General features: G+C 45.7%; 1 protein-coding gene across 1 annotated transcript; it reads left to right on the forward strand.

Moving 5' to 3' along the window:
* The first annotated feature begins 21,999 nt into the window (after positions 1-21,999).
* LOC143774948 (uncharacterized) lies at positions 22,000-104,711 on the forward strand. The gene is made up of 7 exons (XM_077262760.1): positions 22,000-22,150; positions 22,667-22,776; positions 22,875-23,021; positions 23,940-24,215; positions 97,957-98,120; positions 103,063-103,173; positions 104,560-104,711. Exons 1-7 carry the CDS (start codon positions 22,007-22,009, stop codon positions 104,709-104,711), a joined length of 1,104 nt encoding a protein of 367 aa, XP_077118875.1. The 5' UTR covers positions 22,000-22,006.
* Positions 104,712-144,179: the final 39,468 nt, after the last annotated feature.

Here is a 144,179-nt window from a genome sequence, read left to right on the forward strand (position 1 = left end):
CTGGCGTGTACAGGCGAACGTCAGATATGTGAGCAAAGTGCACGCACTTTGAGGAGCAGGTCGGAGAACCCAGGATAAGTTTTCAATAAGCACTGCACCACCAGGTTTAAGGTGTGAGCCAGGCAAGGAATGTGTTTCAGTTGGGAAAGGGAGATGGCAGCCATGAAATTCCTTCCATTATCACTCACTACCTTGCCTGCCTCAAGATCTACTGTGCCCAGCCACGACTGCGTTTCTTGTTGCAAGAACTCGGACAGAACTTCCGCGGTGTGTCTGTTGTCGCCCAAGCACTTCATAGCCAATACAGCCTGCTGACGCTTGGCAGTAGCTGGCCCATAATGGGACAACTGGTGTGCAACAGTGTCATCTGCCGATGGAGTGGTTGGCAGACTGCGTTCTGTGGAAGAGCTGTAGCTTCTGCAGGAGGACGAGGAGGAGGAGGAGGAGGGGGTGCGAACGCCTACAGCCAACTGTTTCCTAGACCGTGGGCTAGGCACAACTGTCCCTAAATTGATGTCGCCTGTGGACCCTGCATCCACCACATTCACCCAGTGTGCCGTGATGGACACATAACGTCCCTGGCCATGCCTACTGGTCCATGCATCTGTAGTCAGGTGCACCTTTGTACTCACAGATTGCCTGAGTGCATGGACGATGCGCTGTTTAACATGCTGGTGCAGGGCTGGGATGGCTTTTCTGGAAAAAAAGTGTCGACTGGGTAGCTCGTATCGTGGTTCAGCGTACTCCATCAGGGCTTTGAAAGCTTCGCTTTCAACTAACCGGTAGGGCATCATCTCTAACGAGATTAGTCTAGCTATGTGGGCGTTAAAACACTGTGTACGCGGATGCGAGGATAAGTACTTCCTTTTTCTAACCAGAGTCTCATGTAGGGTGAGCTGGACTGGAGAGCTGGAGATCGTGGAACTTTCGGGTGTGCCGGTGTACATGGCAGACTGAGAGACGGTTGGAGACGGTATTGTTTCCGCCGGTGCCCTAGATGCAATATTTCCTCCTACAAAACTGGTGATTCCCTGACCCTGACTGCTTTTGGCTGGCAAAGAAACCTGCACAGATACTGCCGGTGGTGCGGAAAATGGTGGCCTTACAGTGACGGAAGGGATGTTGCGTTGCTGACTAGCTTCATTGGCCGAGGGTGCTACAACCTTGAGGGACGTTTGGTAGTTAGTCCAGGCTTGAAAATGCATGGTGGTTAAGTGTCTATGCATGCAACTAGTATTTAGACTTTTCAGATTCTGACCTCTGCTTAAGCTAGTTGAACATTTTTGACAGATGACTTTGCGCTGATCAGTTGGATGTTGTTTAAAAAAATGCCAGACTGCACTCTTCCTAGACTCGGATCCCTTTTCAGGGATTGCAGACTGAGCTTTAACCGGATGGCAACGCTGTGCTCCAACAGGTTTTGGCTTTGACACGCGTTTTGGGCCAGATACGGGCCCGGCAGATGGAACCTGTTGCGATGTTGATGCCTGCTGCGGCCCCTCCTCCACCTCCGCTTCTGAACTACTGCCGCCTGCACCCTGTTCCCCCAATGGCTGCCAATCGGGGTCAATAACTGGGTCATCTATTACCTCCTCTTCGAGCTCGCGTGCAACTTCGTCTGTGTCACTGTGTCGGTCGGTGGTATAGCGTTCGTGGCGGGGCAACATAGTCTCATCAGGGTCTGATTGTGGATCTGTACCCTGAGAGGGCAATGTGGTGGTCTGAGTCAAAGGAGCAGCATAGTACTCTGGCTGTGGCTGTGCATCAGTGCACTCCATGTCAGAATCTACTTGTAATGGGCATGGCCTGTTAAATGTTTCACTTTCTAAGCCAGGGACGGTATGTGTAAAGAGCTCCATGGAGTGACCCGTTGTGTCGCCTGCTGCATCCTTCTCTCTTGTTGTAGTTTTTGCTGAGGAGGACAAGGAAGCGACTTGTCCCTGACCGTGAACATCCACAAGCGACGCGCTGCTTTTACATTTACCAGTTTCGGAAGAGGAGGCAAAAGAGCTAGAGGCTGAGTCTGCAATGTAAGCCAAAACTTGCTGTTGCTGCTCCGCCTTTAAAAGCGGTTTTCCTACTCCCAGAAAAGAGAGCGTTCGAGGCCTTGTGTAGCCTGACGACGAAACTGGCTCCACAGCTCCAGACTTAGGTGGAATATTTTTATCCCCACGACCACCTGATGCTCCACTACCACTACCATCATTACCAGCTGACAATGAACGCCCACGACGACCTCTTGCACCAGACTTCCTCATTGTTTTAAAATCTTAACCAAAGTAACTTTATTTGTTGCTGTCAAACAACTTACACGGTGAGCTATAACTTCAGTATGATTTCAATATCCCTTAACAGGTTGGTGAGACCACAAGGAAAATCAGGCACAATGTTACACACTCTGTTTTCTGTGGCACAAAATCACAGAGATGACACACACGCAGGACTGTCACTCAAGCACTAATGTCAATATTAATCTCCCACCTAATTTATTTATTTTTTTTCTCAGGGAGACTTTAGAAACCAAATAATATTAAAAAAAAAAAAAAAAAAAAAGGCTTTCTATGGCCCACAATTAGAGAGAGAGAGGTGGCACACCCAGGAGTCAAGACTGGCGCACAAGCTGAAAGGGCAATATTACTCTCCCACTGTTTTTTTAAGTTTTTTTTTTATTTCAGGGAGACTTTAGAAACCAAATAATATTAAAAAAACCCAAAAAAAAAATAGCCTTTCTATGGCCCACTGAATGAGAGAGAGAGGTGGCACACCCAGGAGTCAAGACTGGCACACAAGCTGAAAGGGCAATATTACTCTCCCACTGTTTTTTTATGTATTTTTTGTTTTTTAAGGGAGACTTTAGAAACCCAATAATATTTAAAAAAATAAATAAATAGGCTTTCTATGGCCCACTGAATGAAAGGGAGAGAGGTGGCACACCCAGGAGTCAAGACTGGCACACAAGCTGAAAGGGCAATATTACTCTCCCACTGTTTTTTGTATGTTTTTTTTTTTTTTTCAGGGAGACTTTAGAAACCAAATAATATTAAAAAAACCAAAAAAAAAATAGCCTTTCTATGGCCCACTGAATGAGAGAGAGAGGTGGCACACCCAGGAGTCAAGACTGGCACACAAGCTGAAAGGGCAATATTACTCTCCCACTGTTTTTTTATGTATTTTTTGTTTTTTAAGGGAGACTTTAGAAACCCAATAATATTTAAAAAAAAAAATAAATAGGCTTTCTATGGCCCACTGAATGAAAGGGAGAGAGGTGGCACACCCAGGAGTCAAGACTGGCACACAAGCTGAAAGGGCAATATTACTCTCCCACTGTTTTTTGTATGTTTTTTTTTTTTTTTCAGGGAGACTTTAGAAACCAAATAATATTAAAAAAAACAAAAAAAAAATAGCCTTTCTATGGCCCACTGAATGAGAGAGAGAGGTGGCACACCCAGGAGTCAAGACTGGCACACAAGCTGAAAGGGCAATATTACTCTCCCACTGTTTTTTGTATGTTTTTTTTTTTTTTTCAGGGAGACTTTAGAAACCAAATAATATTAAAAAAACCAAAAAAAAAATAGCCTTTCTATGGCCCACTGAATGAGAGAGAGAGGTGGCACACCCAGGAGTCAAGACTGGCACACAAGCTGAAAGGGCAATATTACTCTCCCACTGTTTTTTTATGTATTTTTTGTTTTTTAAGGGAGACTTTAGAAACCCAATAATATTTAAAAAAATAAATAAATAGGCTTTCTATGGCCCACTGAATGAAAGGGAGAGAGGTGGCACACCCAGGAGTCAAGACTGGCACACAAGCTGAAAGGGCAATATTACTCTCCCACTGTTTTTTGTATGTTTTTTTTTTTTTTTCAGGGAGACTTTAGAAACCAAATAATATTAAAAAAAACAAAAAAAAAATAGCCTTTCTATGGCCCACTGAATGAGAGAGAGAGGTGGCACACCCAGGAGTCAAGACTGGCACACAAGCTGAAAGGGCAATATTACTCTCCCACTGTTTTTTTATGTATTTTTTGTTTTTTAAGGGAGACTTTAGAAACCCAATAATATTTAAAAAAAAAATAAATAGGCTTTCTATGGCCCACTGAATGAAAGGGAGAGAGGTGGCACACCCAGGAGTTAAGACTGGCACACAAGCTGAAAGGGCAATATTACTCTCCCACTGTTTTTTGTATGTTTTTTTTTTTTTTTTCAGGGAGACTTTAGAAACCAAATAATATTAAAAAAACCAAAAAAAAAATAGCCTTTCTATGGCCCACTGAATGAGAGAGAGAGGTGGCACACCCAGGAGTCAAGACTGGCACACAAGCTGAAAGGGCAATATTACTCTCCCACTGTTTTTTTATGTATTTTTTGTTTTTTAAGGGAGACTTTAGAAACCCAATAATATTTAAAAAAAAAATAAATAGGCTTTCTATGGCCCACTGAATGAAAGGGAGAGAGGTGGCACACCCAGGAGTCAAGACTGGCACACAAGCTGAAAGGGCAATATTACTCTCCCACTGTTTTTTGTATGTTTTTTTTTTTTTTCAGGGAGACTTTAGAAACCAAATAATATTAAAAAAACCAAAAAAAAATAGCCTTTCTATGGCCCACTGAATGAGAGAGAGAGGTGGCACACCCAGGAGTCAAGACTGGCACACAAGCTGAAAGGGCAATATTACTCTCCCACTGTTTTTTTATGTATTTTTTGTTTTTTAAGGGAGACTTTAGAAACCCAATAATATTTTAAAAAAAAATAAATAGGCTTTCTATGGCCCACTGAATGAAAGGGAGAGAGGTGGCACACCCAGGAGTCAAGACTGGCACACAAGCTGAAAGGGCAATATTACTCTCCCACTGTTTTTTGTATGTTTTTTTTTTTTTTTTCAGGGAGACTTTAGAAACCAAATAATATTAAAAAAAACAAAAAAAAAATAGCCTTTCTATGGCCCACTGAATGAGAGAGAGAGGTGGCACACCCAGGAGTCAAGACTGGCACACAAGCTGAAAGGGCAATATTACTCTCCCACTGTTTTTTTATGTATTTTTTGTTTTTTAAGGGAGACTTTAGAAACCCAATAATATTTAAAAAAATAAATAAATAGGCTTTCTATGGCCCACTGAATGAAAGGGAGAGAGGTGGCACACCCAGGAGTCAAGACTGGCACACAAGCTGAAAGGGCAATATTACTCTCCCACTGTTTTTGTATGTTTTTTTTTTTTTTTTCAGGGAGACTTTAGAAACCAAATAATATTAAAAAAACCAAAAAAAAAATAGCCTTTCTATGGCCCACTGAATGAGAGAGAGAGGTGGCACACCCAGGAGTCAAGACTGGCACACAAGCTGAAAGGGCAATATTACTCTCCCACTGTTTTTTTAGGTTTTTTTTTTTTTTTCAGGGAGACTTTAGAAACCAAATAATATTAAAAAAAAAAAAAAAAAAAAATAGGCTTTCTATAGCCCACTGAATGAGAGATAGCACACACAGCAGTGGCACACAAGCCCTGACTGAGGCCAATATTTTTCTCCCACTGATTGATGTAGTGTTTTTGTGTTGAGGTAGAATTTAGAACCCAAATCACGGAAAAAATAAATAGGCTTTCTATGGCCCACTCAGTGAGAGATGGCACACACAGGGATGGCACTGTAGCAGAAATGCCAATCTTAATCTCCCACAAAAAAAAAAAAAAAAAAACAGGGACTGTCCTACAATTACTATCTCCCTGCAGTAATCTAAGCCAGGTATGGCAGGCAGCAATAGGAGTGGACTGATGCACAAATTAAATAAAAAGTGTGGACAAACAAAAAAGATAGCTGTGCAGAAAGGAAGGAACAAGAGGATATGTGCTTTGAAAAAAGCAGTTGGTTTCCACAGTGGCGTACACACAGCAATACAGCTATCACGGTCACGGAGCCTTCTAGGGCAGCCCAATGAGCTACAGCGCTGAGGGGAAAAAAAAAATAAAATAGCTTCCACAGTCCCTGCACACCGAAGGTGGTGTTGGACAGTGGAAATCGCTGCAGCACAAGCGGTTTGGTGGTTAGTGGACCCTGCCTAACGCTCTCCCTGCTTCTGACGAAGCGGCAGCAACCTGTCCCTAAGCTCAGATCAGCAGCAGTAAGATGGCGGTCGGCGGGAACGCCCCTTTATAGCCCCTGTGACGCCGCAGACAGCAAGCCAATCACTGCAATGCCCTTCTCTAAGATGGTGGGGACCAGGATCTATGTCATCACGCTGCCCACACTCTGCGTTCACCTTCATTGGCTGAGAAATGGCGCTTTTCGCGTCATTGAAACGCGACTTTGGCGCGAAAGTCGCGTACCGCATGGCCGACAAGCACAGGGGTCGGATCGGGTTTCATGAGACGCCGACTTAGCCAAAAGTCGGCGACTTTTGAAAATGATCGACCCGTTTCGCTCAACCCTAGTCGAAACGCGTCGGAAGAATGCTGCCATGTGTGCATAATGCTGTAAGAAATTATAACTTATTTACAAGTGGTGTACCATAGGATACAACCCTTTCCTTTTTTTAAAAATGAAGAAATAAATTTAATGATTTTACTACATTCCTGCTGGATTCATCGATTTTTCTGTGGACTGAGTGCTCAACTTTTCCATGCAGGAACAGGTGTGGAATAGCCGATATTCAGGTGAGCTGACTATCTTTTGGTTTTTTTGTGAGCACCTGTGATCCGGTACCTTGGACTGTGACTGCCTGAACCCTTCAGTAAAGAGGTAAAGAGACTGCAAACTTGTGTCCTCCGTTTTTTTCTACACCATCTACCACCTGTTCCTACTACACCGGAAGCCCTGGGGACCCAGCTTTACCTGTGGGAAGCCATACCATCCCTGCTGTCATAACATCACCTCAGTGGACCCCTTTAAGCAGCGTTGGTCACCACTGACCAAATACCACATGTGGCATCACAAACTTTTATTATTTCACACACCCCTTTAAAGACCGTCCCTTTTACATGGGTGCCCAGGGCCACGGACCAGGTCACCGCCGGTGTGACACATCCATTTAAGTACCGGACCCGGTACCGAGTACCCCATGGCCCTGGCGGGCGTTTCAAGTGTGCTTGCTTATGACTTTGGTTCTCCTTTAGTTTCTACTTTTTTGGAGCTTCTCCAAGATATAGGTCTTGTAGGGTGTCACCTGTATAGAATGGTTAATACTCACCAAATGCAGTGCAAGAAAGCACTATAAGTGATCTGGCAACAGGGTCTCATGAATAACCAAGGCTCAGTAATGTGCATCTGAGTGAAGGTTAGTGCATTTAGTCAAATATGTCAAAAGAGCTATCGTAGATAAAATTACTGAAAATGTTAGATTTTTCTCCACTTCTTTGATATTGATGACTTGCCATTAGGAAGGTCATTAATGTAAGATCTGCGGGAACTTGACAATTGGAACCCCCACTGGTCAGCTATTCTTATCTCTGGGAGCAATTGGATGTACACAGTGTATGGAGACAGAACAGCACTGCTCTTTAGGCCGGTTTCACACGTCAGTGGCTCCGGTACGTGAGGTGACAGTTTCCTCACGTACCGGAGACACTGACACACGTAGACCCATAAAAATCAATGCATCTGTTCAGATGTCATTGATTTTTTGCGGACCGTGTCTCCGTGTGCCAAACACGGAGACATGTCAGTGTTCGTGGGAGCGCACGGATTACACGGACCCATTAAAGTCAATGGGTCCGTGTAAAACACGGACCTCACACGGACATTCTCCGTCTGGAGTCCGTGTGCGTGCAGGAGACAGCGCTACAGTAAGCGCTGTCCCCCCCACATGGTGCTGAAGCCGCGATTCATATGTTCCCTGCAGCAGCGTTTGCTGCAGAGAAAATATGAATAATAGTGTTTAAAATAAAGATCTACCTGTCCCCCGCCCTCCCACCCCCTGTGCGCCCCCCCACCCCCTGTGCGCCCCCCCGCTGTCCTGAAAATACTCACCCGCTCCCTCGTTGGCTGTCACTCCTTCCTCTCTGCCCCGCGCCTCCTACTGTATGCAGTCACGTGGGGCCGATCATTTACAATCATGAATAGTCGGCTCCGCCCCTATGGGAGGTGGAGCCACATATTCATGACTGTAAATGATCGGCCCCACGTGACCGCATACACTAGAAGCCGCGGCCAGACCAGGAAGCAGCGAGGGAGCGGGTAAGTATTTTCTGAACAGCGGGGGGGGCGCACAGGGGGTGGGGGGCCTGCGGACAGATAGATCTTTATTTTAAACACTATTATTCATATTTTCTCTGCAGCAAACGCTGCTGCAGGGAACATATGAATCGCGGCTTCAGCACGATGCAGGGTACCACACGCGTGGGTACCACACGCTCCGTGTGGTACCCACTCGCCATACGGGCGGCACACGTGTGCCGCTTGTATGGCCTACGTGAGTTCCCAGGCACACGGACACGGATAACTCCGGTACCGATTTATTCCGGTACCGGAATTATCTGGATGTGTGGGACAGCCCTTAAACTGTTTAGTAACTACTCATGGTACTGCAGCATATTAAATTGAATAGCAGCTAAGCTGCAATGCCTGAGAGCGGCCACCATAGATGACAACAGCTGATTGGTGGAGGAGCTGCCTGTTGAACTCCAACACATCTGATGTTGCTTTAATCCCTTTATCCCCAGGTGATTTTCCTTTTTTTTTTTTCCATTTTTTTCTTCCCTTCTTGATAGAGCTTTAACTTTATAGTCATCAATATAGCCATTTGTGGACTTGTTTTTTGGAGTATGAGTTGTACTTTTGAATGACACAATTAATTTTACCATATAGAGTACTGGAAAATGGGAACAAAATTCCAAGTGCGGTGAAATTGCAAAAAAGTACAATTCCATAGTTTTTTTGTTTTTCTAATTTATCATGTTCACTGTACGGTATACCTGACTTGGCAATATGATTCCCCAGGGCAGTGTGAGTACGCAAATACTAAATATGTACAGTTAATTTTTATTTAAGTAGTGTAAAAAAATTCGGAAATTTGTGTGAAATTTTCTTTTTGCTTTTGTCACCATTTTCCAAACTCCGTAACCAGAGGCGCATCTAGGGTTTTGGTTCGGGGGTGGGGGGGGGGATATCTGAGTGGGCCCCTAACCAGGTACCCTTCATTATAACTGGGTGACGCATCCTAATAGTGGAGGAGAACCTCAGCAGATGACGGCGCTGTTACTGAAGATAATCTCTATATAAAGACCAACATAGATATTACCGCCATATGGTCAGTGGTAAGTAGCAGTCCTACAGAACATATAAGAGATCACAGCACAGTTATAGATGGTGACTTACAGCTGATGTTCTTTTCCATCTGGCCCAGACCGACATGACAACTCCTCCAGCGAGGACTCGTCTCAGAGAATACAACAAAGATACATTTCATATTTCACATTTTCAGCACTTATCCCCAATGGAACTTTTCCCAACCTGCACAAACTCCACATCCTTCTGGTACCCCAATGCTGCTGCCATATGTGTCCCTATTACTGCACTTGCTGTGTGGTCTCTGTACCCTCTAAATTCTAGAGCAACCCTTTAGAATATAGTAATGCCAGGTGCAAGTGCCCTAGAAAACAGTGCCCACATTTTGTCCCCTAAAAACTAATATTGCCCTGTGTGCCCCTTTGACAGTCACAGTAACCAGAATTTCCCTATAACAATAAGTGCCCACTTTACATTTAATAATGTCCTAAGTCTCCCCCTGTACAGCTCCTCTATACACAGCATGATGCTCTCTTATACACAGTACAATGCCCACTCACTGTATATATACTGAGCCCATAGTGGCCCCCAAACTGTTTAATGGCTCCAATGATGTATGATGGCCCCCTCACTGTAATCTCCACACTGTAGGATGGCCCCCTAGAAAGCCTTCATATGGCATAATACACCAGATAGTCCTCAATATAGTATAATGCACTACCCATAGGTCTCCACATACTGTAATGCACTCCCCATAGGTCTCCATCTGCGAAAAAGAGATCTTGTAATTTTAGTTCCTGACCTCCACTCCTGAATATTAGGATTTTGTCAAATCATTGCCGCTAGTGGTTCTATGTGCATTACATATGATAAAGGCGAAAGGGTGCATCCATGACGGGTACCATTCGCAATGTTAAAAGAAGGTAAGGAATGGTATGGTAATTTAATTGAGGCTGAAGGAGATCTATATAATGCCCTTATAGCCGTCAGTGTTCAATGTCTCAAACAAAAAAGACCAATTTAGTCGATCAAATGCCTTTTCTGCATCAAGGCTCAGTACTAGGGTTTGAACATTATTTCTGTTGGAAACCTCTATCAAATCTATCGCCCGTCTGGTATTGTCGCCTCCCTGACGAAAGGGGACAAAGCCTACTTGATCCTTATTAACCCCTTCACCCCCAAGGGTGGTTTGCACGTTAATGACCGGGCCAATTTTTACAATTCTGACCACTGTCCCTTTATGAGGTTATAACTCTGGAACGCTTCAACGGATCTTGGCGATTCTGACATTGTTTTCTCAAGACATATTGTACTTCATGATAGTGGTAAAATTTCTTCGATATAACTTGCATTTATTTGTGAAAAAAACGAATATTTGGCGAAAATTTTGAAAATTTCGCAATTTTCCAACTTTGAATTTTTATGCCCTTAAATCACAGACATATGTCACGCAAAATACTTAATAAGTAACATTTCCCACATGTCTACTTTACATCAGCACAATTTTGGAACCAAAATTTTTTTTTGTGACGGAGTTATAAGGGTTAAAAGTTGACCAGCAATTTCTCATTTTTACAACACCATTTTTTTTTAGGGACCACATCTCATTTGAAGTCATTTTGAGGGGTCTATATGATAGAAAATACCCAAGTGTGACACCATTCTAAAAACTGCACCCCTCAAGGTACTCAAAACCACTTTTAAGAAGTTTATTAACCCTTCAGGTGTTTCACAGGAATTTTTGGAATGTTTAAATAAAAATAAACATTTAACTTTTTTTCACACAAAATTTATTTCAGCTCCAATTTGTTTTATTTTACCAAGGGCAACAGGAGAAAATAGACCCCAAAATTTGTTGTACAATTTGTCCTGAGTACGCTGATACCCCAAATGTGGGGGTAAACCACTGTTTGGGCGCATGGCAGAGCTCGGAAGGAAAGGAGCGCCATTTGACTTTTCAATGCAAAATTGACTGGAATTGAGATGGGACGCCATGTTGCATTTGGAGAGCCCCTGATGTGCCTAAACATTGAAACCCCCCACAAGTGACACCATTTTGGAAAGTAGACCCCCTAAGGATCTTATCTAGATGTGTGGTGAGCACTTTGACCCAACAAGTGCTTGACAGAAGTTTATAATGCAGAGCCGTAAAAATAAAAAATCATATTTTTTCACAAAAATGATTTTTCGCCCCCAATTTTTTATTTTCCCAAGGGTAAGAGAAGAAATTGGACCCCAAAAATTGTTGTGCAATTTGTCCTGAGTACACTGATACCCCATATGTGGGTGTAAACCATTGTTTGGGCGCAGGGCAGAGCTCGGAAGGGAAGGAGCGCCATTTGACTTTTCAATGCAAAATTGACTGGAATTGAGATGGGACGCCATGTTGCATTTGGAGAGCCCCTGATGTGCCTAAACATTGAAACCCCCACAAGTGACACCATTTTGGAAAGTAGACCCCCTAAGGATCTTATCTAGATGTGTGGTGAGCACTTTGACCCAACAAGTGCTTCACAGAAGTTTATAATGCAGAGCCGTAAAAATAAAAAATCATATTTTTTCACAAAAATGATCTTTTCGACCCCAATTTTTTATTTTCCCAAGGGTAAGAGAAGAAATTGGACCCCAAAAATTGTTGTGCAATTTGTCCTGAGTACACTGATACCCCATATGTGGGTGTAAACCATTGTTTGGGCGCAGGGCAGAGCTCGGAAGGGAAGGAGCGCAATTTGACTTTTCAATGCAAAATTGACTGGAATTGAGATGGGACGCCATGTTGCGTTTGGAGAGCCCCTGATGTGCCTAAACATTGAAACCCCCCACAAGTGACACCATTTTGGAAAGTAGACCCCTTAAGGAACTTATCTAGATGTGTGTTGAGCACTTTGACCCAACAAGTGCTTCACAGAAGTTTATAATGCAGAGCCGTAAAAATAAAAAATCATATTTTTTCACAAAAATGATCTTTTCGCCCCCATTTTTTTATTTCCCCAAGGGTAAGAGAAGAAATTAGACCACAAAAGTTGTTGTGCAACTTGTCCTGAGTATGACGATACCCCATATGTGGGGGTAAACCACTGTTTGGGTGCATAGCAGAGCTCGGAAGGGAAGGAGCGCTATTTTACTTTTCAATGCAAAATTGACTGGAATTAAGATGGGATGCCATGTTGCGTTTGGAGAGCCCCTGATGTGCCTAAACATTAAAACCCCCCACAAGTGACACCATTTTGGAAAGTAGACCCCCTAAGGAACTTATCTAGATGTGTTTTGATAGCTTTGAACCCCCAAGTGTTTCACTACAGTTTATAACGCAGAGCCGTGAAAATAAAAATTCTTTTTTTTTTTTCACAAAAATGATTTTTAGCCCCCAGTTTTGTATTTTCACAAGGGTATCAGGATAAATTGGACCCCAAACATTGTTGTCCAATTTGTCCTGAGTACAATGATACCCCATATGTGGGGGGGAACCACTGTTTGGGCGCATGACAGAGCTCGGAAGGGAAGGAGCGCCATTTGGAATGCAGACTTAAATGGATTGGTCTGCAGGCGTCACATTGCATTTGCAGAGCCCCTGATGTACCCAAACAGTACAAACCCCCCACAAGTGACCCCATATTGGAAACTAGACCCCCTAAGGAACTTATCTAGATGTGTTGTGAGAACTTTGAACCCCCAAGTGTTTCACTACAGTTTATAATGCAGAGCCGTGAAAATAAAATTTCTTTTTTTTTTCACAAAAATGATTTTTTAGCCCCCAGTTTTGTATTTTCACAAGGGTATCAGGATAAATTGGACCCCAAAAGTTGTTGTTCAATTTGTCCTGAGTACGCTGATACCCCATATGTGGGGGGGAATCACTGTTTGGGCACATGACAGAGCTCAGAAGGGGAGGAGCGCCATTTGGAATGCAGACTTAAATGGATTGGTCTGCAGGCGTCACGTTGCATTTGCAGAGCCCCTGATGTACCCAAACAGTACAAACCCCCCACAAGTGACCCCATATTGGAAACTAGACCCCCCAAGGAACTTATCTAGATGTGTTGTGAGAACTTTGAACCCCCAAGTGTTTCACTACAGTTTATAACGCAGAGCCGTGAAAATAAAAATTCTTTTTTTTTTCTTCACAAAAATGATTTTTTAGCCCCCAGTTTTGTATTTTCACAAGGGTATCAGGATAAATTGGACCCCAAAAGTTGTTGTTCAATTTGTCCTGAGTACGCTGATACCCCAAATGTGGGGGGAATCACTGTTTGGGCGCATGACAGAGCTCGGAAGGGAAGGAGCGCCATTTGGAATGCAGACTTAAATGGATTGGTCTGCAGGCGTCACGTTGCATTTGCAGAGCCCCTGATGTACCCAAACAGTACAAACCCCCTACAAGTGACCCCATATTGGAAACTAGACCCCCCAAGGAACTTATCTAGATGTGTTGTGAGAACTTTGAACCCCCAAGTGTTTCACTACAGTTTACAACGCAGAGCCGTGAAAATAAAAAATCTTTTTTTTCCCACAAAACTTATTTTTTGGCCCCCAGTTTTGTATTTTCCCAAGGGTAGCAGGATAAATTGGACCCCAAAAGATGATGTCCAATTTGTCCTGAGTACGCTGATACCCCATATGTTGGGGTAAACCCCTGTTTGCGCACACGGGAGAGCTCTGAAGGGAAGGAGCACTGTTTTCCTTTTTCAACGCAGAATTGGCTGGAATTCAGATCGGATGCCATGTCCCGTTTGGAGAGCCCCTGATGTGCCTAAACAGTGGAAACCCCCCAATTATAACTGAAACCCTAATCCAAACACACCCCTTACCCTAATCCCAACAGTAACCCTAACCACTCCTCTAACCCAGACACACCCAACCCTATTCCCAACCGTAAATGTAATCCAAACCCTAACCCTATCTTTAGCCCCAACCCTAACTGTAGCCCCAACCCTAGCCCCAACCCTAGCCCTAACCCTAACCCTAGCAATAACCCTAGCCCTATCACTAGCCCTAACACTAGCCGTAACACTAGCCCTAACCCTAGCCCTAACCCTAGCCCTAACCCTAGCCCCAACCCTAGCCCCAACCCTAACCATAGCTGTCATGGTTCCCAATGGCAAGGGAACGTCAGAGAACTTAAACAACAGACTAGCTCTTGGGTGATGGAATCTCGAGCTGACCGTGAGCTAAACCTACCACACAACTAGCAGTGGCCGGGTGGCGTACCTACGTTTTATCCCTAGACGCCTAGCGCCAGCCGGAGGACTAACTAACCCTAATAGAGGAAAAGACAGACCTGGCTTACCTCTAGGGAAATTCCCCCAAAAAGGAGACAGAAGCCCCCCACATATATTGACGGTGAGTTCAGAGGAAAAGACATACGCAGTATGAAGGTAGGTTCAGCAAAGCGAGGTCCGCTTACTAGATAGCAAGAAGATACAATAGGGAACTTCACGGTCAGCTGAAAACCCTATTAAAATACCATCCCGAAATTACTTTAAGACTCATGTGTCAACTCATGACACCAGAGTGGCAATTTCGGCCCACAAGAGCTTCCAGCTACAGAAAAATAACATAACTGTGAACTGGAACAAAAATGCAAAACAAACTTAGGACTAAGAGTCCAACTTAGCTGATAGTAGTCTAGGAGCAGGAACATGCAACAGAAAGGCTCTGGTTACATTGATGGCCGGCACTAGAATAACTGAGCAGCAAGGCTAAATAGGATACACCCATATCCTGATGGAAACAGGTGAACAGAGAAAGTGAAGCACACAAGTCCAGTACCACCAGTGACCACCGGGGGAGCCCAAAAACCAAATTCACAACAGTACCCCCCCCTCAAGGAGGGGGCACCGAACCCTCACAAGAACCACCAGGGCGATCAGGATGAGCCCTATGAAAGGCACGGACCAAATCAGAGGCATGAACATCAGAGGCTGTCACCCAAGAATTATCCTCTTGACCGTAGCCCTTCCACTTGACCAGATACTGAAGTTTCCGTCTGGAAACACGGGAGTCCAAGATCTTCTCCACAACGTACTCCAATTCACCCTCAACCAACACCGGAGCGGGAGGCTCAACGGAAGGCACAACCGGTACCTCATACCTGCGCAATAATGACCGATGGAAGACATTATGGATAGAAAATGATGCTGGGAGGTCCAATCGAAAGGACACGGGGTTAAGAATCTCCAAAATCTTATACGGGCCGATGAACCGAGGCTTAAACTTAGGAGAAGAAACCCTCATAGGGACAAAACGAGAAGACAACCACACCAAGTCCCCAACACGAAGTCGAGGACCAACACGACGACGGTGGTTAGCAAAATGCCGAGTCTTCTCCTGGGACAACTCCAAATTGTCCACCACCTGTCCCCAAATCCGATGCAACCTATCCACCACAGTATCCACTCCAGGACAATCCGAAGACTCCACCTGACCGGAAGAAAAACGAGGATGAAACCCCGAATTGCAAAAGAAAGGAGAAACCAAAGTGGCAGAACTTGCCCGATTATTGAGGGCAAACTCCGCCAACGGCAAAAAGGCAACCCAGTCATCCTGATCCGCAGACACAAAACACCTCAAATAAGTCTCCAAGGTCTGATTAGCTCGCTCAGTCTGGCCATTAGTCTGAGGATGGAACGCAGACGAAAAAGACAAATCAATGCCCATCCTAGCACAGAACGCCCGCCAAAATCTAGACACGAACTGGGTCCCCCTGTCAGAAACGATATTCTCCGGAATACCATGCAAGCGAACCACATTTTGAAAAAACAGAGGAACCAACTCGGATGAGGAAGGCAACTTAGGCAAGGGCACCAAATGGACCATCTTTGAAAAACGGTCACACACCACCCAGATGACAGACATTTTCTGAGAAACAGGGAGATCAGAAATAAAATCCATAGAGATGTGAGTCCAAGGCCTCTTCGGAATAGGCAAAGATAACAACAATCCGCTGGCCCGAGAACAACAAGGTTTGGCCCGAGCACAAACATCACAAGACTGCACAAAAACTCGTACATCTCGAGACAGGGAAGGCCACCAGAAGGACCTAGCCACCAAATCCCTGGTACCAAAGATCCCGGGATGACCTGCCAACACAGAAGAATGAACCTCCGAGATGACTCTACTGGTCCAATCATCAGGAACAAACAGTCTACCAGGCGGGCAACGATCAGGTCTATCCGCCTGAAACTCCTGCAAAGCCCGTCGCAGGTCTGGGGAAACAGCAGATAATATCACCCCATCCTTAAGGATACCTGTAGGTTCAGAATCACCAGGGGAATCAGGCTCAAAACTCCTAGAAAGGGCATCCGCCTTCACATTTTTAGAACCTGGTAAGTATGAGACCACAAAATTAAACCGAGAGAAAAACAACGACCAGCGCGCCTGTCTAGGATTCAGGCGCCTGGCAGACTCAAGATAAATCAAATTCTTCTGATCGGTCAATACCACCACCCGATGTCTAGCCCCCTCAAGCCAATGACGCCACTCCTCAAAAGCCCACTTCATAGCCAAAAGCTCCCGATTACCAATATCATAATTTCGCTCGGCGGGCGAAAATTTTCGTGAAAAGAACGCACAAGGTCTCATCACGGAGCAGTCGGAACTTTTCTGCGACAAGACCGCCCCAGCTCCGATCTCGGAAGCATCGACCTCAAGCTGAAAAGGAAGAGTAACATCAGGCTGACGCAACACAGGGGCGGAAGAAAAGCGGCGCTTAAGCTCCCGAAAGGCCTCCACAGCAGCAGGGGACCAATCAGCAACATCAGCACCCTTTTTGGTCAAATCAGTCAAAGGTTTAGCAACATCAGAAAAACCAGTTATAAATCGACGATAAAAATTAGCAAAGCCCAAAAATTTCTGAAGGCTCTTAAGAGAAGAAGGCTGCGTCCAATCACAAATAGCCCGAACCTTGACAGGATCCATCTCAATGGAAGAGGGGGAACAAATGTACCCCAAAAAAGAAATCTTTTGAACCCCAAAAATACACTTAGAACCCTTCACACACAAGGAATTAGCCCGCAAAACCTGAAAAACCCTCCTGACCTGTTGGACATGAGAATCCCAGTCATCCGAAAAAATCAAAATATCATCCAGATACACGATCATAAATTTATCCAAATATTCACGGAAAATGTCATGCATAAAGGACTGAAAGACTGAAGGGGCATTTGAAAGACCAAAAGGCATTACTAAATACTCAAAATGGCCCTCGGGCGTATTAAATGCGGTTTTCCACTCATCCCCCTGCTTAATTCGCACCAAATTATACGCCCCACGGAGATCAATCTTAGAGAACCACTTAGCCCCCTTTATTCGAGCAAACAAATCAGTCAGCAGTGGCAGAGGATACTGATATTTGACTGTAATTTTATTCAAGAGTCGATAATCAATACACGGCCTCAAAGAGCCATCTTTTTTAGATACAAAGAAAAAACCGGCTCCTAAGGGAGATGAAGAAGGACGAATATGTCCCTTTTCCAGGGACTCCTTAATATATTCTCGCATAGCAGCATGTTCAGGTACAGATAGATTAAATAAACGACCCTTTGGAAATTTACTGCCCGGAATCAGATCTATGGTACAATCGCAATCTCTGTGAGGAGGTAGTGAACCAAGCTTAGGCTCCTCAAAAACATCACGATAATCAGACAAAAATTCCGGAATCTCAGAGGGAATAGATGACGAAATGGAAACCAAAGGTACGTCCCCATGAGCCCCCTGACATCCCCAGCTTAACACAGACATAGCTTTCCAGTCAAGGACTGGGTTATGAGATTGTAACCATGGTAATCCGAGCACCAAAACGTCATGTAGATTGTACAACACAAGGAAGCGAATCATCTCCTGATGGTCTGGATTCATACGCATAGTCACTTGTGTCCAGTATTGTGGTTTATTACTAGCCAATGGTGTAGAGTCAATACCCTTCAGAGGTATAGGAACTTCCAGAGGCTCTAGATCAAACCCACAGCGCCTGGCAAAGGACCAATCCATTAGACTCAAAGCGGCGCCAGAGTCGACATAGGCATCCGCGGTAATTGACGATAATGAACAAATCAAGGTCACAGACAGAATAAACTTAGACTGTAAAGTGCCAATTGAAATAGACTTATCAACCTTTTTTGTACGTTTAGAGCATGCTGATATAACATGAGTTGAATCACCACAATAGAAGCACAACCCATTTTTTCGCCTAAAATTCTGCCGTTCGCTTCTGGACAGAATTCTATCACATTGCATATTTTCTGGAGCCTTCTCAGAAGACACCGCCAAATGGTGCACAGGTTTGCGCTCCCGCAAACGCCGATCAATCTGAATAGCCATTGTCATGGACTCATTCAGACCTGTAGGTGCAGGGAACCCCACCATAACATCTTTAATGGCATCAGAGAGACCCTCTCTGAAATTCGCCGCCAGGGCGCACTCATTCCACTGAGTAAGCACAGACCATTTACGAAATTTTTGGCAGTATATTTCAGCTTCATCTTGCCCTTGAGATAGGGCCATCAAGGCTTTTTCAGCCTGAATCTCTAAATTAGGTTCCTCATAAAGCAACCCCAAAGCCAGAAAAAACGCATCCACATTGAGCAACGCAGGATCCCCGGGTGCCAATGCAAATGCCCAGTTTTGAGGGTCACCCCGCAGCAAGGAAATTACTATCTTAACCTGCTGTGCGGGATCTCCAGCGGAGCGAGATCTCAGGGAAAGAAATAATTTACAATTATTTTTGAAATTCAGGAAACGAGATCTATCCCCGGAGAAAAATTCTGGTATAGGAATTCTAGGTTCAGATATAGGAGCATGAATAACAAAATCCTGTAAATTTTGAACCTTCGTAGCAAGATTATTCAAACCTGTAGCCAAACTCTGAGGATCCATTTTAATCAGGTGAGATCAGAGCCATTCAAGGATTAGAAGGAGAGAGAGAGACAAAGGCTGCAATTAGAGCAAAAATGCAACTGAGTCAACTAAAAAGCAAACTCAGAAGGAAAAAAAAAAAAAAATCTGCAGACTTCTTTTTCTCTCCTTTCTTCTGCCAACGGTTTTAACCCTGGGCCGGCCATACTGTCATGGTTCCCAATGGCAAGGGAACGTCAGAGAACTTAAACAACAGACTAGCTCTTGGGTGATGGAATCTCGAGCTGACCGTGAGCTAAACCTACCACACAACTAGCAGTGGCCGGGTGGCGTACCTACGTTTTATCCCTAGACGCCTAGCGCCAGCCGGAGGACTAACTAACCCTAATAGAGGAAAAGACAGACCTGGCTTACTTCTAGGGAAATTCCCCCAAAAAGGAGACAGAAGCCCCCCACATATATTGACGGTGAGTTCAGAGGAAAAGACATACGCAGTATGAAGGTAGGTTCAGCAAAGCGAGGTCCGCTTACTAGATAGCAAGAAGATACAATAGGGAACTTCACGGTCAGCTGAAAACCCTATTAAAATACCATCCCGAAATTACTTTAAGACTCATGTGTCAACTCATGACACCGGAGTGGCAATTTCGGCCCACAAGAGCTTCCAGCTACAGAAAAATAACATAACTGTGAACTGGAACAAAAATGCAAAACAAACTTAGGACTAAGAGTCCAACTTAGCTGATAGTAGTCTAGGAGCAGGAACATGCAACAGAAAGGCTCTGGTTACATTGATGGCCGGCACTAGAATAACTGAGCAGCAAGGCTAAATAGGATACACCCATATCCTGATGGAAACAGGTGAACAGAGAAAGTGAAGCACACAAGTCCAGTACCACCAGTGACCACCGGGGGAGCCCAAAAACCAAATTCACAACACATAGCCCTCACCCTAGCCCCAACCCTAGCCCTAACCCTAGCCCTAACCCTAGCCCCAACCCTAGCCCCAACCCTAGCCCTAACCCTAACCCTAGCCCTAACCCTAGCCCTAACCCTAACCCTAGCCCTAACTCTAGTCCTAACTCTAGCCCTAACCCTAACCCTAATGGGAAAATGGAAATAAATACATTTTTTAATTTTTTTATTTTTCCCTAACTAAGGGGGTGATGAAGGGGGGTTTGATTTACTTTTATAGCGGGTTATTTAGCGGATTTTTATGATTGGCAGCTGTCACACACTGAAAGACGCTTTTCATTGCAAAAAATATTTTTTGCGTTACCACATTTTGAGAGCTGTAATTTTTCCATATTTGAGTCCACAGAGTCATGTGAGATCTTGTTTTTTGCGGGACGAGTTGATGTTTTTACTGGTAACATTTTCAGACACGTGACATTTTTTGATCGCTTTTTATTTCGATTTTTGTGAGGCAGAGTGATCAAAAACCAGCTATTCATGAATTTCTTTTGGGGGAGGCGTTTATACCGTTCCGCGTTTGGTAAAATTGATAAAGCAGTTTTATTCGTCGGGTCAGTACGATTACAGCGATATCTCATTTATATCATTTTTTTATGTTTTGGCGCTTTTATACGATAAAAACTATTTTATAGAAAAAATAATTATTTTGGTATTGCTTTATTCTCAGGACTATAACTTTTTTATTTTTTTGCTGATGATGCTGTATGGTGGCTCTTTTTTTGCGGGACAAGATGACGTTTTCAGCGGTACCATGGTTATTTATATCAGTCTTTTTGATCGCGTGTTATTCCACTTTTTGTTTGGCGGTATGATAATAAAGCGTTGTTTTTTGCCTCGTTTTTTTTTTTTTTTCTTACGGTGTTTACTGAAGGGGTTAACTAGTGGGGCAGTTTTATAGGTTGGGTTGTTACGGACGCGGCGATACTAAATATGTGTACTTTTATTGTTTTTTTTATTTTATTTAGCTAAAGAAATGTATTTATGGGAATAATATATATATATTTTTTTCTTTATTTAGGATATTTTTTTTATTTTTTTTTTACACACATGTGGGGAATTTTTTTTTACTTTTTTACTTTGTCCCAGGGGGGGACATCACAGATCATTGATCTGGCAGTGTGCACAGCACTCTGCCAGATCTGCGATCTGCTGTGCAGGGCTGCAGGCTTACCAAGTGTCTGCTCTGAGCAGACACTCGGTAAGCCACCTCCCTCCCTGCAGGACCCGGATGCCGCGGCCATCTTGGATCCGGGACCTGCGGCGAGGAGGGAGGTAGGAGACCCTCAGAGCAACGCGATCACATCGCGTTGCTCCGGGGGTCTCAGGGAAGCCCGCAGGGAGCCCCCTCCCTGCGCGATGCTTCCCTATACCGCCGGTACACCGCGATCATGTTTGATCGCGGTGTGCCAAGGGTTAATGTGCCGGGGGCGGTCCGTGACCGCTCCTGGCACATAGTGCCAGATGTCAGCTGCGATATGCAGCTGACACCCGGCCGCGATCGGCCGCGCTCCCCCCGTGAGCGCCGCTGATCGGTGATGACGTACTATCCCGTCGGCGGTCATACGGGCCCACCCCACCTCGACGGGATAGTACGTCAAATGTCGGGAAGGGGTTAATAAGTCTGGGTAGCCAGCAGTTAAGCCTATTGGCCAGGATGCAGGTAAAAATAATTTTCAGGTCAGAATTAGGCCATGTTCACACATTGCAGATTTCCCTACGGATTTTTCTGCACTAAAAACCGCAGCTCTTGGCAGAAAACGCAGGTGTGGTTTTTGGTGCGTTTTTGGTGCGTTTTTTGATGCAGTTTTTAGTGTGGTTTTTTATGCAGTTTTCTCTGCAGATTGTCTGTTTGTTTGACACAAATAAAGCTTAACTGTAGTGGGGAAAAAAAAAAAAGAAATGATGTCATTTCCTTGTCCAACCCTTTTCTTCTTCCATCCTCCATTTTGGGAATAACACACCAAAATGAGTGGACGTGTTTTGAATGACAGTGCTCCGCAGAGTGCTGAGCGTAGGCCAGATCACAGCCCGCGGATCCAGCTCCGCACGCCACACCGGATTGCGATCCTGGGGTTGCTGCTTCTAATCCTGAATCGTCATACACGTCAGGTAAGCAGATGTCTGTTTTTTTACTTTTGTTTTATATATTGGGTTAAGGGTACATGTCCACGTTCTGGAAACGCTGCGTGTTTGGCGCTGCGTGGGGCCGCAGTGTCAAACATGCAGCATCCAGATGTAACAGCATAGTGGAGGGGATTTAATGAAATCACGTGTCCACTGTGCGTCATCCGTCGGCCCTGCGACTCCGGACATGCTGCGCGTCTTTTAAGATCACAGCATGTCCGTGTTCCTTGCAGAGACACTGCGGCTCCGCAAGGAATAACACAGGGCCCTATGCGTGGGGTGCGATGATGCCGGATTTGTACAATGAACACATCTGGCATCATCGCGTCCCAGAAGGGGGTGGGGCTTTGCACAGAGCGGCTTTGGCGCTCCGACGATAACGACGGCCATCCTGAACGTGGACACGTTAACTTACATATTCCGCATTGCTTTCCAGGCATGTTTGATATATTTTTCTCATTGTTGTGTTTTAAAAAATATATATATATATTTTTATTTTAGAGGCAGCGGCGGCAGAGAAGGCGTGCACAGAAAAGAATGTGGGTGCACCCTCTTGTAGCAGAGCGCACACAGAAGGGGCACTTTTATGTCCTTTACAATGACTTGAGGAGGTAAGTTGAAATATATTGAAAGACAAATTTAACTTTTTTTGCTAACAATGTTACTTGTGAAGTAACCCTTTTTTTTGTGTGTCTTTTACAATTTTTAGATATCCGGACAAATTTCTATCTTTTTGTCGGCTATCCATTCTGGCGTTCGACAGACTGCTCACCATCCTGGCACCCCATTTGACACTGCATGACACTTTTATGAGGAAGGCCATCTCTGCAGAGGAAAGGCTGCTCATCACCTTGCGGTAAGTAACAATTTGTTTTGTTGGAATGTCGTTAGGTCTCTATTTCACACGTCTCTGTGTCCAGTATGTGTGATTAAATTTTTCATATCTCCTGGAGACACTGACCTACTCATCTATGCACATGTCAGCTTGTTTTGTGCGGCCTTGTGTCCGTTGGCAAAACACGCTGACATGCCAAATTGATAACATTTGCACGTGCCACATAGTGTCCCACGCACGTGCACATTGAGAACACACATTGATGTCCTCTGCATGACAAGCGTTACAGGAATCGATGCTCTCTGGCGGACGGTGATGAAGATGCTGTCATCATTCTCCCCTACTGTGCATGATTTCAGCGCCATCAGGGAAGAATGGGATTTGACTGCATCACATGCCACCGTGTAACTGCGCCTACTGTAGTGCTTTTATCCCTGCAAGCCATCCGTGTTGTTATAATTCAGCCCACGGTTGCGTTACATGTCTCTCTCCCTCTCTCTCTTGCTTGCACACAAACACACACACGCCCACACAGCCACCCCTCTTGTTGGACGGGGAGCACACATACACACACGTGAGATACGGCCGAGTGTCGCATGGTAATCCCCAGCCCTGCCGCCTGCACTCTGGAGCGGAGTGTGCACCCACATACCAATACATGGAGCCGCACGCTCCACAACAGAGTGCATGCAGCAGGTCCGGGGATTACCATGCAACACTCGGTCATATCTCGCATGTGTGTGTGCACAAGTCCCATCAGGCCTTTTTTTAGTGTGTTTACACCCTTTGTGTTGTGCCGGGTGTTAATGCCAGCATTATTCAATGCTTAACATAACACATGAATGGTGCTGGACGCATATTATAGCGGCCTTAACTTGTGACATGTTTTAATAAAATTTTTGTGTGACACTTCTAATATTCTTTTTTGTTTCTTTGCAGATTTTTGGACACAGGAGAGAGCTATACATCCCTGCACCTCCAATTTAGGGTTGGTAAATCTACCATCTCTAACATTGTGAGGTGTACATGTACCGTCATCTGGCAGAAGTTGCAGCCCATGGTGATGCCTTCCCCAACCGAGGAGACTTGGCTGCAGGTTGCAGCAGGCTTTCAGTCTGTGGCCAATTTCCCAAACTGCATAGGTGCAGTCGATGGTAAACATGTAAGGGTTCAGCAGCCAGCACGATCAGGATCACGCTTCTTTAATTATAAGAAGTATTTTTCAGTGGTCCTGATGGCGGTGGCTGATGCCCATCACACATTTGTTGCCATTGATGTTGGTGCCTATGGTAGTACTGGGGATTCTCGGGTGTTGCGAACGTCACAGATTGGGATGCAAATTCTTCAAGATGGCGGAACGCTCCCAGCCCCAAGATCTTTGCCGGGTTCCACACATCCAGTACCCTTTGTGATGGTATCGGATGAGGCGTTTCCCTTAACCCCTTCCCGACCTTTGACGCCACGTAGGCGTCATGAAAGTCGGTGCCAATCCGACCTGTGACGCCTATGTGGCGTCATGGAAAGATCGCGTCCCTGCAGATCGGGTGAAAGGGTTAACTCCATTTTCACCCGATCTGCAGAGACAGGGGGAGTGGTACTTCAGCCCAGGGGGGGTGGCTTCACCCCCCCGTGGCTACGATCGCTCTGATTGGCTGTTGAAAGTGAAACAGCCAATCAGAGCGATTTGTAGAATTTCACCTATGAAAATGGTGAAATATTACAATCCAGCCATGGCCGATGCTGCAATAGCATCTGCCATGGCTGGAGACCCCGATCTGCCCCCCCCCACCGCCACCGATCGCCCCCCCAGTCGTCCTTTCTGCCCTGATCTCCTGTCCGCTCCCCTCCTCCCTCCTGTCCGCTCCCCCGGTCCTCTTGTCCGCTCCCCCGGTCCTCCGATCCCCCCCCCGTGTTCCGATCCCACCCCCCCATACTTACCTAGCTTCGATGTCCCTCCCGGTGTCCGGCCGTCTTCTCCATGGGCGCCGCCATCTTGGAAAATGGCGGGCGCATGCGCAGTGCGCCCGCCGAATCTGCCAGCCGGCAGATTCATTACAAGTACATTTTGATCGCTGTGGTAGGTTCTATCGCAGCGATCAAAATAAAAAAATAATAAATAAACCCCCCCCCCTTTATCACCCCCATAGGTAGGGACAATTATAAAATAAAGAAAATATTTTTTTTTCTTTTTCCACTAGGGTTAGGGTTAGAACTAGGGTTAGAACTAGGGGTAGGGTTAGGGTTAGGGGTAGGGTTAGGGTTAGGGGTAGGGTTATGGCATGTGCACACAGTGTGGATTTGGCTGCGGATCCGCAGCGGATTGGCAGCGGATCCGCAGCGGATAGGCCGCGGATCCGCAGCGGATCGGCAGCGGATGGGCCGCGGATCCGCAGCGGATCGGCCGCGGATCCGCAGCGGATCGGCCGCGGATCCGCAGCGGATCGGCCGCGGTTCCGCAGCGGATCGGCCGCGGTTCCGCAGCGGATCGGCCGCGGATCCGCAGCGGATCGGCCTCGGATCCGCAGCGGATCGGCCGCGGATCCGCAGCGGATCGGCCGCGGATCCGCAGCGGATTGGCCGCTGCGAATTCGAAGCAGTTTTCCATCAGGTTTACAGTACCATGTACACCTATGGAAAACCAAATCCGCTGTGCCCATGGTGCGGAAAATTCCGTGCAGAAACGCTGCGTTGTATTTTCCGCAGCATGTCAATTCTTTGTGCGGATTCCGCAGCGTTTTGCACCTGTTCCTCAATAGGAATCCGCAGGTGAAATCCGCACAAAAAACACTGGAAATCTGCTGTAAATCCACAGGTAAAACGCAGTGCCTTTTACCTGCAGATTTTTCAAAAATCGTGCGGAAAAATCTCACACGAATCCGCAACGTGGGCACATAGCCTTAGGGTTAGGGTTGGAATTAGAGTTAGGGTTGGAATTAGGGCTAGGGTTTGAAATAAGGGTTAAGATTAGGCTTGTGGTTAGGGTTACGGATAGGGTTAGGGGTGTGTTGGGGTTACAGTTGTGGTTAGGGTTGGGATTAGGGTTACGGTTGGGATTAGGGTTAGGATTAGGGTTAGGGTTGGAATTAGGGTTACGGGTGTGTTGCGGTTAGGGTTGTGGTTAGGGGTGTGTTGGGGTTAGGGTTGTGATTAGGGTTATGGCTACAGTTGGGATTAGGATTAGGAGTGTGTTGAGGTTAGTGTTGAAGTTAGAATTGAGGGGTTTCCACTGTTTAGGCACATCAGGGGTCTCCAAACGCAACATGGCGCCACCATTGATTCCAGCCAATCTTGCGTTCAAAAAGTCAAATGGTGCTCCCTCCCTTTCAAGCCCCGACGTGTGCCCAAACAGTGGTTTACCCCCACATTTGGGGTACCAGCGTACTCAAAACAAAATGGGCAACAAGTGTTGGGGTCCAATTTCTCCTGTTACCCTTGCAAAAATAAAAAATTACTTGCTAAGCATAATTTTTGAGGAAAGAACAATTATTTTTTATTTTCACGGCTCTGCGTTATAAACTTCTGTGAAGCACTTGGGGGTTGAAAGTGCTCACCACACATCTAGATAAGTTCCTTCGGGGGTCTAGTTTCCAAAATGGGGTCACTTGTGGGGTGTTTCTACTGTTTAGGCACATCAGGGGCTCTGCAAATGCAATGTGACGCCCGCAGACCATTCCATCAAAGTCTGCATTTCAAATGTCACTACTTCCCTTCCGAGCCCTGACGTGTGCCCAAACAGTGGTTTACCCCCACATATGGGGTATCAGCGTACTCACAACAAACTGGGCAACAAATATTGGGGTCCAAATTCTCCTGTTACCCTTGTGAAATCAAAAAATTGCTTGCTAAAACATCTTTTTTGAGGAAAGAAAAATGATTTTTTATTTTCACGGCTCTGCGTTGTAAACTTCTGTGAAGCACTTGGGGGTTGAACGTGCTCACCACACATCTAGATAAGTTCCTTGGGGGGTCTAGTTTCCAAAATGGGGTCACTTGTGGGGGGTTTCTACTGTTTAGGCATATCAGGGGCTCTGCAAACGTAACATGATGCCCGCAGACCATTCCATCAAAGTCTGCATTCCAAAATGTCACTACTTCCATTCCGAGCCCCGGCATGTGCCCAAACAGTGGTTTACCCCCACATATGGGGTATCAGCGTACTCAGGAGAAACTGGACAACAACTTTTGGGGTCCAATTTCTCCTGTTACTCTTGAAAAAATAAAAAATTCTGGGCTAAAAAAATATTTTTGAGGAAAGGAAACACATTTATTATTTTCACGGCTCTGCGTTATAAACTTCTGTGAAGCACTTGGGGGTTCAAAGTGCTCACCACACATCTAGATAAGTTCCCTTGGGGGTCTAGTTTCCAAAATGGAGTCACTTGTGGGGAATTCCTACTGTTTAGGCACATCAGGGTCTCTGCAAACGCAACCTGATGCCCGCAGAGCATTCCATCAAAGTCTGCATTTCAAAACGTCACTATTTCCCTTCCGAACCCCGACGTGTGCCAAAACAGTGGTTTACCGCCACATATGGGGTATCAGCGTACTCAGGAGAAACTGGACAACAACTTTTGGGGTCCAATTTCTCCTGTTACTCTTGCAAAAATAAAAAATTCTGGGCTAAAAAAATATTTTTGAGGAAAGGAAACACATTTATTATTTTCACGGCTCTGCGTTATAAACTTCTGTGAAGCACTTGGGGGTTCAAAGTGCTCACCACACATCTAGATAAGTTCCCTTGGGGGTCTAGTTTCCAAAATGGAGTCACTTGTGGGGAGTTCCTACTGTTTAGGCACATCAGGGGCTCTGCAAACGCAACCTGACGCCCGCAGAGCATTCCATCAAAGTCTGCATTTCAAAACGTCACTACTTCCCTTCCGAACCCCGACGTGTGCCAAAACAGTGGTTTACCCCCACATATGGGGTATCAGCGTACTCAGGAGAAACTGGACAACAACTTTTGGGGTCCAATTTCTCCTGTTACCCTTGGGAAAATAAAAAATTGTGGGCTAAAAAAATCATTTTTGAGAAAAGAAAAATTATTTTTTATTTTCATGGCTCTGCGTTATAAACTTCTGTGAAGCACTTGGGGGTTAAAAGTGCTCACCACACATCTAGATTAGTTCCTTGGGAGGTCTAGTTTCCAAAATGGGGTCACTTGTGCGGGAGCTCCAATGTTTAGGCACACAGGGGCTCTCCAAACGCGACATGGTGTCCGCTAATGATTGGAGCTAATTTTCCATTCAAAAAGCCAAATGGCGTGCCTTCCCTTCCGAGCCCTGCCGTGCGCCCAAACAGTGGTTTACCCCCACATATGGGGTATTATCGTACTCAGGACAAACTGGACAACAACATTTGGGGTCCAATTTCTCCTATTACCCTTGGGAAAATAAAAAATTCTGGGCTAAAAATCATTTTTGAGGAAAGAAAAATTATTTTTTTATTTTCATGGCTCTGCGTTATAAACTTCTGTGAAGCACCTTGGGGTTATAAGTGCTCACTATGCATCTAGATAAGTTCCTTGGGGGGTCTAGTTTCCAAAATGGGGTCACTTGTAGGGGAGCTCCAATGTTTAGGCACACAGGGGCTCTCCAAACGCGACATGGTGTCCGCTAACGATTGGAGCTAATTTTCCATTCAAAAAGTCAAATGGCACGCCTCCCCTTCCGAGCCTTACCATGCACCCAAACAGTGGTTTACCCCCACATATGAGGTATCGGCGTACTCAGGAGAAATTTCCCAACAAATTTTAGGATCCATTTTATCCTGTTGCCCATGTGAAAATGAGAGAATTGAGGCTAAAAGAAATTTTGTGTGAAAAAAAAGTACTTTTTCATTTTTGCGGATCAATTTGTGAAGCACCTGGGGGTTTAAAGTGCTCACTATGCTTCTAGATAAGTTCCTTGGGGGGTCTAGTTTCCAAAATGGGGTCACTTGTGGGGGAGCTCCAATGTTTAGGCACACGGGGGCTCTCCAAACGCGACATGGTGTCCGCTAAAGATTGGAGCCAATTTTTCATTCAAAAAGTCAAATGGCGCTCCTTCCCTTCCGAGCCCTGCCGTGCACCCAAACAGTGGTTTACCCCCACATATGAGGTATCAGCGTACTCAGGACAAATTGGACAACAACGTCCGTGGTCCAGTTTCTCCTTTTACCCTTGGGAAAAAAAAAATTGTTGCTAAAAGATCATTGTTGTGACTAAAAAGTTAAATGTTCATTTTTTACTTCCATGTTGCTTCTGCTGCTGTGAAACACCTGAAGGGTTAATAAACTTCTTGAATATGGTTTTGAGCACCTTGAGGGGTGCAGTTTTTAGAATGGTGTCACTTTTGGGTATTTTCAGCCATATAGAACCCTCAAAATGACTTCAAATGTGAGGTGGTCCCTAAAAAAAATGGTTTTGTAAATTTTGTTGTAAAAATGAGAAATCACTGGTCAAATTTTAACCCTTATAACTTCCTAGCAAAAAAAAAAATTGTTTCCAAAATTGTGCTGATGTAAAGTAGACATGTGGGAAACATTATTTATTAACTATTTTGTGTCACATAACTCTCTGGTTTAACAGAATAAAAATTCAAAATGTGAAAATTGCGAAATTTTCAAAATTTTCGCCAAATTTCCGTTTTTTTCACAAATAAACTCAGAAACTATCGACCTAAATTTACCACTAACATGAAGCCCAATATGTCACGAAAAAACAATCTCAGAATCGCTAGGATCCGTTGAAGCGTTCCTGAGTTATTACTTCATAAAGAGACACTGGTCAGAATTGCAAAAAACGGCAAGGTCATTAAGGCCAAAATAGGCTGGGTCATGAAGGGGTTAACGACAACCCTGCTGCGCCCATACCCATGAAGAAGACTGGATGCCCGACGGAGGATTTTTAATTATCGGCTGAGTCGTGCACGCAGATATGTGGAATGCACCTTTGGGATCATGACTAGTCAGTGGAGGATCTTTCACTCTGCCATTCAGTTGGACACAGACACCGTTGACGCTGTGATTAAGGCTTGCTGTGTACTCCACAACTATGCTCGTGAGTACAACACTGACGTAGATGTGGAGTACCAGCAGCCAGTATTTAATCCAGTGGTCAACGGGGGTCTGGGCAGGCCGTCCAACTCGGGTGTGCGTGTGAGAGAATCCTTCACTGACTACTTTATGAGTCCAGAAGGTGCCGTGCACTGGCAATACTCCTGTGCTGGTGTTGGGCAGCCTGACCAGCAGAGAAGGATGCATCTACACTGACCATCCAAACAAAGTTGCCGACATCGCTGAAAACTGTTGTGAAAACAAGTCAAGATCCCGATGAATCAGAATCGACAACAATCAACACAATTGTGTTTAAAAAATTTTTTTGTCATGTAACCCAAAAAAAAAATTTGGTTGTAATTTAAATAAAAAAATGTTTTTGGCTTAATTTCTTTTGTTTCTTTGTAGCTCAAAAAAAGGGGGGTGTTTTCATAAATTAACTATTCTATATCTCATACTGCAGTGAACACATAACAGTAATACAACCCCCAAACCAATAATCGAGAGCCCATATACCCAGGACAGCGTCAGACACAGAGGCCTTGTCCCCATTGTCTAAAAACCAGAGAATAATTTTTGAAAAACAACTTTATTTTAACAAACACAAAATATTTGTAATTTTTATAATTGATTTTTCAATTAGAAAGAAATTAAACAGCCCCTTGCAAAGGCAACGTGCAACTAGAGCTTTAGCCCATTTTCATTTTAATGCAGATATGTGTAATCGGGAGAATACACGTAATTTGTAGCCTCTGTGTGAGAACTTGGTCCCAGTTGCTGAGTACTTCCTCTCTCTGCATAACTGCCTTGTTGACTGCTGCACAAATACTGTGGTCTTGCAGGTGGGTCCGGTGTTCTATGTCGGGGCCTGAACAGTCCCAACACCCCCATCAGAACCTCGTTATAAGGCACAATTGGAGCAGGGTCCTCCAGAGCAGTGAGGGACATCTGGACCATAGACATAAAAAGAGACTGCCTATCCGGTGGCAGTGAGCGGGTCTTCCTTGCGACAGTCAATGCAAAAGAATCGCAATGGTCGTCGCAAGAAGATTTTTTTAATAAATCAAGGGTGTCCGTGGCAATTTGCACTGTTTGGTCATCATTGTTCTTCTTTGCTTTTTTTTTCTTTTCTCTGCTGCCACCGGATAGGCAGCTCTCTTCTCCACTCTCACAGCTTCTGCGGAACCAGATGCTTCAGTAGCTGCTGAAGCAGATGTGGATGCAGCAGCTGCTGAAGTGGATGTGGATTCAGCAGAAGCTGTGGTAATGGATGGAGAGATGGTCCCTCCCGCTCCAGAGGAACTGCCTGCTCCATCCTCTGTGTCGCTTTCATCCACATCAGCTGCTGACATGTTTCCGTCCGTCCTGTGAGAAAAAACAGAACATTAATAAAATTTTTCAAGGCTGCGAAGGAGCAAAGTTTTACATGCAGCAAATAGGCTGCTAATTCAACATTTAGGTCCACTATTTTGCTTGTGTAGTGATAACGCGTGTTTTCATGTAAGTCATGCATTATCACCACATATTATATATAAATAATCTTGTGGAGTGGAAGCACCAACGCAAGTTTAATAGAAAAGGAAGTGGTGTCAAGACACACAACGCATGTGTGGTTAAGTAGGGTAGGTATGACACCTTTGTATTTAGAAGCATAGTGCTGGCGGGATTTATGACAATCCTGTCTTCACTATACTATTACATCTTGATGCAGCGTGTTTAACGCGGTGGCAGGACACAGGGTTGAATACACAGCCAACTGTGCAAGTGCACATGGAAACACGCACCATGTATATTTGTGGATTCTAAATTACCTTCGCAATGTCCGGCTGGTGACAAGGAATTGGAGCTCGTCGCTAAATGGGAAGGTTTTTTTACTCGGTGATGAGCCACTCCTAGCGCAGGTATTTATGAACTTATTAAATCTGTCCCTGACGGAGCGCCACCGTTGCTTCACATCTTTTTCTACAAAAAAATAATAAAAAAAAACAACGATTTTTTAGAGATATAAACAAAGTATATTTTTAATAAAATCAATGTTTGCTAACTAAATTTAATTATAATTACCAATTTGCTGTTGTGTTGCCCCTGGATAGTTGTCCCATTCCGGAAACATGTCACGCACGATTTTTGTCCATGCTAGCTCACGGAAATATTTATCTTTGTACGACTCATCAGAAGGGTCCCAAAGGGCCGGATAATCACGAACCTACAATGAATTCAATAGTGTCATTTCATACTATATAGAACGACCAAGTAATGTTACAGAAATGGTTTTCAAAAGTTGGAATATATTTAAAAGTAACCTCTACATGAACCCAAGGACAAACTAAAAACACAAACACCAATAAACACGTTCGTGTGTCGTTGTTTAAAAACAAGCTCTGGCGCTGTCAATCCGGAGCGGGCCGTGCGGCAACATGTGTTGCTGGGTGGGCTCACGATAAGCTCGGGATTGCCGGTGCCACTGCTTGTTTGCAACCTGCAAGTCACTCTACACTCAACACTCTAGCTTTCAAAACCATAACCCTATTCTCTACACGAACACTAATAACAGTGTTTTTGTCCCCCTATATTTTTAGTCCAGAAAGGCTAGGCAGACAGCCGTGGGCCAATATTTGTGGCCGGGAAGGGGTTAAAATACCACTGGCTGTTCCCAGGCCATGAATATGAAGCCCACAGCTGTCAGCGTAGCCTTTCTGGCTCAGAAATAAAGGGAGAGCCCCCCCAAAAAAGTGTTGGGGTCCCCCTATATTTTTAGGCCAGAAAGGCTATGCAGACAGCCGTGGGCTTATATTCATAGCCTAGGAAAGGGGCCATGGATATTTGCCCCCCCCTGGCTACAAATAGAAGCCCGCAGCCGCCCCAGAAAGGGCGCATCAAAATGATGTGCCAATTCCGGCACTTAGCCCCTCTCTTCCCACTCCCGTGTAGCGGTGGGATATGGGGTAATGAGGGCTTAATGCCACCTTGCTATTGTAAGGTGGCATTAAGCCCGGTTAATAATGGAGAGGCGTCAATAAGATGCCTATCCATTATTAATCCTATTAAAGGGTTAAAAAAAACACAGACAGTAGGAAAAAATATTTTAATGAAATAAAGACACACACTTTTTGACAATCCCTTTATTGCACTCTCAATCCATCTGAAGACCCTCGACCTGCAACAGAAATAAAAAAACAAACCAAATTCATACTACCTGGCCCTGTCCGCAGAAATCCCATAATGAGTGTCCCACGACGATCTGCCATGGAGAACAGACACATCCGGAGATGTGTCTGCTCTCCACGGCTGCTGCAACACACTGACACTCCGGCACCTGTCGGTGTGTTACTGCGCATGCGCGAGAGTTTACCGGCGGTCATTGACCCCGGTACTCTCGCTTTACGGCACTACAGCGTGGGAAAGTTCACACGCACCTGTAGTGCCGCAAATCCTTCGCTCCTGGTAGTGTATCGCCGGAGAGCAGGGGATCGGTGTGGGACACTCGAGTTTTGGATTCTGCGGACAGGGAGTATGGATTTGGTTTATTTTTTTGGACTTTTTCCCTAGGGGACCGAGGGCTTCGCGTACCAGTGTGCTGTATGGTGAGTATATACTCTATGTTATATGTACTGTGTGTCATGTATGTTACGTTTATTGTATGTGTATTGTGTGTGTTTGTGTTTTGTGTTACTTACAATTGTGCTAAGTCGCCGGACACAAAGACAACTCTCCCATCCTAATACCGGATGGGAGTAGTAATCCCATACGGCGACTTAGCACAATTGGGTGGCACTATCGTCGCATGGGGACACACACACACAGACTTCACACACATACACAGACACACACACATACACAGACACACACACATACACAGATACACACACATACATACCAAATAGATCAAACGACCGACATCGATCCCCATGCGACGATATGCCTCCATGCTGACAGTCACTTCGGAATACAGGACCACACTCCGCCCACGCACTTGCGCCCACGCACTTCCTCCCGCTTCCCCGCACTTCCTGCTGCAGCGGTTTCTCCACCCATAACCGCATAAAACCCGCAGATATTTTTTGATCTGCGGGTTTTAACCTCACAACAGAGGTCTATGGGTGCAGAACCGCTGCAGTTCTGCACAAAGAAGTGACATGCTGCGGGTTTTAAACCGCTGTGTTTCTGCGCGGTTTTTCCCGCAGCATGTGCACAGCGGTTTGCGGTTTCCATAGGTTTACATGTTAATGTAAACGCAATGGAAACTGCAGCGGACCCGCAGCGGCAAAATCGCTGTGGTTCCGCGGTAAAAACAGCAATGTGTGAACATGGCCTTAGTGTTGAGCATTCCGATACCGCAAGTATCGGGTATCGGCCAATATTTGCTGTATCGGAATTCCGATACCGAGTTCCGATATTTTTGTGATATCGGAAATCGGAATCGGAAGTTCCCAGTGTATGGTTCCCAGGGTCTGGAGGAGAGGAGACTCTCCTTCAGGCCCTGGGATCCATATTCATGTAAAAAATAAAGAATAAAAATAAAAAATATGGATATACTCACCCCTCCGGCGGACCCTGGACCTTAGCGATGTGACCGGCAGCCTCCGTTCCTAAGAATGCAGTGAGTGTAGGACCTGCGATGACATCGCGGCTTGTGATTGGTCGCGTGAGCGGTCACATGAGTGGTCACGCGACCAATCACAAGCCACGATGTCATCGAAGGTCCTTCACTCTGCATTCTTAGGAACGGAGGCAGACGCTTGGACCGGTGTTGTGAATTCTGCTTTTGGACTCCCTCCGGTGGTTGTAGGTGGTAATGCAGTTGCCCCTGAGTTGCAGTCCTGGTCAGGTGTATCTGCTGATTGCAGTTCTGACTGGGGTATTTAGGCGTGCAGGATTCATTAGTCCTTGCCAGTTGTCAATTGTTGTTGGGAGGTGTAGGACCTCTGCCTGGTTCCTCCTGCCTTTCTGCCAAATCAGCAAAGATAAGTGTCTGTTTTTTTTTCCCTGTGGCACACATGTTGTGTGCTTCACAATTCAGTGCTATTCTTTGTGTTTTCTTGTCCAGCTTAGATTGTGTCAGTATTTTCTCAGTCTTGTTGGATTCTCTGGAGTGGCAGATATACATTCCATGTCTTTAGTTAGATTGTGGAACTTTTTGTATTATCTGCTGTGGATATTTTTGGAAGGGTTTTAATACTGACCGCCTAGTAATCTGTCCTATCCTTTCCTATTTAGCTAGAGTGGCCTCTTTTGCTAAATCCTGTTTTCTACCTGCGTGTGTCTATTCTTCTTCTACTCACAGTCATTATTCCTGGGGGGCTGCCTATCCTTTGGGGGTCTGCTCTGAGGCAAGGTAGCATTCCTATTTCCATCTATAGGGGTATTTAGTCCTCCGGCTGTGTCGAGGTGTCTAGGGTATGTTAGGCACACCCCACGGCTACTTCTAGTTGCGGTGTTAGTTCAGGATTTGTGGTCAGTACAGGTTCCACCGACTCCAGAGAAAGTTTCATGCGGCTCCAAGGTCACCAGATCATAACAGACCGGTGAGAGCCAGGGGCCGTCCAAGGGGTGAGTATATCAATATTTTTTATTTTTATTCTTTATTTTATACATGAATATGGATCCCAGGGCCTGAAGGAGAGTTTCCTCTCCTTCAGACCCTGGGAACCATTCCGATATTTTGTGTCCCATTGATATGCATTGGTATGGGGTATCGGTATCGGCGATATCCGATATTTTTTGGGTATCGGCCGATCCAATCCAATACCGATACCTTTGCATATCGGAAGGTATCGCTCAACACTAGTCAGAATTTAATAGAGCTATTGGATGATAGTTTGAGCAGCCTAGGGGATCCCTTCGTGCCTTAGGAATAAGGAACAAATGAGAGTGAGATAGCATATCCAGGATGGGAGAGCCCTCTAAAAAAGAGTTGAACATCTTGGTCGTGTGTGGAGTAAGCTCCTCTATAAAAGTCTTATAATACAAATAGGTCAGCCCATCTGGACCAGGAGACTTACCCAGGGGAAGATCTTTCAAGATATCTAAAATCTCGACCTGAGCTACTGGTTGGCTAAGAGATATTAAAGCTTCTGGCGGAAGCACTGGGAGAGTTAGATTTAAAAGGTAATTTTACAATAGGGTATCTCTATTATTCACATTTTAGGGAAGAGTGCCCTGTAAATTGATGAGACCCTATCTTTCAATTGCCTGGCCAATAATGTGTGGGCCTTATTGCCCTTTTCGTAATATTTTTGTTTAGTATATAGGAGTCATTTACTGATCTTATGTCTGGAAAGATCTTTTAGCCTGTTTCCAATCCCCATGACTTTCTTCAGAACCCACAGAGAAGGTGAAATCGCCAATTTACATTCTGCTTTCATAAGTTGGGAGGTTAGTTTGTTATACTCACATTTAGCATTTTTTTCAATCTAGAACCCTCCTTTATACCCCTCATCATTGCTTTGTGAGCCTCCCACAAAACTGAAGGAGAGGAAACTGAACCCTCATTGAGACTGAAAAAATCTGTGAGATGGTCCAATAAGGTCTTTCTATAGTGGGATCTTTAATTAAGAACTCATTAACTTAAGGTGCCAGTTACAGGCCCGAATGGGAGTTTGAGTAGATTTAAGATCTAACACAACAGGAGAGTGAGCCGACCCATCTCCACTATTTCTAGCATCCTAAGAGTTAGTATATTTGCAAAAAATAACTCAATTCTGATGTGAGTATGATGAGAGGGAGATTAAAAGGAAAAGGCTCTATCCCTGGGATGATCTATCCTTCACAAATCAAATAGGGAGTTAGCCCTAATTAATTTCCTGAAGTCCAGCACCAGTTTGACTAAGTTTTGTGATGGAGGCTTATCGTCGACAGAGTGCCTATCAAATATTTCAGAAAAAGGGACTTTAAAGTCTCCTCCTGCTAATAAAGCCGCCGGTGATAGTTTTTGCTGTAAAGAGAACACTTTCTGCAGGAAACAAATCTGCCCTGCATTTGGAGCATATAAATTACATAATGTAATGGGCTTACCCTTTAAAACAACAAACTTACTCCCCATATCAACATGTGTCTTTGTCACCTGCAAAGGGCAAGCTGAGGATATTAATATCGCCACTCCCCCTCTTGTTATTGTTAAAAGCTGAATAAGACGTAGGATATGAGCTTAGGGCAAACTTAAATGTTCCAGAATTATCATAGTGGGTTCCTGTATGAAGGCTCCCTGAGATTTAAATTCTTGTAGTGTGAGCCTCCGTTTCCTAGAGGGAATTAATTAATCAATTAATTAATTAAGACCCCTAACATTCAACGATATTATGCGAGTCATGAAAAGCGAGTGGGTTACTCATATATGCAGAGTACCCTGGTCAAGTCTCCTCTCTAAGACCTCTCAGTAAATGATAAATCTCCAGAGTCTTCAGGGAGTCACACCTCTCCCATCCATAGAACTGTGCCTGGACAAATGGAAAGGGTGGAAACACGAGGGCATGGGAAAAACAGACACCAGATAACAACTCTTGAACCAAATACAATTAAGAACCATATTTCCCAGGGAAAATCTGCTGGCCCAGGGTTACTCCTGTCGACCTCACTGAACCCACTAGGAATGCAAACAAAGCAACGTAACCCTAGGAGAGTTCTCCATGGGGCGGGGTCCAGAATTTGACCTGTACAATCATGAGAAAAAAAAAATCTCTAAGAAGGAAAATATCTCCTTTCTAGCAGGGCAAAACCAGGGCTCCTCGAGGCTAGTGTTGCTGAATCTTTGCGGATATTTCTGCATAACATGTAAGCAGCTAAATATATCTATAATATATCTTTAAACTACGAATGTACGTGTACAGGCTAGTACTGGTGAAGAGAAATAAAGGACAATAATAAACCAACATCTACTTAATGTAAAGCATTGAACATCAGATTTATCCAACTCTAATGAGAGTCATCTCAGCAAAATCTATTAGAAGGCAGTCATCTCTTATCCACTCAAGAAAAGGAGCATCCCAGTCCACAATTTTGGGAATCTGCAGCCCCAGAGCTTCACAAAAAGCTGGTAGGTCCTCCAAGGAGCGTAGTCTTGCTGAGATTCCTTCCCTGCAGGCAGTCAGAGCAAAGGGAAAGCCCCATCCGTATGGGATACTGAGGTCTTTCAGGGTGAGTAATAAGGGTCCGAGGAGCCATCTTTTCTGGAGGGTGAAGAGGGACAAAACCGGAAACAGCTGAATTACAATACCTGAGTAAGAGATCTTTTTCTGTGACCTGGCCTTTGCCATGATCTTTTCCTTGGTTTCATAGTCATGGAGGCAACAGATGATGTCACGTGGTGTCGACGCTTTAGGTTGCAAGGCACGGTGAACCCTTTCAAATTTGATTGGTGTTGAGGTAGGCTCTCCCAGGATGGAATTAAAGATCTCCTGAAGAATTGATTTGGGGTTTTCTTGATCATTAGATTCTGGGGTACCCCTCACCCTGATATTACACCTCCTTCCCCTATTGTCAAGATCCTCTAGCTGAACTTGGAGGTCTCTGACAGTTCTCTACTGTGAAAAAGTAAGTTGATGCAATTCAGCTACTTGTGATCTAGTGGTGTCATGATCCCCTTCCAAAGTGTCTATTTGGCCAGATAAATGCTGCAAATCCTGTCTCATACAAGCAATCTCAGACCTGCAGGTCTCTTTGACCTCTGCAATTAGGGATTTATAATCTTCCTTGGAAGGAAATTGAGAGAGAAATTCCTTTAAAGATGGTGAAGGGAGGCCACCCCTTTGACCCTCTTCCTCCTCAGAGAACTCCCCTGTGTAATCACTCCAATCCCCTTCATTGTTAGCAGTAAGGGATACATTGGGGGGACCTTTCAAAGAAAATAGACTCTCCTACTTCTCTGTCCATTTTGTTCCTTCCCAGTGGTGTCTTCTTAATCTTGGGAGGTAACGGGGACCTGGCTACATGGCACTGCAGGTAGGGAGGGGAGAGATGATCTCCTATGTCTCCTCGTAGTGGGCCGCCATCTTGGAGATCGCATTGCTCATGGGAGCCCTGCTCAGTCTGCTTATCCAGAGCCTGCTGTTGCTCAGATGTGTGGCCTTCCCATCTGACTTCCTTACCCCCCTCAGGACCACAGCCTCCGAGTGAATTCCCCAGCTCCCCTCTTCCCATGCCGCCAAGCACAGCATCTTTCTCGTGCTGTATAGACAGCTCCTCCTCCCAGCAAGATGGTGCCCAGACCCCCGCGCATGCCTGCTCTCACAAGAGAAAAGTGTCCAGAGCCGTTACGGTGGCGGCTGAAAAGGCTCCAGAGTCTTAATTTTCCTGCGACCCATCTTAGGAGCGGCAAAGAAAGCCGGCACAGGTAATTAGAGCGGCAGAAAGGTTGTCATGGCAGGAGCTCCTCGGTTATGCATCCTCTCAGCCCAGCATCCGTACACGCCCCCTGACAGTCGGATTTAACAGGCTATCAGCCACGTGCAGTGCACTGCTTCGCCTGCAGCTGTTAAAGGCACATGTTGGCTGATTAAATCAGCTGTCATGTGCGGGGAAAGATGCAGGCTCAACATGTGACACTGTATAAAAGGCAGGGACACAACATATTACTTAAATATATGTAATATGTTGTGAAGGTGTTAATGCTGGTTATGAGAGCGGCATAGCCTCAGACCAGTCAAAGTGTTCATGCTGACCATGTCTACAGCTGAAAGCGCCCACAGTGAGTCATTGAGCATCAGATTACTGAGCAGTGGAAGAAGGAGTTCTGGTGGGATGAACCATGCTTTCTTTTACATTATGTACTGTAGATGACAAGGTGCACAAGTCTCACCTGGGTCAGAGATGGCACCAGTATAACTTATGTAAAGAAGATATAACTAGTGGACGCAGTGTGATGCTCTGCACAATGATCTGCTTTAATACCGTGTTCTGGCATTCATGTGAATGATACTTTAATATGTCTCACCTACCTATACTTTACTGCAGGCCAAACACCCCTGATCATGACAACAATCTTCAACATTCCCGAAGGCCGGGGTCACACTACCGTAGAAAACATCGCATAGCACTTGGACCAGTGTTGATCTATGGGGCAGCTCACATCGCATATTCAACGTGCGAGTAAAATCAAAGCATACTGCTTTTGTACAAGTATATCGTCTGAGACTCGCCAAGGACCATCCGTTTAGCTTACGACAAATACGCACACATTATCCTCATTTCAGCCCATTGAGCCATTAAATTCATTGTGGAAAATCTGTGAGAAATGTAAAGCAATACGCATGTCATACGGATGCCTTAAAGATACATAGGTGCAAGAAAATCGCATCATCGCATTGCAAACGCATTACACACGGATGACCATATGGAGAACACTTTTGCGACTCTCGGCAGGGAGGCTCGTACCGATTTTCCATCTGTTTAGTGTGACTCCAGCCTATCAATGTAACTGTCATGATCCAGACTGGGTTTTGGGTGTTGTCTCTCCTTTCCCCAGTGTGGTCATGTCAGAGGTTAACTTTCTCTGCCTCGTTCCGGTGTCAGGTCTGCTATTTTTCTGCGCTGCATCCTGCAGTGTCAGTTATATTTCCTGCCTACAGCGTTTGTATCTGGCTCTGGTGAAACCCTGATTTGTCCTGCTGCGTTTAGCTGTCTTTGCCCATGTCTGTTCATTCCTCTCTTCCCGCCCCGACTCTGTGTTTCCCTTTGTGTTAGGATTCCCCGGTACTTGACTCTGCTTTGGCTCTGACCTGATTCTGTCTTTTCCTTCTGGTACTTCTTGGTACTGCATTGGGCACTTTATGGTGGTATATCTAGATGACATTCTTGTATTTTCATCTGACATAGAATCTCACACGGGTATTTACGTGCATTTCTTCAGAGGTTATGGGAGGACTCTGTGTTCATTTTGTGTCCAAGAGCTGTACTTTCTGGGGTCCATCCTTTCTACCAAGGGGCTTCATATGGACCCTGGAAAGGTACAGGCCATTGTTGATTGGGTGCAACCCAGAGACCTCAAGGTTCATCAGCGTTTTTTGGGATCTGCCAATCACTATCACAAATTTATTATAAATGTATTAATTTATTTTCTCAGGTGGTCAAGCCTCTCACTGATCTCACTCATAAGGGGCTGATCTTAAAAACTGGTCGTCTCCGGCAGTTGTAGCCTTTTCTACATTGAAAAAATGTTTTATGTCTGCTCCTGTGTTGGTCCAGAACCATTCATTGTAAAAGTGGATGCATCAGAGGTGGGAGTGGGGGCGGTGCTATCTCAGGGACCCGTAACTTTGACTAACTTAAGATCTTGTGCCTTTTTCTCCAAGAAATTTTCTCCTGCTGAGAGAAATTATGATGTCGGGAATAGGGAGTTGTTAGCCATAAAATTGGCTTTTGAAGAATGGAGGCATTTTTTGGAGGGGCTGTTCATTGGATCACGGTGATTATGGACCAAAAGAATGAGTCTTACATTGAGTCTGCCAAACGTTTGACTCCTAGACAGGCGAGGTGGTTGCTTTATTTCCACGTTTTCATTTTTCTATCACCTTTCGGCCTGGTTCCAAGAATGTCAAGGCCGATGCTTTATCTCGCAGCTTGGATCCAATATCTCCTCCTGAACCTCCTTCCTCCATTCTTCAGCATGGGGTGGTCGTGGCTGGGGTGTCTTCCGAATTGGAACTTGAAATTCATGAGGCTCAGTTTCTTGCTCCTTCATTATTGCCCGATAACAAGATCTTCGTCCCAGTTCAGTATCAGTTGAGGGTTCTCCGGAGAGTTCCATGAATCTTCTCTCAGTGGACGTGTGGGAGTCGCGGCCACCCGGAGAGCTATTGCTAGACTGTTTTGGTGGTCCTCCATGTCTTCTGACATTGCCTGTTTTTGTGTCTGCTTGTGATACGTGTGCCCGTGCTAAAGTCTCCCATAACTGGCTGGCCGGGAAATTGGTGCCATTGCCAATTCCGGATCGACCTTGGACTCATTTGTCCATGGATTTTTATCACAAATCTCCCTCCTTCTAATGGAAAAACTGTGATCTGGGTAGTGGTTGACAGATTTAGCAAACAGGCACATTTTGTACCTTTGGCAGGACTACCTAACACTGAAACGCTATCTAAGTTGTTTATTGAGCACTTTGTGTGGTTGCATGGCGTGCCTCTGAATTTGGTGTCTGACAGAGGGTTGCAATTCGTGTCCAAATTTGGGAGGGCGTTTTCTAAGAGATTGGTTATTAGCTTGACCTTCTTCTCGGCCTACCATCCCGAGACCAACGGTCAGATGGAGAGGACCAATCAGTCACTTGAACAGAATTTGCGCCTTCTTGCCACATCTCAGCAGGATGATAGGTTTTCCTCGTTGCCCGTGGCTGAGTTCGCATTTAATAATCGGGATAATCAGTCCACTGGCACTTCTCCATTTTTCTGTAACTACAGTTTTCACCCCCATTTTGGTGAATTTTCCAGGCTGGATTCGGGGTGTCAAGGGGCTGATTCGGCAGCTCAAAAGTTGAGGGAGGTTTGGTGGGAGGTCAAGAAGAACATTGGGGTTACTCAGGGCAAACAGAAACATTTTGCTGATAAGTGACTATCTGTAGGACCTAAATTTCTGGTAGGAGATAAAGTGTGGTTGTCTACCAAGAACATACGTCTGAAACTTCCTTCCGTTAAGCTGGGTCCCAAGTTTATTGGTCCTTACGAGATCATTGAAGTTGTCAATCCAGTTGCCTTTTGTTTACGCTTACCTCCGTTGCTTCGTATCCCAAATATGTTCCATAAGTCCCTTCTTAAGTCATTTGCACCTTCCTCTGCTTGGTCTCCACCCCCTCTGCCTACTGTCTCTGTGGATGGACGGAATGAGTATGAAGTTGAACGGGGAGGATACTGTCATGATCCAGACCGGGTTTTGGGCCTTGTCTCTCCTTTCCCCGGTCTGGTCATGATAGTGGTTAACTTTCTCTGCCTTGTTCCAGTGTCAGGTCTGCTATTTCTCTGCGTTGCTTCCTTTAGGCAGTGTCAGTTATATTTCCTGCCTATGGCGTGTGTAGCTGGCTCTGGTGAAACCCTGATTTGTCCTGCTGCATTTAGCTGTCTTTGCCCTGGTCTGTTCATTCCTCTCTTCCCTCCCCATCTCTGTGTTTCCCTTTGTGTTTGGATTCCCCGATACTCGACTCTGCTTTGGCTCTGACCTGACTCTGTCTCTTCCTTCTGATACTTTTGCTTTGGACCGCTCCTCTGACTCTGTGTTTGGTATTCCCCTTAGTACTACGCTACTCTCTGGTATCAACCCGGCTTGTTTGACTGTTCTGCTGCCACCTTGTGGTAGCCCTGCTGCAGTTCTGCTGGTCTGCTCTGAGCAGGATTTCTAGCCCACTCTCCACTCTGCTGCCATCTAGTGGAGTTTGCATTTACCTGTAGAGCTGCAGCATGACAGTAACTGAAGCCTTGAGAAACATTGAGTAGTTTTCTGTTTGTAATGGCTTTAAACTGCTGATACTGGATAAAATAACAAACAGGGCCGTATTTAGAGTTTCTGCTGCCCTAGGCACGTTTAGTGCTGCCTCCCCCATTGGTGAGTATGACACTATCGGCAGTGACTTTTGGCAAAAATTGCTGATGTGAAAGTAGCCTTTTGCAGCAGATCTGGCAGTTTTTTGGCATCTGCTGCGTAATGGATCACTTACTGCAACACTGCGTTTGGCCTCATTGATTCCCTATGGGATTTGGAGCACTTGCTGTGATCTGGCAAATGTGGTACCATACCTCCCAACTTTTGAAGGAGGCGAAAGAGGGCTAAATTTTGCAGCACGCGTAGCGCGCCGCTGCACATTTTAGGCCACGCCTCTGACCACACCCATTTCACAACTAGTCACACCTATATCCATGTCCCAACCACACCCATTTAGCACTGCTGATCACACTGTTTCATAAACAATAATTATAAACAAAAAAACGGCCACACAGTGCTCCATACTGTATTATGGCCACACATGATGCTCCATACTGTATAATGGCCGCACATGATGCTCCATACTGTATAATGGCCCCACATGATGCTCCATACTGTATAATGGCCCCACATGATGCTCAATACTGTATAATGGCCCCACATGATGCTCCATACTGTATAATGCCACACATGATGCTCAATACTGTATAATGGCCACACATGATGCTCCATACTGTATAATGGCCACACATGGTGCTCAATACTGGATAATATCCACACATGATGCTCCATACTGTATAATGCCACACATGATGCTCAATACTGTATAATGGCCACACATGATGCTCCATACTGTATAATGGCCCCACATGATGCTCAATACATTATAATGGCCCCACATGATGCTCCATACTGTATAATGGCCACACATGATGCTCAATACTGTATAATGGCCACACATGATGCTCAACACTGTATAATGCCACACATGATGCTCCATACTGTATAATGCCACAGATGATGCTCAATACTGTATAATGGCCACTCATGATGCTCCATACTGTATAATGCCCACACATGATGCTCAATACTGTATAATAGTCCCACATGATGCTCCATACTCTATAATGCCACACATGATGCTCCATACTGTATAATGGCCACACATGATGCTCCATACTGTATAATGGCCACACATGATGCTCAATACTGTATAATGGCCCCACATGATGCTCCATACTCTATAATGCCACACATGATGCTCCATACTGTATAATGGCCACACATGATGCTCCATACTGTATAATGGCCACACATGATGCTCAATACTGTATAATGGCCCCACATGATGCTCCATATGGTATAATGCCACACATGATGCTCAATACTGTATAATGGCCACACATGATGCTCCATACTGTATAATGGCCACACATGATGCTCCATACTGTATAATGGCCCCACATGCTGCTCAATACTGTATAATGGCCACACATGATGCTCCATACTGTATAATGGCCACACATGATGCTCAATACTGTATAATGGCCACATATGATGCTCCATGCATACTGTATAATGGCCCACCCCCTCCCATCCTGTATGCATGGCTCATCTCTTCCAATATGCATGGCTTATCGGCTCCCCGCTCCCATCATGCATGGCTCATCTCCCTGTATGCATGGGTGGCTCATCTTCCTCCCCTCCCTGTATGCATGGGTGGCTCATCTCCCCCCTCCCTGTATGCGTGGCTCATTTCTCCTTCCCTGTATGCATGGGTGGCTCATCTTCCCCCTCCCTGTATGCGTGGCTCATCTCCCCCTCCCTGTATGCATGGGTGGCTCATTATCTCCCCCTCCCTGTATGCATGGGTGGCTCGTCATCTCCCCTCCCTGTATAAACACCAAAAAAGGAAAAATTCAAGAAAATACACCAAAAACAGGCAGAGATGCTTACCTGTCTAAATAGGCCTCAATACAAATGCACAAGCAGGGTGCAGTGGACCCAAACAAAATAGCAGATGCACAGGTGCAATACCTAATGAAACAGCCAGCCTTCAATCAGGGTTTGGCCGTGTGGTACACCAATGCACTGAGATACATACTCTGTATGTGGCGTGTTCACACAAGGAATGCAAAGCATCTGGCTCCAGCCTATTAATGATGCCCTATGGCGGGCTGCCCAGTGCTAAAATGCATCCTGTGTGAACAGAGGCCACAGTATACAGAACCATTTGGGCCCAACTGCACCCTGGAAAAAAATATACGTGCAAAACAAAACATATAAATATATGTAAGGTATTAGTTGATATTCTGGCCATAATATGCAAGCCGGCAACCCGCGCCAAGGGTCCTTACGTTTTGCCAGTCCTACTCTAACATGAAAAACACCAAAAAAGGAAAAATTCAAGAAAATACACCAAAAACAGGCAGAGATGCTTACCTGTCTAAATAGGCCTCAATACAAATGCACAAGCAGGGTGCAGTGGACCCAAACAAAATAGCAGATGCACAGGTGCAATACCTAATGAAACATGGGTGGCTCATCTTCCTCCCCTCCCTGTATGCATGGGTGGCTCATCTCCCCCCTCCCTGTATGGGTGGCTCATTTCCCCTTCCCTGTATGCATGGGTGGCTCATCTTCCCCCTCCTTGTATGCGTGGCTCATCTCCCCCTCCCTGTATGCATGGGTGGCTCATCATCTCCCCCTCCCTGTATGCATGGGTGGCTCGTCATCTCCCCTCCCTGTATGCATGGGTGGCTCATCTTCCCCCCTCCCTGAATGCGTGGCTCATCTCTCCCTCCCTGTATGCATGGGTGGCTCTGGCTCATCTCCCATCCCCCCTTTGTATGCATGGCTCATCGGCTCCCATCTTGTATGGCTCGTCATCTCTCCCCCTGGCCCCCTCCATGCATGGCTTATCGGCTCCCCGCCACTCCCATCTTGTATGGCTCGGCTCCTGTCCACGGTCCTCCTTCATCCTCCCCCCATCCTCCCTGGCTGTCATCATACTCACCGATTCCACACAGCGCAGAACGGAATCCTCCACCTCTGTCCCGGCGCAGCACCCTCGTCCTGTGTGAGCAGTCATGTGGTACCGCTCATTAAGGTCATGAATATGCATCCATATCACGTTAATGAGCGGTACCACGTGACCACACAAACAGGACGAGCCGCAGTCGCTGAGACCAGACCAGGCATCGCTGGAGTAGGTGAGTATGAATCATACTGTATGATGTTTTCAAGGGGGGCAAGGAGGCAGGCAAGGAGGCAGGCAAGCGGGCGGGCGGGGGGGTTTAAGGTGACCTCGGCCTGGACTTTATAAAAAAAAACCTGCTCAGGTGCTGCCCCCCGCATTGTCCCACCCTAGGCACGTGCCCTCAAGTGCCTAGTGGCAAATACGGCCCTGATAACAAATGGGTATGAAACTTAAGTATCCGGTCGTCCACTTTAAAGGGTTATTCCCAACATTATATCCATAGAATACGTGATAGATTTCTGATATGTCAGGTTTAAAGCTCCTACCGTATGTTAGAATTAAAACACTTTAGATTTTACTTAGCCTACAGCAGACTATATAAATCAAATTACATTCTGACAAAAATATAATACACTTTATAAAATATTATTATCAGGATTAAATTAGTGTGTGCTATGAAAAGGGCATTTATGATTCCATCTGAGCTAAGAAGATTCAGAGAGAATGTAAATTTATTTAAGCTCCTTTACAAAGAAACCTTAAGATACAAAGTAATTTCTGACATGTGATTATCAACAAGGAATAGTCTTGGTTTCTAGAACTGTACTGAAATGAAGCATATTTATTGAGAGTGTCAACTTGTCTATTAGATAAGATAATGATGGAGCTCAACCTTTACAGAGCAATACACAGACTTGCACCACTCTTACAGAAAGGGTTTAAAGGTCACATGTCCTCTGCTTTTATGCATTAAAATAATTTGCCAGTGATGTGTCTGTCTAATCCTCCTTAGTAGGGTTGAGCGAAACGGATCGGACAAATTCAAAAATCGCCGACTTTCGGCAAAGTCGGGTTTCATGAAACCCGACCCGATCCCAGTGTGGGATCGGCCATGCGGTCGGCGATCTTCGCGCCAAAGTCGCCTTTCGTATGACGCATTCAGCGCCATTTCTCAGCCAATGAAGGAGGACGCAGAGTGTGGGCAGCGTGATGACATAGGTCTCGGTCCCCACCATCTTAGAGAAGGGCATGACAGTGATTGGCTTGCTTTCTGCGGCGTCACAGAGGGTATAAAGGGGCGTGCAAGCCGACCGCCATCTTACTTCTGCCGATCTTAGCATAGGGAGAGATTGCTGCAGCTTCGTCAGAAGAAGGGCTATAGTTAGGGAGGGAAGATTAACCCCCAAACCGCTTGTGCTGTAGTGATTTCCACTGTCCAACACCACCTTTGTTTTGCAGAGACAGTGGAGGCTATATCTTTGTGCATCAGCTCTGTAGCTTATTAGGCTGCCTTATAAGGCTCCCTGATAGCTGCATTGCTGTTTGCACCGCTGCTGTGCAAACCAACTGCTTTTTTAAAAGCAAAAATCATGTTGCTCCTTTCTGCAGTTATCTTGTTTATTTGTCAACACTTTTGTGTGCAGCAGTCCTTTTTGTTGCTGCCATACTTGTCCTGAGATCATTGTAGGGAGATTGTAATTGTACTACAGTCCTTGGAATTTTTTTCAGATATCTTCCAGCCACTTTCTGCCACTTACATTGTGTTGTGTTACAAACTGTGCCTGAGTTGTGGTGCTGTCTCCCCCCCAAAAAACGGAGATTCAAAGTGTCACAAATAGTGTTGAGCATTCCGATACCGCAAGTATAAGTTGAAAATCTCACAAAGTGGATATACCTCAGTCCTCTTAGTTTGTGGTGTATCAGCCAGCCACTTGCTGCCACTCACATTGTGTTGTAAAATACACAGGGCCTGAGTTTGGGTTCTGTGTCCAAAAAAAAAAGTGAGATTGAAATTGTCACAAAGTGGATATACCTCAGTCCTCTTAGTTTGTGGTGTATCAGCCAGCCACTTGCTGCCACTCACATTGCGTTGTAAAATACACAGGGCCTGAGTTTGGGTTCAGTCTCCCCCCCAAAAAAGTGAGATTGAAAATCTCACAAAGTGGATAAACCTCAGTCCTCTTAGTTTGTGTGTATCAGCCAGCCACTTGCTGTCACTCACATTGCGTTGTAAAATACACAGGGCCTGAGTTTGGGTTCAGTCTCTCCCCCAAAAAAGTGAGTTTGAAATTCTCACAAAGTGGATATACCTCAGTCCTATTAGTTTGTGGTGTATCAGCCAGCCACTTGCTGCCACTTACATTGCGTTGTAAAATACACAGGGCCTGAGCTTGGGTTCAGTCTCCCCCCCAAAAAAGTGAGATTGAAATTCTCACAAAGTGGATATATCTCAGTCCTCTTAGTTTGTGGTGTATCAGCCACTCACATTGCGTTGTATAATACACAGGGCCTGAGTTTGGGTTCAGTCTCCCCCACAAAAAAGTGAGAATTAAAATCTCAACAAGTTTATATACACCTTCTACCTTGTTTTACAGTACCAAATAACGGTTGTTATTTTGGTTAGATTTTCCCAAAAATGAGGAAGTCTGGTGGAAGAGGCCGTGGGCGGTCATTGCCAGCTGGTACTGATGGTGGTGGTGGAGCATCTGGTGGTAGTGTGAAAAGCAAAATAGCAGCTAAGGCTGGAGGTTTTGAGCCAGCGTCATCGTCTGGCTACACAAGGCCTCGAAGGCTCCCTTATCTGGGAGTAGGAAAACCGCTTTTAAAGCCAGAGCAGCAGGAAAAAGTTTTGGCTTTCCTTGCTGACTCAGCCTCTAGCTCTTTCGCCTCCTCTTCCGTCAGTTCGAAATATAAAAGCAGCGAGTCGTCAGTGGATGCCCCCGGGCAGGAACAAGTCGATTCCTTGTGTCCTTCACCCAAACCTAAAGTGAAGGATGCGGCAGGCGACATTACAGTTTACTCCATGGAGCTCTTTACACATACCGCGCCTGGGTTAGAAAGGGAAATTGTTAACAGCCCATTACAAGATGAATCGGACATGGAGTGCACTGATGCACAGCCACAGCTAGATTATTATGCTGTTCTATTGACTCAGATCACTACATTGCCCTCGCAGTGTACTGAGCCACAAACTGACCCTGATGAGACTATGGTGCCCTGTCCCGAACGCTATAGCCCCTTACACGGTGACACAGAGAAAGGTGCACATGACATTGAAGAGGAGGTGATAGATGACCCAGTTGTTGACCCAGATCGGCAGCCATTGGGGGAAGAGGGTGTCGCTGACAGTAGCTCAGAAGCGGAGGAGGATGATCCGCAGCAGCCATCAACATCACAACAGCTTTCATCTGGCAGGCCCATCTCAGGCCAAAAAAGTTTGTCAACCAAAAAAACAGTTTTAGGACAGCGTGGCCATCCAGTGAAAGTAGCACAGCGTGCAATGCCTGAAAAGGTATTGCATAGTAGGAAGAGTGGAGTGTGGCAATTTTTTAACCAAGATCCGAATGATCAGTGCAAAGTTATCTGTAATAAATGCTCAAAGACCTTTAGCAGAGGGAAGAATGCACTAAATTTAAATACAAAGTGCATGCGTAGACATTTAACCAGCATGCACTTGCAAGCCTGGACTAACTACCAAACATCCTGTACCGTTGGTTCACCTGCTCAGAATGAAGGTAGTCAGCAACGCTACATTGCTTCCCTCATTGTAAGCCCACCAGTTAGGACACCACCAGCAGCAAATGTGGAGGTATCATCACAAGGCCAAAGCAGTCAGGGAATCACAAGGTTTTTGGTAGGAAACACTGTATGTAGGTCAACATCAAGAATACCATCACCAACCCTCTCTCAATCGGCCATGTCCACCACCACCACCACCGCTAGTTCCACCATATGCACCTCTCCAGTCCAGCTCACCCTACAAGAGACTATCGTTAGGAAAAGAAACTACTCATCCTCTCATCTGCATACACAGGGTTCGAATGCCCACATTGCTAGACTAATCTCGTTAGAGATGATGCCCTACCGGTTGGCTGAAAGCGAAGCTTTCAAAGCCCTGTTGGCCTACGCAGTACCACGCTATGACCTACCCAGTCGACACTTCTTTGCGAAAAAAGCCATCCCAGCCCTCTACCAGCATGTCAAAGACCGCATTGTCCATGCACTGAGGCAATCAGTCAGTAGAAAGGTGCACCTCACAACAGATGCATGGACCAGTAGGCATGGCCAGGGACATTACGTGTCCATCACGGCACACTGGGTTAATGTGGTGGATGCAGGGTCCACAGGGGACAGTCATAGTGGGACAGTTCTGCCTAGCCCACGGTCTAGGAAACAGTTGGCTGTAGGCGTTAGCCCCTCCTCCTCCTCCAGAAGTGAGAGCTCGTCCACAGAGCGCAGTCGCACGACCACTCCATCCACAGCTGCCAGGGTTGCACACGAGGTGTCCCATTATGGAACAGCTAGTGGTAAGCATCAGTAGGCTGTGTTGGAAATGAAGTGTTTGGGTGACACACCGCGGAAGTTCTGGCCGAGTACTTGCAGCAAGAAACTCAGTCATGGCTGGGCAGTGTACATCTTGAGGCTGGCAAGGTAGTCAGTGATAACGGAAGGAATTTTATGGCTGCCATAGCCCTTTCAGAACTAAAACACATACCTTGCCTGGCTCACACATTGAACCTGGTGGTGCAGTGCTTCCTGAAAAATTGTCCGGGGTTACAGCCCTGCTCCTGAAGGTGTGAAGACTTTGCTCACACATCCGCCGGTCACCCGTACACTCCAGCCGTATGCTGAATCACCAGCGATCGCTGAGGCTTCCCCAGCACTGCCTAATAATCGAAGTTGCAACAAGGTGGAACTCCACACTGCACATGCTTCAGAGGCTGTGCGAACAGAGGCGTGCTGTAATGTATTTGTGGGAGGATACACATACACGGGCAGGCAGTTGGATGGCAGACATGGAGTTGTCAGGTGTGCAGTGGTCGAAGCTACAAGACCTCTGTCAAGTCCTTCAGTGTTTTGAGGAATGCACATGGCTGGTAAGTGCAGATGACGCCATCATAAGCATGAGCATCCCACTAATGCGTCTGCTGATGCAAAGTTTGACGCACATTAAGGAGCAGGCATCTGCAGCCGAGGAGGAGGGAAGCCTTGATGACAGTCAGCCATTGCCTGCTCAGGGAACTCTCCTGGACGAGGTGGTGGACGAAGAGGAGGAGGAGGAGGATGATGGGGATGAATATTTATGGGAGGAGGATGCTTCTCAGGGGCAATAGAAACTGGTAGCGTTGCAAGGTCAGGTACAGGGTTTTTTTGCGGGAGACAAGTGATGTTGATTTGCAAGAAAGTGCTCCTCAACCCAGCACAAGCAGTGAATTGACACCTGGAACATTGGCCCACATGGTGAGTATGCCTTGCGTATCCTAAAAAGGGACCCCCGCATTATCAAAATGATGACCGATGACAATTACTGGTTGGCCTGCCTCCTGGATCCATGATATAAAGGAAAATTACAAAATATCATGCCACATGAGAACCTTGAGCAAATATTGGCTACCAAACAAGCAACTCTTGTAGACCATTTGGTTCAGGCATTCCCAGCACACAGCGGCGGTGATGATTCTCACACGAGCTGTAGGGGGCAACATGGCAGAGGTGTTAGCGGTGCACAAATCAGAAGTGGCGTTGGACAGAGGGGTTTTATGACCAGCTTGTGGAGTGATTTCGCAATGACCGCAGACACGACAGGTACTGCTGCATCGATTCAAAGTGACAGGAGACTGCATTTGTCCAGTATGGTTACGAACTATTTTTCCTCTCTTATCGATGTTCTCCCTCACAGGTCATTCCCCTTTGATTACTGGGCATCTAAAATAGACACCTGGCCTGAATTGGCAGAATATGCATTACAGGAGCTCCCTTGCCCTGCTGCTAGTGTGCTATCAGAAAGAGTCTTCAGTGCTGCTGGTTCAATACTGACCGAAAAAAGGACTCGTCTGGCTACCCAAAATGTTGATGATCTAACCTTCATTAAAATGAACCAATCATGGATTTCAAATTATTTTGCCTCCACTGAAAAAAGCTATGCCGCCTGTGTACTCCTGTAACCAATTTTGAACTGCATGTAGCCTACTTTTTTATTTTAGGCCTACTAAGTCTGTCTGCTCCACTCCTTACAGTTGTCCTCCACTGAACAAAGCTATGCCGCCTGTGTACTCCTGTAACCAATTTTGAACTGCATGTAGCCTACTTTCTTATTTTAGGCCTACTAAGTCTGTCTGCACCACTCCTTACAGTTTTCCTCCACTGAACAAAGCTATGCCGCCTGTGTACTCCTGTAACCAATTTTGAACTGCATGTAGCCAACTTTTTTATTTTAGGCCTACTAAGTCTGTCTGCGCCACTCCTTACAGTTGTCCTTCACTGAACAAAGCTGAGCCGCCAGTTTACTCCTGTTTCAAATACTAAACTGCATTTAGCCTACTTGTTTGGTTGGGCCTACTAACGGTGTCTGCCGCTGCTTGTTGTTCTCCTCCACTGAAGAAAGCTGAGCCGCCACTTTACCCCTGTTTCAAATATTAAACTGCATTTGGCCTACTTGTTTGGTTGGGCTTACTAACGGTGTCTGCTGCTGTTTGTTGTTCTCCTCCACTGAACAAAGGTGAGCCGCCACTTTACTCCTGTTTCGAATATTAAACTGCATTTGGCCTACTTGTTTGGTTGGGCCTACTAACGGTGTCTGCCACTGCTTGTTGTTCTCCTCCACTGAACAAAGTTGAGCTGCCACTTTACTCCTGTTTCAAATATTAAACTGCATTTGGCCAACTTGTTTGGTTGGGCCTACTAACGGTGTCTGCCGCTCCTTGCTTTTCTCCTCCACTGAACAAAGCTGAGCTGCCAGTTTTCTCCTGTTTCAAATATTAAACTGCATTTGGCCTACTTGTTTGGTTGGGCCTACTAACTGTGTCTGCCCCTCATTACAGCTGTCCTCCACTGCACAAAGCTATGCCGCCTGTGTACTCCAGTTACCAATTTTGAACTGCATTTAGCCTACTTTATTATTTTAGGCCTACTAATTCTGTCTGTGCCACTCATTACAGCTGTCCTCCATTGAACAAAGCTATGCCGCCTGTTTACTCCTGTTACCAGTTTTGAACTGCATTTAGCCTACTTTTTTATTTTAGGCCTACTACCTGTGTCTGTCTGCGCCACTCAATACAGCTGTCCTCCACTGAACAAAGCTATGCCGCCTGTGTACTCCAGTTACCAATTTTGAACTGCGTTTAGCCTACTTTTTTATTTTAGGCCTACTAAGTCTGTCTGCGCCACTCATTACAGCTGTCCTCCATTGAGCAAAGCTATGCCGCATGTTTACTCCTGTTACCAGTTTTGAACTGCATTTAGCCTACTTTTTTATTTTAGGCTTACTACCTGTGTCTGTCTGCGCCACTCAATACAGCTGTCCTCCACTGAACAAAGCTATGCCGCCTGTGTACTCCAGTTACCAATTTTGAACTGCATTTATCCTACTTTTTTTATTTTAGGCCTATTAAGTCTCTGTGCCACTCAATACAGCTGTCCTCCATTGAACAAAGCTATGCCGCATGTTTACTCCTGTTACCAGTTTTGAACTGCATTTAGCCTACTTTTTTATTTTAGGCCTACTACATGTGTCTGTCTGCGCCACTCAATACAGCTGTCCTCCACTGAACAAAGCTATGCCGCCTGTGTACTCCAGTTACCAATTTTGAACTGCATTTAGCCTACTTTTTATTTTAGGCCTACTAAGTCTGTCTGCGCCACTCCTTACAGTTGTCCTCCGCTGAACAAAGCTATGCTGCCAGTTTACTCCTGTTACCTATTTTGAACTGCAATTAGCCTACTTAGTTTATTGGGCCTACTAATTGTCAGCCTCTCATTACAGTTGTCCTCCGCTGAACAAAGCTATGCCACCTGTGTACTCCAGTTATCAATTTTGAACTGCATTTAGCCTACTTTTTTATTTTAGGCCTACTAAGTCTGTCTGCGCCACTCATTACAGCTGTCCTCCATTGAACAAAGCTATGCTGCCTATTTACTCCTGTTACCAGTTTTAAACTGCATTTAGCCTACTTTTTTATTTTAGGCCTACTACATGTGTCTGTCTGCGCCACTCGATACAGCTGTCCTCCACTGAACAAAGCTATGCCGCCTGTGTACTCCAGTTACCAATTTTGAACTGCATTTAGCCTACTTTTTTATTTTAGGCCTACTAAGTCTGTCTGTGCCACTCATTACAGCTGTCCTCAATTGAACAAAGCTATGCAACATGTTTACTCCTGTTACCAGTTTTGAACTGCATTTAGCCTACTTTTTTATTTTAGGCCTACTACATGTGTCTGTCTGCGCTACTCAATACAGCTGTCCTCCACTGAACAAAGCTATGCAGCATGTGTACTCCAGTTACCATTTTTAAACTGCATTTAGCCTACTTTTTATTTTAGGCCTACTAAGTCTGTCTGCACCACTCATTACAGCTGTCCTCCATTGAACAAAGCTATGCCGCCTGTTTACTCCTGTTACCAGTTTTGAACTGCATTTAGCCAACTTTTTTATTTTAGGCCTACTACCTGTGTCTGTCTGCGCCACTCAATACAGCTGTCCTCCACTGAACACAGCTATGCCGCCTGTGTACTCCAGTTACCAATTTTGAACTGCATTTAGCCTACTTTTATTTTAGCCCTACTAAGTCTGTCTGCGCCACTCCTTACAGTTGTCCTCCACTGAACAAAGCTATGCCACCAGTTTACTCCTGTTACCTATTTTGAACTGCATTTAGCCTACTTACTTTATTGGGCCTACTAATTGTCAGCCTCTCATTACAGTTGTCCTCCGCTGAACAAAGCTATGCCGCCTGTGTACTCCTGTTACCAATTTTGAACTGCATTTAGCCTACTTTTTTATTTTAGGCCTACTAAGTCTGTCTCCGCCACTCCTTACAGTTGTCCTCCGCTGAACAAAGCTATGCCGCCTGTTTACTCCTGTTACCTATTTTGAACTGCATTTAGCCTACTTACTTTATTGGGCCTACTAACTGCCAGCCTCTCATTACAGTTGTCCTCCGCTGAACAAAGCTATGCTGCCAGTTTAGGCCTGTTACCGATTTTGAACTGCATTTAGCTTACTTACTGTATTGGGCCTACTAATTGTCAGCCTCTCATTACAGTTGTCCTCCGCTGAACAAAGCTATGCCGCCTGTTTAGTCCTGTTACCAGTTTTGAACTGCATTTAGCCTACTTTATTATTTGGGCATATATCTGTGTTTCCTCGTCATCCTGCCCATTGCCCAGCCACTGCTAGATGACTCTGCTGGTACATTGACCCAGACCACTACATTCCCCTTGCACTACACAGCCAGAATCTGACCCTGCTGAAAGTTAGGTTCCCCTTCCCGCATACTATACCACCTTACACAGGGACAAAGAGGAAGGTGCAGATGAAAGTGCAGGTTCCTTCATCAGGTGGGGGGGCATACTCATTGGCAACGTCACTGGCACAGGACCCCTCATAGTATGCAAAAGTGTCTCTGCCGGTGGAAGGCGCCCCTGCCATCATACACACCGCCGTACTTTGAGGGGCCCTGTGCCAGTGCCAATGCGAATGAGTGGGCACCCCCTTCTTGCTCAGGATCACAGCACTTGCAAAGTTTAAATGCTTACCTCTCCCTTCTCCACTGCCGTGACGTATTCCGCGTTTCCTGGGCCAAGGGAAAACTTGAGCCAGCCCTACCCCCCCACAAATTTAGCCAAATGACCCCCAGTTTTCAATGCCTAACTATTATTATAAAGTAAATTAAGATTGACAAGCTTCAGTAATAAGAATTGATGTTTTTGGCATTAAAATGGGCACTGTAGGTGTTTTCCTGTCCTCCACTCTCTGCCGACTTTGATTCCCCATTGACTTGCATTGGGTTTCGTGTTTCAGTCGGCCCCCTACTTTTCGCAATAATCGGCCGATTTCACCCGACCCGACTTTTGAGAAAGTCGGGTTTCGCGAAACCCGACTCGATCCTAAAAAAGTAAAAGTCGCTCAACTCTACTCCTTAGCATGTTTATAGAGCAGAAAATGGAAATATAACAGCCACCTACTAATTAGCTAACATTCTTAACCATGAGATTTATATATCATGATGGCATGGTGTTTGCTGCTATACTCTACAAACTGTGATAACATTTAGTAGAGCATACATTATACAGAGCATCTTAGTTCAGGCTTTTTGGCTGCCTGAGGTTGTATTTTACTCAAAAGTACTGCATAGTATACCAAGATTTCATTGGTACTTGTAAATTGTATGCGGCAAAAATATCTGATAAATTAATCTATTAGTAATAGATCATGACTAGCTCAAAAATCTGGTACATCATTACAGTGGCATGTAAAAGTTTGGGCACCCCAGATGGTTTTCTATATGTTTTTGTTGCACTTATATTATACATGATTGCACTCCTAGTCATAATCAGTATGGTGAACAACTCACTTGTGGCGACACACGGTGTAATTGAAGGGTTTCAAAGTTCCAGTAATTTGAACAGAACGTCTTGAATATTATTACAATACATGCAATGCGTTTCTACTCTAGTATTTGGACCTTCATCAGGTAATTATTCACAACATAAATTATGACCATGTGTAGATCGATGATTAAATTGGATCATCCTCTATGTTTGATATCGGTGGCTTTTAGATGGTTTTATGAACACTCCATAGTGCGACATCTACACTAGAGCTGTGAACACACAATGCACAACATAAGGGGATAAGAGCAGAATCTCCCTTTTTACCAGCTCACTACCAGTTTAGACTGTGCACTTGTATTATATTTCTACTCTTAGAAAGAGCAACTCATCTCTCCTGCAGTTCTGCTATGCTCCAGGGCATAAAACCCATCATTTTCACACGATTACTTTTAGCATTGCTCTGCTAGCACTAATAGAGGGGGTCCTTCACAGACGAGCCCAGTATGGTATATACAGTACTAGGACATATGGAAGTGAGATTAATAATAAAGCATATGTAAAAGTTTGGGCACCCCTTGTCAAAATTACTGTTATTGTCAACAGTTAAGCAAGTTAAAGATGAAATGATCAATAAAAGGCTTAAGGTAAAGATGACAAATTTCCTCTGTATTTTAGGCAAATATATGTATATATATATATTTTCATCTTTTACATTTTAAAAATTATAAAAAGGAAAATGACCCATTGCAAAAGTTTTGTGCACCCTGCATAGTTAGTACCTAGTAACACCCCCTTTTGAAAGTATCACAGCTTGTAAATGCTTTTTGTAGCCAGCCAAGAGTCTTTCAATTGTTGTTTGAGGGATTTTCTTCCATTCTTCCTTGGAAAATTCTTCCAGTTCTGTGAGATTCCTGGGTCGTCACCGCTATTTTGAGGTGTATCCGCAGATTAATGTCTTCTATTTATATAACACTTTCCTTACCTTCTTCCAGTTGCCTACCAATGTGCACACATTTCAGAGAATTACTTTTGTGTAAGTATTTTCTGTTGCACAATAGAAAAGCATAAAAAAAACGCCTGATAAATAATAACTGAAACCACTAACTATCCAGTTACCTGTAAATAAACAGCTAAGTGTTTTTCTATTGGTGGAAGCTGACAATCAGATCTGGTCACATGCTCCTCCATTATTAACTACAATTGTTAGAGCAGGAGCTTTTTTCTGTTTGTCAGGCAGGCAGCACTAACACGCAGGTGATACTTCACAAAGGACGAAACGCTGAAATACAAATTATGCCCCGATACATTTGTTAAAATAATGATAAAGTGGATAACTACTTTAATGACCAAATGTTCATTGGGAAACTGAAAGAATTGCAAATGAATAATTGCAATAATAAATTAATGAAAAATTCCAAAATATTAATTACAAAAAATTGTAGGGTTTCAGATGACTGTTAGTGAAACAGGATGCTTAGGTTTTTGCATATTAGAGGGCTACAGGACAGAAGGAGAAGATATTGTGGGTCAGAGTGAGGATTCAGAGAGGAGCTCACTCCGCTGCAATAGTTTGTCCAGGGTTCACAAGTGATGTTTTTACACACACAACTTAGGTTTCACCTTTCTCTGCTCCTGAACATTGTGGTGTCCACAAACAAAAGGCGCTCCCTGTGCAAGACTAGTATATGTGCCCTTTGTAGTCCAATAGTTCATCATAATGAACCCCTTAATATGTCTGTCACAGAAGCTGGTTACAGTTTTGAAGGTGGTCAAGAGCACTTTTACCTCTTGGGCCTCTGTTTGGCCTCTAGGTGGTCAATATATTTCAGTAATGTTTATGAAAAAGGTATTAAAAAACCTGTAGGAAAAACTGTCAGTATGCAGACTTACACAGTTTACCATTAGGAGTTCTCGGTGAACGTCTTTCTTATAATGAACTAGCTATTGAACCCGTTCTACGCCCTGGTGGCGAGCATTTATATTGGTATATGGTCTCCATCCTGGTATGTGCTGCTCCCATCTTGCTCCCTCATCCTGTCATGCGCTGCTCCATCCTACGTCCCCAACCTGTCATGTGCTGCTCCATCCTGCGCCCCCATCCTGTCATGTGCTGCTCCATCCTGCGCGCCCATCCTGTCATGTGCTGCTCCACCCTGCACCCCATTCTGTCATGTGCTGCTCCAACCTGCATCCCTATCCTGTCATGTGCTGCTCCATCCTGCGTCCCCATCCTGTCATGTGCTCCCATCCTGCGCCCCCGTCTTGTCATATGCTGCTCCCATCCTGCACCCCCATCCTGTCATGTGCTGCTCCCATCCTGCACCCCATCCTGTCATGTGTGCGCCCCATTCTGTCATGCGCTGCTCCCATCCTGTGCCCCCATCCTGTCATGTGCTGCTCCCATCCTGCACCCCCATTCTGTCAGGTGCTGCTCCCATCTTGCACAACCATTCTGTCATGTGCTGCTCCCATCCTGCCCCCATCCTGTCATGTGGTGCTCCCATCCTGCGCCCCCATTTTGTCATGTGGTGCTCCCATCCTGCGCAACCATTCTGTGATGTGCTGCTCCCATCCTATGCCCCCATTCTGTTGTAATGTGCTGCACCCATTCTGCCGGTTCCAGTTTCCATTCTGCCATATGTTGCTCCCATCTTTCTCTCTCCGGCTCTACTGCCCGAGTGCAGCTGTGCTGATTGCGATTGTGCTGAGTGCGACTGTGCTGAGTGCAGCTGTGCTGAGTTCAGCTGTGCTGAGTTCGGCTGTGCTGAGTTCGGCTGTGCTGAGTGTGGCTATACTGCCTGAGTGCGGCTATACTGCCTGAGTGCGGCTATACTTAGTGCAGTTGAACTGCCTGAGTGCGGCTATACTGAGTGCGGCTGTACTGCCTGTGTGCGGATATCCTGCCTGAGTGTGGCTATCCTGCCTGAGTGTGGCTATACTGTCTGAGTGCGGCTATACTGCCTGAGCGCGGCTATACTGAGTGCAGTTGAACTGCCTGAGTGCGGCTGTACTGCCTGAGTGCGGCTATAATGAGCGCGGCTGTACTGCTTAAGTGCGGCTATACTGAGCGTTCCTTTACTGCCTGAGTGTGGCTATACTGAGCGCGCCTGTACTGCCTGAGTGTGGCTATACTGAGCGCGGCTGTACTGCCTGAGTGCGGCTATACTGAGTGCGGCTGTACTGCCTGAGTGTGGCTGTACTGAGCGCAGCTGTGCTGCCTGAGTGCGGCTATACTGAGTGCGGCTGAGTGTGGCTGTACTGCCTGAGGGCGGCTATACTGAGCGTGGCTGTACTGCATGAGTGCGGCTATACTGAGCGCGGCTGTACTGCATGAGTGCGGCTATACTGAGCTCGGCTGTACTGCCTGAGTGCGGCTATACTGAGAGTGGTTGCACTGCCTGAATGCAGCTATACTGAGAGTGGTTGTACTGCCTGAATGCGGTTACACTGAGTGTGGCTGTACTGTGCGAGTGTGGCTGAGTGTGGCTCTACTGCGTGAGTGCGACTGAGTGTGGCTCTACTGCGTGAGTGCGGCTGAGTGTGGCTGTACTGCGCGAGTGCGGCTGCGTGTGGCTGTACTGTGTGAGTGTGGCTGAGTGTGGTTGTACTGCGTGAGTGCGGCTGAGTGTGGCTGTACTGTGTGAGTGTGGCTGAGTACGTGGCTCTACTGCATGAGTGTGGCTAAGTGTGGCTGTACTGTGTGAGTGCGGCTGAGTGTGGCTGTACTGCGTGAGTGCGGTTGAGTGTGGCTCTACTGTGTGAGTGTGGCTGAGTGTGGCTGTACTGTGTGAGTGTGGCTGTACTGTGTGAGTGTGGCTGTACTGTGTGAGTGCAACTGTACTGCGTGTGGCTGAGTGTGGCTGTACTGTGTGAGTGCGGCTGAGTGTGGCTGTACTGTGTGAGTGTGGCTGTACTGTGTGAGTGCGGCTGAGTGTGGCTGTACTGCGTGAGTGTGGCTGAGTGTGGCTGAACTGCGTGAGTGTGGCTGTACTGTGCGGCTGTACTGTGTGAGTGCGGCTGAGTGTGGATGTACTGCGTGAGTGTGGCTAAGTGTGGCTCTACTGCGTGAGTGCGGCTGAGTGTGGCTCTACTGTGCGAGTGTGGATCTACTGTGCGAGTGTGGCTGTACTGTGTGAGGGCGGCTGTACTGTGTGAGGGCGGCTGAGTGTGGTTGTACTGCGTGAGTGTGACTGTACTTACTGCCTGAGTGCAGATATACTGAGTGCGGCTGTAATGCCTGAGTGCGGCTGAGTGTGGCTGTACTGCCTGAGGGCGGCTATACTGAGCGTGGCTCTACTGCATGAGTGCAGCTGAGTGTGGCTGTACTGCGTGAGTGTGGCTAAGTGTGGCTGTACTGTGTGCATGCGGGTAAGTGTGGCTGTACTGTGTGAGGGTGGCTGAGTGTGGCTGTACTGCGTGAGTTTGGCTGAGTGTGGCTGTACTGTGTGAATGTGGCTGTACTGTGTGAGTGCGGCTGAGTGTGGCTGTACTGTGTGAGTGTGGCTGTACTGTGTGAGTGTGGCTGAGTGTGGCTGTACTGTGTGAGTGTGGCTGTACTGTGTGAGTGCAGCTGAGTGTGGCTGTACTGTGTGAGTGTGGGCGAGTGTGGCTGTACTGTGTGAGTGCGGCTGTACTGTGTGAGTGCGGCTGAGTGTGGCTGTACTGTGTGAGTGTGGCTGTACTGTGTGAGTGTGGCTGTACTGTGTGAGTGCGGCTGAGTGTGGCTGTACTGTGTGAGTGCGGGCGAGTGTGGCTGTACTGTGTGAGTGCAGCTGAGTGTGGCTGTACTGCGTGAGTGTGACTGTACTTACTGCCTGAGTGCATTTATACTGAGTGCGGCTGTACTGCCTGAGTGCGGCTGAGTGTGGCTGTACTGCCTGAGGGCGGCTATACTGAGCGTGGCTCTACTGCGTGAGTGCAGCTGAGTGTGGCTGTACTGCGTGAGTGTGGCTGAGTGTGGCTGTACTGTGTGAGTGTGGCTGAGTGTGGCTCTACTGCGTGAGTGTGGCTGAGTGTGGCTGTACTGTGTGAGTGCGGCTGAGTGTGGCTGTACTGCTTGAGTGCGGCTGAGTGTGACTGTACTGGGTGAGTGCGGCTGAGTGTGGCTGTACTGCATGATTGCGGCTGAGTGTGGCTGTACTGCGTGAGTGCGGCTGACTGTGGCTCTAGACTGCAAGTGTGGCTGTACTGTGTGAGTGCGGCTGAGTGTGGCTGTACTGTGTGAGTGTGGCTGTACTGTGTGAGTGCAGCTGTGTGTGGCTGTACTGTGTGAGTGTGGCTGAGCGTGGCTCTACTGTGTGAGTGTGGCTATACTGTGTGGCTGTAATGTGTGAGTGCGGCTGAGTGTGGCTGTACTGCGTGAGTGCGGCTGAGTGTGGCTCTACTGCTTGAGTGCGGCTGAGTGTTGCTCTACTGTGCGAGTGTGGCTGAGTGTTGCTCTACTGTGCGAGTGTGGCTCTACTGTGCGAGTGTGGCTGTACTGTGTGAGTGTGGCTGTACTGTGTGAGTGTGGCTGTACTGTGTGAGTGCGGCTGAGTGTGGCTGTACTGTGTGAGTGTGGCTGTACTGTGTGAGTGCGGCTGAGTGTGGCTGTACTGTGTGAGTGTGGCTGTACTGTGTGAGTGTGGCTGTACTGTGTGAGTGCGGCTGAGTGTGGCTGTACTGTGTGAGTGCGGGCGAGTGTGGCTGTACTGTGTGAGTGCAGCTGAGTGTGGCTGTACTGCGTGAGTGTGACTGTACTTACTGCCTGAGTGCAGATATACTGAGTGCGGCTGTACTGCCTGAGTGCGTCTGAGTGTGGCTGTACTGCCTGAGGGCAGCTATACTGAGCGTGGCTCTACTGCGTGAGTGCAGCTGAGTGTGGCTGTACTGCCTGAGTGTGGCTGCGTGTGGCTGTACTGTGTGAGTGTGGCTGAGTGTGGCTGTACTGTGTAAGTGCGGCTGAGTGTGGCTGTACTGCTTGAGTGCGGCTGAGTGTGACTGTACTGGGTGAGTGCGGCTGAGTGTGGCTGTAATGCATGACTGCGGCTGAGTGTGGCTGTACTGCGTGAGTGCGGCTGACTGTGGCTCTAGTCTGCAAGTGTGGCTGTACTGTGTGAGTGCGGCTGAGTGTGGCTGTACTGTGTGAGTGTGGCTGTTCTGTGTGAGTGTGGCTGAGTGTGGCTCTACTGTGTGAGTGTGGCTATACTGTGTGGCTGTACTGTGTGAGTGCAGCTGAGTGTGGCTGTACTGCGTGAGTGCGGCTGAGTGTGGCTCTACTGCTTGAGTGCGGCTGAGTGTGGCTCTACTGTGCAAGTGTGGCTGAGTGTGGCTCTACTGTGCGAGTGTGGCTCTACTGTGCGAGTGTGGCTGTACTGTGTGAGTGTGGCTGTACTGTGTGAGTGTGGCTGTACTGTGTGAGTGTGGCTGTGCTGTGTGAGTGTGGCTGAACTGCGGGTGGCTGTACTGTGTGAGTGTGGCTGTACTGTGTAAGTGCGGCTGAGTGTGGCTGTACTGCGTGTGGCTGTACTGTGTGAGTGTGGCTCTACTGTGTGAGTGCGGCTGAGTGTGGCTGTACTGCGTGAGTGCGGGTGAGTGTGGCTGTACTGTGTGAGTGTGGCTGTACTGTGAGAGTGCGGCTGTGTGTGGCTGTACTGTGTGAGTGTGGCTGAGTGTGGCTCTACTGTGTGAGTGTGGCTATACTGTGTGGCTGTACTGTGTGAGTGCAGCTGAGTGTGGCTGTACTGTGTGAGTGCGGCTGAGTGTGGCTGTACTGCGTGAGTGCGGGTGAGTGTGGCTGTACTGTGTGAGTGTGGCTGTACTGTGTGAGTGTGGCTGTACTGTGTGAGTGCGGCTGAGTGTGGCTGTACTGCGTGAGTGTGGCTGAGTGTGGTTGAACTGCGTGAGTGTGGCTGTACTGTGTGGCTGTACTGTGTGAGTGCGGCTGAGTGTGCATGTACTGCGTGAGTGTGGCTAAGTGTGGCTCTACTGCGTGAGTGCGGCTGAGTGTGGCTTACTGTGCGAGTGTGGCTGTACTGTGTGAGGGCGGTTGTACTGTGTGAGGGCGGCTGAGTGTGGCTGTACTGCGTGTGGCTGTACTGTGTGAGTGCTGCTGAGTGTGGCTGTACTGTGTGAGTGTGGCTGTACTGTGTGAGTGCGGCTGAGTGTGGCTGTACTGTGTGAGTGTGGCTGTACTGTGTGAGTGTGGCTGTACTGTGTGAGTGCGGCTGAGTGTGGCTGTACTGTGTGAGTGCGGGCGAGTGTGGCTGTACTGTGTGAGTGCGGCTGTACTGTGTGAGTGCGGCTGAGTGTGGCTGTACTGTGTGAGTGTGGCTGTACTGTGTGAGTGCGGCTAAGTGTGGCTGTACTGTGTGAGTGCGGGCGAGTGTGGCTGTACTGTGTGAGTGCAGCTGAGTGTGGCTGTACCGCGTGAGTGTGACTGTACTTACTGCCTGAGTGCAGATATACTGAGTGCGGCTGTACTGCCCGAGTGCGGCTGAGTGTGGCTGTACTGCCTGAGGGCGGCTATACTGAGCGTGGCTCTACTGCGTGAGTGCAGCTGAGTGTGGCTGTACTGCGTGAGTGTGACTGTACTTACTGCCTGAGTGCAGATATACTGAGTGTGGCTGTACTGCGTGAGTGCAGCTGAGTGTGGCTGTACTGCGTGAGTGTGGCTGAGTGTGGCTGTACTGTGTGAGTGTGGCTGTACTGTGTGAGTGCGGCTGAGTGTGGCTGTACTGTGTGAGTGTGGCTGTACTGTGTGAGTGCGGCTGAGTGTGGCTGTACTGTGTGAGTGTGGCTGTACTGTGTGAGTGTGGCTGTACTGTGTGAGTGCGGCTGAGTGTGGCTGTACTGTGTGAGTGCGGGCGAGTGTGGCTGTACTGTGTGAGTGTGGCTGTACTGTGTGAGTGCGGCTGAGTGTGGCTGTACTGTGTGAGTGTGGCTGTACTGTGTGAGTGCGGCTGAGTGTGGCTGTACTGTGTGAGTGCGGGCGAGTGTGGCTGTACTGTGTGAGTGCAGCTGAGTGTGGCTGTACCGCGTGAGTGTGACTGTACTTACTGCCTGAGTGCAGATATACTGAGTGCGGCTGTACTGCCCGAGTGCGGCTGAGTGTGGCTGTACTGCCTGAGGGCGGCTATACTGAGCGTGGCTCTACTGCGTGAGTGCAGCTGAGTGTGGCTGTACTGCGTGAGTGTGACTGTACTTACTGCCTGAGTGCAGATATACTGAGTGTGGCTGTACTGCGTGAGTGCAGCTGAGTGTGGCTGTACTGCGTGAGTGTGGCTGAGTGTGGCTGTACTGTGTGAGTGTGGCTGAGTGTGGCTCTACTGCGTGAGTGTGGCTGAGTGTGGCTGTACTGTGTGTGTGCGGCTGAGTGTGGCTGTACTGCTTGAGTGCGGCTGAGTGTGACTGTACTGGGTGAGTGCGGCTGAGTGTGGCTGTACTGCATGACTGCGGCTGAGTGTGGCTGTACTGCGTGAGTGCGGCTGACTGTGGCTCTAGTCTGCAAGTGTGGCTGTACTGCGTGAGTGCGGCTGAGTGTGGCTGTACTGTGTGAGTGTGGCTGTACTGTGTGAGTTCAGCTGTGTGTGGCTGTACTGTGTGAGTGCGGCTGAGTGTGGCTGTACTGTGTGAGTGTGGCTGTACTGTGTGAGTGTGGCTGAGTGTGGCTGTACTGTGTGAGTGCGGGCGAGTGTGGCTGTACTGTGTGAGTGCGGCTGTACTGTGTGAGTGCGGCTGAGTGTGGCTGTACTGTGTGAGTGTGGCTGTACTGTGTGAGTGCGGCTGAGTGTGGCTGTACTGTGTGAGTGCGGGCGAGTGTGGCTGTACTGTGTGAGTGCAGCTGAGTGTGGCTGTACCGCGTGAGTGTGACTGTACTTACTGCCTGAGTGCAGATATACTGAGTGCGGCTGTACTGCCCGAGTGCGGCTGAGTGTGGCTGTACTGCCTGAGGGCGGCTATACTGAGCGTGGCTCTACTGCGTGAGTGCAGCTGAGTGTGGCTGTACTGCGTGAGTGTGACTGTACTTACTGCCTGAGTGCAGATATACTGAGTGTGGCTGTACTGCGTGAGTGCAGCTGAGTGTGGCTGTACTGCGTGAGTGTGGCTGAGTGTGGCTGTACTGTGTGAGTGTGGCTGAGTGTGGCTCTACTGCGTGAGTGTGGCTGAGTGTGGCTGTACTGTGTGAGTGCGGCTGAGTGTGGCTGTACTGCTTGAGTGCGGCTGAGTGTGACTGTACTGGGTGAGTGCGGCTGAGTGTGGCTGTACTGCATGACTGCGGCTGAGTGTGGCTGTACTGCGTGAGTGCGGCTGACTGTGGCTCTAGTCTGCAAGTGTGGCTGTACTGCGTGAGTGCGGCTGAGTGTGGCTGTACTGTGTGAGTGTGGCTGTACTGTGTGAGTTCAGCTGTGTGTGGCTGTACTGTGTGAGTGCGGCTGAGTGTGGCTGTACTGTGTGAGTGTGGCTGTACTGTGTGAGTGTGGCTGAGTGTGGCTGTACTGTGTGAGTGCGGGCGAGTGTGGCTGTACTGTGTGAGTGCGGCTGTACTGTGTGAGTGCGGCTGAGTGTGGCTGTACTGTGTGAGTGTGGCTGTACTGTGTGAGTGCGGCTGAGTGTGGCTGTACTGTGTGAGTGCGGGCGAGTGTGGCTGTACTGTGTGAGTGCAGCTGAGTGTGGCTGTACCGCGTGAGTGTGACTGTACTTACTGCCTGAGTGCAGATATACTGAGTGCGGCTGTACTGCCCGAGTGCGGCTGAGTGTGGCTGTACTGCCTGAGGGCGGCTATACTGAGCGTGGCTCTACTGCGTGAGTGCAGCTGAGTGTGGCTGTACTGCGTGAGTGTGACTGTACTTACTGCCTGAGTGCAGATATACTGAGTGTGGCTGTACTGCGTGAGTGCAGCTGAGTGTGGCTGTACTGCGTGAGTGTGGCTGAGTGTGGCTGTACTGTGTGAGTGTGGCTGAGTGTGGCTCTACTGCGTGAGTGTGGCTGAGTGTGGCTGTACTGTGTGAGTGCGGCTGAGTGTGGCTGTACTGCTTGAGTGCGGCTGAGTGTGACTGTACTGGGTGAGTGCGGCTGAGTGTGGCTGTACTGCATGACTGCGGCTGAGTGTGGCTGTACTGCGTGAGTGCGGCTGACTGTGGCTCTAGTCTGCAAGTGTGGCTGTACTGCGTGAGTGCGGCTGAGTGTGGCTGTACTGTGTGAGTGTGGCTGTACTGTGTGAGTTCAGCTGTGTGTGGCTGTACTGTGTGAGTGTGGCTGAGTGTGGCTCTACTGTGTGAGTGTGGCTATACTGTGTGGCTGTACTGTGTGAGTGCGGCTGAGTGTGGCTGTACTGCGTGAGTGCGGCTGAGTGTGGCTCTACTGCTTGAGTGCGGCTGAGTGTGGCTCTACTGTGTGAGTGTGGCTGAGTGTGGCTCTATTGTGCGAGTGTGGCTCTACTGTGCGAGTGTGGCTGTACTGTGTGAGTGCGGCTGAGTGTGGCTGTACTGTGTGAGTGCGTCTGAGTGTGGCTGTACTGTGTGAGTGTGGCTGTACTGTGTGAGTGCGGCTGAGTGTGGCTGTACTGTGTGAGTGTGGCTGTACTGTGTGAGTGTGGCTGTACTGTGTGAGTGCGGCTGAGTGTGGCTGTACTGTGTGAGTGCGGGCGAGTGTGGCTGTACTGTGTGAGTGCAGCTGAATGTGGCTGTACTGCGTGAGTGTGACTGTACTTACTGCCTGAGTGCAGATATACTGAGTGCGGCTGTACTGCCTGAGTGCGGCTGAGTGTGGCTGTACTGCCTGAGGGCGGCTATACTGAGCGTGGCTCTACTGCGTGAGTGCAACTGAGTGTGGCTGTACTGCGTGAGTGTGGCTGAGTGTGGCTGTACTGTGTGAGTGTGGCTGAGTGTGGCTCTACTGCATGAGTGTGGCTGAGTGTGGCTGTACTGTGTGAGTGCGGCTGAGTGTGGCTGTACTGCTTGAGTGCGGCTGAGTGTGACTGTACTGGGTGAGTGCGGCTGAGTGTGGCTGTACTGCATGAGTGCGGCTGACTGTGGCTCTAGTCTGCAAGTGTGGCTGTACTGTGTGAGTGCGGCTGAGTGTGGCTGTACTGTGTAAGTGTGGCTGTACTGTGTGAGTGCGGCTGTGTGTGGCTGTACTGTGTGAGTGTGGCTGAGTGTGGCTCTACTGTGTGAGTGTGGCTATACTGTGTGGCTGTACTGTGTGAGTGCGGCTGAGTGTGGCTGTACTGCGTGAGTGCGGCTGAGTGTGGCTCTACTGCTTGAGTGCGGCTGAGTGTGGCTCTACTGTGCGAGTGTGGCTGAGTGTGGCTCTACTGTGCGAGTGTGGCTGTACTGTGTGAGTGTGGCTGTACTGTGTGAGTGTGGCTGTACTGTGTGAGTGTGGCTGAACTGCGGGTGGCTGTACTGTGTGAGTGTGGCTGTACTGTGTAAGTGCGGCTGAGTGTGGCTGTACTGCATGTGGCTGTACTGTGTGAGTGTGGCTCTACTGTGTGAGTGCGGCTGAGTGTGGCTGTACTGCGTGGGTGCGGGTGAGTGTGGCTGTACTGTGTGAGTGTGGCTGTACTGTGTGAGTGTGGCTGTACTGTGTGAGTGCGGCTGAGTGTGGCTGTACTGTGTGAGTGCGGCTGAGTGTGGCTGAACTGCGTGAGTGTGGCTGTACTGTGTGGCTGCACTGTGTGAGTGCGGCTGAGTGTGGATGTACTGCGTGAGTGCGGCTAAGTGTGGCTCTACTGCGTGAGTGTGGCTGAGTGTGGCTTACTGTGCGAGTGTGGCTGTACTGTGTGAGGGCGGTTGTACTGTGTGAGGGCGGCTGAGTGTGGCTGTACTGCGTGTGGCTGTACTGTGTGAGTGCGGCTGAGTGTGACTGTACTGTGTGAGTGCGGCTGAGTGTGGCTGTACTGTGTGCATGCGGGTGAGTGTGGCTGTACTGTGTGAGGGCGGCTGAGTGTGGCTGTACTGCGTGAGTGTGGCTGAGTGTGGCTGTACTGTGTGAGTGTGGCTGTACTGTGTGAGTGCGGCTGATTGTGGCTGTACTGTGTGAGTGTGGCTGTACTGTGTGAGTGCGGCTGAGTGTGGCTGTACTGTGTGATTGTGGCTGTACTGTGTGAGTGTGGCTGTACTGTGTGAGTGCGGCTGAGTGTGGCTGTAATGTGTGAGTGCGGGCGAGTGTGGCTGTACTGTGTGAGTGCGGCTGAGTGTGGCTGTACTGTGTGAGTGTGACTGTACTTACTGCCTGAGTGCAGATATACTGAGTGCGGCTGTACTGCCTGAGTGCGGCTGAGAGTGGCTGTACTGCCTGAGGGCGGCTATACTGAGCATGGCTCTACTGTGTGAGTGCGACTGAGTGTGGCTGTACTGCGTGAGTGTGGCTGAGTGTGGCTGTACTGTGTGAGTGTGGCTGAGTGTGGCTCTACTGCGTGAGTGTGGCTGAGTGTGGCTGTACTGTGTGAGTGCGGCTGAGTGTGGCTGTACTTCTTGAGTGCGGCTGAGTGTGACTGTACTGGGTGAGTGCGGCTGAGTGTGGCTGTACTGCATGACTGCGGCTGAGTGTGGCTGTACTGCGTGAGTGCGGCTGACTGTGGCTCTAGTCTGCAAGTGTGGCTGTACTGTGTGAGTGCGGCTGTGTGTGGCTATACTGTGTGAGTGTGGCTGAGTGTGGCTGTACTGTGTGGCTGTACTGTGTGAGTGCGGCTAAGTGTGGCTGTACTGCGTGAGTGCGGCTGAGTGTGGCTCTACTGCTTGAGTGCGGCTGAGTGTGGCTCTACTGTGCGAGTGTGGCTGAGTGTGGCTCTACTGTGCGAGTGTGGCTCTACTGTGCGAGTGTGGCTGTACTGTGTGAGTGTGGCTGTACTGTGTGAGTGTGGCTGTACTGTGTGAGTGTGGCTGAGTGTGGCTGTACTGCGGGTGGCTGTACTATGTGAGTGTGGCTGTACTGCGGGTGGCTGTACTGTGTGAGTGTGGCTGTACTGTGTAAGTGCGGCTGAGTGTGGCTGTACTGCGTGTGGCTGTACTGTGTGAGTGCGGCTGAGTGTGGCTGTACTGCTTGAGTGCGGCTGAGCGTGACTGTACTGGGTGAGTGCGGCTGAGTGTAGCTGTACTGCATGACTGCGGCTGAGTGTGGCTGTACTGCGCGAGTGTGGCTGAGTGTGGCTGTACTGTGTGAGTGTGGCTGAGTGTGGCTCTACTGCGTGAGTGTGGCTGAGTGTGGCTGTACTGTGTGAGTGCGGCTGAGTGTGGCTGTACTGCTTGAGTGCGGCTGAGTGTGACTGTACTGGGTGAGTGCGGCTGAGTGTGGCTGTACTGCATGACTGCGGCTGAGTGTGGCTGTACTGCGTGAGTGCGGCTGAGTGTGGCTGTACTGTGTGAGTGCGGCTGTGTGTGGCTATACTGTGTGAGTGTGGCTGAGTGTGGCTGTACTGTGTGGCTGTACTGTGTGAGTGCGGCTAAGTGTGTCTGTACTGCGTGAGTGCGGCTGAGTGTGGCTCTACTGCTTGAGTGCGGCTGAGTGTGGCTCTACTGTGCGAGTGTGGCTGAGTGTGGCTCTACTGTGCGAGTGTGGCTCTACTGTGCGAGTGTGGCTGTACTGTGCGAGTGTGGCTGTACTGTGTGAGTGTGGCTGTACTGTGTGAGTGTGGCTGAGTGTGGCTGTACTGCGGGTGGCTGTACTATGTGAGTGTGGCTGTACTGTGGGTGGCTGTACTGTGTGAGTGTGGCTGTACTGTGTAAGTGCGGCTGAGTGTGGCTGTACTGCGTGTGGCTGTACTGTGTGAGTGTGGCTCTACTGTGTGAGTGCGGCTGAGTGTGGCTGTACTGTGTGAGTGTGGCTGTACTGTGTGAGTGTGGCTGAGTGTGGCTCTACTGTGCGAGTGTGGCTCTACTGTGCGAGAGTGGCTGTACTGTGTGAGTGTGGCTGTGCTGTGTAAGTGCGGCTGAGTGTGGCTGTACTGCGTGTGGCTGTACTGTGTGAGTGTGGCTGTACTGTGTAAGTGCAGCTGAGTGTGGCTGTACTGCGTGTGGCTGTACTGTGTGAGTGTGGCTGTACTGTGTGATTGCGGCTGAGTGTGGCTGTACTGCGTGAGTGCGGGTGAGTGTGGCTGTACTGTGTGAGTGTGGCTGTACTGTGTGAGTGTGGCTAAGTGCGGCTGTACTGTGTGAGTGCGGCTGAGTGTGGCTGTACTGTGTGAGTGTGGCTGTACTGTGTGAGTGCGGTTGAGTGTGGCTGTACTGCGTGAGTGTGGCTGTACTTACTGCCTGAGTATGGCGCTGGATATAATGGATACAGCACCCCTGCAGCCAGCACTGCGAGGGCTGACTCCGCCCACTCGCATCACTGGTCACATGCTGTTTACATCATCGAAGGTCCTGGAGCTCCGCTGGGCTCTGCATCTACCCTGACCGGAGCTGCAGAGCACGGATCCCCCATGGCCGCTATATTATGGGGGATACGTGGGTGTGTGGAGCCCCCATGGCCGGTATATTGGGGGGGGATAAGTAGTAAGTTCGGATGTGGCACTCTGGTCCAGACTGCGCAGGCGCGGTGCGTCACGCTTGCGCAGTCTATAAAGGCTTCGGACAGAGTGACACTCCCACCGTTATATTATAGATATTTGTAAGCTCCATGCTATGGAATTTCTTTCAACTCTAAAGTTGCATTTAATTTAATAGAAGACCTTTTATAATATCCCAATTTATAGATTTTGAACTTGTGTGAAAATTCTTGTCATTGTGAAACCTGTTGAGGTTGTAAATGTGCCCTTTAGTCTGGGACTGCATGGCAACTTTGGGTGCAACATAGGTCAAGCATCTAAGGATCACTGTATACAACCGCTACATCATACCTCCCAACCGTCCCGATTTCAGCGGGACAGTCCCGCTTTGGCACCGGGGTCCCGCTGTCCCGCTTCGGGCATTTAAAATCCCGAATTTGCGGCCGCCGGTGAAGCCCCGCCCACTTCCGGGACGTAGAGAGAGCCCGATTAGGTTTGTGGCTGTTTTTTTTTTCTTATACATGCTGGGTCTCCTCCCGACCGATTCCCTCCCCCGCCCCCGCCCCCGCCCCCTGTGTGTGCCACGCTGAGGAAGAGAGCCAGCAGCGATCAAGATGAGAGGTCAGCGACTCACTACCTGAGGTGTGTGCACAGAGCTCCGGCGTCTCCTGCTCTTAGCTGCTATCCCGGCAGAGAAGGAGAGACGGGGGAGGTGGCGGGACAGTGCAGAGCTGTGAGCAGCCGGAGAAACTGAAGAGCTGCACATGGACAGATCAGCCGCCCCTGCACCACAGAGGAGATTGTGTGTGTGTGTGATGTGTGTGTGTGTGTGAGATGTGTGATGCTGCATTTGTGTGTGTGTCATGTGTGTATGAGGTATCTGGTGTGTGTGATGGCTGGGTGTGTGTGTGATGGCTGGGTGTGTGTGTGTGATGGCTGGGTGTGTGTGTGTGATGGCTGAGTGTGTGTGTGTGATGGCTGGGTGTGTGTGTGTGTGTGTGTGTGATGGCTGGGTGTGTGTGATGGCTGCATGTGTGTGATGGCTGCGTGTGTGTGTGTGTGATGGCTGCATGTGTGTGTGTGTGTGTGATGGCTGCGTGTGTGATGGCTGCGTGTGTGTGTGATGGCTGCGTGTGTGTGTGATGGCTGCGTGTGTGTGTGTGATGGCTGCGTGTGTGTGATGACTGCGTGTGTGTGTGATGACTGCGTGTTTGTGTGATGGCTGCGTGTGTGTGTGTGATGGCTGCGTGTGTGTGTGATGACTGCGTGTGTGTGTGATGGCTGTGTGTGTGTGTGATGGCTGCATGTGTGATGCATTTGTGTCAAAGCTGCATGTGTTTGTGAGCTGCGTTTGTGATGCTGCGTGTGTATGTGTGATACTGTGTGTGTGTGATGCTGCATGTGTGTGAGCTGCGTGCCTGTATGTCATTATACAGTATGGAGAACTGTGGCCATAATACAGTATGGAGCATCATGTGGGGTCATTATACAGTATGGAGCATCATGTGCAGTCATTATACAGTATGGAGCATCATGTGCGGTCATTATACAATATGGAGCATCATGTGCAGCCAGTATACAGTATGGAGCATCATGTGTGGTCATTATACAATATGGAGCATCATGTGCAGTCATTATACAGTAAGGAGCATCATGTGCAGCCAGTATACAGTATGGAGCATCATGTGCGGTCATTATACAATATGGAGCATCATGTGTGGTCATTATACAGTATGGAGCATCATGTGCGGTCATTATACAGTATGGAGCATCATGTGCAGTCATTATACAGTATGGAGCATCATGTGCGGTCATTATACAGTATGGAGCATCATGTGCAGCCAGTATACAGTATGGAGCATCATGTGCGGTCATTATACAATATGGAGCATCATGTGTGGCCATTATACAGTATGGAGCATCATGTGTGTTCATTATACAGTATGGAGCATCATGTGCAGCCAGTATACAGTATGGAGCATCATGTGCGGTCATTATACAATATGGAGCATCATGTGCAGTCATTATACAGTATGGAGCATCATGTGCAGCCAGTATACAGTATGGAGCATCATGTGCGGTCATTATACAGTATGGAGCATCATGTGCGGTCATTATACAGTATGGAGCATCATGTGCGGCCAGTATACAGTATGGAGCATCATGTGCGGTCATTATACAGTATGGAGCATCATGTGCGGTCATTATACAATATGGAGCATCATGTGTGGCCATTATACAGTATGGAGCATCATGTGTGTTCATTATACAGTATGGAGCATCATATGCAGCCAGTATACAGTATGGAGCATCATGTGCGGTCATTATACAATATGGAGCATCATGTGCAGCCAGTATACAGTATGGAGCATCATGTGCGGTCATTATACAATATGGGGCATCATGTGCGGTCATTATACAGTATGGAGCATCATGTGCGGTCATTATACAGTATGGAGCATCATGTGCGTTCATTATACAGTATGGAGCATCATGTGCGGCCATTATACAGTATGCATGCGGTCATTATACAGTATGGAGCATCATGTGCGGCCATTATACAGTATGGAGCATCATGTGCGGTCATTATACAGTATGGAGCATCATGTGCGGTCATTATACAGTATGGAGCATCATGTGCGGCCATTATACAGTATGCATGCGGTCATTATACAGTATGGAGCGTCATGTGTGTTCATTATACAGTATGGAGCGTCATGTGTGGCCATTATACAGTATGGGGCATCATGTGTGGTCATTATACAGTATGGAGCACTGTGTGGCCATATTTTTTTGTTTATAACTATTGTATATGAAACAGTGTGATCAGCAGTGCTAAATGGGTGTGCTTGGGACGTGGATATGGGTGTGACTAATTATGAATGGGTGTGGTCAGAGGCGTGGCCTAAAATTTGCCGCGGCGCGCGAAGCGCGCCGCAAACTTTGTCCCTCTTTCCCATCTTCAAAGGTTGGGAGGTATGGCTACATCTCAGTATAGTGTAAGTCAGTGGGGTTCAATCCTGGCCCTCAAAGCAGTGAGACTAGCAGTCTGAAAAATTCAACTAGTTCTGACTTTGTGCCACTTGCTTCTCATGGTTGCTTTACCATGCAGCTGACAATGGATCCCCATTCCCTTGCATTATACTGTGATGTAATAGCAGCATACAGTGATTTTTGGCCTTGTAACCTGTGTTGCTGCTTAAGTGGTGTTGTAGCCTCATCCTTAGGGCTCAAAGCCATTTGTGAGAAAAATGTTATTCAATAGGTGACATCTCATTTGCGATTTTTTTTCTCAGCCGAAATCAGACTGAGAAAAAAATCGCCAATGCAGCGGTTTGCTGCGAGTCTCAGTTGAGACTCGCCAATTCAAGTCAATTGGTGAGCAAAAAAAATGCACGGAATAGGGACCATCCGTATTCCATCCATTTTTTACAGATACCTTACTATTCTGTGGCATAAAACACTGTAAATGGTCCTGTAAATGATTGTAAAAAAATAATTGCCGAGAAAAAAAACGCATTGCATATGGATGTCATATGGATGTAAAACGGATGGTGCAATTAAAAATTGCATTGAACTCGCAAGCATGGCAATCGCAAAGTTTGCATCCAATTTTTTCAGTCCAGATTATGGACCGTTTTTTTAATCGAAAATGGGTATGAGCCCTTATCCAGTTTTTTGTCATATGTAAGGCACAGTCAGACGGCCGTATAAATCGGAGCAAGATCGGAACTGGCTGGCGGCTCTCCCAACCCGAGTGTAGGGTATGTGCACACGTTGATAAATCCGCAGGGCAAAAACACTGCATTTTTCCTGCGGATTTATCGCGGATTTACCGCGTTTTTTGTGCGGATTCCACTGCGGGTTTCTATTATGGAGCAGGTGTAAAACCGCTGCGGATTCCGCACAAAGAATTGACATGCTGCGGAATGTAAACCGCTGCGTTTCCGCGTGTTTTTTTCTGCAGCATGTGCACTGCGGATTGCGTTTCCCATAGGTTTACATTGTACTGTAAATGCATGGGAAACCGCTGCGGACCCGCAGCTGCAGAAACGCTGCGGATCCACAGCAAAATCCACAGCAAAATCCGCAGCGTGTGAACATAGCCGTTAGAGTTTCATGTCATTCTATGTAGCTGTCATGCTCTGGTGGGAGAGCTGCAATTCAGTCAATTCACTGCGTTCTGATCTCGCACCGATTTATACGACCGTCTGACACTGCCATAAAAAAGAAGAAATAATCAAACATTTAATTAGTTCACGAAAATATTTTTGTCTCAAAACTTTTCTTTGAATTGATCAAAGTTGTCTTATCTAGTGTTTTACAGATAGAACGTAGGTCAGACAACCAAAATTACAAAATTGTGTATAATTCACTGTCACATACAGGTCCTTCTCAAAAAATTAGCATATAGTGTTAAATTTCATTATTTACCATAATGTAATGATTACAATTAAACTTTCATATATTATAGATTCATTATCCACCAACTGAAATTTGTCAGGTCTTTTATTGTTTTAATACTGATGATTTTGGCCTACAACTCCTGATAACCCAAAAAACCTGTCTCAAAAAATTAGCATATCAAGAAAAGGTTCTCTAAACGACCTATTACCCAAATCTTCTGAATCAACTAATTAACTCTAAACACATGCAAAAGATACCTGAGGCTTTTAAAAACTCCCTGCCTGGTTCATTACTCAAAACCCCCATCATGGGTAAGACTAGCGACCTGACAGATGTCAAGAAGGCCATCATTGACACCCTCAAGCAAGAGGGTAAGACCCAGAAAGAAATTTCTCAACAAATAGGCTGTTCCCAGAGTGCTGTATCAAGGCACCTCAATGGTAAGTCTGTTGGAAGGAAACAATGTGGCAGAAAACGCTGTACAACGAGAAGAGGTGACCGGACCCTGAGGAAGATTGTGGACTGAGTCTGGTGTGGAAACATCCAGAGCCACCGTGCACAGGCGTGTGCAGGAAATGGGCTACAGGTGCCGCATTCCCCAGGTAAAGCCACTTTTGAACCATAAACAGCGGCAGAAGCGCCTGACCTGGGCTACAGAGAAGCAGCACTGGACTGTTGCTAAGTGGTCCCAAGTACTTTTTTCTGATGAAAGCAAATTTTGCATGTCATTCGGAAATCAAGGTGCCAGAGTCTGGAGGAAGACTGGGGAGAAGGAAATGCCAAAATGCCTGAAGTCCAGTGTCAAGTACCCACAGTCAGTGATGGTGTGGGGTGCCATGTCAGCTGCTGGTGTTGGTCCACTGTGTTTCATCAAGGGCAGGGTCAATGCAGCTAGCTATCAGGAGATTTTGGAGCACTTCATGCTTCCATCGGCTGAAATGCTTTATGGAGATGAAGATTTCATTTTTCAGCACGACCTGGCACCTGCTCACAGTGCCAAAACCACTGGTAAATGGTTTACTGACCATGGTATTACTGTGCTCAATTGGCCTGCCAACTCTCCTGACCTGAACCCCATAGAGAATCTGTGGGATATTGTGAAGAGAAAGTTGAGAGACGCAAGACCCAACACTCTGGATGAGCTTAAGGCCGCTATTGAAGCATCCTGGGCCTCCATAACATCTCAGCAGTGTCACAGGCTGATTGCCTCCATGCCACACCGCATTGAAGCAGTCATTTCTGCCAAAGGATTCCCGACCAAGTATTGAGTGCATAACTGAACATTATTATTTGATGGTTTTTTTGTTTGTTATTAAAAAACACTTTTATTTGATTGGACGGGTGAAATATGCTAATTTATTGAGACAGGTTTTTTGGGTTATCAGGAGTTGTAGGCCAAAATCATCAGTATTAAAACAATAAAAGACCTGACAAATTTCAGTTGGTGGATAATGAATCTATAATATATGAAAGTTTAATTGTAATCATTACATTATGGTAAATAATGAAATTTAACACTATATGCTAATTTTTTGAGAAGGACCTGTAGAGCTCTGAATAAATATGAGTTAATTAGTATTTCTGTTTCTGATTTATGTCAGTTAGTGTAAACTCATTAATGGGTGACAGATTCAGGGACCTAATGTAGACAATTATCAATTTGCTGTCAGTATAGCAAAATAAGAAAGCCACAGGTGTTAGGGTTGGCGGAACGCACCAAGTATAAATATATGTAATAATAGGTGCATTTGCAACCCGGGGTCCACCGTGCAGGAAAGGAACCTGCTGCTAGCAATTGGCGGTGCTATATGGCGGTATTAGCAAACTCTGTTAGTTCACAGAATTGCTAGGATAGGGAAACGCTGTGCCCTGTTAACCTCACAGAGGAACACAGATACCAAACAGAGCAAAACTGTGGTCATGTAGTCAGAAAAGCACACAAACAACTCCTCACCGGAGGTGCCGGTATTCTAGGGGCTTATTTCAGCCAAGACCTGAATTCAAACACACAAAAATCCTCACCAGAGGTGCAAGTATTCTAGGGACTTTTTTCAGCCAACCCTGACCACATGCAGACATGACCACACAGTAGCAAGGCTCAAAACATAGGTTGATACTAGCGCATGGCCGTATGGCCATGCAAACCTTTTATAGCTGTAGCAGACAAGGACCTTCCTGGTGTTCCAATAGGAGCTGCTACAGGACCTGAGCATGTGACCCCAGACCTCTAATGGGAGGTCGTCCCGTGGGCATACTCAGTATTGGAAAAGCGGGACTTCGTCCTAGAAAGAACTGCTCGCTGCTGAACATTGCTGGCTACAATGACAGAGCCTGGAAGGGAAGTAGTAACCAGTTGTCCAGTATCAGCCTGAGCCAGACACTGGGACTGAGGTCTCCGCTGAGCAGGCTCCACTGTGGCTGGAGGAGAATGGGAGATGGCATCAGACATGGTTCGAGATTCCCCCTGTGCAGCGGCGGGAACTCGACACCTAACAACAGGGTCTGTTTACACTGGCATCATGGCTCTTTTCTGCTGCTCTGGACAAGAAAAGTATTCTTAATGGTAAAAGGAATGGAAACTTGATGGATCTGTTGTAAGTCAATGGGATCCATTAAAATTCAGCATGGCATTTTTTTAAGATGTAGAGAACAGAAGGAACACAAGCAACATAAATGCAATGAAAAATAATAAAAGCAGGCATGTATGAAACATTCTACTTGATTATTAATCTGACTGTTACAGGCAAGAATAGCATTCTTCTTTAAGTAAAGTTGCATTTTGTTCCTTACATGTTTTTCTTATTTTTAGGATAGACTTCCTTTCACCAAAAAATGCCTTTCATTTCAAATAATGTCTGGGCTCATTTCCTTCAAATTTCCTGAAGGTTTCTTATAACATACAATTTCATGGTTTACTTTTTACAAGCACCTGATGCATAGCAGGCGGATTAAAATTATGATGCTTCTGTGTACCTGATATTTCTTGATGGAATAATTTCAACTCTGTACATGAACGTATTCATAAAGTTTTGCAAACTAGAATTAACTCCTATTTTACTATGATTTTCTCACTGTAATCTACAATAACATCCATCTATTTATATCAAGATAATAGAGCAAAGGTTAAATACAATGACCTGTTTGTATGTTATAATTTATTTTTTATATTCATATTATCTATTAAAATATCCACTTTTTCTACTCCCATTAGACTATAAATGGATTTATACATACAAATATTATGCACTGCCATTTATAATTTTAGATATGAATATTCTTGATTAATGTTCTTTTTTTCCTACTAAAGTTGATTTGGATACCATACCTATAATTCCCTCTAGAATTTATGGACCGTCATAGACCCTGCAATCATTTCCATCTATTTATAGATGGATAATATACTTGATTAATGTTCACTCTGGAGTTTATGGACTGTCATGAGGCCAATTTAGATGTGATCATCATGCAAGTTAACCAGGTATATAAGAACCAGACAGACTACAGACTATCAAATTTATGCTAGACTTCAGCACTGCAGATTTCATTGCAGAAATTTCTACAACTATCTCATAGTCTGATTGAAACTTGCAGAAGTACAATGCTGCCAAAACAATCCAATTCAAATGAATGGAACTTATGTCCAGTTGCAGAATTTTCTGTAACAAAATCATACTTGGGAATTCAGTCTAATGCTTTACATGCATACATCAGATTTTTTTGTGAGAGCATACAGTGGGGAAAATAAGTTTTTTGATACACTGCCGATTTTGACAGTTTTCCCACCTACAAAGAATGGAGAGATCTATAATTTTTTATCATAGGTACACTTCAACTGTGAGAGACAGAATCTAAAAATAAAAAACAGAAAATCTCATTGTATGATTTTTAACCCCTTTACCCCCACGGGAGGTTTGTATGCTAATGACCAGGCCAATTTTTACAATTCTGACCACTGTCCCTTTATGAGGTAATAACTCTGGAACGCTTCCATTGACCTCAATGATTCTGACAATGTTTTCTTGTGACATATTGTACTTCATGATAGTGGTAAAATTTGTTTGACCTGACTTGCGTTTATTTGTGAAAAAATGGAAATTTGGCACAAATTTTGAAAATTTCACAATTTTCCATCTTTGAATTTTCATGCCCTTAAATCACAGAGATATGTCACACAAAATACTTAATAAGTAACATTTCCCACATGTCTACTTTACATCAGCACAATTTTGGAACCAAATTTTTTTTTGTTAGGAAGTTATAAGGGTTCAAAGTTGACCAGCGCTTTCTCATTTTTACAACACCATTTTTATTTTATAGACCACATCACATTTGAAGTCACTTTGAGGGATCTATATGTTAGAAAATACCAAAAAGTTACACCATTCTAAAAACTGCATCCCTGAAGGTGCTCAAAACCACATTCAAGAAGTATATTAACCCTTCAGGTGCTTCACAGGAACTTTTGGAATGTTTTTTTTTTTAAAAATGAACATTTAACTTTTTTTCACAAAAAATTTACTTCAGATCCAATTTTTTTTATTTTACCAAGGGTAAAATGAGAAATTAGACCCCAAAGGCTGATACCCCATATGTGCAGGTAAAAACCACTGTTTGGGTGCACGGCAGAGCTCGGAAGGGAAGGAGCGCCATTTGACTTTTTCAACACAAAATTGGCTGGAATTAAGATCGGATGCAATGTCACGTTTGGAGAGCCCCTGATGTGCCTAAACAGTGGAAATCCCCCACAAATGTCCCCATTTTGGAAACTAGACCCCGTAAGGAACTTATCCAGATGTGTGGTGAACACTTTGAACCCCCAAGTGCTTCACAGACATTTATAACACAGAGCCGTAAGAATTAAAAAATCATAAAAATGATCTTTTCGCCCCCATTTTTTTTATTTTCCCAAGGGTAACAGGAGAAATTGGACCACAAGAGTTGTCTTGTACACTGATACCCCATATGTGCAGATAAACCACTGTTTAAGAGCATGGCAGAGCTCAGAAGAGAAGGAGTGACATTTTACTTTTTCAACGCAAAATTGGCTGGAATTAAGATAAGAAGTCATGCCGCATTTGGACAGCCCCTGATGTGCCTAAACAGTGGAAACCCCCTACAAGTGATACCATTTTGGAAGCTAGACCCCCTAAGGAACTTATCTATATTCGTGGTGAGCATTTTGAACCCCCAAGTGCTTCACAGACGTCTATAATGTAGAGCCGTAAAAATAAAAAATCATATTTTTTTCACAAAAATGATATTTTTGCCCCCAATTTTTATTTTCCCAAGGGTAACAGAAGACATTGGACCTCAAGAGTTATTGTGCAATTTGTCCTGACTCTGAGTACGCTGATACCCGATATTTGGGGTAAACCACTGTTTGGGCACATGGCAGAGCTCAGAAGGGAAGGAGCGCCAGATTTTACTGTTATGGTTTGCAGGTGCCATGACCCACTGGGAGAGCCCATGAGGTGCCAAAACAGCAGAACCCCTATAGGTGACCCCATTTTATGAATTACACCTCTCAATGAATTCATCTAGGGGTGAAGTGATCATATTGACACCATGGGTGTGTCACAGAATTTTATACCATTGGGCAGCCATGCAGAGAGACTAGGGAGGAACGGAGCGCTATTTGCCTATTCAAGTGAATGGATCTGTGCACATGTCAGTGTGTTTCCAAGGACCATGTGTCTATGGGCAAACACTCTGACATGTCCTTTTTTAATGTCAGCGTGGGCCACAAAACATCCAGCACACGTGCATACGTATAACACACATGGATGTCATCCATGTGACACGCATCGGCGCCGGGGAAGAAACGTTACAGTAAGTGCTTTCATCATTCTCCCCTGCTTGTGCCATTTGCAGGCAGAGCAGAGGAGAATGATGAGAACCGTTATTATCCCCTGCTTGTGCCAATCGCCGGCAGAACCTGGGAGATTGATGAGAGCCGTGTTCAGCACCCGATGCCAGGGAACAGCGCTTACTGTTATGCTTCTTCCCTGGCACGTGTCCTTGTGGTACTGAAGCGGCCACATGTGTGCTGCAAGTATTACACACACGGACACTGACATCTCCAGTACAAGAAATATCAGGACATGTGAAGGAGGAGTTATAGTGGGTTTTTTTGTTTGGCAGCTGTCACACACTAAAAATTGCTTTTTATTGCAAAAAAATAGTTTTTGCATCGCCTTATTTTGAGAGCTATAATTGTTCCATATTTTGTCGCACAGAGTAAGGTTAGGTCTCGTTTTTTGTACCATTTTCGGGCACATTACATTTTTCGATAGCTTTTTATTCCGATTTTTGGAAGACAGAATGAAGGAAAAAACAGCAATTCATGAATTTCTTTGGGGGGGGGGGGGGCGTTTATACCATTCCAGGTGTGGTAAAATTGATAAAGCAGTTTTATTCTTTGGGTTAGTATGATTACAGCAAAATCTCATTTATATCTTTTTTTATGCTTTGGCGCTTTTATACAATAAAAACTATTTTATATAAAAAATAACTATTTTTGCATCGCTTTATTCTGAGAGCTATAACTTTTTTATTTTTCTGGTTATGGAGCTGTATGGGGGCTTGTTTTTTGCGGGACAAGATGACATTTTCAGTGGTACCATGTTTGTTTATATCTGTCTTTTTGATTGCGTGTTATTCCACTTTTTGTTCGGCAGTATGATGATAAAGCATTGTTTTTTGCCTTGTTTTTTTATGGGGTTCACTAAAGGGATTAACTAGTGGGACAGTTTTATATATCAGGTCATTATGAATGTGGGGATGCCATATATGTATACTTTTATTGTTTAGATTTTTTAAATTCAAATATTTATTTAGTGATAGAATAAATATAGATTTTTTTATTATTATTTTAAAACAAATATTTTTACAATTATTTAAACTTTTTTTACTTTATTTTATTATCTTTTACACTTTGTCCCTCTATGGGACAATTATTTTGTGCAGGCTGATCGCTTTTATAGCATGCAGATGAAGCAGCATCTGCATGCTATAGAAGCTGTCAGTGCTGCAATCTCTGCACACTGACCTGAGAGACTTCCTGACATGCACTGAGCATGACAGGAAGTTTATCAGCTCTGGTAACCTGGATGTCGTCATGACGACATTGGGTTACCATAGCAGCGATCGGGACCCCCCATCATGCCGTGGGGTCTCCGATCCAAATGCAGAGGGGCTGTCAGCCCTCTGCCTGCTCCCGGAATGCTGCATTCGTGTTCGATTGCAGTACTCTGGGGGTTAAAAAGCCACAAGCGGTCTCTGACTGCTCCTGGCACTTAGTGCAGGGTGTCAGCTGTAAGAATCAGCTGACACCTGGCTGCGATCGGACGCACACCACCCCGTGGGCGCGGCCGATCACTATGACTTACTACTCCGTCCAAGGGGAGTAAAGCCTAGGTCACATGGTCGGAATAGTACGTCTGATGGCAGAGAGAGGTTAAATAATTAAAATAGCATTTTATTGCATGAAATAAGTATTTGATCACCTACCAACCAGCAAGAATTCTCAAAGACCTGCTCGTTTCTCTTTAAGAATCTCTCCTACTCCACACTCATTACCTATATTAATTGCCCCAGTTTGAATTTGTTGCCTGTATGAAATACACCTAGGCCAGTAGCTTGGTGAGAACACAACAACTGTTGTCACAATTATGAGAAAATGGAAGAAACACAAGATGACTAACAATCTTCCTCGGCATGGGCCTCCATGCAAGTTCTCACTTCGTGGGGTAAGGATGATTCTGAGAAAGGTTAGAATCATCCCAGAACTATATGGGAGGACCTGCTCAATGACCGCAAGAGAGTCTCAAACATTATCATTAGTAGCACGCTGCACCGTCATGGATTAAAATCCTACAGGGCATGCAACGTCTCCCTGCTCACGCCACCACATGTCCAGGCCCATTTGTAGTTCACGAATGCCCATCTGGATGATCCAGAGGATGCATGGGAAAGGTTATGTGGTCAGATGAAACCAAAATAGAATTTTATGGTATCAACTCCACTCACCATGTTTAGAGGAAGAACAAGGATGAGTACAACCCCAAGAACACAGTCCCACCCATGAATGCATGGTGGGGAAAATATACTTTGGGGGTGCTTTTCTGCAAAGGGGACACAATTACTGCACTGTATTGGAGAGTGGATGGATGGCGTCATGTATCGCAAGATTTTGGCCAACAACCTGCTTCCCTCAGTAAGAGCATTGACGATGGGTCGTGGCTGGGTCCTCCAGCATGACAATGATCTGAAACAAACAGCCAGGGCAACTAAGGAGTTGCTCCGTAAGAAGTATTTCAAGGTCTTGGAGTGGCTTAGTCTCCAGACCTGAACCCAATACAAAATCTTTGGAGGGAGCTCCAAAACCTGAAAGATCTGGAAAAGATCTGTATGGAGAAGTGGGACAAAATCCCTGCTGCAGTGTGTGCAAACTTGGTCAAGAACTACAGGAAACATATGACCTCTGTAATTGCAAAAATTTCTGTACCAAGTAATAAGTTCTGTTTTCCATGGTATCAAATACTTATTTCATGCAATAAAATGCAAATTAATTACGTAAAAATCAAGCAATATGATTTTCGTTATTTTTTTTATTCTGTCTCTCACAGTTGAAGTTGTACCTATGATAAAAATTACAGATCTCTCCATTATTTTAGGTGGGAAAGCGTGCAAAATCGGCAGTGTATCAAATGCATATTTTCTCCACTGTATGTAGTCTGGCTTTAAGACTGTGTGCTCACGGTGCATCTTTGGTGCATTTTCGCTGCGGTTTTTTTCCACGCGGAATAGAGCCAAAATGCTAGGTAACCCTTATGCCAGCTAATTCAACGAGAATTCTGAAGTGCTGTGCACATGATCATTAATTTTCCCTTAAGTATTTGCAGTGTGTTTTTTTCTGCAGCATGTCAATTCTTTGTGCGGATTTTTAGCGTTTTTCACCCATTGACTTCAATTGAGTAAGTCAAATATGCAGCAAAAATGCAGATATAAAAATGTTTGCAGATTTGCTGAGTTTTTACTTGTATTTTTATTGACTTCCTATGGTGTTTCCCACGCTGTCATCTGTGTGACAGACCAAGAAACACTGGCAGTTCTGATCGGCGGTAATGTTACCACTGGTAAGATCGTTACTGTCAGTCAGAGCGCTGCAGAGTCACGCTGTTAGATGTAAGCACGACCCCGCAGCTGTGCCTGTGACCCAAAGTAGAAACTTACAGCAGGCCAGGTGTCGGCTGATGAGAGACTACTACTCCCATCAGGCTACGTCTGCTTTCACTGATAGAAGCAGGAGAAGGCAGGCATTGGCTGATGAGAAACTACTACTCCCATTAACCTATGTCTGCTGTTACTGATAACAGTGATAGGAGGCACCGCTGATGGGAGAAATAGTCAGTCGGTGTCTGTGCTAAAAAAATAAAATAAAAAATAAAACATTTAAATTAAGTACATATACAAATAAATATAAAAAAATGATACTCACCTAACACCAAATCATCAATGCCCATGTCTCCTGTAAACAATAAAAAATAATGAACAACCATACACTCTTCTGTCTGCCATAGTCCACATAATCCAGAGTGTCCCACAGCGGTCTCACTTGTAGAACAGTCAGATCCGACTACACACTGACAGGAGCTTCATTGCTCCCGTGCTGCGTATGATCTAATTAACTTCCTAGTGCCTGGTGATCTGGATGTCGTCATGACCACATTGGGTCACCATGGCAACGATCTGGATCCTGCTATAACGGTCTCTGATCCAAGGGCAGTAGACCTTTCTTCCCTCTGCCTGCTAGCTAAATGCTACTAGTGTAAGGAAGAAGACCAGGTTGCAGGTACCTGTGCTGCGCCAGGTCCAGAACTGTTGAGACTGCAGCCCAGTTTGTCCAGGGGAAAGGATAGTGAACCGGACAGACCCGGTGACCTGGTAGCAGGGGACGTGGCAAAGGAGAAGTGCGCGCGGCAGTGGACAGCTTTGGGGCAAATGAGCAGCTCGTAGCAGGGTGAGCAGCATACTTCAGCCCCTGATTTTCAGCGCCGCGATGGGCTGTGTCTGTAGGCTCCCGCCACCAAAAGCGGGACCGTGAGAGAGTGTGGTGTCGTGTACCCAGTGACTGTAAGAGAGCGAGGTGCCGTGCTCTTAGTGACCGTGAGTACAGCGCACGTGCAGAGGAGAGAAAGCCGAGTACGGACAAACACCTGCGGCTTTCCTTGCCATTGGATATACGCCAGGCTACATTTGACTTTGAAAGTGCTGCGGCCTTGTCTGCTTCGGCCGCACAAGCTCATGGACTAGGGGCTCAGGGAAGGTACCGGAGACCAACCGCTGCTGCCAGAAGGTGGATCATTGTTCAAAGGACCCCCTCTGTGGACATCTTCCTGGGCGTTGCTGGTGCTGCAACCCCTGCGGGATCATCTGCGGTGGAGGAGCATAAAGAACCTGATAAGTTTTATAATGGGACTGTTATTGTTCTGCACTTGTTGTTTTTATGATCTGCTCGTTAACCATTTATCTCCCTGCGAGGAGTTAATACCCTGTTTGAATAAACTGTTAAATCTGTTAACCCTTGCTCTGCCTCCTGTCTGTCACTGCATCCCGCAACCTACTTACACGATCACAGCATTTACGGGGGCAACATGCCGGGAGTCGTGTGGGCACCGCTCCGCTCCTGTCACTGAGAGCTGAGTGTCGCCTATCAGAATCATCTGACACCCGGAGGCAATTGCACACGCACAGCCTTTGTGCTCACAAAATCGCCTAGACTTATTCATACATCCAAGATCAGTAAAGCTGGAGTTACACTAAACGACTTACCAATGATCATGACCAGCGATACGACCTGGCCGTGATCGTTGGTAAGTCGTTGTGTGGTCGCTGGGGAGCTGTCACACAGACAGCTCTCTCCAGCGACCAACGATCAAGTCCCCCTGCAGCACCCGGGTAACCAGGGTAAACATCGGGTTACTAAGTGCAAGGCCGCGCTTAGTAACCCGATATTTACCCTGGTTACCATTGTAAAAGTAAAAAAAAAACACTACATACTCACATTCTGATGCACGCGCTGCTGCCGAGAGCTTCCCTGCACTGAATGTGTCAGCGCCGGCAGTAACAGCAGTGACGTCACCGCTGTGCTCTGCTTTACGGCCGGCGCTGACACAGTCAGTGCAGGGAAGCTCTCGGCAGCAGCGTGTGCATATTAACAGCGCTCTTGCCGAAAGCAGTTTTAACCCTGTGGATGCCGGGGGACGTGACAGACATCAGAATGTGAGTATGTACTGTTTTTTTTTAACTTTTACAATGGTAACCAGGGTAAATATTGGGTTACTAAGCGTGGCCCTGCACTTAGTAACCCGATATTTACCCTGGTTACAAGTGAACACATCGCTGGATTGGCGTCACACACGCCAAATCCAGCGATGACAGCGGGTGATCAGCGACCAATAAAAGGTCCTGATCATTCCCATCGACCAACGATCTCCCAGCAGGGGCCTGATCGTTGGTCGCTGTCACACATAACGAGATCGTTAGCGGGATCGTTGCTACGTCACCAAAAGCGTGACATTGCAACGATATTGTTAACGATATCGTTATGTGTGACTCAGCCTTAAGTATCAGGTGACCTGGATGTATGGATATGTCTAGGGTCCAAAGGGGTTAAAGTGGAGTAAAAATGTGACTCCATTGTTTCCAGCAGTGATCTAGGCATCAGATATGCTTCCAGAGGTCTTCCCCTTCCTGTTATCCTTCCATTCAACACTTTTCCCATCCATTTCAACTTTTTCACTACCCTCGACCTCTTTTTAGGGTCAGCTGGAAAAATGCTCGGATTACCCATTGTCTCCAATTATACCCGTTACTTGAAATGAGCATTCGGGCATCAGGAATTGCTCTGTTCAAGTCGCGAGCATCTGAGCATTTTAGTGCTCTCTCATCTCTACTCATCACTAGTGATGAACTAATTTGTTCAAGAAATGATCGCCAAACTAATTGGAATGATTATGGCACATTTGGATTCAAGATTGGAAACACAAGCAAAATTTTATAAAAAATCTGAAAAAAACGGAAACATTCGGTAAAATGTGTGGGAAAATATTTGCGTTGCCAGTAAAGTATTTTGAGCATATCATACCATAATGGGGGTGTATGATGAGAGTGGGGCATGTGATTGATGAGGGTAGGGGGTGGGGAGAACTCAGAGGAGCGGCATGCTTGTAAACTTTTTTTCTTCTAACTTTATGTGTGCACATTGCGGCTAGCCAATCAGGGTGCAGGAAACATCCACACTGTTCTGACACAATGGCTTTTGTCATTGGCTGCTGAAATAACATGTTTATCTCTATACAAAGAGCGGGCATCTTGTTTTAGCACCATTTTGACATTGTAATGGCGCAGAGAGGCTGCTCCTGACGCTGTGACTGTTTGCTGCTATATTTTAGCTAGCTATCTAGGTGCTTGTACCTTAGTCAGATAGTTTAGGTAGTTAGTGTTCTGTGTGGCTGTGAAGTGGACCTTCCAGTAGATTTTTTTGTGCCATTACTGAGGTCCACAGTCAAAGACTGCAGGGCACATTTCAAACAACTGTGTTGTGCACTGCTTCTATTGTGCTCCAAGCATGAGTAGACTGTTCTAAATCTTATTTATTCACTTGCTAAATGTGATACAGCAAGACATATGTAACATTGTCATTTAATGGTAATTTAATGGTGTGGTGACATTGTTCTGTGAGTTACTACCATGATTCAGCATGCCATATCTCACCTTGTTAGTTGGTGTTGGTGAAATTCTACTGTCTGCATAGCTCATGCAGATTAAAAAAAAAAGAAAATATCTGTTGCTAAATGTGATCTGGCCTGCCATATCTAACGTTGTAATGTTGGGACAGTGAAATGAAGCTGTTTGCAGAGCTTATGCACATTAAAAAAAAATCTGTTGCTAAACGTAATACAGCCTGCCATATCCCATGCTGTAATTTTGTGGCGGTGAAATGAAGCTATCTGCAGAGCTCATGCACATTAAAAATATATATTTTTTGCTGTTGCTAAATGTGATTCAGCCCGCCATTTCCCACATTGTAAATTTGTGGCATAAAAATTGTTGTTTGTGCAGAGCTGTTGCACATTAAATAAATGTATATCTACTATATAATTGTCTAAGGGTCACTTCCGTCTTTCTGTCTGTCCATCTGTCTGTCTGTCTTTCTTTCTGTCACGGATATTCATTGGTCGCGGCCTCTGTCTGTCATGGAATCCAAGTCGCTGATTGGTCGTGGCAAAACAGCCACAACCAATCAGCGACGGCCACAGTCCGGTGGAAAAATGGCCGCTCCTTCCTCCCTGCAGTCAGTGCCCGCTCCATACTCCCCTCCAGTTTGCCCTCACACAGGGTTAATGGCAGCGGTAACGGACCGCGTTATGCTGCGGTGTAATGCACTCCGTTACCGCTGCTATTAACCCTGTGTGACCAACTTTTTACTATTCATGCTGCCTATGCAGCATGAATAGTAAAACGATCTAATGTTAAAAATAATAAAAAAAATAAAAAATCGTTATATACTCATCGTCCGTCGGCCCCCGGATCGACAACAGGCCTTTTCCGCTCGCGACGCTTCAGTAACCAGTCCATGCTGCGATCTCGCGAGATGATGACGTAGCGGTCTCGCAAGACCGCTACGTCATCATCTCGCGAGATCGCAATGCACTCTTGGGACCGGAGCGCACGAGCCGCGTCCGTAACCTCTTTGCTTGGATCCGGGGGCTCCAGAAGGTGAGTATATAACGATTTTTTATTTTTTTATTTTTTTAACAGGGATATGATGCCCACATTGCTATATACTACGTGGGCTGGGCAATATACTGCATGGGCTGGGCAATATACTACGTGGCTGGGCAATATACTACATGGGCTGTGCTATATACTACGTGGCTGGGCAATATACTACATGGGCTGGGCAATACACTACATGGGCTGTGCAATATACTACATGGGCTGTGCTATATTCTACGTTGCTGGGCAATATACTACATGGGCTGGGCAATATACTACATGTGCTGGGCATTATACTACGTGGCTGGGAAATATACTACGTGACTATACAGTGTGGGCTGCGCAATATACAACATGGCCTGCACAATAGACTACGTGGGCTGCGCAATGAACTATGTGGGCTGTGCAATGTACTGCGTGGGCTGTGCAATGTACTGCGTTGGCTGCGCAATGTACTGCGTTGGCTGCGCAATGTACTGCGTGGGCTGCGCAATGTACTGCGTGGGCTGCACAATGTACTGCGTGGGCTGCGCAATGTACTGCGTGGGCTGCGCAATGTACTGCGTGGGCGGCGCAATGTACTGCGTGGGCTGCGCAATGTACTGCGTTGGCTGCGCAATGTACTGCGTGGGCTGCGCAATGTAATGCGTGGGCTGCGCAATGTACTGTGTGGGCTGCGCGATGTACTGCTTGGCTGCGCAATGTACTGCGTTGGCTGCGCAATGTACTGTGTGGGCTGCGCAATGTACTGCGTGGGCTGCGCAATGTACTGTGTGGGCTGCGCAATGTACTATGTGGGCTGCGCAATGTACTGCGTGGGCTGCGCAATGTACTGCGTTGGCTGCGCAATGTACTGCGTGGGCTGCGCAATGTACTGCGTGGGCTGCGCAATGTACTGCGTTGGCTGCGCAATGTACTGTGTGGCTGTGCAATATACTACGTGGGCTGTGCTATACACTACGTATACATATTCCAGAATACCCCATGCGTTAGAATCGGGCCACCATCTAGTATATATATATATATAAATATATATATATATATATATATATATATATATATATATATATATGTATATTTTACAAATGTGAGAGTTTGGAGCATATCTTCTAGGTTATACAGGCCTCATCCACACTGACAACAAATTTGTTCAGTTGCTAATGTTCTACAGTAGGGGAGATCTCACTTTGAAATTGTTAGTAAGATCTAGTCTCATTTTGAAATTGCTTGAAGCATATCTTGTTTGTCATACAGGCCTCATCCCCACTCAAACAATTTTATCTTCTGTTACTAACGTCAGACAGTAAGGGTACCGTCACACAGTGCCATTTTCATCGCTACGACGGCACGATCCGTGACGTCGCAGCGTCGTATGATTATCGCTCCAGCGTCGTAGACTGCGGTCACACTTTGCAATCACGGCGCTGGAGCGATGCCGAAGTCCCCGGGTAACCAGGGTAAACATCGGGTTACTAAGCGCAGGGCCGCGCTTAGTAACCCGATGTTTACCCTGGTTACCAGCGTAAACGTAAAAAAAACAAACAGTACATACTTACATTCCGGTGTCTGTCCCCCGGCGCTGTGCTTCTCTGCACTGTGTAAGCACCATAGCCGGAAAGCAGAGCGGCGACGTCACCGCTGTGCTCGCTTTCCGGCCGGCAGGCGCTCACAGTGCAGAGAAGCTGAGACGCCGGAGGACAGACACCGGAATGTAAGTATGTACTGTTTGTTTTTTTTACGTTTACGCTGGTAACCAGGGTAAACATCGGGTTACTAAGCGCGGCCCTGCGCTTAGTTACCCGATGTTTACCCTGGTTACAAGCGAACACATCGCTGGATCGGTGTCACACACAACGATCCAGCGATGTCAGCGGGTGATCAAGCGACGAAAGAAAGTTCCAAACGATCTGCTACGACGTACGATTCTCAGCGTGATGTCTGATCACAGTAGCGTGTCAGACACAGCGATATCGTAACGATATCGCTAGAACGTCACGAATCGTGCCGTCGTAGCGATGAAAATTTCACTGTGTGACGGTACCCTAAGACAGTAGAGGAGATCTCCTTTTGAAATAGTATGGAGCATATCTTCTTTGTCAAACAGGTCTCATTCCCACTCAGATAATTATTTCTTCTGCTACTAACGTCATACATTAAGAGATCTCACTTTGAAATTGTTTGGAGCATCTAGTCTATTTTATACAGGTCTTATACACACAAAAAAAGTCTTCTATTACTAACATCAGACAGTAGGGGAGATGTTATTTTGAAATTGTTTGGAGTATGTTTTATTTGTCATATTGGCCTTATCCCCACTCAAACAATACGTTCTTCTGTTACTTACGTTCTACAATAGTGGAGATCTCACTTTGAAATTGCAGCATCTAGTCTTAATTATACAGTAATACCAAGAAAGGAACACTGACTAGCAGTAGCAGACAACATATAATATCAAAATAAGATCAATAGTGATCAAAAAGTAAAAAATAATAATTATATCTGCTACTCTAGTGGAAAGGACTAAAACAAGAAAAAAGTGGATAGTCGGGAAATTAGCAAAACCAAAAACCAGAAAAGAACCGACCGCAGTCCACGCCAATGAATAAATATAAATATAAAGTTTATTAAGAAACAGGTAAATCATAAAAGAAAAATGAACAATCCCAATGTTAAAATCATCAAAAGTACAAAAAAAGGGGACGAAATAATCCTGGAATAAAACCATGCCAATTCATGTAGATCACAACACATCAAGAATTTTTTTTTTAAATTTGAAAAAATATATATGTGAAGTGCAAGTGCTGAGAAACACCACATAGACATATAATGAACTATGGGACCGAGAAAACTATAGTGCAGTGCAAATTAATATGAATAATGAGGCCACAATAGGACAATACTTACTGAGTAAAGCAATCTCGGTTTCCTGGATGGCCCCTCCCCAACGCGTGATTCGGCATGCTGCCTTCTTCAGGGGGTGGCGTCATTAGGAAAGTGAGAGGTATAAATACACCCATGGGCCAATAAAAACAGAGATATACTAAAAGCGGCCCAATCACAAAAAGGGGTGTGAATAAATCATTAAACATCTGTGCGAGTGTCCAAATTTAAATACACAAATAGTGCACAATCCGTATCGAAGATCCAGGGAAGCGCCTCACATGACCAAATGAGATCATAACATGTAATATGCGGCACCTGGTAGAATCCGGTATATCGTCGCTAATCTGGCATCCGAAGAGACGGAGATGGGCAAACAGAATAAATATAAATAGCCATGATGATATTTAAGTATATTACAGAAAACCATAACGCGGACCGGAAGTGTCGGATAACATTAGACACTGGTAGTATGACAACATCCGGTACCGCAAGGCAACAGAGAAGCATCCATAGAAATGGGGGCATGGTTACAGGATTGGGGAAGGTGTGAGATGACGCACTCGCAGCAGGATGGGGAGGGACATGTCATGGATCCAGGCAACGTGCTAAACAAGCCCGTAATCGTGATGAGGCCACAACTAGCCGACCCGCCTTGCCATGCCGACCATGCGTGCCACATTCCACAACATGAATACCGCAAATACATTAATAAAAGAATCAATCAATAATGAGATATGATATGATATACTGTATTAATATGAATTGTGAGCAATCATAACATGTGTGACCCAAAAAGATAAATAAATAAAGATAATAATAGATCACAACTAAGCGAATAATATTAACACAAAAGCCATATTACATTCTGAAAACCAAGTATGGAGTGCTACGAAAAAAACCCAACATAATATAATATATTATATAATATATAACATATGTAACATATGAAAATTATATATATACTAGCTGAAGAGCCCGGCATTGCCTGGGCATAGTAAATATTTGTGGTTAGTTATAGCACTTCACTTCTCTTATTTTCCCATCACGACTCTCATTTTCCCCCTCACATCTCTCATTTTCTCCCTTACATCCTCTTATTTTCACCCTCACTCCTCTCATTCCCTCCTAACACTTGTTATTTCGACCTCACATCTGTCATTTTCCGATCACTCCACTATTTTCCCTCACTCCTCTCATTTTGCACTCACACCTTTTCATTTTCACCTCACACTCCTCATTTTCACCTCACACCTCTCATTTTCCCCTCAGTATATACATGTTTGTCATCTCCCTTATATATAGTTTACACCTGTATGTCATCTCCTGTATATAGTATATACCTGTATGTCATCTCCCCTGTAAATAGTATATACCTGCTGTATGTCATCTCCTCCTGTATATTGTATATACCTATGTGTCATCTCCTCCTGTATATAGTATATACCTGTATGTCATCTCTTCTCTATATACTATATACCTGTATGTCATCTCCTCCTATATATAGTATATACCTGTATGTCATCTCCTGTATATAGTATATACCTGTATGTCATCTCCCCTGTATATAGTATATACCTGCTGTATGTCATCTCCTCCTCTATATACCTATGTGTCATCTCCTCTTTTATATAGTATATACCTGTATGTCATCTCCTCCTCCTGTATATAGTATATACGTGTGTCATCTCCTCCTGTATATAGTATATACCTGTAAGTCATCTCCTCCTTTATATAGTATACACCTGTGTGTCATCTCCTCCTGTATATAGTATGTACCTGTATGTCATCTCCTCCTGTATATAGTATATACCTGTGTGTCATCTCCTCCTGTATATAGTATATACCTGTCTGGCATCTGCTCCTGTATATAGTATATATCTGTGTGTCATCTTCTCCTGTATATGGTATATATGTGTGTCATCTCCCCTGTATATAGTATATACCTGTGTGTCATCTCCTCCTGTATATAGTATATACCTGTGTGTCATCTCCTCCTGTATATAGTCTATATCTGTGTGTCATCTCCCCTGTGTATAGTATGTACCTGTATGTCATCTCCTCCTGTATATAGTATGTACCTGTATGTCATCTCCTCCTGTATGTAGTATATACCTGTGTGTCATATCCTCCTGTATATAGTATATACCTGTGTGTCATCTCCTCCTGTATATAGTATATACCTGTGTGTCATCTCCCCTGTATATAGTATGTACCTGTGTGTCATCTCCCCTGTATATAGTATGTACCTGTATGTCATCTCCCCTGTATATAGTATATACCAGTGTGTCATCTCCTCCTGTATATAGTATATACCTGTGTGTCATCTCCCCTGTATATAGTATATATGTGTGTGTCATCTCCTCCTGTATATAGTATATATCTGTATGTCATATCTTCCTGTATATAGTATATATGTCATACCCTCCAGTTCCTAGTCTCTGCAGCTCCCACCTACCCTGAGTTCCTGCCATCATCGTCAATCCATTATTTTTTCCCTTTTTGTCTCGATCCTCCAGCTTCCATGGCGATAGTCCCTCACGGGCTTTCCCCTAACTCTCCCTGCATAGGGGGCGGTCCATCTGGTCAGCTCGTCCGTGAGGGGTTCGTCATCACGGTCCAGAGGGTCCACTTTTCATTTTTTATCTACGAAACATCACAGTAACATCAGGCCATTGACCCCGCTGGTGTCTACGCCACTCAAAAAACTCTTTTTGCTTGAAAACCAAACTAGGATCATGTCGTTTTTAAAAAATATGGAGTCTCACCTAGCGACTTTACAGCCTTCTGATCCTGTTATTCCCCCGCAGTTGATTGCCCTTCAGCAGGAGCTAGGTCAACAACGGGACACAGTCCCATATTTTGAATTTTATGGCCTCCATAAATGATCGGCTTCTCTCCCTCCAGAATGTTGCCTCTGTTTGCACTCCTGCCTCTGCGCCACAACCCTCGCCCCCACTTGCTAGACCTCCTTGGTATGGTGGGGACCCTAAAGCGTGCCGCGGCTTTCTTAATCAGTGCCAGTTGCATTTTGAATTGTCTCCGCTACTTTACCCTACTGACCGAGCTAAGGTTGCCTTTATAGTGTCCCATTTGGAGGGTGAATCTTTGGCGTGGGTTAATCCCCTCTGGGAGCGTGATGATCTGTTCCTAGATACCTTCCGCAAGGTATTTGATGAACCTGGTCGTCTGGTCTCCACCACTGAGTCCCTCTTTAACCTTTACCAGGGTTCTCTATCTGTAGCCCAGTACGCCATCCGTTTCCGGACCCTGTCCTCTGACCTAGGGTGGAACAATGAGGCTTTGGTTGGAGTGTTTTGGCGTGGTTTGTCTTCATGGATTAAGGATGAGCTGGCAGGACGGGACACTGCCACCTCTTTGGATGATCTTATCTCCTTGGCCATCGCATCGATCTGCGCTTTCAGGAGCGCACCCGCGAGCTTGCCAGAGAGAAGAGACCTCTTCACCAGACCACTGTTACTCGAGGGACTTCTTTTTCTCTAGCAGCACCGGTAGCCTCTTCATCTTCTCCTGAACCCATGCAGGTCGATCGCCTTAAGTCTTCTGAGCAACGCCGCAAGGACAGACTCGCACAAGGTCTTTGCTTTTGCTGTGGCAGTGCCACTCATCTCTTACGCACCTGTCCTCAAAGCCGGGAAACGCCTCCGCCTAGGACAGGTAAGAAAGGTCTTCCTAGGTGGTTATGATTCCTCTCCGCCTCTGGTTTTGTCTGTTATTCTACATTTAGGTTCCCGTCACTTTTCTCTGGAGGCTTAGGTTGATTCAGGAGCGGCTGGGAACTTTGTTCAGCTTGAGGTTGTTAACAGGCTTGGGATACCTGTTAGACCCTTGGAGAATCCTAGATAAATAGCTTCAGTCGATGGTCAGCCTTTGTGAGAGACCGTCAACTTGGTTACGGAGGAAGTCGAGCTTCAGATTGGAGCTCTACATCGTGAGAAACTGGCCTTTTATGTTTTACCTTCTTTGTCTCATCCTTTCCTTTTGGGTCTTCTTTGGTTGAGAAATCACGAACCCACTCTGGACTGGCGTACTGGAGACGTTCTACAGTGGGGACAGTCTTGTCTGAACAGGTGCCTGCTTCCCGTCAAGCCTGCGACCTTCTCTTGGCCTGCTCCAAAATCCGTGGGAATTCCTCCAGCCTATTGCGCTTTCTCGGACGTTTTTAACAAGAAGGAGGCGGAGATCTTGCCGCCGCACCGTTCTTATGACTGCCCGATAGACCTTGTTCCTGGTTCTACTCCACCTAGAGGTCGTATTTACCCTTTGTCTCCTACCGAGACTCAAGCCATGTCCGAATATGTCCAAGAGAATCTGGCCAGAGGCTTCATTCGAAAGTCTTCCTCACCTGCAGGAGCTGGGTTTTTCTTCGTTAAGAAGAAGGATGGTTCTCTTCGCCCATGTATAGACTACCGGGGCCTCAACACTATCACGATCAAAAACAAGTACCCACTTCCTCTCATACCGGAACTCTTTGATCGTCTACGTGGAGCACGAATCTTCACCAAATTGGATCTCAGAGGAGCTTATAATTTGATCCGTATTCGTTCCGGTGACGAGTGGAAGACTGCGTTTAATACCAGAGATGGTCATTATGAATATTTGGTTATGCCATTCAGTTTATGCAATGCACCGCAGTTTTCCAGGAGTTTGTAAATGATGTTTTTCGGGATCTACTTTACTCCTGTGTAGTGGTGTACTTGGACGATATCCTTGTGTTCTCTCCAGATCTGTCTACTCACAGAAGAGATGTACGGCAAGTACTTCAGCGTTTGAGAGAGAATCGGCTGTACGCAAAACTGGAAAAATGTGTCTTCAAACAGTCATCTCTACCCTTCTTGGGTTTCATAATTTCCGATGCTGGTTTGTGTATGGATCCGGGAAAGGTTTCAGCCGTGCTCAACTGGCCGCGTCCTCTTGGAGTGAAAGCAATTCAGCGATTTCTTGGATTTGCTAACTACTATCGGCAGTTTATCCCTCACTTTTCCTCTCTTTCAGCTCCAATCTCCTCCATGATTCGGAAGGGTGCCAATCCTTATCAGTGGTCGGCTGAGGCCGAAGAGGCTTTCTGGTCCATCAAGCAAGCCTTTGCCTCCGCTCCTATACTGTACTTCACCATCCAGTGGCCAATAAACCCTTCATCCTTGAAGTAGATGCTTCTGCTATTGGAGCTGGAGCTGTGCTCTCGCAAAAATCCTCTTCTGGTCATCTTGTGCCCTGTGGTTTTTTCTCAAAGATCTTCTCCTCAGAAATTAATTACTCCATCGGAGATAAAGAACTTTTGGCAATCAGGTTGGCATTAGAGGAGTGGCGGTATCTCTTAGAGGGGGCTTTACATTGCTTTGTAATCTACACGGATCACAAGAATCTGGCGTATATTCGTTCTGCGCATAGACTTAATCCTCGGCAGGCCAGGTGGGCCTTATTTTTCACCAGGTTTGACTTTGAACTTCGTTTCTTGCCTGGAAATAAAAACTCCAGAGCTGACGCTCTGTCTAGGTCATTCCTGGTGGTGGATATGGAGGAGGAGACTGCGCACATCATCCATCCTGACAGAGTCATCACAGTTGCTCCAGTCTCTCTCACTTCTTTGCCTCCAGGTAAGACCTTTGTTGCTGATGGGAACAGGAAACGTGTCTTACTTTGGGGTCACGCCTGCAAACTGGCTGGACATTTTGGTTTCAAAAAAACCTTTCGTTTGATCTCTCGTTATTACTGGTGGCCAACGTTGTCTAAGGATGTCCAAAGTTTTGTCGCCTCTTGTCCTTCCTGTGCCAAGAATAAGATTCCCAGGCAACTACCCTCTGGGCTTTTACATCCTTTACCGGTACCTTCCACTCCGTGGCAACATTTATCTATGGATTTCATCACTGATCTGCCTCATTCTTCTGGTTGCAACGTCATCTTCGTGGTCATGGACCGTTTCTCCAAGATGGATCATTTCATCGCTCTACCAGATTTACCTTCTGCTCCCGAATTGGCAAAGATTTTTATTCACCATATTTTTCGTCTTCATGGTCTTCCTTTACATATTGTTTCTGACCAAGGTGTTCAATTCACCGCCCGCTTCTGGAGATCCCTCTGTAAATCTATGAACATCTCGCTTGACTTTTCTTCGGCCTACCATCCGCAGTCCAACGGCCAGGTGGAACGTACTAATCAGACGTTGGTAACCTATCTTCGTCATTTCTCCGATACTCATCAGAATGATTGGTCTGACTTACTACCGTGGGCTGAGTTTTCCTACAATAACCATCCCAGCGAAGCTACTAACAAGTCTCCATTTTTTATCGTCTACGGTCAACATCCTGGTTTTCCTCTTCCGGTTCCTTCTGTCTCTACTGCACCAGCGGCTGATCTTCTGTCTAGAGAGTTCTCCAGGGTCTGGGAGGAGACCAAGTCCGCCCTTGAGTTGGCTCAAGTTAGGATGAAGAGACATGCGGACAAAAGACGTCTCGATTCTCCTATATTCCATCCTGGGGACAAGGTTTGGGTTCCTTCTAAATTTATCTATCTCAAAATCCCTTCACATAAGCTGGGTCCTTGCTATATCGGTCCATTCGAGGTTTTGTCTCGTATTAATGACGTTTCTTACAAACTTAAGTTGCCTGCCTCTCTGCGTATTTCTAATTCTTTTCATGTGTCTCTCCTTAAACCAGTAGTTTTTAATCAGTTTCATGCTTCTAACCTCTGTTCTCCTTTGCCTGTTTCCGAGGATGATGTCTTTGAAGTTACGGACATTTTAGCCATGTAAAAACTTAGAGGGAGAACTTTGTTTTTGGTTGACTGGAAGGGTTTTGGTCCTGAGGAGAGGTCCTGGGAGCCTCGGGAGAACATTCTGGCTCCTTGTATTTTGTCCCGGTTTCTTTCTAGTCTTAAAAAAGAGGGGCGTAAAGACGGGGGTACTGTCATACCCTCCAGTTCCTAGTCTCTGCAGCTCCCACCTACCCTGAGTTCCTGCCGTCATTGTCAGTCTGTTATTTTTTCCCTTTTTGTCTCGATCCTCCAGCTTCCGTGGCGATAGTCCCTCACGGGCCTGCCCCTAACTCTCCCTATATAGGGGGCGGTCCATCTGGTCAGCTCGTCTGTGAGGGGTTCGTCGTCACGGTCCAGAAGGTCCACTTTTCGTTTTTTATCTACGAAACATCACAATATACCTGTGTGTCATCTCCCCTGTATATAGTATATATGTGTGTGTCATCCCCCTGTATATAATATATGCCTATGTGTCATCTCCTCCTGTGTATAGTATATACATGTGTCATCTCCTCCTGTATATAGTATATACTTTTATGTCATCTCCCATGTATATAGTATATACCTGTGTGTCATCTCCCCTGTATATAGTATATACCTGTATGTCATCTCCCCTGTATACAGTATACACCAGTGTGTCAGCTCCTCCTGTATATAGTATATACCTGTGTGTCATCTCCTCTGTATATAGTATATATGTGTGTGTCTTCTCCTCCTGTATATAGTATGTACCTGTATGTCATTTCCTCCTGTATATAGTATATACCTGTGTGTCATCTCCTCTGTATATAGTATATATGTGTGTGTCATCTCCTCCTGTATATAGTATATACCTGTGTGTCATCTCCTCCTGTATATAGTATATATCTGTGTGTCATCTTCCCTGCATATAGCATATATGTGTGTGTCATCCCCCCTGTATATAGTATGTACCTGTATGTCATCTCTGCCTGTATATAGTATATACCTGTGTGTCATCTCCCCTGTATATAGTATAAATGTGTGTGTCATCTCCCCTGTATATAATATATACCTGTGTGTCATCTCCTCCTGTATATATTATATATCTGTGTGTCATCTCCTTCTGTATTAGACCTCGTTCACATGTTATTTGCTCAGTATTTTTACCTCAGTATTTGTAAGCTAAATTGACAGCCTGATAAATCCCCAGCCAACAGGAAGCCCTCCCCCCTGGCAGTATATATTAGCTCACACATACACATAATAGACAGGTCATGTGACTGACAGCTGCCATATTTCCTATATGGTACGTTTGTTGCTCTTGTAGTTTGTCTGCTTATTAATCAGATTTGTATTTTTGAAGGATAATACCAGACTTGTGTGTGTTTTAGGGCGAGTTTCATGTATCAAGTTGTGTGTGTTGAGTTGCATGTGGCTACATGCATGTAGCGACTTTTGTGAGATGAGTTTTGTGTGGTGACATGCGTGTAGCAACTTTTTGTGTGTCGAGTTGCATGTGGCAGGTTAGTGTAGCAAGTTGTGTGCAGCAAGTTTTGCGCATGGTGAGTTTTGCGCGTGACAAGTTTTATGTGTGGTGCGTTTTGAGTATGTGCAAGTTTTGTGTGAGGCAACTTTTGCATGTGTTGCAACTTTTGTGCATGTGGCAATTTTTCCGCGTGTGCAAGTTTTGCGTGTGGCGAGTTTTGCATGAGGTGAGATTTGCACGTGTGGCAAGTTTTGCGTGAGCCTAGTTTTGCATGTGGCGAGTTTTGCGCGGCGACTTTTGTGTTTCGACTTTTATGTGGCGAGGTTGGTGTATGTGTGGTGAAATGTGTGCTGAGGGTGATATATGTGTTCAAGCACGTGGTAGTGTGTGGCGCATTTTGTGTGTGTGTTCATATCCCCGTGTGTGGTGAGTATCCCATGTCGGGGCCCCACCTTAACAACTGTACGGTATATTCTCTTTGGCGCCATCGCTCTCACTCTTTAAGTCCCCCTTGTTCACATCTGGCAGTTGTCAATTTACCTCCAACACTTTTCCTTTCACTTTTTCCCCATTATGTAGATAGGGGCAAAATTGTTTGGTGAATTGGAAAGCGCGGGGTTAAAATTTCATTTCATAACATAGCCTATGACGCTATTGGGGTCCAGACGTGTGACTGTGCACAATTTTGTGGCTGTAGCTGCGACGGTGCAGATGCCAATCCCGGACATACACACACACATACATACACACACACATTCAGCTTTATATATTAGATTAAGCTTAAGATTAATAGGGGTGCCCAAACTTTTTCATATAACTGTACCAGTGTGTCATCTCCTCCTGTATATAGTATATACCTGTGTGCCATCTCCCCTGTATATAGTATATATCTGTCTGTCATCTCCTCCTGTATATAGTATATACCTGTATGTCATCTCCTCCTGTATATAGTATATACCTGTGTGTCATCTTCCCTGTATATAGTATATATGTGTGTGTCATCTCCCCTGTATATAGTATATACCTGTGTGTCATCTCCTCCTGTATATAGTATATATCTGTGTGTCATCTCCTCCTGTATTAGACCTCATTTACACGTTATTTGCTCAGTATTTTTACCTCAGTATTTGTAAGCTAAATTGGCAGCCTGATAAGTCCCCAGCCAACATGTAGCCCTCCCTCCTGGCAGTATATATTAGCTCACACATACACATAATAGACAGGTCATGTGACTGACATCTGCCGTATTTCCTATATGGTACAGTTGTTGCTCTTGTAGTTTGTCTGCTTATTAATCAGATTTGTATTTTTGAAGGATAATACCGGACTTGTGTGTGTTTTAGGGCGAGTTTCATGTGTCAAGTTGTGTGTGTTGAGTTGCGTGTGGCGACATGCATGTAGCGACATGCATGTAGCGACTTTTGTGAGATGAGTTTTGTGTGGCGACATGCGTGTAGCAACTTTTTGTGTGTCGAGTTACATGTGACAGGTTAGTGTAGCAAGTTGTGTGCAGCAAGTTTTGCGCATGGCGAGTTTTGCGCGTGACGAGTTTTATGTGTGGTGCTTTTTGAGTATGTGCAAGTTTTGTGTAAGGCAACTTTCGCATGTGTTGCAACTTTTGTGCATGTGGCAATTTTTCCGCATGTGCAAGTATTGCGTGTGGCGAGTTTTCCACGTGTGGCGAGTTTTGCGTGAGCCTAGTTTTGCATGTGGCGAGTTTTGTGTGTAGCGAGTTTTGAGCGGCGACTTTTGTGTTTCGACTTTTATGTGGCGAGGTTGGTGTATGTGTGGTGAAATATGTGCTGAGGGTGATATATGTGTTCAAGCACGTGGTCGTGTGTGGCGCATTTTGTGTGTGTGTTCATATCCCCGTGTTTGGTGAGTATCCCATGTCGGGGCCCCACCTTAGCAACTGTACGGTATATACTCTTTGGCGCCATCGCTCTCACTCTTTAAGTCCCCCTTGTTCACATCTGGCAGCTGTCAATTTGCCTCCAACACTTTTCCTTTCACTTTTTCCCATTATGTAGATAGGGGCAAAATTGTTTGGTGAATTGGAACGCGTGGGGTTAAAATTTCACCTCACACAACATAGCCTATGACGCTCTCAGGGTCCAGACGTGTGACTGTGCAAAATTTTATGGCTGTAGCTGCGACGGTGCAGATACCAATGCCGGACATACACACATACACACATACACACACATTCAGCTTTATATATTAGATGTGATGTGTGAAATGAAAAATTAGTTAGAAATTAAAATATATAGGTACAAGTGAATATACAATAAATACATTATTAATTGATAGATTAAATCCGATGCTTCATTTTCTTTTAGCAAAGATGTTCCACCATCATCGGGAAGAGAATACTGATCCAATACCACAAACCACCGAGAGTCACCACAAGTACAAAAGATTGATGGTTATCTACTACGAAAGAAGAACATGTAAATAACAGAAAACAGGTAAGTACAAATAGAGGATACAACATACAGATAAAATTGAAAGAGAAATATAAAATTCCTAAAAGACGCAAAATAGTCAGAGAAATAAATTAAGATGCTTAAAAATCACAAGGTACCACAAAGTATTCAGAGAAAAGGAGAGCAGCTATTATTTTCTGATCTGTGTTCAGAGTCCAAATCCTACTCTAGTAGCGGATATACCGTATTTTTCGGACTACAAGACGCACTTTTTCCCCCCCAAAAAAGGGGGGAAAATGGGAGGTGCGTCTAATAGTCGCAATGCAGGCTTACCGTGGCGGCAGAGGTGCGGTGGCAGAGGTGTGGCGGCAGAGGTGTGGTGGCAGACGTGCGGGGATGAGGAGGCGCAGTGAGCGGGGTCCCTTTCCCCGGTGAGGTGATGCAGCAGCCCGGTAAGCAGCAGAGCCGGGTGAATCCTGTTGTTAGCGGTGGTGGCGGCCATCTTACGGAGGCCGCGCGTGCGCAGATGGAGCGCTCCGCTTCCCGGGGCTTCAGGAAAATGGCCGCGGGATGCCGTGCGTGCGCAGATGGGGATCGCGGTGGCCATTTTCCTGAAGTTCTTGGCTTCAGGAAAATGGCCACCGCGATCTCCATCTGCGCACGCGCGGCCTCCCGCGGCCATTTTCCTGAAGCCCCGGGAAGCAGAGCGCTTCATTTGCGCACGCGCGGCCTCGGGAAGATGGCCGCCACCACCGCTAACAACAGGATTCACCCGGCTCTGCTGCTTACCGGGCTGCTGCATCACCTCACCGGGGAAAGGGACCCCTCTGACGCCATACCTCTCACTGCACCTCCTCATCCCAGCACCTCCTCATCCCAACACCTCCTCATCCCAGCACCTCCTCATCCCAGCACCTCCTCATCCCAACACCTCCTCATCCCAGCTCCTCCTCATCCCAGCACCTCCTCATCCCAGCACCTCCTCATCCCAGCACCTCTGCCGGTAACCACTGCTGCAACCCTCCCATGGACACCAGGCCATGGCGTCGCCCACCTAAGCAGGAAGGGACCCTGCGCAGGTGCACGCCGTACCGCATCACCCCACCTCTGCCGACACCATTCCTCCTGTGACCCTGCTCTGCCACTGCCAGCCCTCAGGTAAGATACTGTAAATTCGGACAATAAGACAGACCCCCATCTTATAAAAAATCTTTTTTTCTGCAATTTTCACCCCAAATTTGGGGTGCGCCTTATGGTCCGGTGCGTCTTATAGTCCGAAAAATACGGTAATTAGGATTTTTTTTTACTTTTTGATCACTATTGATATTATTTTGATATTATATGTGCTCTGCTACTGCCAGTCAGTGTTCCTTTCTTGGTTTTACTATTTATTTGCTGTGTTTTGCACAGGTTCCCAAAGGATAATGGACTTTAATGCAAGTGAACAAACCTGGCTGTGGAGAATTAATCAGGTTTTCAATAATGGATCTAATGTTCATTGCAATAGTAATCAGAAAAGTGAGGATTTTATGAAGCTGTTATCCAAACAGACTAAACTGTAGTGGAATAAGACATTCCTTGAGAGTTACATCTTAAATCAAATTATTCCCAGGGGTCTCCGTATTAAGGTGCTACCATCCTTCCCGGTGGAAGATGACAATTTTATTAAATAATGGGAAGAGTTATGCAACAATACATCCAAAAGCTTTATGGAATTGTTGATTGAATTAAATAGTAAGACTATTGTCATGCTAGATGGACAACTTGATGAATTTTATAATCAAATTAAAGTGGAATTATCCACGGAAAATATGCAGACTATGAACATCCAGATTGAAAAACATGTGGAAGTATTGGTTAAGAATATACAAGAAACCCAGACTCACAAGTACAATCGTGATCCTAAAGATTTTCAGCTTAATAATGTCTATCGTTGGAGGAAAACTACTCAACAAAATAGGCAGACATTTTGTACTTCTTCAGTTTCTTCTGCTACTTCTGCAAGCAATACTTCTGTGAACTCTTCTTTCTCTATGACAACTCGATTTGGGGCCAGACCCAAAAGAAATCGTGATCAAAGGCATCTCCCGTATAAAAGAAACTTTGATGGTTCACCAGAGAGAAACAGGCGTGATTTAAAGGTAATTAACCTTAGCACGCAGGCTCTCTCTGACACTGATTTACAGGTCCTATCTAAAGGACTTTCCTTTTCTCATCAGTCCAATTTTCACCTTTTTACTGCTATTAAGGATTTACACATTTTTGCACGTACACTAATTTTTAAGAAACATTTTCATGATCAGACTATTCACAATATTTTCCCAACAGAAACAGAGCAGGAGGCCTTGAGAATCTTAGAAGAGTTGGCTATTGAACATGATACTCCCGAAGGCAGTAAGATTCCCATATCAATACATTCTAAATAAAAAAAAATTACAGTCTCTTTCTGCATGCCTTAATGTAAGAGAAGAAAATGTCCAGCTTCACTGAATCCGTGAAATAAAGTTTTCATTATTCACAAACTTAAACATGGAGGATACAAAGTTCAACACAAACCATATGGGTAAGAATCTCAACACGTTTCTAGAGACTAAGCTCCCTTAATCATCTCCCTTGGTCATGATTAAGGGAGCTTAGTCTCCAGAAACGCTTTGAGATTCTTACCCATATGGTTTGTGCTGAAGTTTGTATCCTCCATGTTTAAGTTTGTGAATATAGAAAACTTTTTTTCACGGACTCGGTGAAGCTGGACATTTTCTTCTCTTGGATTCTACACGCCTGGACATAGCGGGTCCGTGCTCCCGAAACTCAGCTTATGCATCACGGGTGAGCTGGTATATTCATGCCCTAATGTAGACTTGTTTGTGCAAGTAGTATCTAAAGATGTGAAAATATCCCCAGGAAAATTAAACACGATAATCTCTCTAGTGATGAACAAAAATCGATTGAAAATTTTCCGAAAGCTGGTGCAGAGTAAGAAATCTAATTTTTTGCTGTGAATTCTGTGCTCCTACCACACTATTATTATTATTATTATTTATTTATTTATACAGCACCATTAATTCCATGGTCCTGCACATGACACAGGGTTACATCAAAATACAAATATCACTTACAGTAAACAAACTAACAATGACAGACTGGTACAGAGGGAAGAGGACCCTGCCCTTGCGGGCTTACATTGTACAGGATTAAGGGGGAGGAGACAGATCAGGGGTTGCAGTAGCTCCGATGGAGTTGAGATGGTCATGTGGTCATTACAGATTGTAAGCTTTCCTGAAGAGATGGGTTTTCAGGTTCCGCTTGAAGGATCCAAAAATCGTGGATAACCGGACATGTTGGGGCACAGAACTCCAGAGGATGGGGGATATTCGGGAGAAATCTTGGAAGCCATTGGGTGAGGAGCAAATAAGGGTGGAGGAGAGAGATTAATTAGTCGGGCCGCAGAGTTAAGAACGTACTGGAGGGGTGCGAGAGTGTTAGAAGGTAGGCTACAAAGGAGGATGTTTGAGTAGTCGAGGTGGGAGATGATTAGGGCATGCACAAGCATTTTGGTAGAGTGAGGGTTAAGGAAAGGACGGATTCTGGAATTATTTTTTGAGCTGGTGGCGAGAGCTTGGATGTGCGGTTTGAAGGACAGGTGTTATGGACTGGTAATTTAGGAGCGACATGCGACTAGCTCTGGGCAGGTGGTAACTATACAGACCGCAGTTCCTGATCTTAACACAACACTAGCAGTAGCCGTGGGATGTTCCTGTCACTCCCTGGACACCTCATCACAGCCGGAGAACTAGCTACCCTTAAAGGTAGAAACAGGAAAGCTATCTTGCCTCAGAGAAAATCCCCAAAGGATAGGACAGCCCCCCACAAATATTGACTGTGAGAGGAGAAGGAAATGACATACGTAGTATGAAACAAGATTTAGCAAAGGAGGCCAATTCTAGCTAGATAGACAGTAAGGAAAGAAACACTGTGCGGTCAGTAATAAAAACTAGAAAAAGATATGCAAAAATCTCCACACCTGACTAAAGGTGTGGAGGGCAAAATCTGCAGCCCAGAGCTTCCAGCTTAGCTGAATAGATCCATACTGATAAGCTGTACAAATGAGCAAAACATAGAATGTGCTGAACAATAAAGTCCACAACAAGTGGACAGCAAAAGGACAAAAGGACTTATCTTTGCTGAACTGGACAGAGTGTCAGGGAAATCCAAAAGAGCAGTTGCTCCAAGCAGGAACAATTGACAACTGGCATTGATTGAGGAATAAGGCCAGACTAAAATAGCCGAGCCAGAAAGACGATCAGTGGGAGCAGCTGCTGATGCTAAATCCAAGAAGCAGCTATACCACTCAAAACCACAGGAGGGAGCCCAAGAGCAGAATTCACAAAAGTGCTACTTACAACCACCGGAGGGAGCCCAAGAGCGGAATTCACAACAGTACCCCCCCCTTGAGGAGGGATCACCGAACCCTCACCAGAGTCCCCAGGCCGATCAGGACGAGCCAAGTGAAAAGCACGAACCAAATCGGCAGCATGGACATCGGAGGCAACCACCCAAGAATTATCCTCCTGGCCATAACCCTTCCACTTAACAAGATACTGAAGCCTCCGCCTCGAAAAACGAGAATCCAAAATTTTCTCAACCACATATTCCAACTCCCCCTCAACCAACACCGGGGCAGGAGGATCAACAGAGGGAACAACGGGTACCACATATCTCTGCAACAAAGATCTATGGAAAACATTGTGGATGGCAAAAGAGGCTGGAAGGGCCAAACGAAAAGACACTGGATTGATAATCTCAGAGATCTTATAAGGACCAATAAACCGAGGCTTGAACTTAGGGGAAGAAACCTTCATAGGAACATGACGAGAAGATAACCAGACTAAATCCCCCACACGAAGCCGAGGACCAACACACTGACGGCGGTTAGCAAAACGCTGAGCCTTTTCCTGAGACAACGACAAATTGTCTACCACATGAGTCCAAATCTGCTGTAACCTGTCCATCACAGAATCCACACCAGGACTATCAGAAGGCTCAACCTGCCCTGAAGAAAAACGAGGATGGAAACCAAAATTACAAAAAAAAGGCGAAACCAAAGTAGCCGAACTGGCCCGATTATTAAGGGCAAACTCGGCCAACGGCAAGAAAGCCACCCAATCATCCTGATCAGCAGACACAAAGCATCTCAAATAGGTTTCCAAGGTTTGATTAGTTCGCTCAGTTTGGCCATTTGTCTGAGGATGGAACGCCGAAGAAAAAGACAAATTAATGCCCATCCTAGCACAAAAGGCCCGCCAAAACCTGGAAACAAACTGGGAACCTCTGTCAGACACAATATTTTCCGGAATGCCATGCAAACGAACCACATGCTGAAAAAAACAATGGAACCAAATCAGAGGAGGAAGGCAATTTAGGCAAAGGTACCAAATGGACCATTTTAGAGAACCGGTCACAAACCACCCAGATGACAGACATCCTCTGGGTCACAGGAAGATCCGAAATAAAATCCATGGAAATATGCGTCCAGGGCCTCTCAGGGACAGGCAAAGGCAAAAGCAACCCACTAGCATGGGAACAGCAAGGCTTAGCCCGGGCACAAGTCCCACAGGACTGCACAAAAGAACGCACATTCCGCAACAAGGAAGGCCACCAAAAGGACCTAGCCACCAAATCTCTGGTACCAAAAATCCCAGGATGACCAGCCAACACAGAACAATGGACCTCAGAAATTACCTTACTTGTCCATCTATCAGGAACAAACAGCTTCCCCACAGGACAGCGGTCAGGTTTATCAGCCTGAAATTCCTGAAGCACCCGCCGTAAATCAGGGGAGATGGCAGAAAGAATCACCCCTTCCCTAAGAATGCCAACCGGCTCAAGAACTCCAGGAGAATCAGGCAAAAAACTCCTAGAGAGGGCATCCGCTTTAACATTCTTAGATCCCGGAAGATATGAAACCACAAAATCGAAATGTTAGAAAAACAGGGACCATCGAGCCTGTCTAGGGTTCAGCCGCTTGGCCGACTCGAGGTAAATCAGATTCTTATGATCGGTCAAGACCACAATACGGTGCTTGGCCCCCTCAAGCCAATGTCGCCACTCCTCAAATGCCCACTTCATAGCCAACAACTCCCGATTGCCGACATCATAATTGCGTTCCGCAGGCGAAAACTTTCGGGAAAAGAAGGCACATGATTTCATCAAGGAACCATCAGACTTCCTCTGTGACAAAACGGCCCCTGCCCCAATCTCAGAAGCGTCAACCTCAACCTGAAAAGGAAGAGACACATCCGGCTGACGCAAGACAGGAGCAGAGGTAAATCGGCGCTTAAGCTCCTGAAAGGCCTCCACAGCCTCAGAGGACCAATTTGTCACATCAGCGCCTTTCTTCGTCAAATCGGTCAGGGGCTTAACCACACTGGAAAAGTTGGCAATGAAACGGCGATAAAAATTAGCAAAGCCCAAAAATTTCTGAAGGCTCTTCACAGATATGGGTTGAATCCAGTCATGAATGGCCTGGCCTTAACAGGATCCATTTCTATAGATGAAGGAGAAAAAATAAACCCCAAAAAAGAGACCTTCTGAACTCCAAATAGGCACTTAGACCCCTTCACAAATAGAGCATTATCACGAAGGATCTGGAATACCATCCTGACCTGCTTCACATGAGACTCCCAATCATTGGAAAAAATCAAAATATCATCCAAATACACAATCAAGAATTTATCAAGATAATTGCGGAAAATGTCATGCATGAAGAACTGAAATACAGAAGGAGCATTAGAAAGCCCGAAAGGCATCACCAGGTATTCAAAATGGCCTTCGGGCGTATTAAATGCAGTTTTCCATTCGTCACCCTGTTTAATACGAACAAGATTATATGCCCCTCGAAGGTCAATCTTGGTAAACCAACTAGCCCCCTTAATCCGAGCAAACAAATCAGAGAGCAAAGGTAAAGGGTATTGGAATTTGACCGTGATCTTATTAAGAAGGCGATAATCAATACAGGGTCTCAAGGAGCCATCCTTCTTGGCAACAAAAAAGAATCCCGCTCCCAATGGTGACGAAGACGGACGATTATGCCCCTTCTCCAAGGACTCCTTAACATAGCTCCGCATAGCGGTATGTTCTGGCACAGACAGGTTCAAAAGTCGGCCCTTAGGGAACTTAGAGCCTGGAATCAAGTCAATAGCACAATCACAGTCCCTATGTGGAGGAAGGGAACTGGACTTGGGCTCATCAAATACATCCTGGAAATCTGACAAAAATTCAGGAACATCAGAAGAGGGGGAAGAGGAAATTGACATTAAAGGAACGTCACTATGTACCCCTTGACAACCCCAACTAGTCACAGACATCGATTTCCAATCCAACACTGGATTGTGTACTTGTAACCATGGAAAACCCAGTACAACAACATCATGTAAATTATGCAATACCAGAAAACGACAATCTTCCTGATGTGCTGGAGCCATGCACATAGCCAGCTGAGTCCAATACTGAGGTTTATTCTTGGCCAAAGGTGTAGCATCAATACCCCTCAAAGGAATAGGGCTCTGCAAAGGCTGTAAAGAAAAACCACAGCGCCTGGCAAATTCTAAGTCCATTAAGTTCAGGGCAGCGCCTGAATCCACAAATGCCATGACAGAGAAAGATGACAATGAGCAAATCAGGGTCACAGACAGGAGAAACTTAGGCTGTACAGTACTAATGGTAACAGATCTAGCGACCCTCTTAATACGCTTAGGGCAATCAGAGATAGTATGGACTGAATCACCACAGTAAAAACACAGCCCATTCTGACATCTGTATCCCCTCTGTTCCGCTCTAGTCAGAATCCTATCACATTGCATAGGCTCAGGACTCTGTTCAGAGGATGCTGCCATATGGTGCACCACTTTGTGCTCGTGCAGGCGCCGATCGATCTGAATGGCTAGAGACATAGATTCGCTCAGACCAACAGGCGTGGGGAACCCCACCATAACATCTTTAAGGGCTTCAGAAAGACCCCTTCTGAAAATTGCTGCCAGAGCGTCCTCATTCCATTTAGTGAGCACAGACCATTTTCTAAATTTCTGGCAGTATAATTCTGCCGCTTCCTGACCCTGGCACAGAGCCAACAAGGTTTTTTCCGCATGATCCACAGAGTTAGGTTCGTCATACAATAATTCGAGCGATTGAAAAAATGCATCTATATTAAGCAATGCCGGATCCCCTGACTCAAGGGAGAATGCCCAGTCCTGAGGGTCACCACGCAGCAGAGAAATAACTATTTTAACTTGCTGAGTGGGGTCACCAGAGGAACGGGGTTTCAGAGCAAAAAACAATTTGCAGTTATTTTTAAAGTTCAAAAACTTAGATCTATCCCCGTAAAACAAATCTGGAGTAGGAATTCTAGGCTCTAAGGCTGGAGTCTGAACAACATAATCTTGGATACTCTGAACTCTTGCAGCAAGCTGATCCACACGAGAAAACAAACCCTGAACATCCATGTCCGCGCCCAAATCCACCCAGAGATTAAGAGGAAGGAAAAAGACAAAACAGACTAAAGAAAAAAAAATGGCTCAGAACTCTTTTTCTTTTCCTTCTTTTGAGATGCATTCAACTCATTTTTGGCCAGTTGTACTGTTATGGACTGGTAATTTAGGAGCGACATGCGACTAGCTCTGGGCAGGTGGTAACTATACAGACCGCAGTTCCTGATCTTAACACAACACTAGCAGTAGCCGTGGGATGTTCCTGTCACTCCCTGGACACCTTCGTCACAGCCGGAGAACTAGCTACCCCTAAAGGTAGAAACATGAAAGCTATCTTGCCTCAGAGAAAATCCCCAAAGGATAGGACAGCCCCCCACAAATATTGACTGTGAGAGAAGGAAATGACATACGTAGTATGAAACAAGATTTAGCAAAGGAGGCCAATTCTAGCTAGATAGACAGTAAGGAAAGAAACACTGTGCGGTCAGTAATAAAAACTAGAAAAAGTCCACCGCAGAGATATGCAAAAATCTCCACACCTGACTAAAGGTGTGGAGAGCAAAATCTGCAGCCCAGAGCTTCCAGCTTAGCTGAATAGATCCATACTGATAAGCTGGACAAATGAGCAAAACATAGAATGTGCTGAACAATAAAGTCCACAACAAGTGGACAGCAAAAGGACAAAAGGACTTATCTTTGCTGAACTGGACAGAGTGTCAGGGAAATCCAAAAGAGCAGTGGCTCCAAGCAGGAACAATTGAGAACTGGCATTGATTGAGGAATAAGGCCAGACTAAAATAGCCGAGCCAGAAAGACGATCAGTGGGAGCAGCTGCTGATGCTAAATCCAAGAAGCAGTTATACCACTCAAAACCACAGGAGGGAGCCCAAGAGCAGAATTCACAAAAGTGCTACTTACAACCACCGGAGGGAGCCCAAGAGCGGAATTCACAACAGACAGGGCAGAGTCAAGGGTTACTCCGAGGCAGCAGATTTCCAGGACAGGGGAAAGTGTCATTTTTTTTGATAGATAGATCAGGTAGGGAAGATATGCGACATGGAGGAAAGATAATTAGTTCAGATTTGTCCACATTGAGCTTGAGGAAACGAGAGGAGAAGAAGGAAGATTTGGCTGATAGACATTCTGGGATTCTGGAGAGCAGAGAGGTGACATCTGGGCCAGAGAGGTAGATCTGAGTTTCATCAGCATATAGGTGGTAATGGAAGCCATAGGACTTTATGAGTTGTCCTAGGCCAAGGTATAGATTGAGAAGAGAAGAGGTCCTAGGACAGAGCCTTGAGGGACACCAACAGAGAGGGGGTGAAATGAACAGGTAGTATGGGAGTAGGAAACACTAAATGTGCGGTTGGTAAGGTATGAGGAGATCCAAGACAGGGCAAGGTCTTTGATACCAAAGGAAGGGAGGATCTGTAATACGAGGCAGTGGTCAACTGTGTCAAAGGCAGAGGACAAGTCTAGAAGGAGGAGTATAGAGAATTGTCTGTTAGCTTTGGTTGTAAGTAAGTCATTAGTAATTTTGGTCAGGGCAGAGAGAGTTAGATGCAAAGTGAGAGGAAAGTTCAGCAAGGACGTGCTGCTCAAGGAGTTTGGAAGCAAATGGGAGCAAAGATATGGGGCGATAGCTGGGCATAGCGCTCAGGTCAATGGATTGCTTTTTGAGGAGAGGTGTGATTGTAGCATGTTTGAAAGCAGAGGGGAAGGTACCAGAAGTTAGTGATAGGTTGAAGAGATGGGTTAGGGATGGGATTAGTGTGGTGGTGAGGTTGGGGAGGAGGTGGGATGGGATGGGGTCAAGCGCACAAGTGGTGAGGTGTGATTTGGAGAGAAGATGAGCAAGTTCTCCTTCAGTGATTTTGGAGAGGGAAGTTATGGGGTTAGGGCATTGGTATGGTATACAAAGGGGTTTTGGTGGTTTGACAACAAAGACTTGCCTTGTTTGGTCTATCTTATTTTTGAAGTGCGTGGCAAAGTTCTCGGCAGAGATTATGGAACTCGGAAGGTGCAGTGGTGGGTGGAGGAGGGAGTTAAAAGTGTTGAACAACTGTTTGTGGTTGTGGGATAAAGAAGATACAAGGCATGTGAAATAGGCCTGTTTAGAAGAGATGAGAGCTGATTTGAATGCGAGTGTTGCTTATTTGACTGCAGTGAAGTCACTAACTGAGCAACATGCCTGGCAAGAAGCTATGCCTTGGTGGAAGGGGGATTAGGTTTGGTGTTTAAGGTGTACGTGGGGTAGGTGATAATGTTTGTGAAAGCACTAGTGAACAAACAACGTCACGTCCTATACAATGAAAACTGACAACTTCTTTAACTGGACGGGCTACTCCCCTACCTTTCTTTGGCAGACACACAGCGATATGCCTTGTTGATGAGGCCTAGAAAGAGCATTTGCTCGACTGGATGACAAGCATAGCTTCAAGTGGCCTGTCCTCCTCTTCCTCCGCCTCAACATCACACGCAGTACAGTCCACAGAGGTGGCACCCCAATTACCCTTGCTTCCTCCATCGTCACAACTCTCCAACTGCACAACTGACTGTAGGGAACCACAGATGGGTGAGCCTGAAGAGCAGTTCACATATTCTATGCCATGGGCATTAGAAGTGTATTCAAAAGATTCACAGAGTCAAGAGGAGGAAATCATCTGCACCAATGCCCTAATTGCTTTAGCATGGATCTGGGACAGGACGAAGTAGGGTCCAAGCAGCATCCTGAGCCCCGTCACCAGACGTTAACCTCCGGGGAAGGTGATCCTGATGAGACTCAGATATCTGAGGTGTACGTGGACTGTACTGTGCTGTCAGGGCAGGAAGAGGAGGAGGGTGACTCTCAGGGTGAGGAATGTGATAGCACAAAGGATGATGATGAGGTGGTAGATCCCAGTTGGCATGAACACAGAGGTATGCAGCTGAGTAGGTAATCTGAGGAGACGGAGGAGGAAAATGAGGAGATTACATTGCGCCATATGGTGCTGAAACATAGTGATGCATCCACAATGAGCAATGAGTCCTCAGCCACAACTGTGACTGTGGCCAGCAGCGTGCACAGATCTGCAGCTCTCAGGGGTGGCAGGGGTTGCCTAGACTGGGCCTTTTTTGACATGACAAAGGATGAGCCAACTCACGTAATCTACAAACTTTGCAAAAAAAAACTGAGTAGAGTGAAAAAGTGCATTAATTGACTACTACATGTATTAACCTTTACATGCACAATCAGCATGCATTACTCTAAGAATCCCACTTTGCTAACATGCGGACCAGCAGACCTCAACAATCAGCTGCCCCATCAATTGCATTTTCTGCTTCTTTTTCCTCTTCTGTTACCATGCCAAATATTGTGACTCAGGTCTCCGACTGCAGAACCTCGGGTTCTTTACCCGATCCAGTCAGGCTGAGTGAGAGCTCATCAGCTGCAATGAAAGCCAACATGCCTGCTGTTTTGACTGATCTGAGAGAATGAGCACACCACAACTTTCTCAACCCATCATAACCTCTTTGTTGGTCCAGTTCACCATACTCCACCTTCTCTCAGCACTGCAGCAAGCCCATGGTCCTGCAGTTGTGATCACATAAAAGATTGTTTCCTCCTACACATAACAAAGCTAAGAGGTTGAACTCCACCATATCCAATCTGTTGGCCACGGAAATGCTGCCTTTCCACCTGGTAGATACAGACAGTTTCTGAAAGCTGATAGAAATTGCAGTCTCCCTCATGGCCCAGCAGTTTGTCCGGTTCACCATACTCCACCCTCTCTCAGCACTGCAGCCAACCCATGGTCCTGCAGTTGTAGACATGTAAAGATTGTTTCCTCCTACACATGACAAAGCTAAGAGATTGAACTCCACCATCTCCAATCTGTTGGCCACAGAAATGCTGCTTTTCTGCCTGGTAGATACAGGCAGTTTCCAAAAGCTGATAGCTGTCACAGTCCCCCAGTACCAGTTGCCCAGCCACAATAACTTTTCTAAGGAAGCTGTACCTGCACTACACCAGCATGTCACAGACAGCATCACCCATTCCTTGACTAAATCTATGTCTTCCAGGGTGCATTTCACCACAGACACTGGAATGAGTAAGCATGGCCAATGGCATTACATCTCACTGACTGGGCACTGGGTGACACTGGTAGCTGTGGGGCAGGCGGGGAAGGTGCTCATCCACAAGTCTCGAAATCCCCAAGGCTTGCAGGACAAACCTCTATATTTCACACTTCCTCCACTGCTTCTGCCTCCTCCTCTACCTCCTCTATGGCCTCCACCTGAACTCTTAACCTCTACCTTAATGAGACACGCGTTCCAACAGTGCAGAGCAAATCCCCACCACCTCCATACTGCGCAACTATGGCTTAACACTGTCATCCAGTGTTAAAATTGATATGCCTTTGAGATCACAGTCATGCAGGTGAAGAGTTGTGGACAGCTCTCCAGGCCAAGTTTGAGGAATGGCTGTCTCCGCTGAAACTGCATCCAGGGAAAGATGGTGCGAACCTGGTGGTGGCCCTACACTGAGGCAAGCTTACACACATGCCTTGCATGGCACATGTCCTCAATCTGGTGGTACAGTGTTTTCTCTGCCACTATCCTTGCCTGGGTGAGCTACTGCAGAAAGCACGGAAACTGTGTGCTCACTTCCGCCTTTCGCATTCCTCATTTCATCGACTTGCATCGATACATAAAGTACAGACCAAAATTTTGGACACATCTTCTCATTTAAAGATTTTTCTGTATTTTCATGACTATGAAAATTGTACATTCACACTGAAGGCATCAAAACTACGAATTAACACATGTGGAATGATATACTTAACAAAAAAGTGTGAAACAACTGAAATTATGTCTTATATTCTAGGTTCTTCAAAGTAGCCACCTTTTGCTTTGATGACTGCTTTGCACACTCTTGGCATTCTCTTGATGAGCTTCAAGAGGTAGTCACCGGGAATGGTTTTCAATTCACAGGTGTGCCTTGTCAGATTTACTAAGTGGGATTTCTTGCCTTATAAATGGGGTTGGACCATCAGCTGTGTTGTGCAGAAGTCTGGTGGATACACAGCTGATAGTCCTACTGAATAGACTGTTAGCTGCTTTTTTCTTGCCATAATACAAATTCTAAGTAAAGAAAAACAAGTGGCCATCACTACTTTAAGAAATGAAGGTCAGTCAGTCCGAAAAATTGGGCAAACTTTGAAAGTGTCCCCAAGTGCAGTGGCAAAAACCATCAAGCGCTACAAAGAAACTGGCTCACATGAGGACCGCCCCAGGAAAGGAAGACCAAGAGTCACCTCTGCTTCTGAGGATACGTTTTTCCAAGTCACCAGCCTCAGAAATCGCAGGTTAACAGCAGCTCAGATTAGAGACCAGGTCAATGCCACACAGAGTTCTAGCAGCAGACACATCTCTACAACAACTGTTAAGAGGAGACTTTGTGCAGCAGGCCTTCATGGTAAAATAGCTGCTAGGAAACCACTGCTAAGGACAGGCAACAAGGAGAAAAGGCTTGTTTGGGCTAAAGAACACAAGGAATGGACATTAGACCAGTGGAAATCTGTGCTTTGGTCTGATGAGTCCAAATTTGAGAATTGGTTCCAACCACCGTGTCTTTGTGCGACGCAGAAAAGGTGAATGGATGGACTCTACATGCCTGGTTCCCACCGTGAAGCATGGAGGAGGAGGTGTAATGGTGTGGAGGTGCTTTGCTGGTGACACTGTTTGGGATTTATTAAAAATTTAAGGCATACTGAAACAGCATGGCTACCACAGCATCTTGCAGCGGCATGCTATTCCATCCGGTTTGCGTTTAGTTGGACCATCATTTATTTTTCAACAGAACAATGACCCCAAACACACCTCCAGGCTGTGTAAGGGCTATTTGACCAAGAAGGAGAGTGATGGAGTGCTATGCCAGATGACCTGGCCTCCACAGTCACCAGACCTGAACACAATCGAGATGGTTTGGGATGAGCTGGACCACAGAGTGAAGGCAAAAGGGCCAACAAGTGCTAGGCATCTCTGGGAACTCCTTCAAGATTGTTGGAAGACCATTCCCGATGACTACCTCTTGAAGCTCATCAAGAGAATGACAAGAGTGTGCAAATCAGTCATCAAAGCAAAAGGTGGCTACTTTGAAGAACCTAGAATATAAGACATAATTTCAGTTGCTTCTCACTTTTTTGTTAAGTATATAATTCCACATGTGTTAATACATAGTTTTGATGCCTTCAGTGTTAATGTACAATTTTCATAGTCATGAAAATACAGAAAAATCTTTAAATGAGAAGGGTGTGTCCAAACTTTTGTCTGTACTGTAGATCTTTGTCCATGAAAGTTAACAGATTGATATAAGATGTGCAGACATGGTGGAATTCCATTCTGCTCATGTTGCAGCAACTGTGGTAGCAGCAACGAGCCCTGACACAGTTTGTCATATCATTTAGTCTGGGCAAACGCATTGTGGACGTGATGCATATCACATTTACAGAGTGGACACAGATTAAGGACCTCTGCACCCTTCTGCACCATTTTAGAATGGCTACTAAGATGGTTAGCACTGACGATGCCATCAACTGCATCACTATTCTGGTCATCTATATGCTGGAGCTGACTTTGAATAGCCTGAGGGAGGAAGTGGTGGTCCCATAAGAAGAGGAGGGAGAAAAGGAGGATGCGGAAGGGATAACGTTGTCTCAAAGTTCCAGACTGCTGTCACATAGGCGGGTGTGGGAGGTTGAATTAAGCCCCTGTCACACTAAGCGAGGTCGCTAGCGAGATCGCTGCTGAGTCACAAGTTTTGTGACGCAACAGCGACCTCAGTAGTGATCTCGCTATGTTTGACATGTAGCAGCGACCAGGCCCCTGCTGTGAGATCGCTGGTCGTGTCGGAATGGCCTGGACCTTTTTTTGATCATTGAGGTCCCGCTGGGTAGCACACATCGCTGTGTTTGACACCTTACCAACGACCTCGTTGACTACAACGTCACACAGGACGTCCCTCATCGTTGAGGTCCCGCTGGGTAGCACACATCGCTGTGTTTGACACCTTACCAATGACCTCGTTGTCTACAACGTCACACAGGACGTCCCTCATCGAGGTCTGAATCATCATAATAGCTGCCATGTGACAGGGTCACAATGACCAACGACATCGTTGTACAGGTCGCTACAGGTCGCCGCATCGCTGCTGCGTCGTTGGGAAGATCTCACTGTTTGACATCTCACCAACGACCACATAGCGATGCAGCAATGATCCCTGACAGGTCGTATCGTTGTCGGGATCGCTTTAGCGTAGCTAAGTGTGACGGGGCCTTTACTGTGATCGAGGTGGTCTGGTGATAACAGACAAACTGTTAGTGAAGGTGCAAGATCAGAGGAACAAATGGATGTAGACGAGGTGATGGGCAAGGAACTGTCAGGAGATGTAGAGGATAATTATCCTCTCCCTTTTGTTTGTGGTTGATAGGAGGGGACAGAGGAAACAAGCATCAGTTTTACCCAGCCACAAGCACAGAATGAGCTTGGACGTCATGGAAGATCCCGACATATGGGTGCCTTCTTGCTGCACTATATGCAACATAATCCCCGAATAGTTATGAATCGAAATAGTGCTGACTACTGGGTTGCCACTCTGTTAGATCCACGTTAGAAGACAAAATTTTGCCTGATGCTTCCTGCCCTGGAAAGGGACCCACAAATTCTGGAGTATCGAAACACTCTTTTATACAACCTTAAGAGGGGTTTTCCCCAAGACATCAGTGAGGCACACAGTGTGCATCACAGCTCTAGACTTCCAACCTCCGGCATGTCAATTCAAAAACACCAAAACATTTGCAGCAGCAGCAGTACTGTAAGTGGCAGAAGCAATATCTGTGAGTCCTTTGACACTTTTTTTAGACCAGCTAGTGTACCAGCACAAGAGTCCAAGAGTGGGGAACGAATGTAGAGCCTGAGCTCGCCTCTCACGCCTTGGAGGTATTATCATGCCTGGCAGCCAATGTTATCCCAGGACGTGTCATCAGTGCTGCTGGTGGTGTCCTGACGGATAAGCGCAGCCAGCTGTCCCCTGAAATTTAGACCACCTAACTGGCATCAAGATGAACGAGTCATGGATCTCCCAAGGACTTTTGCACCCCAATCGTAGACTGTACAGAATACGCAATGTTGAAGTTTTTAGTGTGCCTCATTGATCTCGCGTAATTGCACTCTGTGAAATCTTTTGTGTGACTTCTGTGCCTGTTGTTGCTGCTGCAGATGTTAAAAAAAATTTGTGGAAATGTGAACAGTCATGGTTGGTCTCCATCTGATGGTTTGGCTATAGTGGAAGACGTGTCGGTCCCTATTATACTATTTATACTCTCGTGAAATTGATGCCACTTTGCTGGTGTAGGACCCTCATTTTTTTTTAAATTTGAAGACTCCTGGTTGGGTATCCATCTGCTGGGGTGGCTGTAGCAGAAGATGAGTTGGTCTTCATTATACTATTTCTACTATGGTGAAATTGATGCCACTTTATTGGTGTCTATCACTAATTTTTGGAAATGTGTACACTCCTGGTTAGGTGTCCATCTGATGGGTTGGCTGTAATGGAAGAGATGTCACTCCCCATTATACTATTTCTACTGTGATGAAATTGGATGCCACTTTATTGGTGTCTGTCACTAATTTTTGGAAATGTGTACACTCCTGATTGGGTTTCCATCTTTTGGGTTGCTGTAGTAGAAGAAATGTCAGTCCCTATTATATTATTTCTATGCTCGTGCAATTGTTGCTGCTTCCGTGGCGTCAGGCCCTAATTTTTTGAAATGTGATCACTCCTGGTTGGGTGTCCATCTGCTGGGTTGGCTGTAGTGGAAGAGATGTCGATCCCCATTATACTATTTCTACTGTGGAGAAATTAATGCCACTTTGGTTGCGTCTGCCCTAATTATTTTAAATTTGAAGACTCCTGATTGGGTTTCTATCTTTTCGGTTGCTCTAGTGGAAGACGTGACAGTCCCTATTATAATATTTCTACTCTCTTGAAATTGATGCCACTTTGGTGGTGTCAGGCCTTAATTTTTGGAAATGTGAACATTCCTGGTTGGGTGTCCATCTGCTGGGTTGGCTGTCGTGGAAAAGATGTCGCTCTCTATTACACTATTTCTACTGTGGTGAAATTGATGCCACTTTATTGGTGTCTGCCACTAATTTTTGGAAATGTGTGCACTCTTGGTTGGGTGTCCATCTGCTGGGTTGGCCTTAGTGGGAGATGTGTCAGTCCCTATTATACTCTTTCTACTGTGGTGAAATTGATGTCAATGTAGAAATGTGTAGACTCCTGCTTGAGTCTACTTCATGTGTTTTGCCTGTAGCAGTAGGCCTCCGAGACCGGCAGGCCTCCACTATCTGAGTCAACTACCCATGTTACTATCCTTAGACCTTTCTGATAACAGTAGTCTACAAAACTGATATTTGTGCCACCTGTGTGTGGCTGAGCATGAAAGCATGTTGAGCATTTGCATGTGATGTCAGATATACACAGATATACACCCACCTTGCCTTAATTTGACGTTCAATTCAAAGCTGTAATTGTTGGCTTAGACCCTGATACCTCATGCATAGCTAATTGCTGCCGTGCCATTCTAAAATTTGTACTGTGTGTGAATTGAGGCCACCTCCTGGTGTCTGCCCCTCATTTGATGTGTTTTTGCAGCTTTTGGGCCAGTTTGAAGGTTGTGTGTATGAATTTGTTTTGGCCTTCTATTGACTTGAATGGCATGCGGCTGTGTTTGGCGAATATTCTATGAATAAATCAGTGAATATTGCAAATTCGGTAATTGTAATCCAAACCGAACATTGAAATATTTGCTCATCACTAGTTAAAATGACTTATCTCCGCATTCTGTGCTTAAAACATCTCTGACTCAAAATGTCTTGGTTAATTTATACTATCTGCACGACGGTGATGCTGCCGCAGAGAGGTGAGTGTGTGTGTGTGTATGCATAGCGCTGCGGGGGAATGTGCAGAGAGGTGAATGGTGCTGTGTATGTCTGTATGTGTAGGGGGAGGAGAGGCCAATAATGGGGCAGATGGGGAGAAGGCAATGATGGGATGATGGAGAGGGCAATGATGGGGGTGGTGGGGGTAAAGCAATGATGGAGGTGGTGGAAAGAACAATGATGGGGTGGTGGGGGAGAATGCAATGATGGAGGTGGTGGAATGGGCAATGACGTGGTGGTAGAATGGGCAAGAATGGCGGGGAGGAAATGATGGAGGTGGTGGAATGGGCAATGATATGGGGTGGTGGGGGAGAAAGCAATGACAGTGGTGGTGAAGAAGGCAATGATGGAAGTGGTGAAGAGGGCAATGATGGGGTGGGGAGAGGACAATAATGAGATGCGGGGGGTGGAGGACAATGAGGGGAGTGGGGGATTGGGATGGGAGGAAGGGGGACTTATAATGGACTTAGGAAATAATGGACTTAGGAACAGGGGGAGGTGGAGGAAAACATTATTATCGCTTATTATGTCTAATGCAATCCCTTAGTATAGAGTGTACATACTTATTATGTATAGCACCACCCTTAGTTACATAGTTTCTTCTTTTATTATGTCTAACATAGTCCCTTATTACATACCATCATCTCTAAGTATATATGGTGCCGTCCCTTATTATATAGCTTCCTCTGCTGTTATGTACAGTACTGTCTCTTACATAGTGCGCTCTGGTTATTTTTATTATTCACAGAGTATATGACAGCAATTCAGGCTAGAACGTATCGCTCCTAGACAATCTGACTACCAAGTAATTAGACAAAACAGCATAGCCAGCCACTAACTATATAAAACAACATTTAATATGTATACCTAAAAGAAAAACTTTTTTTTTTTTTTTAAACACTCAATAGAAATAGTGCTCATAATTAACAGTGCACTGAATAAATGGCACAATCTCACCCAGTCGTCGCCTCTCGATCTGCTGAGGATTTCTGTGATCTCAAGATCCGTGAGGTTTTTTCCGCATGGCGAGCTGGAGATGCATGGGGGGGAGGATACCACTAGGGCCTACTTTCCCTGTCGTGCCCAGTGCAAATGACTCCCGCCCTTACAAGGGCAGTACAAAAGTATGAGCCTGTTTTCGTGATGCCCTTGACAAATATAGCCACCCTGGAAAATATGTCTCCCTTCTTCCCAACGCGTTTCCTCCCCTGTTCAGGGGGTTCATCAGGGGAAGTTGTCCAGGTTAAAGGGGGTATTCTGCAGTGGCAGACATAACCTCAGTCGGTGTCAAGTTCCTCAGTATGAGGGTAAATCAGTCTCTCTCCTTTCTAATCATGGTTGCCATTATATAGTGGGATGGGCGGAACCTCTATTCGGCGTTTGTCATCACATCCTGTATGTCCCAATAATGGTTTACCTAGTTACATGCATCACCGGTGGCTGGGGCCACTTTTAAAACACTATGTATGCCATCCGTTTATGTGCTCGGGGCTGTGCAAGTGTTTATCATTAATTATTGACCTGATCACCATCGCCGTGAGGCAGTCACTGAGCCTCCGTGTCTTCCGGCTCCCTTGGTCACATGACCTCAGGTCCTGGTTGGTAACAGACTCCTGTTACCAACTGCGCATGCGCTTCTTACTACAGGTCCTGGCCGGCAAGCAGTGCCCGCCGTCAAATGCGCGTGCGCTTCCAGTCCAGCACTCCAGTCAGTCACTGCGCACGCGTACACCTCTTGTTGCATCTGACGGCTACGTACACCCCTTGTTATGTTTGGCTGCTACGTGGGCGCCTCCTTAGGAGGAACTATAGTCCCGGCAAATGCCGCTCACCCACAGACAGTGTGCATCTGCGTTCTCCATCAGACCTAGTATCTATTTTGATGTATGCAGTAGCCGCAGAATTTTTACTGATCAATCGGCCATACTCAAATGCCCTATTCTCGCATTAAGTTACAATGTTATAATTATGCAGCATGTAAAATCACATCCAGGAGTGATATTAATAAAATCACTCTTTCTTTCCATACCTACCCAGTGCAGTCATCTGCCCCTTTATTCTGTTGATACAGCCCTGGCTGTATCAACAGAATAAAGGGGCAGATTACTGCACTGTAGTAACGGCGGGCACACATGAATTTTGAGTGAATAGCATTGCCCAATAGTAAGTCAAGCATATGTGTACCGTAGAGTGGGTAGGTACGGAAAGAAAGAGTGATTTTATTAATATCACTCCTGGATGTGATTTTACATGCTGCATAATCATCTGGGTAATTTTGCAATGCATCCTGGGAACAGAAGATGGCGGCAGCTGTGCGCGCATCGACAGAGCTTCGGTGGACGACGGAGTGTGAGTATAGAACTATTTTTTATTTTAATTATTTTTTTAAACAGGGATATGGTGCTCACACTGCTATATACTACGTGGGCTGTGTTATATACTGCGTGGGCTGCGTTATATACTACATGGCTGCTATAAACTGCGTGGGCTGCGTTATATACTACATGGCTGCTATATACTACGTGGGCTGTGTTATATACTGCGGGGGCTGTGTTATATACTACATGGCTGCTATATACTACGTGGGCTGTGTTATATACTGCGGGGGCTGTGTTATATACTACATGGCTGCTATATACTGCTATATACTGCGTGGGCAGTGTTATACACTACGTGGGCCGCGTTATATACTACATGGCTGCTATATACTACATGGGCAGTGTTATATACTATGTGGGCTGTGTTATATACTGCGTGGGCTGTACTATATACTACTTGGGCTGTGTTATATACTGCGTGGCCACTGTTATATACTGCGTGGCCACTGTTATATACTGCGTGGCCTTTATTAACGCATCGAGTATTCTACAATATGTCGTGGCCTGTGCTATATACTATGTGGCTGCTATATACATACATAAGTACATATTCTAGAATACCTGATGCGTTAGAATCGGGCCACCATCTAGTGTAATATATATATACACATGTACCGTATGTGCGTGTGGCTATATATATTTATATAGTTCTGTCACCATAAAGGAGGGGGGCCCAGACACATTTCTTGCACAGGGGCCCCAAGCTGTCAGTGTCTGCCCCTGCTCTAACTGTTGGGTCAGAGCGACGCCAGCAGTGTGATCATGTGATCACACTGCTGACGTCACTTGCTCGCGCTGCAGAGGCGAACACTGGTGGTAAGTGCTTCAGTGGAGCTGAAGACACCGAAGATTAAGTGCAGGAATGGGGGCTTTATTGCTTGGGGAGAGAATTGGAGCAGTGATGGTGGATTTATTGTGTGAGGGGAGAATTGGAGTGGGGATGGAGTATCTAATGTATGTGGGGAGAATTTGAGTGGGGATGGGGGGCTTTATTATGTGTGGGGAGAATTTGAGTACAGATGGGGGGATTTATTATGTGTGGAGAGAATTGGAGCTGGGATGGGGGTGTTTAATGTGTGTGAGGAGAATTGGAGTGGGGATGGGGGATTTATGGGTGTGAGGAGAATTGGAGTGGGGATGGGGGGATTTATTGTGTTCGGGGAGAATTTGAGTGGGGGGGATTTTTTATGTGTGGGAGAATTGGAGTGGGGATGGGGGATTTATTATGTGTGAGGAGAATTGGAGTGGGGATGGGGGTGTTTAATGTGTTTAATGTGTGTGGGGAGATTTGGAGTGGAGATGGGGGATTTAATGTGTGTGGGGAGATTTGGAGTGGAGATGGGGTTATGTTGTGAACTCTATTTTTAGGCTCCCTCTAGTGGTCACAAGCGGTACTGTGTAGTGTTGTCTTTCTGCAGGTTGGCTGCATCAGCTGGTTCGTTATCCTGGTTGGTTTCCTATTTAGCTCACCTGCATACTCAGTTCCTTGCCTGCTATCAATGTATTCAGTGCTCTTCAGATTCCTTGTGATTACCTTGCTCCCAGCCTCTCCAAGACAAGCTAAGTTTTTGTTCGTTCATTTTTTGATTATCAGCATTCATCATGTTTCTTGTCCAGCTTGCTAAGATGTGATCTCCTCGCTTGCTGGTTGCTCTAGGGGACTGAGTTTCTCCCCCCACACCGTTAGTTGGTGCGGGGGTTCTTGAAATCTCAGTGTGGATATTTTGTAAGGGTTTTTTACTGACCGCACAGACCCCTTTACTATTTTCTGCTATCTAGTATTAGTGGGCCTCATTTGCTGAATCTGTTTTCACCCCTGTGTATGTGCCTTCCTCTTACCTCACCGTTATTATTTGTTGGGGGCTTCTATATCTTTGGGGATTATTTCTCTGGAGGCAAGAGAGGTCTTTCTTTCTCTCTAGGGGTAGTTAGTTCCTCAGGCTGGCTCGAGACATCTAGGAATTTTAGGCACGTTCACCGGCTACTTCTAGTGTGTTTGGATAGGTTCAGATTTGCGGTCAGTCCAGTTTGCCACCTCCCTAGAGCTTGTCCTATGTTTGTTACTTAGCTGGAGTAATTCGTGATCCTCAACCACTAAGGATCATAACAGTATAGCAGGCCAAAAGAAGTGTTTAATGCATCGCAGAAGTGGGATAAAAAGAAGACCTGAGTACATTTTTTTTTTTCCTCCCGCTTTTCCTTTGCTGCAGTCTGTTTAGCTTCTTTCATCCCCTTGAACTCTGGGTGGTTTTGAGCTCAGCTGCAGACATGAATATTCAGACTCTGACTTCTAGTGTGGATCATCTTACTGCACGGGTGCAAAGTATTCAGGATTTTGTTATTCATAGCCCTATGTCAGAACCAAAGATACCCATTCCTGAGTTGTTTTCTGGAGATAGATCTAGGTTTCAGAATTTTAAGAATAATTGTAAGTTATTTCTGTCTCTGAGACCTCGTTCCTCTTGTGATTCCGCTCAGCAAGTTAAAATTGTTATGTCCTTGTTGCGTGGCGACCCTCAAGATTGGGCCTTCTCTCTGGCGCCAGGAGATCCTGCATTGCTTAATGTAGATGCATTTTTTCTGGCTCTTGGACTGCTTTATGAGGAGCCTAATCTTGAGAATCAGGCAGAAAAAGCGTTGCTGGCTATCTCTCAAGGTCTGGATGAAGCAGAGGTGTATTGTCAAAAATTTCGGAAATGGTCGGTGCTTACTCAATGGAATGAGTGTGCCCTGGCTGCAAATTTCAGAGAAGGTCTTTCTGAGGCCGTTAAGAATGTTATGGTGGGGTTTCCCACCCCTACAAGTCTGAGTGATTCTATGGCTTTAGCCATTCAGGTTGATCGGCGTTTGCGGGAGCGCAAATCTGCTCATCCTTTGGCGGTATTTTCTGAACAGAGACCTGAGTCTATGCAATGTGACCGAACTCTGACCAGAATTGAGCGACAAAGTCATAGACGTCAAAATGGGTTGTGCTTTTACTGTGGTGATTCTACTCATGTTATCTCAGCATGCTCTAAACGTTTAAAAAAAAATCGCTAAACCTGTCACCATTGGTACGATACAGCCTAAATTTATTTTGTCTGTTACTTTGATTTGTTGTTTGTCGTCCTACCCGGTTATGGCTTTTGTGGATTCGGGTGCTGCCCTGAATCTGATGGATTTGTCGTTTGCCAGGCGCTGTGGTTTTGTCCTGGAGCCTTTGGAATTTCCTATTCCTCTGAGGGGAATTGATGCTACGCCATTGGCTGAGAATAAGCCTCAGTATTGGACGCAAATGACCATGTGCATGACTCCCGTACATCAGGAGGTGATTCGCTTTCTCGTTCTGCATAATTTGCATGATGTTGTCGTTTTGGGTCTGCCATGGCTGCAGGCTCATAATCCAGTTTTAGATTGGAAAGCTATGTCTGTGTCAAGTTGGGGTTGTCAGGGAATTCATGGCGATACTCCGTTGGTGTCTATTGCTTCTTCCACTCCTTCTGAGGTCCCTGAGTTTTTGTCTGACTACCAGGATGTATTTGATGAGCCCAGGTCCAGTGCCCTGCCCCCTCATAGGGATTGTGACTGTGCTATAAATTTAATTCCTGGTAGTAAATTCCCTAAGGGACGACTTTTTAATTTGTCTATACCAGATCATGCCGCGATGCGGAGTTATATAAAGGAGTCTTTGGAGAAGGGACATATTCGCCCATCCTCTTCCCCTCTTGGTGCAGGATTTTTTTTTGTGGCCAAGAAGGACGGTTCTTTGAGACCTTGTATAGATTATCGTCTTCTGAATAAAATCAGTCAAATTTCAGTATCCTTTGCCACTATTGTCTGATTTGTTTGCTCGGATTAAGGGGGCCAGTTGGTTCACTAAGATAGATCTCCGTGGTGCGTATAACCTTGTGCGCATTAAGCAGGGAGATGAATGGAAAACAGCATTTAATATGCCCGAAGGCCATTTTGAGTACTTAGTGATGCCTTTTGGACTCTCTAATGCTCCTTCTGTGTTTCAGTCCTTCATGCATGACATCTTCCGAGAATATCTGGATAAATTTATGATTGTTTATCTGGATGACATTTTGGTCTTTTCTCATGATTGGGAGTCCCATGTGAAGCAGGTCAGGATGGTGTTTCAGGTCCTGCGTGCTAATGCTTTATTTGTGAAGGGCTCAAAATGCCTCTTCGGAGTACAGAAGGTCTCCTTTTTGGGTTTTATTCTTTCTCCTTCTACTGTGGAGATGGACCCAGTCAAGGTCCAGGCTATTCATGACTGGACTCAGCCTACGTCTGTTAAGAGTCTTCAGAAGTTCTTGGGTTTTGCTAATTTTTACCGTCGTTTCATCGCTAATTTTTCTAGCGTGGTTAAACCTTTGACGGATTTGACCAAGAAGGGTTCTGATGTGACTAATTGGTCTCCTGCGGCCGTGGAGGCCTTTCGGGAACTGAAGCACCAGTTTTCTTCAGCTCCAGTCTTATGTCAACCAGATTTCTCTCTCCCCTTCCAGGTCGAGGTTGATGCTTCTGAGATTGGAGCAGGGGCTGTTTTGTCGCAGAGAAGCTCTGATGGCTCTGTGATGAAGCCATGTGCTTTCTTTTCAAGAAAATTTTCGCCTGCCGAGCGGAATTATGATGTTGGTAATCGGGAGTTGTTGGCTATGAAGTGGGCATTTGAGGAGTGGCGACATTGGCTCGAAGGAGCTAAACATCGTGTGGTGGTCTTGACTGATCACAAAAACCTGATTTACCTCGAATCTGCCAAGCGCCTGAATCCTAGACAGGCTCGTTGGTCGCTGTTTTTCTCCCGTTTCAACTTTGTGGTCTCATATCTGCCTGGTTCGAAGAACGTGAAGGCTGATGCACTTTCTAGGAGTTTTGTGCCTGACTCTCCAGGAGTTTCTGAGCCGGCTGGTATTCTCAGAGAGGGAGTGATTTTGTCTGCCATTTCCCCAGATTTGCGACGAGTGCTGCAGAAATTTCAGGCGGATAGACCTGACCGTTGTCCACCAGAGAGACTGTTTGTCCCGGATAGATGGACCAGCAGAGTTATTTCCGAGGTTCATTCTTCGGTGTTGGCGGGTCATCCTGGGATTTTTGGTACCAGAGATTTGGTGGCTAGGTCCTTCTGGTGGCCTTCCTTGTCGCGGGATGTGTGTTCCTTTGTGCAGTCTTGTGGGATTTGTGCTCGGGCTAAGCCTTGCTGTTCTCGTGCCAGCGGTTTGCTTTTGCCTTTGCCTGTCCTGAAAAGGCCTTGGACGCACATTTCCATGGATTTTATTTCGGATCTTCCAGTATCTCAGAAAATGTCTGTCATCTGGGTGGTGTGTGATCGTTTTTCCAAGATGGTCCATTTGGTGCCCTTGCCTAAGTTGCCTTCCTCCTCCGATTTGGTTCCTCTATTTTTTCAGAATGTGGTTCGCTTGCACGGCATTCCTGAAAATATTGTGTCTGATAGAGGATCCCAGTTTGTGTCCAGGTTTTGGCGGACTTTTTGTGCTAAGATGGGCATTGATTTATCTTTTTCGTCGGCCTTCCATCCTCAGACTAATGGCCAAACTGAGCGAACTAATCAGACGTTGGAAACTTATTTGAGATGTTTTGTTTCTGCTGATCAGGATGATTCGGTGACTTTTTTGCCATTGGCCGAGTTTGCCCTTAATAATCGGGCTAGTTCTGCTACTTTGGTTTCGCCTTTTTTCTGCAATTCTGGTTTCCATCCTCGTTTTTCCTCGGGTCAGGTTGAGTCTTCTGACTGTCCTGGGGTGGATTCTGTGGTGGATAGGTTGCAGCAGATTTGGAACCATGTGGTGGACAATTTGAGGTTGTCACAGGAGAAGGCTCAGCGCTTTGCCAACCGCCGCCGCGGTGTGGGTCCCCGACTTCGTGTTGGGGATTTGGTGTGGCTGTCTTCTCGGTATGTTCCTATGAAGGTCTCCTCTCCTAAATTCAAGCCTCGCTTCATCGGTCCTTATAAGATCTTGGAAATCCTTAACCCGGTGTCTTTTCGTTTGGATCTCCCAGCATCGTTTGCCATTCATAATGTGTTCCATAGGTCTTTGTTGCGGAGGTATGTGGTACCTGTGGTTCTTTCTGTTGAGCCTCCTGCTCCGGTGCTGGTCGAGGGAGAATTGGAGTACGTGGTGGAGAAGATTTTGGATTCTCGTGTCTCTAGACGGAGGCTTCAGTATTTGGTGAAGTGAAAGGGCTATGGTCAGGAGGATAATTCCTGGGTTGTCGCCTCTGATGTTCATGCGGCCGATTTGGTTCGTGCCTTCCACGCGGCTCATCCTGATCGCCCTGGGGGTTTTGATGAGGGTTCGGTGACCCCTCCTCAAGGGGGGTACTGTTGTGAACTCTATTTTTAGGCTCCCTCTAGTGGTCACATGCGGTACTGTGTAGTGTTGTCTTTCTGCAGGTTGGCTGCATCAGCTGGTTCGTTATCCTGGTTGGTTTCCTATTTAGCTCACCTGCATACTCAGTTCCTTGCCTGCTATCAATGTATTCAGTGCTCTTCAGATTCCTTGTGATTACCTTGCTCCCAGCCTCTCCAAGACAAGCTAAGTTTTTGTTCGTTCATTTTTTGATTATCAGCATTCATCATGTTTCTTGTCCAGCGTGCTAAGATGTGATCTCCTCGCTTGCTGGTTGCTCTAGGGGACTGAGTTTCTCCCCCCACACCGTTAGTTGGTGCGGGGGTTCTTGAAATCTCAGTGTGGATATTTTGTAAGGGTTTTTTACTGACCGCACAGACCCCTTTACTATTTTCTGCTATCTAGTATTAGTGGGCCTCATTTGCTGAATCTGTTTTCACCCCTGTGTATGTGCCTTCCTCTTACCTCACCGTTATTATTTGTTGGGGGCTTCTATATCTTTGGGGATTATTTCTCTGGAGGCAAGAGAGGTCTTTCTTTCTCTCTAGGGGTAGTTAGTTCCTCAGGCTGGCTCGACACGTCTAGGAATTTTAGGCATGTTCACCGGCTACTTCTAGTGTGTTTGGATAGGTTCAGATTTGCGGTCAGTCCAGTTTGCCACCTCCCTAGAGCTTGTCCTATGTTTGTTACTTAGCTGGAGTAATTCGTGATCCTCAACCACTAAGGATCATAACAGGGTTATTTATTGTGTGTGGCAAGATTTGTAGTGGAGATGGGGCACTTTAATGTGTGGGGGAGATTTGAGGACACAAAATGAAGAGCAAAGGGGGACATGGGGGGCATGTATGAGCAAACAGTACAGGGGAATGGGGGGCATGTATGAGGAAACAGTATGGGGGAATGAGGGCATGTGTGAGGAAACAGTATGGGGAATGGGGGGCATGTATGAGGAAACAATACAGGGGAATGGGGGAATGTATGAGGAAACAGTACAGAGGAATGGGGGAAGTATGAGGAAACAGTACTGGGAAATGGGGAGCATGTATGAGGAAACAGTATAGGGGAATGGGGGCATATATAAGGAAACAGTATGGGGGGATGAGTACAGACAGTATTGGGCGTGAACTGGGGAATGTATGCGGACACAATATGAGTAGCAATGTGAAAAATGTATGTGGACAGAGTACGGGGAGTGAGGGTGATGGGATGTGTGCAGACACAGTATGGGGAGTCAGGTGAGCAGGCAGTATAGAAAGTGAATGGGTAAATATATGAGGAGACAGTATGGTGAACAGGGGGATGTGAGAGACCATATTAAGAGGGAGCGGAATAGTGTGAGGAGACAGTATGGGGGAGAAAAGTGAGTAGGCACAGAATATAAACTGAGTAGTGGGGGCATTGCATGGAGGGACAGTGTAAGGGCACAGCCAGGAGGGGACAGTATACCAAGGAGGGGGAGGGTGATGAGAGAGTGCAGTATAAATACTGGGCCCTATAGTGGGGACATAGTATGAGAGGACAGTGTGAAGAGGTGGCCGGTATGGAAAGGAGAGGTAAGTGTATAGAGCATGAACAATAAGAGGGACAGTGTGGGAGTCATATTTTGTGCAGACAATAAAGTGAGGGGCAATATTTTTTATTCAGGAGCAATGTAATGACACTTCTATCTTTAAGGGCATCATGTGGAGATTTTCTGCAAAAGACCAGAGAAGATGGAAGTCCGCAGAGACGAGCTGTGGATGAGAAACTCATCATTGGGTCTAGACAAGATGAAGAAAAGAAGGAGAACGACTCCAGAGGTGACGACATCTATAAGGTACATGGATGTAAGTGTTATTATTGATACTCATGTTTTTATTTATGTTAGGAGCATTAAAGGGAATGTCCAGGTTTGTAATGAGTCTGCAGTCATTCTTTGTGACTGCAGACTTCTGAATTCTCACAGTGTGCACTGCATGCTGTCAGGACTCTCTCGTGCTGTCGATTTACATACATGCAGTCACGTGCTGACTAGACATGTGTGGCCTCAGTCAATGAAAATGAACTGAGCGAGGCCGGGCACGTCTAGTCAGAATGTGGTCAGAAGTATACAAATCGCATGCTTGTGCTGACATGACTGTCCACCGGCAAGGGAAAATCCTAAAAGTGTGCAGTGCATTAGTTGTGAGAATTCAGAAGCCTGCGATGTCAGGATTCAGCTCTGCAGGTTCCAGTAGACATTCCCATGGACACTTCACTGATATGCGACTTTCATATTTATGGTTCTGTGGCAGCAAGCTTCTCTTCCTGCTCCTCTCAGTTTTTTACTGAACTTTCTAAGCATTAGGGCGAGCAGCTCGGCGGTACATGACTAAGGTTGCAAATCGCATATGTGCTGGGAGGGGGGCCTCCAAACTGAATTCTTGCCCAGGGTGCCAGAAAACATAGATACACCTCTGATTGCGGGTTTACATTCTACAGGATTATGGGGGAAGGAGACAGTAGGTTGGGGGTTGCAGTAGCTCCGATGGTGTTGAGGTGGCAGCGTGGTCATTGCAGGTTGTAAGCTTTTTTGAAGAGATGGGTTTTTAGGTTCCTTCTGAAGGATCCAAATGTGGATAATCAGACGTGTTGGGGCACAGAATTCCAGAAAATGAGGGATTTTCGGGAGAAGATTTGGAGGCGATTGGGTGAGGAGCAAATAAGTGAAGGAGAGAAGGAGGTCTTGGGAGGACCGGAGATTACATGAAAGGAGATATTTGGAGATTAGTTTGGAAATATATGGAGGAAAAATGTTATGGATGTCTTTGTAGGTCAGTGTTCATAGTTTACTGGATATGAAGGGAAATTTGGAGCCAATGAAGGGATTTGCAAAGAGGGGAAGCAGGAGTGTAGCGAGGAGACAGATTGATTAGTCGGGCAGCAGAGTTAAGGCCGGACTGGAGAGGTGAGAGAGTTTTAGAAGGTAGGCCAGAGATTAGGATGCTGCAGTAGTTGAGGTGGGAGATGAGTATGGCATGCACAAGCATTTTGGTACAGTGAGGGTTGAGGAAAGGACGGATTCTGGAAATATTTTTGAGCTGAAGGTGACAGGAGGTGGTGAGAGCTTGTATGTGTGGTTTGAAGGACAGGGCAGAGTCAAGTTTTACTCCGAGGCAGCGAATTTCTGGGACAGGGGAAAGTGTGATGTAATTTATTGTGATTGATAGATCAGGTAGGGAAGATATGCAAGATGGAAGAAAGATAATTATTTCAGATTTGTCCACATTGAGATTGAGGAAACGAGGGATTCTGGACAGCAGAGAGGTGACCTCTTGGCCAGACACGTAGATCTGAGTGTCATCAGCATATAGATTGTATAGGATTTTATGAGTTGTCCCAGGCCAAGGGTATTGATGGAGAAGAGAAGGGGTCCTAGTAGAGAGCCTTGAGGGACACCAACGGAGAGAGGGAGAGATGAGGAGGTAGTGTGGGAGTAGGAAACGCTAAATGTGCGGTTGATAAGGTATGAGGAGATTACGGTAGATTTGTGTATGGTAGCTACAGTTGTGGCCAAAAGTATTGACACCCCTATAAGTCTGTCAGATAATACTCAGTTTCTTCCTGAAAATAATTGCAATCACACATTTTTTGGTATTATTATCATTATTTAATTGGTCTTAAATGAAAAAACACAAAAGAGAATGAAGCAAAAAGCAAAACATTGATTGTTTCACACAAAACTCCAATAATGGGCCAGACAAAAGTATTGGCACCCTCAGCCTAATACTTGATTGCACAACCTTTAGCCAAAATAACTGCGACCAACCGCTTCCGGTAACCATCAATGAGTTTCTTACAATGCTCTGCTGGAATTTTAGACCATTCTTCTTTGGCAATCTGCTCCAGGTCCCTGATATTTGAAAGGTGCCTTCTCCAAACTGCCATTTTTAGATCTCTCCACAGGTGTTCTATGGGATTCAGGTCTGGACTCATTGCTGGGCACCTTAGAAGTCTCCAGTGCTTTCTCTCAAACCATTTTCTAGCGCTTTTAGAAGTGTGTTTTGGGTCATTGTCCTGCTGGAAGATCCATGACCTCTAAGGGAGACCCAGCTTACTCACACTGGGCCCAACATTATGCTGCACAATTTGTTGGTAGTCTTCAGACTTCATAATGCCATGCAGATGGTCAAGCAGTCCAGTGCCAGAGGCAGCAAAGCAACCCCAAAACATCAGGGAACCTCCACCATGTTTGACTGTAGGGGCCGTGTTCTTTTCTTTGAATGCCTCTTTTGTTCTCCTGTAAACACTATGTTGATGCCTTTGCTCAAAAAGCTCTACTTTTGTCTCATCTGACCAGAGAACATTCTTCCAAAACATTTTAGGCTTTTTTAGGTAAGTTTTGGCTCCGGCCTGGCTTTTTTATGTCTTGGGGTAAGAAGTGGGGTCTTCCTTGGTCTCCTACCATACAGTCCCTTTTCATTCAGATGCCGACGGATAGTATGGGTTGACACTGTTTTACCCTCGGACTGCAGGGCAGCTTGAACTTGATTGGATGTTAGTCGAGGTTCTTTATCCAACATCCGCACAATCTTGCGTTGAAATCTCTTGTCAATTTTTTTTTTCTGTCCACATCTAGGGAGGTTACCACAGTGCCATGGGCTTTAAACTTCTTGATGACACTGTGCACGGTAGACACAGGAACATTCAGGTCTTTGGAGATGGACTTGCAGCCTTGAAATTGCTCATGCTTCCTCACAATTTGGTTTCTCAAGTCCTTAGACAGTTCTTTGGTCTTCTTTCTTTCTCCATGCTCAATATGGTACACACAAGGACAAAGGACAGAGGTTGAGTCAACTTTAATCCATGTCAACTGGCTGCAAGTGTGATTTAGTTATTGCCAACACCTGTTAGGTGCCACAGGTAAGTTACAGGTGCTGTTAATTACACAAATTAGAGAAGCATCACATAATTTTTCGAACAGTGCCAATACTTTTGTCCACCCCCTTTTTTATGTTAGGTGTGGAATTATATCCAATTTGGCTTTAGGGCAATTCTTTTTGTGTTTTTTCATTTAAGACAAATTAAATGAAGATAATAATAACAAATAATTTGTGTTTGGAATCATTTTCAGGAAGAAACTGTTTATTATCTGACAGAAATGCAGGGGTGTCAATACTTTTGGCCACAACTGTATGTGTACTTGCTCTGTTCAATTTTTTTATTGTATGTGTTCTAGCTTTGCTCTACTAGTCCATGTAATATATGCAATACGTGATTGTTATTCAAGAGAAAAACTAAAAACTCTATACAGTGGTCCAATCAGATTTAGGCAGAAACATCTGCTGTCCAAGGTGCTGAAATCTCTGAATAGCAGTTAATGTCAATTTATGATTATAATGAAAGATTTTCAGTCAGTATTTTTCTACTTCAAAATGCATCAATTGATATAGTACAAAACTTTTATTTTAAAAAATAAAACTATTCTATAATTGTAGCAGTACAAAGCATTCTTCATTCTGAAGATTGAAATTACATTTTATACCGCAGAAATGTAGTACTACAAATTACAACATTACATTTTACATTACATGTTTTTAAGTAACATAATATAGACATTCTGATGTGAAAATCTGATGATTATACAGAGATAATTGTTTTTTCCACTTCAAATGCATAGGCTATTTTCTGTTTTTATTTTTTTTATGTCACTGTTCATGTTTAATTAATGCTGGATTTGACTGCACTTGTAGACTTGCATACCCTGTGGAGCCAGCCCTGTTATTTTATTCATGCACCTGGGACAGACTATGATTTATAAAATTTTAAGTAAGGGTGAGCAGACCCATGGATATTCGGGTTCGTTGGGCTCAATCAAACTTTAGTCCAAAGAACCAAAACTCTACCTGAACTTGAACCAGAACCCGAATCCCAAAGAGGTCAATGGGGACCTGATCTGTGCTGTAAAATGCTGGTAGTCAGGGCTAGGGGGCCTGTCTCTCTATCTATTTCCTACTCGGAACTCTAAATAGTAAATCGGACTTCCGGGAGAAGTCCATTTTCGGAGTTCAGCAACGGTCACTATGTGTCTGGTACAAACCTCAAACTTTACAGATCAGGCTCGCTCATCTCTAGTAGTGAGTAGAGTTGAGCAAATTTCTGCGGGTTCCCGCTGAACCCAGCTTCCTGGATCGCACTGGCTGATCAGCTGATCGGCGCCCCAGCTGAATGTGTCACGACTGTGTTACTGTCACAGCACATGCATGGAGAGCCTCTTTGTTGGGCTCTCCATGCATGTGCTGTGACAGTGACAGGTTTGTTTGTAGCCTGAATGTACTGTATTTTCTGGCGTATAAGACAACTTTTTAACCCCTGAAAATCTTCTCAAAAGTCAGGGGTCGTCTTTTACGCCGGGTACAGCATGTGCGGAGCCCTGAGGTCGCCGCATATGGTGCAGGGAGCGGTCCCGGATGGTTCCCAGGGTCTGGAGGAGAGGAGACTCTCCTTCAGCCCCTGGGATCCATATTTGTGTTAAAAAAAGAATAAAAATAAAAAATGTGGATATACTTACCTTCCGACTGACCCCGGAGTTCTCCCGCTTCTCAGAGGTGCATGCGACGGCTTCCGTTCCTAGGGATGCATTGCGCGCCGCGAAGAACCTTTGTGATGTCGCGGTCACGTGACCGCGACATCACAAGGGTCCTTTGCGGCATGCAATGCATCCCTGGGAACAGAAGCCACCGCATGCATCGCGGAGAGGCGGGAGAACTCCGGGGGCCGTCAGAAGGTAAGTATATCCATATTTTTGTTTTGTATTCTTTTTTATTTTTTTACACGAGTATGGATCCCAGGGCCTGAAGGAGAGTCTCTTCTCCTCCAGACCCTGGGAACCATCCGGGACCTCTCCCTGCACACTTCGTATAAGACGACACCCGGTGTATAAGATGACCCCCGAAAAGTTGGGGGTCATCTTATACGCCCAGTCATCTTATATGCTGAAAAATATGGTATATATAAGCTGGAATTTGAAAAAACTAACTGATAGTCACGTCACTGCTGATCACTCTGATTGCCTGTAATCTAATTCTGGACTTCAAGCCACATAAAAACCTTGGAGGTTACTGTGTGTCATTAGTCTGTGATGTCAACCTTTCAACCTTATGATGCACAGTGACCTCGGACACGATTGGAAGTCTTGAACATGTGGCTCATGATGGTGGATAGAACATAACTAGATGGTGGAAAGGTGAGTATTAGTTTTTGCTTTTTTAACCAAAACTTGCTTCTCTAGCAATCCTGCTGCTCGCTGTCCAGCCATCTTCTTTCTCTTGCCATATGCTGCATCTCCTGTCTCTTTACCTCCCCTGCATCCAGGCCAGAGCTTAGTGGGTGTCATAAGGTCGGGGCTCCTGGCCTAAAACAATTGGGCAGGAGATGAGGCATCCGCTGGTAGAAAAAAAAAAAAAGAGGTTAGCAGTGAGGTGGGTAGGTTTTTTTTTTTGAACATCTGACATTTGTAGCTAGTGATGACCTAGCTAAATACCACCAGACCATTATCAAATATTACCAGCATGTACAGTAGTGATAATATCACCATACTGATCAGTAGGGTACCGTTACACAAAACGATTTACCAACGATCACGACCAGCGATACGACCTGGCCGTGATCGTTGGTAAGTCGTTGTGTGGTCGCTGGAGAGCTGTCACACAGACAGCTCTCCAGCGACCAACGATGCCGAAGTCCCCGGGTAACCAGGGTAAACATCGGGTTACTAAGCGCAGGGCCGCGCTTAGTAACCCGATGTTTACCCTGGTTACCATCGTAAATGTAAAAAAAACAAACCGTACATACTCACATTCCGGTGTCCGTCAGGTCCCTAGCCGTCTGCTTCCCGCACTGACTGAGTGCCGGCCGTAAAGTGAAAGCAGAGCACAGCGGTGACGTCACCGCTGTGCTCTGCTTTTACTTTACGGCCGGCAGTCAGTCAGTGCGGGAAGCAGACGGCTAGGGACCTGACGGACACCGGAATGTGAGTATGTACCTTTTTTTTTTTTTACATTTACGATGGTAACCAGGGTAAACATTGGGTTACTAAGCGCGGCCCTGCGCTTAGTAACCCGATGTTTACCCTGGTTACAAGCGAACGCATCGCTGGATCGGTGTCACCCACACCGATCCAGCGATGACAGCGGGAGATCCAGCGACGAAATAAAGTTCCAAACGATCTGCTACGACATACGATTCTCAGCGGGGTCCCTGATCACTGCTGCGTGTCAGACACAGCGATATCGTATGGATATCGCTGGAACGTCACGGATCGTACCATCATAGTGACAAAAGTGCCACTGTGAGACGGTACCCTAACCAAAACCATTGTTCTAGGACTGATATTGCCACCATACAGTGACTATATAATGGTAATATCAGTTGTACATCATTGCTCTGCAGACCATACAGTGGGGAAAAATCTTTTAGTCAGCCACCAATTGTGCAAGTTCTCCCTCTTAAAAAGATGAGAAAGGCCTGTAAGTGACATCATAGATCAACTATGAGAGTCAAAATGAGAAAACAAATCAAGAAAATCACCTTGTCTGATTTGGCAAGATTTATTTTGCAAATTATGGTGAAAAATAAGTATTTTGTCATTAACAAAAGTTCATCTCAATATTTTGTTATATATCCTTTGTTGGCAATGACAGAGGTCAAATATTTTCTGCAAGTTTTCACATGGTTGGCACACACTGGTATGTTGGCCCATTCCTCCATGCAGATCTCCTCTAGAGCAGTGATGTTTTGGGCCTGTCGCTGGGCAACACAGACTTTCAACTCCCTCCAAAGGTTTTCTATGGGGTTAAGTTCTGGAGACTGGCTAGGCCACTCCAGCACCTTCATATGCTTCTTACGAAGCCACTCCTTCATTGCCCTGGCGGTGTGCTTGGGATCGTTATCATGCTGAAAAACCCATCCACGTTTCATCTTCAATGGTCTTGCTGATGGAAGGAGGTTTGCACTCAAAATGGCACTATACATGGCCCCATTCATTCTTCCATGTACACGGATCAGTCGTCGTGATTCCTTAGCAGAGAAACAGCCCCAAGATATGATGTTGCCACCCCCTTCTTCACAGTAGGTAAGGTTCGACTTTCACTACCTTCCATAATTCCTACTCAAGAATAGATGTTTCCCATACACAAACAATTGCTCTTTCAAGTCCAATTTTCTTGCATTCAATTAATTTAATAGTCAGACTATGCAGAGGTGACATTAACTATGATGGAAGACAACAACACTTACGATTTGTGGATGAGGAGAAATAACACATACTGTTTAGGACCTTCTACTTATAAATCACAGAATGAAAGCTCCTTTTAGGAATATTTCCTAATAAATGAAAACTTTAGTTCCAGATGTTTATGTACCATGAAAAGCACATAAAACTACTTGTATTAGGGACTCCCTTAGAAAAATAGGCCGCAAAGAACTGACAGTGCTGGATCAAAAGAAGAAATTTGCCTCAAACAAGGCCATTTCAGAAAAAATCTGAGCCAATAGAAACCGACTAAGATCCTGTGTCCTCATCAACTGTGAAAGATTCCTAAAAAAGAGCAGCGCTGAGTGCTACTCACAAAACAAGATAATTCTACTTTGAAGGATTGTTTGCTCATGTCCGGGACAAAACTGCCACTGACTTCACATGTGAAACAGGATTCACATATGGAAATTTAAAAATGTATGTAGTTTTCCATAAAATTTTTAACAGCAATGTTAACACTTTGAAAAATGACAGAAATTCTTTTTTTAAATAAAAGTGTAAAAGCATTGAAAAAATAGTGCATGAAGGAGCCCACAAAGAAATAAGCCAACTAATTCAGCGGCAGAAAATGGAAGCTAAATGCACAGATAGTACAACAAAAGCAAAGCTTACAAAGCATAACACTAGGTCAAAATAATGGCTACAGTAAAAAGTGATGTAACAAATATAAGATCTTTGGACTGTATATTAAAATAAGATAAGACAAATTCCAAGACAGAAGTATCAGAGCCACAAACAAGCAAATACAAAAGGGCATTAAGTTCAAAAGAACAGAAGGGGGTTTAGATGGATATTTGCCACAAAAAGAACCTTTTAACCACCAATGCGAGAACAAACACTTCTAGGGTGAAGTCTGAGTTATTAGAATAGAGAAGGCAGACAATGGCCACAGAGATAATGCATACATATCCAATAAACTGCTTTAACAGGTTAGTGACAATTGAGTTTCTATAAAAAATCTATATTTCAAACAAACCTCTTTTTAAGTCATTTTACACTCTCTGCTACTCAACAACCATCTTTTTCTGTTATTCATCAAACGACCAGAAAGAAATAAGTACAGTTATATGAAAAAGTTTGGGCACCCCTATTAATCTTAAGCTTAATGTTTTATAAAAATTGTTTTTTTTGCAACAGCTATTTCAGTTTCATATATCTAATAACTGTTGGACACAGTAATGTTTCTGCCTTGAAATGAGGTTTATTGTACTAACAGAAAATGTGCAATCTGCATTCAAACAAAATTTGACAGGTGCATAAGTATGGACACCTCACCAGAAAAGTGACATTAATATTTAGTAGATCCTCCTTTTTTGAAAAATAACAGCCTTTAGTCGCTTCCTGTAGCTTTTAATGAGTTCCTGGATGAAGGTATTTTTGACCATTCCTCTTTACAAAACAATTCCAGTTCAGTTAAGTTTGATAGTTGCCGAGCATGGACAGCCCTCTTCAAATGATCCCACAGATGTTCAATGATATTCAGGTCTGGGGACTGGGATGGCCATTCCAGAACAGTGTAATTGTTCCTCTGCATGAATGCCTGAGTAGATTTGGAGCAGTGTTTTGGATCATTGTCTTGCTGAAAGATCCATCCCCTGCGTAACTTCAACTTTGTCACTGATTCATGTACATTATTGTCAAGAATCTGCTGATACTGAGAGGAATCCATATGTCCCTCAACTTTAATAAGATTCCCGGTGCCGGCATTGGCCACACAGCCCCAAAGCATGATGGAACCTCCACCAAATTTTACTGTGGGTAGCAAGTGTTTTTCTTGGAATGCTGTGTTTTTTTGCTGCCATGCATAACGCCTTTTTGTATGACCAAACAACTCAATCTTGGTTTCATCAGTCCACAGGACCTTCTTCCAAAAAGAAATTGGCTTCTCCAAATGTGCTTTTGCATACCTCAGCCGACTGTTTGTGGCGTGCTTGCAGAAACGGCTTCTTTCGCATCACTCTCCCATACAGCTTCTCCTTGTTCAAAGTGCGTTGTATAGTTGATCGATGCACAGTGACACCATCTGCAGCAAGTTGATGCTGCAGCTCTCTGGAGGTGGTCTGAGGATTGTCCTTGACTGATCTCACCATTCTTCTTCTCTGCCTTTCTGATGTTTTTCTTGGCCTGCCACTTCTGGCCTTAACAAGAACTGTACCTGTGTTCTTCAATTTCCTTTTACTATGTTCCTCACAGTGGAAATTGACAGGTTAAATCTCTGATACAGCTTTTCATATTTTTCCCCTGAACAACTATGTTGAATAATCTTTGTTTTCAGATCATTTGACAGTTGTTTTGAGGAGCCCATGAGTAGATTCAAACAGGAGAACAACTTGCAAGTGGCCACTTTAAGTAGCTTTTCTCATGATTGCATACACCTGGCTATGAAGTTCAAAGCTCAATGAGGTTACAAAACAAAAAAACGTGCTTTATTAAGTCAGTAAAAAGTAGGTAGGAGTATTTAAAACAAGAAAATGATAAGGGTGCCCATACTTATGCACCTGTCAAATTTTGTTTGAATGCAGATTTCACATTTTCTGTTAGTACAATAAACCTCATTTCAAGGCAGAAACATTACTGTGTCCAACAGTTATTAGATATATGAAACTGAAATAGCTGTTGCAAAAAAAACAATTTTTATAAAACATTAAGCTTAAGATTAGGGGTGCCCAAACTTTTTCATATAACTGTATGGCGACAGTCAAGAGAGGATGTGGTATAAATCATATTGTACCAGATGCAAAGACGTAGCTAGGGTTTTGGTCCAGGGGGGGCGAAGCTTCTGAGTGGGCCCCTAACAGGTAACCTTGATTACAACTGGGTGATGCACCCTAATAGTGGAGGAGAACCTCAGCAGATGACCGCGCTGTTAATGAAGATAATCTCTATATAAGGCCAACATGGATATTACTGCCATATGGTCAGTGGTAGATACCAGTCCTACAGAACATATAACAGATCACTGCACAGTTACAGATAATGACTTACCGCTGACGTCCTTTCTGATGGAATCGATCACTTTTCCCGTCTTTTCCATCTGGTCCAGACCGACATCACAACTTCTTTCAGCCAGGACTCGCCTGCAGAGATTACAACAAAGACACATTTCACTTCTCACATTCCAGCCCCATCACCATCTATTCCCAACCTGCACAAACTCCTCATCCTGCTGATACTCCAATACTGAGCCGCTGCTGCCGTATGTGTCCCTATTACTGCCCTTGATACCCCAATACTGAGATGCTGCTGCCGTATGTGTCCCTATTACTGCCCCTGATACCCCAATACTGAGCCTCTGCTGCCGTATGTGTCCCTATTACTGCCCCTGATACCCCAATACTGAGCCTCTACTGCCGTATGTGTCCCTATTACTGCCCTTGATACCCCAATACTGAGCCACTGCTGCCATATGTGTCCCTATTACTGCACCTAATACCCTAATACTGAGCCGCTGCTGCCGTATGCATCCCTATTACTACCCCTGATACCCCAATACTGAGCCGCTGCTGCCGTATTTGTCCCTATTACTGCCCGATACCCCAATACTGAGCAGCTGCTGCTGTGTGGTTCTGTGTACTCTCTAAATTCTAAAGCAACCCTCTATAATATAGCAATGCCAGGTGCAAGTGCCCTAGAAAACATTGCCCACATTTTGCCCCCTAGAAAGTAATAATGCCCTGTGTGCCCCTTTAGTATAGATAGTGACAATAACCTGAGTTCCCCTATAACAATAAGTGCCCACTTTACCTTTAATAATGTCCAGAGTCTCCCCCTGTACAGCTCCCCTATACACAGTATGATGCTCTCTTATACACATTATAATGCCCCCTCACTATATAGTACCACCCACACAGTATACTGACCCCTTAGTAGCCTCCAAACTGTTTGATGGCTCCAACAATGTATAATGGCCCCTTCACTGTAATCTCCACACTGTATGATGGCCCCATAGATAACCTCCATATAGTATAATGTGCCAGATAGTCCTCAATATAATACAAGGCATCACCCCCATAGGCAGACCCTGTAGTATAAGACCGCACCCCCCCATAGGATAGGCAGATCCTGTAGTATAAGGCAGCACCCCACCCCATAGGCAGATCCTGTAGCATAAGGAGCACCCCCCATAGGCAGATCCTGTAGTATAAGGCAGCATCCCCCATAGGCAGATCCTGTATATAAGGCAGCACCCCCCATAGGCAGATCCTGTATATAAGGCAGCACCCCCCATAGGCAGATCCTGTATGTAAGGCAGCACCCCCCCATAGGCAGATCCAGTATATAAGGCAGTACCCCAAAAGGCAGATCCTATATATAAGGCTGCACCCCCATAGGCAGATCCTGTATACAAGGCAGTACCCCCCAAAGGCAGTTCCTATATATAAAGCAGCACCCCCCATAGGCAGATCCTGTATATAAGGCAGCATCCTCCCATAGGCAGATCCTGTATATAAGGCAGCACCCCCATAGGCAGATCTTGTATATAAGGCAGCACCCCCCAAAGGCAGATCCTATATATAAGGCAGCACCCCCATAGGCAGATACTGCATATAAGGCA

The sequence above is a fragment of the Ranitomeya variabilis genome, chromosome 5 (assembly GCF_051348905.1).
Source record: "Ranitomeya variabilis isolate aRanVar5 chromosome 5, aRanVar5.hap1, whole genome shotgun sequence".
In the NCBI taxonomy this organism is placed as follows: Eukaryota; Metazoa; Chordata; class Amphibia; order Anura; family Dendrobatidae; genus Ranitomeya; species Ranitomeya variabilis.

Bases quoted from the DNA above. Each gene is read 5' to 3' on its own strand.
- LOC143774948 (XM_077262760.1), top strand. From the start codon at position 22,007: ATGAGTGGACGTGTTTTGAATGACAGTGCTCCGCAGAGTGCTGAGCGT. The intron at 23,022-23,939 runs GTAAGTAACAAT...GTTTCTTTGCAG, and splicing joins AGGCTGCTCATCACCTTGCG to ATTTTTGGACACAGGAGAGA. The intron at 98,121-103,062 runs GTAAGACCTTTG...ATTTTCTTTTAG, and splicing joins TCTCACTTCTTTGCCTCCAG to CAAAGATGTTCCACCATCAT.